At 44.1% G+C, this 144,179-nt stretch overlaps 2 protein-coding genes and 1 long non-coding RNA gene across 11 annotated transcripts in view; 2 read left to right on the forward strand and 1 right to left on the reverse strand.

Annotated features, from left to right (window-relative positions):
- Positions 1-23,432: 23,432 nt before the first annotated feature.
- On the reverse strand, positions 23,433-102,112 carry TAF4 (TATA-box binding protein associated factor 4). 4 transcript variants are annotated; one of them, XM_077929346.1, is made up of 16 exons: positions 101,621-102,112; positions 98,396-99,469; positions 57,652-57,830; positions 53,988-54,107; positions 52,836-52,955; positions 51,937-52,059; positions 49,466-49,555; positions 47,723-47,962; positions 44,875-45,022; positions 44,369-44,483; positions 40,216-40,385; positions 38,611-38,741; positions 36,552-36,677; positions 34,420-34,476; positions 34,141-34,260; positions 23,433-25,208 (listed from the first exon to the last, which is right to left on the reverse strand). In XM_077929346.1, the coding sequence occupies exons 1-16, from the start codon at positions 102,054-102,056 to the stop codon at positions 25,041-25,043; spliced, it is 3,417 nt and encodes a 1,138-aa protein (XP_077785472.1). In that variant the 5' UTR covers positions 102,057-102,112; the 3' UTR covers positions 23,433-25,040. The 4 variants fall into 4 exon arrangements, with proteins under 4 accessions (XP_077785472.1, XP_077785473.1, XP_077785471.1 ...); XM_077929347.1 differs by having other exon boundaries at positions 47,720-47,962; positions 57,670-57,830; positions 101,621-102,111; XM_077929345.1 differs by having other exon boundaries at positions 47,720-47,962; positions 101,621-102,111.
- A 1,402-nt stretch (positions 102,113-103,514) lies between these two features.
- On the forward strand, positions 103,515-113,130 carry LOC114599709 (uncharacterized). 2 transcript variants are annotated; one of them, XR_003707353.2, is made up of 3 exons: positions 103,515-105,000; positions 111,546-111,687; positions 112,741-113,130. It is a non-coding gene; the product is annotated as an uncharacterized LOC114599709 (long non-coding RNA). The 2 variants fall into 2 exon arrangements; XR_003707352.2 differs by having other exon boundaries at positions 111,546-113,130.
- Positions 113,131-128,846: 15,716 nt separating this feature from the next.
- The window catches only part of LSM14B (LSM family member 14B), a 19,635-nt gene continuing 4,302 nt past the window's right edge, over positions 128,847-144,179 (forward strand). The window contains exons 1-4 of one of the 5 annotated variants that reach the window (XM_077929350.1): positions 128,850-129,342; positions 139,451-139,614; positions 140,514-140,649; positions 141,604-141,720. In XM_077929350.1, coding sequence (XP_077785476.1) covers positions 129,222-129,342; positions 139,451-139,614; positions 140,514-140,649; positions 141,604-141,720 — 538 coding nt within the window. In that variant the 5' untranslated portion in view covers positions 128,850-129,221. Of the gene's footprint in view, positions 129,343-139,450; positions 139,615-140,513; positions 140,650-141,603; positions 141,721-144,179 lie in introns of all 5 variants that reach the window. The other 4 variants (XM_028735375.2, XM_028735374.2, XM_077929351.1 and 1 more) reach the window with 4 other exon arrangements.

Genomic DNA, 144,179 nt, shown 5'->3' on the forward strand with positions numbered 1-144,179 from the left:
AAGAGCAAGAGTTTTCTGGAAACATGAATCTCAACTAAGTCCTCCTTTATATAACAAAATCTGCCTTGTGTTTTGTTTTCTCTCCCTCTCTCCCTCTCTCTATTTTTCCTTCTTGTTCCTCAAAGTGGCTTCTTTGGCCAATTAAAGCATGATGTTTACTGCTAGAGAAGATGGGATGCACTGCAGTTAGGAATGGAGGAGAAATCGAAAAGGGTTCGCATTTAAAGGCAAACCAACCTAATTCACACTTTCTCAAATAATACGCAGCTCAAATAGCAGCCATCCTTAGACAGTTGCACTCATTTTGGAGTGCTGTTCTCCAGCCAAGTATTGCGGGTCCTAGGGTTTTAATGTGCATAAAAATGCACATATTTGCTCAATTTCAAACAATTTGGTTTCTTAGCTTTGACAAATCTGGATTCATTAGGTCTAAACATTAACAAAATCCTAGTGGGAGCGGGAGTGTCACCTTGAGATTAGAGTTAACCATGGGGTTATGCTTCAAGAAAAAATGGTTAATTTTTGGACCTAATGGGTCCCGATTTGTTGAAGCTAATAAATTGAATGGTTTTGCAGCTCCTGACAAAGCAGATTTCTCCAAAGCACATTGAGCAAAATGAACAGCTGATTATCAGAAGCACCAGAGCCTGTCTACTTTTGAATTTATTTATTTTGGGAAGATAATGAACCATAAGGAGGGAGAGCGGGAGCCTCGAAATTGCCCATCAGCAGTTAGCATCTGCACCACACAAACTCGCATGTCTCCTCATCAGCTTCCCCCACAATTGTTCCTGGAAGTAAGATCAGAGCTCACATTTTTGTCATGCCTGTTGTTGTTGGTATCCATCCATCTCAAGAAACAATGGATGAGTGAGCCATCAGGAGTAAAGTCCAACTATTGGTGGAGTTACAGTGCCTGCTGTGGCTGTAAAGACCGATATGGGAGAGACATGTTTTGTTGCAGCTGGGGCATTTTTTCTTAATTCTTATTCTTATTCTTATTCTTATTCTCCTCCAGTTTCACTGTTACACATGCACCCTGACCTTTCTTCTCTCTGAGTTCCTCCCAGTGATCATTTCTTCTCTGGTCACCGCTGTGGACAATACACAACCTGACTGTCTGTCTCCAAGCACTTCAGTCATCAACAAGGAATTCCCACATGGCAGGGCTGACGTTGCCAGCTTTCATATCACATTTGCAAACATCTTTGTAACACATAGTTGGTCTTCTTGTGCCTGAAGCCAGCTCCCTGTAGAGCACATCCTTGGGGATGTTGCCATCTTCCATTCTGTGTACATGACCAAGCCAGCATAGATGTCACTGAGACAGGAGTATGTACCAGCTGGGAATGTGGGCTTGGGAGAGCACATCTTTGCTTGAGACTCGGTCCTGCCCAAAACCTTCCTGACACAGTGCATATAGAAGGCATTGAGGCATCACTCCTGGTGGGTTCAAGGCACTTATAACTCCCTTCTATAAAGCAGCATTCTCAATATGCAAGCCTGGCAGACCTTTTGCCCTGGCTATTGTGGGTTATTCTTGGGAGAAAAGCAATGACAAACCTAGACAGCATCTTAAAAAGCAGAGACATCACCTTGCCAACAAAGGTCCGTATAGTTAAAGCTATGGTTTCCCCAGTAGTGATGTATGGAAGTGAGAGCTGGACCATAAAGAAGGCTGATCGCCAAAGAATTGATGCTTTTGAATTATGGTGCTGGAGGAGACTCTTGAGAGTCCCATGGACTGCAAGAAGATCAAACCTATCCATTCTGAAGGAAATCAGCCCTGAGTGCTCACTGGAAGGACAGATCCTGAAGCTGAGGCTCCAATACTTTGGCCACCTCATGAGAAGAGAAGACTCCCTGGAAAAGACCCTGATGTTGGGAAAGATGGAGGGCACAAGGAGAAGGGGACGACAGAGGACGAGATGGTTGGACAGTGTTCTCGAAGCTACCAGCATGAGTTTGACCAAACTGCGGGAGGCAGTGGAAGACAGGAGTGCCTGGCATGCTCTGGTCCATGGGGTCATGAAGAGTCGGACATGACTATACAACAACAACAACAACAAAATGACCAGTAAAAAGCAAGGAGCCTTTGTTGGAAGTCCCAGAGTTGTCCCAGGTTTTTGCTTCTTTTTTCCTGCTTTCATAAATTGTATTTGTACTTCTCTTGTGCATTTTAATGCATTGTAAACCATCCTGGAATCATAGCTTGAACAGCAAGCAGAAATCTAAATTGAATACATGACTGTAGTGAGATGCATTGCATTGTAGTCATTATTTCTAAACATGCATCTGAATTAGCATGGGCAATTTGTTATGCAAATCTGCACCGTATTTTGACTTCTTTTTTGTGGTGGGAATAATGCATATATTTTCTTTTTTTGACCCATCTTAGTGGACCGTCTACTGTCTGCCACAGAACCTTTTCTTTATCAGTAGCTAGTGTACAGGCAAGTTTGGAAGAAAGGTGTAAAACTTCTGTAATGGACAATTATGTGCTAAGATGCCCCAGGGAGATGTTTCTTCTTGACCCCAGCAGTTAGTGCTTGGCTTCTATCTTGAAGCACGGGGGTTTATATCCATCGTAAAATTGTTATCCTACCTAATGTATCCCAAAGCTCTTTTACACACTGAAATACTAGCCCTTCCCATTTCACAGTCTTATCTACACAACCGATTACATGTGAGGGGCTCAGTTTGGGGCCAAAGAAAATCTGAATGACACAATTGCAGCATGGCAAATCATGCAATCTCATTGTGGGCAGATTGACTGTGATAACTCCTTTGCTACTTAGATATGCACTTACTTATAGGCTGTCTTTTGGGTACATAGCACACATGATGCAGCCTGCATGTGATTCTCAACAGACTGCGAATTAGGCAATCTAAACGGCAACAGGATAAACTTATTAGGATGCTAAACACGGCTAATGTTGCTCAGAACAGACCCTTCAAAATCAACACTTAAGTAAGTGCATTGATTTCAGTGGTCTACTCTGAGTAAGACGAACACTAGATCACACTTTTAAAACATAGACCAGTTTAAAAAAACTAAAACAGCAGCATAGATTCCTGCAGCTAAATAAGCTACACATGCTAAATAAATGTTTTAAAGTCTCAAATGGGGATAGGAAGAGAACAGCCTGAAATAAGCTGTAGTATGGAACTCACCTTGTCCTGTGGGTTTGCATATGGAGAAAGTAGAGAGGCAGAGGGGAACCTCCGGGGTTCCTAGACTGTCTTTCTGACCTAACTTGTGGTGACCTTTCCTCATTACAGTGGAACCTTAGTTTACGAACTTAATCTGTTCCGGAAGTCCATTCTTAAACCAAAGCATTCTTAAACCAAGGCATGCTTTTCTATAGCAGCATTTACAAATGGAACACACTCAACAGGAAGTGGAACATGTTCTGCTTCCAAGGCAAGGTTCACAAACCAAAACACCTACTTCTGGGTTTGCAGCATTCTTAATCCAAGTTGTTCATAAACTAAGCTGTTCTTAAACCAAGGTACCACTGTATATGCATCAGTTTTTCTCCGTTTGGTCCTCCTTGCATCCAAGAGGCACTGGGCTTTGCAGAAGCTTATTCCTCCTATTGCAGTGAAACACCAGACCCGGGAAAGAGATAGGGAGTTTTTTCAAACTGAAGGAAGAAAATCTTGTTCAAACTTTTCAAAACTCACTTCCCCAAGTCCAAAAAACTTTTTTTTAAAAAAAGAACCCAGAGGTGTTTCTAAAAGTGAATGGTGCTGGGCATTTTAGTTACGAGATAGCTGCTGCCGCCTTTGTCTTCTCTATCTCCGTCTGTCACTTTCCAACTCCCACATCTCAAAAGCCACTACATCCAGACTGACATTTTGACAAAGCTGCCACTCTTAATCATACCGCCACCCATATGTCAAACCTGCCAGAATGTACCTACCTTCTTAAAACGTAATGCTGACCAGGCAAGGGAGAAAACTGTCAGAGAGGAGCAGACGCCGATTCTTCCAGGTTTGCAGAAATTCTCCCTGCTGAGTTACTCCTTTTGCTGCAGACTCATATTTAACACATTCTTCTTTCGCACATTTCAACCGCACTGGAGTTTTGCATAGCCGGTAAAAGGGAGAAGAGGATCCACTTGCTGAACAGGATCCATGATGCTCTTGTCCAAAAGAGACTTATCCTCCTCCTCTGTTTCTTCTTCTTCTTCTTCTTCTTCTTCTTCTTCTTCTTCTTCTTCTTCTTCCATTTCTTTGCATGGGAGTTTAACCCTAAAAGAAAATAACATTAAGATACACATAAATTTAACATGTTGATTTTTTTTTAACAAATAAAATAACATAAAACTCAGCCACACACACAAGATGTTTTGAGTCTTCTTGACCTCAAACGTTGTCTTCAAATGAAAGCATCATCTACTTGACAACTCCTGGCCTAGCTGGCCAAGTGCCTACTAAGCACTCTCTTGGCTTGGTGCCCAGTGTGGAGAACCAGTCACACTGTCCTAAAACCACCTCTGGGACCCTGGGCAAACGACACTCTGCCCTAGTCCTCCTCCTCCTCCAGCGCCACCATCTGAAACAGGCATGATCATAATAATACTAAGGTAGATCCTAACTACATGTTGCACTAATGACATGAGTAGCAATCATATTGTGAGTTTCCCCCGCAAAAAAATTAGGCATGACGGGGGCATTGGCACTACAGCGTGCTGGAGGGGAGGTTTGCACCTTCTCCCCCAGCCATAATCTCAGTAGGAATAATCCTCTTCAAAGCAATTAGCATGTGGGGGGGGGGGTATTTTGTAATGATAATTGCTGTTTAGGTAGCAATTTGTATTGAGATTGTGTCTGGAGAAAGAAGTGGACTATAGTAATCTTTCATAATATGGTGCCCTGGGCAAGGCCAAAATTTGGATCTTCTCAATTGTGTGCCCCCTTTGACTCAGTGCCCTGGGGGGTCTTAGGGTGGAAAACTACATAAAGAAAAAGGTTAAGGGACCCCTGACCATTAGGTCCAGTCGTGACCGATTCTGGGGTTGCGGCGCTCCTCTCGCTTTATTGGCCGAGGGAGCCAGCGTACAGCTTCCAGGTCATGTGGCCAGCATGACTAAGCCGCTTCTGGTGAACCAGAGCAGCGCACGGAAACGCCGTTTACCTTCCCGCTGGAACGGTACCTATTTATCTACTTGCACTTTGACATGCTTTTGAACTGCTAGGTTGGCAGGAGCAGGGACCGAGCAACGGGAGCTCACCCCGTCGCGGGGATTCAAACCGCCAACCTTCTGATCAGCAAGTCCTAGGCTCTGTGGTTTAACCCACAGCGCCACCCACGTCCCATGGAGAACTCCATGCACCACTCTAAATCTGGTGCTGTACCTTGCTTTGCTTTATCCTTATATTAAACATCTGATAAACTTTGCTTCAGCCAATTCAGATTGGCTGCACTACTGCCTCTGAAACATCAGAGACAAAGACCTATTGATGATGTGTCCATAAATAAGTAAATTCTGTCCGATGCCTAAACAGTTGCACTTACAAGGTCTACCAAAAAATTTTTGAAAAATGGTGGTGATGGTTACCTACAGTTTTATTGATTCATTTAGTCTGGATTCCTTATATATCAAGATTCATGTCTCAAACAGACATGAAAATTTGTAACATTTTCCTTTGTCTGGGGGGGAGAAGGCTTGTTCTGACTCTGCATACTAATTTGGACTGTCTCTCAACCAACACGCAGCCATGCTTTCTGAACCCAAAGTCTCTTTTTGATATTTTTTTAAAAAAAATCAGACATGATGGAGGGCCAAAGGTCTGCAAAGTCCAGCCAAATGGTTGCTTCAGAGTGTGAGACCTTCTCAACTAGCCTTTTAATCATTAGTATTGCTGTTACCAAAGTCTGATGGGTGAGAAATAGAGATGGGCAGAGAGGCAATTCCTGGGGGACCAGCCCCACCTCCTGTTTCCCCCAAATATTTCTAGTGGCAGCACCAGAAATATTCATATATATATGGGCACAGAACCGGCAAAGTGCATTTCAGAGGAAGGCAAGCTTTGCAAATCCTATCAATTTTGTTGCTGCTTTTAAATTGCCAGAGTGAGCTCACTTAGAGTCTTACTTCCAGCTTATGTTTCAGTTATCATTAGGGTGGTCCATTATGCATTGCCAAAAAGAAGAAGGGAAGAATTGCATCACCAAAAAAAGAAGACATAACAGGGCACCAATTTGCATGACATTTGCTTTTCTGACTTTTACTAACTATTCTTCTGTATATGTTATGCTCTACGTAAGTGGCTCAGAGGTTTCAAGGCTGAAGTGGCGTACAAATGTTAAAAATAAATATGTGGTTATTTAAATGCGTAGACACGAATTGGAAATAATTTCTAGAATTTGAGTAGAAATATGGTAAGGTAAAGGTAAAGGGACCCCTGACCATTAGGTCCAGTTGTGACCGACTCTGGGGTTGCGGCACTCATCTTGCTTTATTGGCCGAAGGAGCCGGCGTACAGCTTCCGGGTCATGTGGCCAGCATGACTAAGCCACTTCTGGCGAACCAGAGCAGCAAACGGAAACGCCGTTTACCTTCCCACCACAGCGGTACCTATTTATCTACTTGCACTTTGACGTGCTTTTGAACTGCTAGGTTGGCAGGAGCTGGGACCGAGCAATGGGAGCTCACCCTGTTGCAGGGATTCGAACCGCCAACCTTCTGATCGGCAAGTCCTAGGCTCTGTGGTTTAACCCAAAGCGCCACCCGCGTACCTTAGAAATATGGTACACCTCTCCATATTGGGGAAAACACCACATGACTTGTGTGCCTGTTCCGTCTTCTGATCAGGTGCTGCTAACACTTAATGGGAAATTTCAAGGCTCCTTGTTCTCCCCTTCTAAGATTGTGAGAAGCGTCTGCTAGATCAGGCCAGTGACCGATCTAGTCCAGCATCCTGTTCTCACAGTGGCAACACTCTCTCCTTCTGCCGTTTCCAGCAGGCAAAGTATGGGCATCAGAGTTAGCAGCACTGATAGCCTTGCACTCCCTGAATTTGTCTAACCCAAGTTGGTGGCCATCAACTTGGGTTGGTGGCCACTATATGGGAGGAACCCAACATAGGAGATCATTCCACCAGCAAAAAGAATTTCAACTTGCCAGACAGAATGATCTCCCCCTGTGCATGGTTCCGAGGGCTTCCCTGACATGCACCCCAAGGCAATGGGGGGGCCATGGGGCTGCCATTGGAGGAGGGAGTGAAAAGCCCTGTTGCACTAGCAGAAGTCCTTGCACTAACTGTTGGGAGATAGGGGCAATTGGCAGGCCCCCAGCTGGCTCCAGCCCACCGGCCAGCAGCCAGGTGAACTCAAAACTGCAACTCAAGCCTCAGAGACCTTTAGAGACTGAGCACGCAAACCAGCAGAGATAAGAACTCTTTGCAACAGAAGCAGCAGACAGAGGCATATGTAAGCATATTTACAAGCATTTATTCAGCATTAGAACAAAGGAAAACATGTCTGCTTCCCTTCGTGTCCAGGCAAACAGAATAGGCAAAAGCTATATACAACAGAAGTTCCCAGCAGACTGTGCTGGAAGTAAACAGACATGTGACATACAAGAACTCCACATGCCTGTTCTAAAGGTGGAACGGAACTGTATCCTAACACTAACTTCTCCTACCAGGGCCCCTTTGTTGAATCTTGCCTCTTGTCTTTAATCCAGACCGGACAGCCCTCAAAACCAAAGACACCTGCAAATAGATGGCTGTTCTCTGTAAAGCAGGACACATGAACACTCCTAGTTATAATCTGCATATGGAAAGTGCCTTTCTTTAAGTAACCGCATGGATCTAGCAATGGAAGAGATGGGTGGGGGGAGCAAGCTGCTGGTCTGTGTGGGGAACACCTGCCCCCATTTGCCCCTCTTTGGTGCTGCCTCTTGGCGCAGCCTCCAAGCCCTCAGAAGAGAGGACTTCCTCACATCCTAAACCCAGATCTCAAAGAATCATAGAGTTGGGAGGGACCCACCACCTTGGAGATGCCTTGAAGAAGACAAAAGTAGGGATTTGTTCCACCTGGGAAGTCCCAGTTTGTGGAATTTGAGCCACCCAGCCACGCTGGCTGGGGCTGATAGGAATTGTCGTCCAAAACATCTGGTTGGGAAAGGCAGGTGTCCTCATTTGTGTGTCAAAATTCAACCAGGGCTGGATCTAGGTGTGAAAATAACTTGCAGGCTTCCCAAATGCATGATTTTTCTCATTTGCAGTTGCCCCAGCCTCTCCCTTACCCACCCAGCTGCCTTGCCCCGGCACCATATCCCCTGCACTCTTTTCTGACTCCCAAGAGAAGGAAATATCATGTTCCGTGTTTGCTGGGAGTGATTTATGTATGCAGATGGCAACGCACCTCTACTTACTGCTAATGATGTGCCATCTCTCTCTAATACCCTTCCTCTCTGAAACAGTGTATGTGATCAGCCAGCGTAATAAACTGCTCTCCCACTGTCAGACTTGATAAAACTGTAGCTTGTTTTTTCTATTAGCAAATCCAGCCAACTAATACCTTTACATTCTAAAGGGGTGGCTTCTACTTGAGAGTATGTCACATCCCCTAAGTATCTTAAAGTAATACTTGATGATATTTCCCCAACCAGTAAACAGACTGATTATATTACAAATAAGATTACCTCTCCGCAGAGCCCTTTTGAAACGAGGGTATGACAAGGGTGAAGGTGTCTTTGGTTGCCAGGAGAGTATGCGGAGGCTGCGGAAGATCCAGCCAGCTTGCTTTTCTTCAGGAGAAAAAAAAAGGTGCTTCAATCTCATGCGCTCCTTCGATTTGTATGCCGCTTTTACACGCACAAAATCGGGCTCAAAACAGATCGTAACAAGGAGACAGGAGTGCATTAAGCAAACACAATTAAAACAATGTCATAATAATGTAGCAAAAAGAAAAAAGAAAACAGCAACAACTTCATAGCACAGAAAATATAACAAAACAAAAAATCACATTTCACTACTATAAATATAACAAGATTACGTAATCAAACTGCAGCATCCAGTAGCAAAAATAACGAGGGAGCTTCACAGTTTCACCCTAGCCCTAGAACGCCTCCCATGATGTTAGTCCACAGGTGGTGCAGTGGGTCAGGGCATTTGGCTGTTAACCAAAAGGTTGGTGGTTCGAGCCCATCCAGGGACAACTGTGGGTTGGACTAGGTGTTCCTTGGGGTCCTCCACAATTCTATGATTCCATTACTCTACTCATGGTCCCTTTTCTGCAACGACTTATAAGGCTATCAAGGACAAGGAGTGGGATAGCTGGAGACACAGACCCCCAAGATGGGTAGGGTGTTAGGGGTTTTTAATGCAAGAAATAAAAGTCAGAGGAATTTATTGATCTGGAAAAATGAATCAAATCTTTGTATTGAAACTTTGGTTGTGGGATTACCCCCTAGTATGGTCTGAAGGCTCCTTTCTGAAACTAAGCAGGGGCTCCTCCCGATGATCTTTTTTGTTGAGCAGCCATCCTGATTTGCTTGAACAAAGCTTGCATGACAATTATATTATTTTCTCTCTTTATTGAGTGCTGATCTCAATTTGTTTTCAGGAAGGTTGTTGTTGTAGTTGTTGGTATACACATTTATAAACAGATGCTTAAGTCTTCCATTAAAATCAGTGGGGGAACGGGGTGCTTAACTTCAGCTGGAATTTGTCCTAAACCCAATTTTGAAGCTCTTATGTTACTGTGGCATAATAATAGAATCTATCAATGCGATACCTTGTGTAAGTGAAGACAGCTATCACAATTTCCCCATTTGGTAATTAAGAACCTTATATGTCTCTTTAGCAAGCCACAATCCCAATTGTTTACACCGCCAAAAAGAAGAGACCCAAATCTCTTCTGCAAGTAAGAGAGTCCCTGTTTGATTGTAAAGTTCTTAAGAGCTTTTTACAAGAATGTGACAAGTTTGTTTATGATCATGATTATTACAGCCCCTTCCCTCGGATACTGCCTTGTTCCAACACCAAGACTTGGTATGTTTTATTCACTGCCTTTGCTTCCTCCGAATGTGTAGCATCATTATTTTCTTTAAAGTCTGCTGTTGCTTTCACAAGTTGTTTCGACCTGCTAAGACATCATTCCTCCAACCAGTCTTGCCAACCTCCTCTGCTTTGTTGCTGATGCTGATGCTTTAACAAGAGCCTGTTCAAAGCTTTCTTGCTACCTAATAAGCTAACACTTGGCTCGCTCATTCAGGCAACGCACCTGCGGGTGCAGAGAGTTGATCTGCCGCAGCCACTCCCCACCTTAATAAAAACACAATACAGGAAGCAACCCTGAGAAAATGGCTCTCCCTTTCAACTGCAAGGCATCCGTGGAAGGAAGGACCACACGCATCCATCCCCAGAACCATGACCCTCGCTCCAGTCTCCTTGGGATTCTCTCTTTTAACATATTGCATTCGCCGCCTTTGGCTTTTGCTCGATTTGAAATTTTTGCTCTCGGCTTGGAGAGAAATCCCAAGGCAGCTTACAATTATCAGAAAAAATTATAGCAGGACAGTCTCGGAAAGGCATCTGGCACCAATAGGAAGCATGGAATTTTCTTGTCTGGGATGGGGGCGAAAGAGAGCTGATCGGAAGGTCGGCAGTTCGAATCCCCGCAACGGGGTGAGCTCCCATTGCTTGGTCCCTGCTCCTGCCAACCTAGCAGTTCGAAAGCACAGCAAAGTGCGAGTAGATACATAGGTACCACTCCAGCGGGAAGGTAAACGGCGATTCTGTGCACTGCTCTGCTTTCGCCAGAAGCGGCTTAGTCATGCTGGCCACATGACCCGGAAAAACTGCGGACAAACTTCGGCTCCCTCGGCCAGTAAAGCAAGATGAGTCATTTGCGACTGGACTTAACTGTCAGGGGTCTTTTACCTTTTTATGTTATGTATTTTGGTGTTTTTATATTGTAAACCATCTTGTGATCCTCAGATGGAAGGTGGCATAGAAATTTAGTAAAGAAGAAGAAAGAAGACTAAGAAGACACCTTGCCCAGTCCCCCTTAGCATTCCTCCAAAACAGAGAGCAAGTTGTGCCAAACTTGATACTAGTGTAGTTTATTCTTGTTTATTTCCCTTCCGTTGTTCCACTGCTGGAGGCAATATGAATGGCAGTTGCTGGGGGCATGAGAAGTGGGAAGTGTGCTGTTGCCCCAGGTCCTGCTTGTGGGCTCTCTATAGGCATCTGGTTGTGGACTTGATGGGTTCTTTTTATGTTCTTATGACTGTTTGAAAACAACATTCTGGCTGAAGTCTCCCTTGGTAGTATCAAACTTTGAACATTCCTGTTCCAGTCTCTGTTACCACAGATGAAATGTTTGTCATATATCCTTTTTAGGCAAACTTTCCTTTTCAGCAAAGCTGTTTCTTACCAAAAAGGGAGCCAGGGAGTAACTGATAGAGAAAAAATAAGTTTTGCACTCCGATGCAGAGTACACTTACTCTTATTTTTTTATGTGCAGGCTGATAGCACCACCTGCAGTCCGAAAGCAGGGGAAACTTCCAGGAGATGATAGTTTAACGCAGACTCTCTTATCTTGTTAAACTTAAAATCTTGCTGAGCTATTTCTGCAAACACCCCAGAGAGAATCTGCTTCAATACCACTTAGAAAACTTACACCATTCCCCAACACCAGCAGATAAAGTGAGATTGTTTAAACGTATCCTGTTTGTTTTCAATTACCTTCCTCTGTTTCTAAATACAGAAGTCTCCGTTTGAAATTCCTTCCTCAGCTACTTGAATTGATATTAACATGAGGTTGCCACATTTTCTCTGGAAGAAGCTCACCTTTCCCACGATCCACTAGGCAAGGTTGTCCCAGAGGACATCCACACATTGGATTTGCCAAGGTCTTGCAAGTAAAAACAAATGTTTGTGGGCCAGAACATTCTGGTTGCGCCCCATATTTTTTTCCCCTTTGGTTTTTAGGTTTGCTTCTTTTTCTGTATGATTCCAAACCTAAGCTCTACATCCCTTTAGAATCAGAAATACACTAGCAGAATGACATCATCTCCCTTTGCATTTTTTCCCTGTTTTTCCTCTAAGGAGCTCAGCATGGTACTCTTGGCTTTCCATTTCTCTGTGTCATCCTCACAAGGACCCCGGGAGGTAGGCAAGGCTGAGAGACAATGATTGACCCAAAGACTCACAACGAGCTTCGTGGCCCAGTGCTGGTTTTAATCTTGTCCTCCCAGGTCTTGGTCCAACTCACATCCCACCACTTCAGACCATATTCTGGAAAGTAGGCCCAGAAGTGAATAACCTGGAGGAGGGGAATAATCTTTTTCCATAGGTCTGGGAGTTTGTGGAGGCCCTTTTTAAGAGTCCTGTTTGGCACCTTTGTTTGACTTTTTCACCAACACTGAGTGTACACAGCGACTGGAGCGTAGAAATAAAAGGCTGTCCGCAATATTTTTGCTTAGTTTTATTTTCAAAAACATAACAGCCAAACGCTGCAAGCCATCACTCCTCCTCACCAGCAGCTTACAAAACATTTAATCAACTTAAATACAGTTTCAAATAATCAATTATCCTATCACATCTCTTCCTGCATCTGGTGCAGAAAGTAAACTCCCCTTTTAATTAGTCAAATAGTCAAGAGACCACAGGTGTACAGCTAAGTAGGTCAAACTGCAAACATACACCTGTGAGCTTCAATTAACCCACCCCATTCCTGTGTAGCATCATTGACCACTATAAGATAAAAAAAAGCAGCAACCTTTTCATTGCCCACTGGCCCCTCCTATGCAACCTCCTCAGGCCACCTTTGTGACCTCCTGGGCATTTGCATTGAACCCTTGTTGCCTGGTTCAAGGTCCATGAAATATACTCGGAGTCAAGTGTGAATTTCTTTTTATATATATATATATATATATATATATATATATATATATATATATATATAATTTTTTTATTAAAGTTTCCAAAAATTTTATAACAACAAAAACAAAACAATACAATAGACAACAAACAAAAAACAAGTACAATTTCAAAACCTTGTTTTCTTATAATTTACTTCCCCGACTTCCTCATACTTCCCCTTTCTGTATTCCAATTTCTAGTCAATTATTCAGCAAATCCTTCCCTTATTTTATCTTAAATTTAATCTTACTTATTCTCTTTAACATATCCGTTACCGCTAGTAACCACTTATTTTCTAATCCAACATCCTTTTAACATTCATTAATTTTGCAATATTTCTTTAAATAGTCCTTAAATTTTTTTCCAATCTTCTTCCGCTGTTTCTCTTCCCTGGTTTCGAATTCTGCTCGTCATTTCTGCCATACCCATGTAGTCAATCACCTTCATCTGCCATTCTTCCAAGGTGGGTAGACAATACCCAAGAGAAAGGCCTCTGGTTTCTTCAGGAAGGTATATTTAAATACCTTTTTCAATTCATTATATATCATTTCCCAGAAAGCCTTAATCTTTGGGCATGTCCACCAAAGGTGAAAGAATGTACCTTCATTTTCTTTACATTTCCAACACTTATTATCCGGCAAATGGTAGATTTTTGCAAGCTTCAAGTGTGAATTTCATGCTCTTTATTCAGCTCATAGTAGCAATGAATGGAACTTTCCCCAAAACGTCTAGCTATATATACATTATTTACACAATGGCCCCCACGTGATTGGCTAATTCCAGGCTGCTCCTGTAGGCCAATCAGGTTGCGGATTCACCTCTTCCAGAAGCCTGATTGGCTGCTCCTGCAGGCCAATCAGGTTGCTAATTCACTTCACCCAGGAGCCTGATTGGCTGCTCCTGCAGGCCAATCAGGTTGCTGATTCACTTCCACCTGGAGCTGGATTGGGTGGCTTCTGCGGACCAATCAGACTGCTGCATTCTGGATCCTATTGTTCAAGGATTCAGCTCAGTACATAACAGTCCACCAGCTACCACTGCAGGCAGAGATGGGAAGGGGTCCTACCTGAAACCCAGGTGAGATGCCACCTGCCATTGTAGACAGTGCTGAACGAGATGCAACAACTTGGCATTAGGCAGCTTCCTATGTTCCCATTATACAATAATTCTGGGTTAAAGTTGTTTATATGCGCGTATAGGATTCTATATGCGCAGAAATGGAAGGAAGATGAAATTCCCTCAAAAGAAGAATGGATAAGTAAGATGATGGACTGTGCAGAACTAACAAAACTAACAGCAAAATGAAGAGAATTGAATGATGAGTGTTTTATGGAAGAATGGTTGCCTTTTTTGGAATATCTAAAGAAACATTATAGCATGATGAACTTGCGAGCAGCGCTTGAGCTAGGAGTAGGGTCGCCATACATACGGAATTTCCTGGACATACCCAGAATACTGCAGTCGGAAGCAGTGTCTGAGCAGAAATCGGCAAAATGTGTGGGAAAATCCAGATGTATGGCAAGTCATGTTGGCAGTGTCGTTTCTCAAAAATTTCTCTCTCTTTTTGCGATTTGCCCCAAAGGGTCAACAACCAAAAGGGTCAAATATGGCAACCCTAGCTATGAATAAGAGAAGTAATGAGATTATGATATTGTGGTTATGCTTTAATAGATAGAATACACCTTGAGGGAAATTTTTTATGAAGATGCAGTACCGCTGGTACCTGACACCATTAAAATTATCCAAAATGTATTTAAAAAGTCTCAAGCAAATGCTGGAGATGTGGAGAAGCAGTAGGCTCAATGCTGCACATGTGGTGGACATGCAAGAAAATCAAGGAGTTCTGGAATGTAATTTACATGGAGCTTAAAAGAATGTTTAAGGTTTCGTTTATTAAAAAAACCCAGAGGTTTTCCTTTTGGGGATACTAGGCTCTGATATACCCAAGAATGCAAGGGAAATATTCTCGTACGCCACAGTGGCTGCAAGAATATTAATAGCTATGAACTGGAAGACTGAAAAAGTACCGACAAAGTTGGAGTGGCAACATAAATTGATGGAGTATGTAGAGTTGGCTAAATTAACAGAAAAAGTAAGAGACCATACTGACCAAACTTTCATTAGGAAATGGGGCATGTACAAAATAATACCTTATTACTGTAATAACATGATGTCTGTGGCAGCCTTTGAATAACTTCTGTGATACTTTGGATAAGTGTAAGAAAATACCATATTTCTGATCATTAGTAACGGGAAATTGAATCAAATAGTGTGCTAAGCAAATGAACATTTAAAGGCATGAGGAGTTGGCGGTAAGTCGTTAGAACGAAATAATAATAATTCTGGGAACATATATGTGCTTCCATCGTGCCACCTCTTAGTCACCTTTTTCAAAACTAAAAAGCCCCAGGTGCCGCAACCGTTTCCTTGTAGAGAAGAAAACTGATTGGCTGCAGATTCGGGAGAGATGAGAAATTCAGAGCTGGCTCTTCTATAAGGCAAAGCTTGTTGTTTATTCGTTTCCATTCACAAACTGTTTCCTATGAAACGTACAATTTAACACGAACCTATCAACACTAAGCATGGATCTATAAAGCAGTTTCATATGTAAAAACATTTTCGGTACAGAACGTGCGGGAAGCTTTGGTCTTCCAGGAGTTGCTGAATGATGGGAGTTGGTGGTCGGCAACATCTGGAGGGCCAAAGGTTCCCCAAGCCTGCACTACAGATACATGAGGAAATTCATCTATAGCTGCCAAAAAGACAATAGAGACATCAGGTGTCTGATGTGTAATGGGAAGGAGTTCCAAAGGGTGGGTGCCTAACATTTAGAGCAGACCTCCTGATGAGATGCTATCTGCAGGAGACCGCCCCCCTACAGAGCACAATGAGCAGTTGGATACAGAAGGAGTAAGACAATGCTGAAATATTCCAAAGGAAAATTTCCCCAGCAACAGGTGTCCTCATCAGGGCAAGCAATCAACTAAGTCTGGGTCAGTGTAAATGAGTATGTGATGGCTAAAATGAGGGAAAGATTATGTTTCTCTATTTGGTTTTTCTGTTCTTTATTAATGACCAGTATAAAGTTTTGTAGGGATGCGGGTGGCGCTGTGGGTTAAACCACAGAGCCTAGGACTTGCCAATCAGAAGGTCGGCGGTTCGAATCCCCACAACGGGGTGAGCTCCCATTGCTCGGTCCCTGCTCCTGCCAACCTAGCAGTTCGAAAGCACATCAAAGTGCAAGTAGATAAATAGGTACCGCTCCGGCGGGAAGGTAAACGGCATTTCCGTGTGCTGCTCTGGTTCGCCAGAAGCAGCTTAGTCATGCTGGCCACATGACCCGGAAGCTGTACACCGGCTCCCTTGGCCAATAAAGTGAGATGAGCACCGCAACCCCAGAGTTGGCCACGACTGGACCTAATGGTCAGGAGTCCCTTTACCTTTTAAAGTTTTGTAAATAATAAAGACTCTGAGAAACAGAACCCAATGGTGTTTATTCCTGTAATGGGAATTTCACTAAGAGAGAGCTGGAATGCTGCTGCTGCTGTAAAGAAGTATAAGATGCAGGAAAACTTTTCTGTAAAAGGAACTCTGCTGCAGAAACCCGAGAGTAGATGTCTATGCACCAACATCCTGGTCCTGAGCTTTATAACTCTTTGCACACCAGTACCAGAGCCTAACACAGGGACGTGGGTGGTGCTGTGGTCTAAACCAGTGTTTCCCAACCGGTGTTCCGCGGCACAGTAGTGTGCCGCGAGATGTTGCCTGGTGTGCCGCGGTGGCTACAGCGGCAACCTCGGGCGGCTCCTGAGGCGGCGAAGGCGGCCCAGCGGCCGGAGGCGAAGACGGTTGCGGCTGCTCCCGACGCTCACCAGCGGCCTCCTCTTCCTCGCCGCTGCTGCTTCGCGGCTTCTCCTCCGCCTCCTCCTTCTCCTCGCCACCGCCTTTTTCGGGCTCCGGCTCCTTCTTCCCCTCAGGCTCCTCCGCGGAAGGCCCGTCCGGCAGCTCGGCCTCCGAGTCGCCGCTGCTGCTGCCGCCGCCGCCTCTTTCTCCTCCGCTACCGCCGCCGGGCTCTCCTCCTCCTCCTCCGGGCCCCTCGTCCTGGGCGGGCAGAGCGGCGGGGATCTCGGCGGCCGCCGGGCTCTCCTGGGTCTCCTGCATGGGGGGCTACGCGGCCTTCCCGCTCGCCTCACACGCGCGGCGCACGAACAGGCAAGGCGGCGCGCTGGGCCGAAAAGGGGGATGGAGGGGGCACAGAGCGCGCAGGCGCACAGGGAAGGCGCCCTCTCGCCGGGCTATGTGCGCGAGAGCGGACCCGGCGGCGAGTCTCGCGAGAGGGGCAGGGACCAACTCGGCAGACGAGAGGGGGAAGGAACGGATTCCAAAACCGGTGTCTTGCCGCGTTGTATATGTTAATTTCCTATGTTAATGGGCTAGGACAGGGTTTGCGATCGGTTAACGCCCAGTTATGCTTTCCCCCTAGGAATTTCGGCGTTTCGGTCTTGAGGTACGCTCACTTCACACCCCACTTGGAGGTTCCCCGGCAAGGGGGAGGAAAAAAAATTGAAAGTTACACTTTCGTGCGTCCCTCCCGGCGTGACGCTGCGCGCTGACGTCACGGGGCTGTAATGGTGGTGTGCCTCGATATTTTTTTCATCAAACAAGTGTGCCTTTGCCAAAAAAAGGTTGGGAAACACTGGTCTAAACCACAGAGCCTAAGGTTTGCCGATCAGAAGGTTGGCAGTTCGATTCCCCACGATGGAGTGAGCTCCCATTGTTCGGTGCCAGCTCCTGCCAACCTAGCAGTTCGAAAGCACGTCAAAGTGCAAGTAGATAAATAGGTACTGCTCCGGCGGGAAGGTAAACGGTGTTTCCGCTGCTCTGGTTTGCCAGAAGCGGCTTAGTCATGCTGGCCACATGACCCGGAAAAACTGTCTGCGGACAAACGCCGGCTCCCTCGGCCTATAGAGCGAGATGAGCGCACAACCCCAGAGTCGTCCGCGACTGGACTTAACGGTCAGGGGTACCTTTACCTTTTACCAGAGCCTAACAGCTGCAGTTGCCAAGATGCAGTGACAGGGGGAACTACAGCTGTTGACGTATCTCCACACTCAAAAGGACCTTCTGACCCCACATTAACTAACCTAATTGTTGAAATGGTCATTTGAGGTGCCCTGAGCCTCAGTCAAGAGGTGGAATGGGTGAAAATGAAGAAAAGGGTCTTCTGGGTTTTGGCATCCCATCATGGGAGTGCCCTCCCCAGAGAGGCTCGCCTGCAGCCACCAATGGGGACAGGGCCAGCTGGGGCAGGATGCTCCACAGGGCCTCAGAGGAGTCTGCCTGCCTCCTCCCACTCAGCCACCCTACAGCTGAGGGGGAGGCAGCAGGTGGACCGTTTGGACAGCATGGAGCCTGCGGGTGCCCAAGCCACCGCGTCACTCCCAGGAGAGACACATGGCTCGGGCCCACTGCAGGCCCCACGGTGAGTGCCACCCGACATTTTGTCACCCCCCTCAGTGGTGACATCCGGGGCGACCTGCCCCCACCACACACCCCTTCCCCTGCCCCTGCTTGCCTGGCACTGTTGTTGTTTAGTCGTTTAGTCGTGTCTGACTCTTCGTGACCCCATGGACCAGAGCACACCAGGCACTCCTATCTTCCACTGCCTCCCGCAGTTTGGTCAAACTCATGCTGGTAGCTTCGAGAACACTGTCCAACCATCTCGTCCTCTGTCGTCCCCTTCTCCTTGTGCCCTCCATCTTTCCCAGCATCAGGGTCTTTTCCAGGGAGTCTTCTCTTCTCATGAGGTGGCCAAAGTATTGGAGTCTCAGCTTCACGATCTGTCCTTCCAGTGAGTGCTCAGGGCTGATTTCCTTCAGAATGGATCGGTTTGATCTTCTTGCAGTCCATGGGACTCTCAAAAGTCTCCTCCAGCACCATAATTCAAAAGCATCAATTCTTCGGCGCTCAGCCTTCTTTATGGTCCAGCTCTCACTTCTATACATCACTACTGGGAAAACCATAGCTTATGTTGAAAGTGGATGGCTGGATACAGGCCTTTTTATTTGCCTGAGATCCAGTCTTTGGCATTGTTCAGCTGTGCGCTAAACATGCTGTTTTATTCTGTTGTTCCAGTACAGTGGTACCTTGGTTTATGAACTTAATCCGTTCCGGAAATCCGTTCTTAAACCAAAGCGTTCTTAAACCAAGGCGTGCTTTCCCATAGCAGCAGGGGACTCAATTTACAAATGGAACACACTCAACAGGAAGCAGAACATGTTCTGCTTCCAAGGCAAAGTTCACAAACCAAAACACCTACTTCCGGGTTTGCAGCGTTTTTAATCCAAGTTGTTCATAAACTAAGCTGTTCTTAAACCAAGGCACCACTGTATTGCTTTAAATGCTTTTTTTCTTCTTCATTATTGTATTTAGCCTTGGAAATTCTTTGCCTCGAAAGGCATGGCAACAAATTTTTCAAATCAGTGAAGACTGAACAGGCACGGCAGCCTTGCTAGACAAAAAAGAAAAGAAAAACAGCAACAAGGAAGCCTTACCCACCCACCCAAAAGTAGAAATCCTGCTATCATCACTGCCATGGGAGCTAGAAAGCCTGAGGTCTTGTGGAATACTGAATTCTACAGTACAGTAGTTACTAAATTTTGTGGCTTATTGTTTTGACTGAACTCACCCCTATTCCTTTCTTTTCTCCCATTCTTTTGTGACTTTACAACTTACAGAAGAACAGGTAAATGTGTTACTACAGGAAATCACCACTGAGGGAGGAGATGGGGCTGTCCAACAGTGATTGTAGCAGCTGTTGAAACCTTAAGCTGCTACAGTCAACTGGAGGCTTCTTGCCACATGGGAGATTACTAGAAGAATTAGCAAAATAAGCAGGTTTATAGTCAATTTGCTGTCTTTTGAAACCCATGATTGCTCTCTCCACCCCCTGCCTGCATCTCTTTACTGTTGAAGCTCCCTATCATAGGAATAAAAATTCCAGGTGACACCCAACTCTCATTTGTTTTTACATTCAAGTGACTCTTTCCCCCCTTAATTTCCTCCCTACCGTGTCTTCACTTCATAGTATAACATAGCTGCAGACGTTGTTTTACCCCATTCTATTTCGCACAGTGCCTAGCAATTTTCGGTACATTAAAAAGAATATACATGGCATATACAGACCACTGGATTTGTGCTTCTGTAAATGCATAATTATATATTTTCCCTTTCCTTTTATAACATGCACCACTCACCTGTATCCATTCCAGTCTCCTTGTGCAAGGAAGGAAAAGCACAGGAAACTGGCTTCTACTGAGTCAGAAAAGCACTGCTAGCTCAGTATTGTCACGGACTGGCAGTGACTTGCCAGGGTTTCAGGAAGCAACTACCTGGAGATGCTGGAGATTTACCTGTTGCATGTGACACAGTTGTTCTACTTTCAAGCTATATAGCCCATCCCTCATTCTGCATAAGATGATAGATGATAGATAGGTATAGATGATAGATAGATAGATGATAGATATAGATAGATGATAGATAGATAGATAGATAGATAGATAGATAGATAGATGATAGATAGATAAGATAGATAGATAGATAGATAGATAGATAGATAGATGATAGATTAGATAGATAGATAGATAGATAGATAGATAGATAGATAGATAGATAGATATAGATAGATGATAGATATAGATAGATGATATAGATAGATGATAGATTAGATAGATAGATAGATAGATAGATAGATAGATAGATAGATGATAGATGATAGATAGATAGATAGATTTAGATAATGATAGATAGATATCTTTATTGTCATAGTCCCATACAGAACAATGAAATTGAAAAACTACATAAAACATTCAAAAACCCCTAAAAACTCTAAAACCCCATTTTAAAATACACTATACCATAGAGACCCCTTATGCTGCGTTTAGAACCAGAATTGCATTTGCAAAGAAACTGTTTCTCAGGCAGCTAGTCCTGGCCTTTATAACCCTATACCTTCTTCCAGAAGGCAGAAGCTGAAAGAGATCGTTTCCGGGGTGCGTGCGTACTATCCTGCGCTATCTCTGCCGCTTTCTTATGGCACCTGGCAGCATAGATTTGATCTAAGGTGGGAAGAGTGCACCCAATTATTCTCTATGCAGTCTTTACAACCCTGGATAGCATTGTTTTTTCCCTGGCCGTGCAGCTCCCAAACCACACACACACACACAGACCATAACCCAGGCATAGGCAAACTCCGGCCCTCCAGATGTTTGGGACTACAATTCCCATCATCCCTGACCACTGGTCCTGTTAGCTAGGGGTGATGGGAATTGTAGTACCAAACATCTGGAAGGCGGGAGTTTGTCTATGCCTGGCATAACCTGATGTCACATATCTCAGGGTATGGTCTGAAGACATGCGAAGCCACCAACTAACTAAAGCCATCAAATCTAACACGCAGGGCAGGGTCACTTTAAAATGTATAATCCAGTATTTAATTAATTTCTATTAATAATTGTATTAATTAGATATGAATTGGCATTGTTATAATGGGGCTATTATTGGAATAATATTGGAAAACTAATTTTAACAAAAATGAAAAAAAATGCCTTTAGTCTATCTGGCAACTAAGTTCATTTTGGGGCAGAACTTTGAATGATTTCTAGTCCATCTTTGCATTAATTTCTTCCACCACCAAAGGAGGAAGCCCAATCTTAGCTTTCATTAAAAAAGAAGCATGAATCAGACTTGTATAAAGTTAGAAAGCAAAAAGTGAAGGCAATGTTCTAAGCCTTATTAGACAGATAGGGAGATGCTGTTGTCTCCAAGGACACTTAATGACTGCTGCTAAGAATTCAGAAGGAATGTGAAGCATTTCCTGTCTCTTCCTCGCTGAAGGGCTTAGCTCTTGTAGGGAAAATGATGTCTTGTACCTTTAATAGCTGTACATCTGGCACAAATTTTTTAAAAAGGAAGCCTTTGGACCTTACACTTCTGCACAGCAGCTTGTAAAATTATGAATGCTGAAACTGTTTTGCCAGGAATGAATTTTTTATGAACTAAAATGTTCACTGGACAAACATGAACTAAACTAGTCCGTTTTGTAAAAGGACGAACATGAACCGGAACTAATTCATTTTGGGGCAGAATAAGCTTGAACTAGAACTTGAATTAGAACTAGTTCCTTTCAAGCAACTGGTTTACTCGGAAGAAAGTCTTACGGAGCTCAGACACAATCATATGGCTTGCTATTCATCCCCATCTGTCAGGTACCTCTGCCCTGAACTTGTGTGTATTCCCCAACACTTATTGAAGCACAGAAATACGTACACACAAATACATAGAATCACAGGACTGTAGAGTCGAAGGGACCCTGAGGATCATCTAAGTCCAACTCTCTGCAACGCAGAAATATGTGGATGTGGGGATCAAACCTGCAACCTTGACGTTATCAGTACCATGCTCTAACCAGCTGAGCTATCCAGGCTAAAATATTAGGCCAAAGGTCAGAATCCTTGAAAATGTCCTAGAAAGCTTTTTTTAAAAGTTTTTTAGATATCTAGTTCCTAAAACTATAAATGTAAACTTGCCATCATGTAGGTACCTAGGAAAATATCAGAAGCCACATTTCCCAGGTGGTGGTGGCCTTCCATCACACTATATCCTTCCAACATCCAACAAAATTATGGAAAATTGGCATACATTACAAATGTACTTCATAGCTGACACAGGATTCAGCTTTTTAAATCCCAGAATTACAATTTGTTTCCCTGCCTTTTTCTTTTCTTTTCTTTCGCTTGAAGCCTACGTGTTTCTATCCAATCTCCGTGCTTCTCTCTTCCTCCTCCTCTTGCATGCTCTTTCCTGATCATATAAATAAACAAGCAGCCAAACTTACCTATTGGATTTATCTCCCTCCGTTGCAGCCTGAGCTCAGGTTGGCATAAATATTTTCCCAACTATTCTGCTGGAAAAACGTGGCTGGCGCAAGGTCACTTAGCAGGGCAGCCATGCCCGGCCTGCTGTTTGGAACCAGAAATCCCAAAGCCCAGGCAGTACAGCAAATACTGCATGCTCCGATGACATCTGAATTGGACTTTTGTAAACGTGCTCTACAATTCAGAAACTTCAAGTGGAAGTGCAGTCTACATATTACAGGCTGGCGTTGAGAAAGGCTGATATAGGGACTTGAACCCAGTTTTCCTTCTCCCAAATCCAGTATTCTAACCTCTATACCACAGTAGCTGAATCTTATAGACGCAGAACTGATTAGGCAAAGTACATATTTGCAGGTTTATATAACTAGCATAATTTATTCCAAGTGCAGAAGCTGAGTTTCCTTGGCATACAGTTTGTAATTTTATTTCAGGCACTGATCACCCTGATGAATTGTTATCTTCCCAACACTGCTTAAAACCAAGAGAGGTTATTTCTTCGAATTTTTTTTTTAAAAAGGGAGTGGGGTAGCAGTGTAGGGACGGGGTGGGGAGAAATTAAATAAATCCAGAAACAGAAGTATTTTTATAGAGCAAAAATACATACACAGATACAGATAAATTTGTTTTTAATAAAGGAGTTAATTTTCTTTCAATCCTATATAAAACAATAGCAATTAAAAACTTCATTTCTGAAAGTAAAATATTTACATATGAACAAGGAACTGTGCAAAATTTACATGAAAATAAAATGGAAAGACAGGATTTTTATTCCCTAAAAGACGAAATAAAAAGGTGTAACAGTTTGTAGGGTGTTTGATAAAAATACTGATCAGCATTCAGTTTACACACAAAAAGAGTTAAGGTGCAATCCACCGGAAACGCTTCTCGCACAAGGCTCCCTTGAAACCCAATGCCAGTTCATGTCGCAGAGCTCCCTTCGCTTCAACAGGATTTGCGCAAGAAGTGTTCACGGTGGCCCCTGCCCTTAAAATCTAACATGAGAGTTCACACAAAGAAAGCCGACATATTTACAGTCATAAAAGTACTATCAATAGACAATTTAATACAATAACCTCTGAAAATATAAAGAACCAATTAGTATATTTGTAATAAAAAAATAGGTACAAAGAGGGGAATTTTGCTCTGGACGTCTTTAAAGTAAGCCCATAGCTTGCATACAGTCTTTTAGCAAAATAATTATAGTTTACATAGCCATTTTTTTTTAATGTTATGTGCCAAAAATTATGTACATTTACTGACAAAATACACCAACCATTTTTCAACACTTGATTTCACACTGAGAAACTGTCTTTTTTGATGATTCCTCTCAACTTTGATTTTTATTTAATCTAAGCTTTCACTTTCGCTAAAAAACACAGTGCAAGTAAAATATATTTATGCTGAAAAGGTTTTTTCTTTTTTTCCTTTTTCCATTTTTTGTTTTAAACTTTACAGCTTTACAAACTATAGCAAATAAAATGCATTTCTTTTTTTTCTTTTTCTATTTTTACAGATGCTGATACAACATTCAGAAGTAACCCTCCTTTGTGGGCCTTCAGAGTGGGGGGTTGCCTCTAATAAGCGATAATAACAAGATTAAAAGAATTGAGGTTACGCTTAAAATTAAGTGTAATCTAGGATCTGAACAATTTTGGGCAGGAAAAGATAAATATTTATTAAAATCAGTTCGCTTTGCTAACTGACTCCATTTAAAAGCTAAAATAAAATGAGGTCATCTGCTGTAGACATATACCTATATAATCGATCTCGTTAAGTAAAACTGAACTAAAATGCACAATTAATGTTGAAATTGCTACAGGATCTGACACAGAGTAGCTGGTTATTTGCTAAACGGTTCCATCAGTCTCTATAATATGGCTTGTTTGGCAAGAAGGCCACTCAATCAAAGAGATGAGTTAAACTTTAAATTGTCCTCTTATCGACTCCTCAGGCCTTTGCAAGTCTCCTTACTGTCAAAGAAAGGGATCTCTCTCTTACACCAAAGAGTTTATAATAAATGGGACTAGAAAACGGTTCCTTGTAAAGAGGTGGTTGTCTCAGAGTGGTGGTGGTGATGGTTTGTTGATGGGGTGGGTGTTTTTTTTAAACAGTATCCCATATGCTCGTTACAAAAAGGCGTAATCTGCAAATATATATAAAAAAAAGTGTCCCCAGGTGTCTTCTCCGCCAAAAATACCTTGATGTTCTCCACTTTTTTTACTTAAGGAATGCTTTGTATAGCAATAGTGAATGGCTTGTCTCTCGCTCATTTTCTAAACATAATATGAGGTCCCTGAGGTTCACCCGCGTTATCCTTTGTCGTGTAAACTGCCTGGCTGTTCCGACTCCAGAGCTGCCTGCCACTGCCACACTCGTGCTGGATCCCTGAAAACAGAAAGAAGAGAAGTTAGTTTATTTTCCAAGCCCTCAGAGAAGCATTGGAGGCGGCGGCGGCAGAAGCTGTATGGAATACAGTGTATGTGAACAGGGCAATGGGTTAGTTCTCTGAGCTAGCAGTATAGCTGAATAACCTAGACAGCATCTTAAAAAGCAGAGACATCACCTTGCCGACAAAGGCCCATATAGTTAATGCTATGGTCTTCCCAGTAGTGATGTAAGGAAGTGAGAACTGGACCATAAAGAAGGCTGATCGCCAAAGAATTGATGCTTTTCAGTTATGGTGCTGGAGGAGACTCTTGAGAGTCCCATGGACTGCAAGAAGATGAAACCTATCCATTCTGAAGGAAACCAGCCCTGAGTGCTCACTGGAAGGACACATCCTGAAGCTGAGACTCCAATACTTTGGCCATCTCATGAGAAGAGAAGACTCCCTGGAAAAGACCCTGATGTTGGGAAAGATGGAGGGCACAAGGAGAAGGGGACGACAGAGGACGAGATGGTTGGACAGTGTTCTCGAAGCTACGAGCATGAGTTTGACCAAACTGCGGAAGGCAGTGGAAGACAGGAGTGCCTGGCGTGCTGTGGTCCATGGGGTCACGAAGAGTCAGACACGACTAAACAACAACAACAATCTCTTAGAAAGTTTCCTCTATGTCAGGGATGGGAAGCTTAAATGGCTTCAGCCCTATATACTCGAAGGAGCATCTCCACCCCAATCGTTCAGCCCATACTCTGAGGTCCAAGTTCCGAGGTTACAATGAACCAGGCAGAGGGCCCTCTTGGTATGATGATGATGATGATGATGATGATGATGATGATGATGATGATTTATTTATTTATTATTTATACCCCGCCCATCTGGCGGGTTTCCCCAGCCACTCTGAGCGGCTCCCAACATAATATATAAAAAAGCGACAAAACATCAAACATTCAAACCTTCCCAAAACAGGGCTGCCTCCAGATGTTTTCTAAAAGTCAGAGCTGAACGATGGGGGTGGAGACGCTCCTTCAGGTATACTGGGCTGAGGCTGTTTACGGCTTTAAAGGTCAGCATCACACTTTGAATTGTGCTCGGAAACATACAGGCACACAGGTAGTTGTGCCTGCCCTGTGGAATGCCCTCCCATCAGATGTCAAGGAAATAAACAATCCTTGACTTTTAGAAGACACCTGAAGGAAGGACTGGATAGGGGAGTTTTTAACTCACTCATAGAACTCTAGCCCAATGGTTGCCATTAATTTGATTCTGAATTGATTCAGAATCTGCCAACTTCGTTTACTCGATGCCAACTTCGTTTACTCGATGGCCCTTGTGGTCTCTTCCAACTCTATGATTTTCGAATGAATTGATTTTAGAATGTATTTCAATTAATTGACTGTGGTTTTATGTAAACTGTGTTACTTTTACTGTTGTTAGCCACTCTGAGCCCGGCTTCGGCTGGGGAGGGCAGGATATAAATTTAAAAAAATATTATTATTCACGTTTGATGTTTTACTGTGTTTAATTTGTTGGAAGCCACCCAGAGTGGCTGGAGCAACTCAGTCAGGTGAGTGGCTTATAAATATGTTGTTGTTGTTAGCTATTATAGCTAGTTCTTCCCACCTACAGTTCCTGTTTGCTGCCTCTTCTGCAAATGCCTTCTAGGTTCCTTGCCATTTCTGCAGCCCCCTTTCAGTAAAGTAGCTTTCATTTCTTATCCTGACAACAACCCAGTAAAGTGATTAGACCGCAGGACTCTCTGCGTGACTTTTATGGTAATACAAATGACTTGGCTCAAGGCTCTCTAAATGGACAGGTTTCAGCTTGGCCCTACCTAAAACAAACAACACTTTATATTTACTATTACACCAGACTGGCTCCAGGGTGCGTGAGCATCCATCAACATTTTAGAAGACCTCTGGACTTTTATCCCACCTCGCGTAGTGGTCAATTTGTTTGTTTGTTTGTTTTACTGGAGTAATTTCTACCCTGAACTTTGTGTATCAAGAGAGATGTGCAAGGTGGCTTGTAACAATAAAAAGAGTGATGCGAAAATAATTAAAGCCATTAAAACAGAAATAAAATGGGGAACAGAGACAGAAGGTAAAAAGCTAATGCAATTTTGCAGAACGCTAAAGACATGAACAGCACAGATTAAATACCTGCTGGCATAGAACTGAAACATTCTTAGACTGATGCTACTCTGCTTTAGCATCAGAGGGCCAACATCTGTTTCATAAGTCATTATAAAGACACACTCATAGGGGCAACATTATCCAGGGGACGTCTGTCCCCAGACACCCAAAGCATCATGGGAACACGGAATCCACATAGGAGTCGGAGGAAAACTAAGGCACATTCTGTGAATTTCGATCCTCTGGGGTGTCTTTTTAACGAGCACTGAACATTCATTTTTGTAGTATTATGTACAAGGTAAATGAGGCGACATAACAATTTCCGGGTCTTCAGGGAATGGAATCCTGCAACTACTGGATGATTCCCCTCGCCGCCACCCCGATAGTGAGAATGCTTCATGATGTTATCGCCCAGCAAAGGCCTACCTATGAGTACATCTATAGCACTTAGAATCATAGAATTGTAGAGTTGGAAGAGACCCAATGGTCATCTAGTCCAGGCATAGGCAAACTCAGCCCTCCAGATGTTTTGGGACTACAACTCCCATCATCCCTGACCACTTGTCCTGTTGGCTAGGGATGATGGGAGTTGTAGTCCCAAAACATCTGGAGGGCTGAGTTTGCCTATGCCTGATCTAGTCCAACCCCTACAATGCAGGAACCTCAGCTAAACCATCCATGAGAGATGGCCAATTCAACCTCTGCTTAGAAACCTCCAACGAAGAAGGTCTTTGAAGAGAACAGAAGTTATCTGGCTCGCTGCAAGAGTCTCAGCTTTCTGCTTCCAAAGAGGTCAGGCCTATATTCAAGCTGGGGCTGATGAGAGTTGCAGTCCAAAATATCTCAAGGGTACCGGGTTGGCGAAGGCTGGCCTAAGCAAATGCCAAAAGGGAGTGGTGGGCCCAAGATTTGCAAATCTTACAGTGGCAGTAAAAAGCTGAGTGCCCGAGTCAGTTAAGGGTCAGAGACTGGGGAGCTCTGGTTATCGCTATCACTGGCATTATAAGCTGAATGTATGGATGTGGCAAGACATTGAACCTGTGCTGTAAGATATCAGCCCATTCGAAGCCAACGCAGATCTGCTTGTAAAAGCCACAAAGCACAAGGTGAACTTGAGGCACAAGCAGTTGTTTGGGGAAGGTACAAAAAATTCCCTCGGTCCCTGGTCTCCACCCACATCTCAGCTTCTATACAGCCCAGGAAGCCAACCGGACGCTTTCAACCAGCCTAGATAGTTTACAGCCAGCTTCAGTGACCAGCTTATGATATGAAAAACTATTCAAATAGATGGTGCCCCATGTTTACAGCCTTTTATGAGCACAGCCCTTTTGGCTAAGAGCATGACCATTTTGCAAATACTGTACTTTTCCGTGTGTAAGACAAGTTTTTTTACTGTAAAATAATGTTCAAAATCGGGGCTCGTCTTATACATGGGTAGTGCAAAGAGGGGGACGGGCGATTGGTTGCAGCCGTGAGCAGAAGGTTGACAGCGGCAACTGGGTGGGTGATTGGTGGCTGCAGCAAGGGCTGCTGTGGATTGGCTTATGCTGCGGCAATTGTGCATGCGCTTCCTGGCTGCTGGGCAGATGCTTTTTGGCTTTTGTGATGCATGGGGGCGTCTTAAACACAGAAAAATATGGTGAATGTCAGGCAGAAGCAACTGCTCCAATCCACAATAAACATGACTATCAGTTACTGAGGGCAAATTTGTTTAACAGTATACTATTTAGCAAAAGCTCTGCATTTTTTAAAAGGGGGGTGAAAGGAACAGCAGGGGCTATAATGGCACAGTTTTGGAAGTCATATACTAAGATTACATCACTTCTCATATTGTGTTGTTGCTGTTGTTGTTGTTGTTTATTGAATTTGCATACCGCCCTTCATCCGCAGATTAAGACTACAGAAGCAGCACATAGCTTTTGTTTCGTAAAATAATTACTAAAAGGTAAGTCAACTTAACAAAAACAAAGGATATGAGTGAGTTATCGCATCGGAAGAGACAGGAGGTTTTGCAGTATCTCCTCATTGTCTTGGAATGCATGTGGAGAGGCAGTAATGAGCTGAGACCAGCAGGTGGCATATATAGACCAGAGAATTTGTCTCTGCTCTGATTTTTCTATATTAAAAAGAAGAAGAAGAAGAACCAAGGGAGATATACCACCTGGAAAGACTGCTAATTGGTGTACAAGTTGAAGTTGCAGTTTGCACAAACTGAGCAGCTGCGGTTTAGTACCATTTGCCTTAGCAGGGTCATATTTGAGAAAAATATTAGGATTATTTTTTTAGTGCACAGTGGTACTGTCCTCCCACTCTTTGACCTTCCTTTCCTGATACACTGTAGTGCCCCAGCAGGGTCCCGTTCATTCACCGCTCCAGCCCCCAGGATCACGATCCATCTGCCCCCTCCTTCTTCAATGTGCAGCCTCGTCTAACAGTGTGACCAAAGGCTCACATACCTCAAATCTATCCCTGCCAAATTCTTCACTCCAAGCCCCTTGCTTTAGACAGGACCACCCCGCTTCCAGAAAGCAACGTGCTTAAAAGTACAGTGGTACCTCAGGTTAAGTACTTAATTCGTTCCGGAGGTCCGTTCTTAACCTGAAACTGTTCTTAACCTGAAGCACCACTTTAGCTAATGGGGCCTCCTGCTGCTGCCACGCCGCTGGAGCACAATTTCTGTTCTCATCCTCAAGCAAAGTTCTTAACCTGAAGCACTATTTCTGGGTTAGCTGAGTCTGTAACCTGAACTGTATGTAACCTGAGGTACCACTGTAGAAACAAACTCAAAAGGCTTGAGAAACATTGCATATATCTGCCCAAATACCGACTCAAGGTACAAATTAATTTGTCCAGGTAAAACCTGGGCTTTTGACATCATCTTGGATATTGAACATCATATCCACAAGCTAATTGTGCAATTACATTTTCTTGGCTCCCCCCCCCCCTTTTCCTTTTTTTGCTTTGCTTACAGGTGACTTATTAAGGTCCGACATTCCTTGGATATCAGCACGCTTGTCTGATCGGAACCAGTTTTGGTAATACTGCTTTAACTGCAAGAAAAACGCCCCCACCATGTGTGCATGCACCAAGAGAGAGACAAGGGGAGCTCAGTTTAAAAATGTCAACTGCAGCAGCAGCAGCAGCAGCAGCTGCTGCGAGTCAATTAGATCCAAAGCAGCTGGTTCTTAATTAAGCAAACAAAAGCTTCGATTTAGGACATTTGGCTATCCAGTAACAGATTAAACTAAGGTAACTAAATTGATCACAGTTTGCTGATATGCAAACAAGAATTTCTAATGAATGGAAAACAGATTCCATATACTGAAGGGCATATGAAGTGAAATGTTTGTGTGTACTGTGGTACCTCCGGTTATGAACTGAAATTCGTTCTGGAGGTCCGTTTTTAAGCCGAAACAGCTTGTAACATGAGGTGCGCTTTTGCTAATAGTGCCTCCTGCTGCTGCCGTCACGCGACTTCCGCTCGCATCCCAGGGCAAAGTTCGCAACCTGGAGCATCTACTTCCAGGTTAGCGGAGCTCATAAACCGAAGCATTCGCAAGGAGGACAGTACGTAACACGAGATCCCACTGTATGCCTGTAGGTGTGTGTGTGTGTGTGTGTGTGTGTGTGTGTGTGTGAGAGAGAGAGAGAGAGAGAGAGAGAGAGAGAGAGAGAGAGAGAGAGAGAGATCCTAATAGCCCACATAGTATTTTAAATCTACCTTGGATAAATATGTAGGAACTAAATGAAACTGCTTTCAGACACAGCAATGTAGGTCCACTTAGCAGTGACCTGCCCCTGGAGAGGAACAACTGTGGTAGGGCTTCATGATACAATGTACTTGGGGGACCAATGCTATACTCAGGTATTGGGGAACCTCCAGTCCAGGGTCCAAAGGCACCCTCCAGAAATCTCTGACTGGCCTTTGAGACTCTGGCTAAGCCATGCTCCCTCACCCAGGCAATCCTGCTTCGGGTCCTCAGCTGCTTTTGCCTGGCTGGCACTGGGCTAAGACTCTTGCTTGCCTGAATGAAGAGATGTGTGAACGTTAAAGGTAAAGGGACCCCTGACCATTAGGTCCAGTCGTGACTCATCTCGCTTTATTGGCCGAGGGAGCTGGTGTACAGCTTCCGGGTCATGTGGCCAACATGACTAAGCCGCTTCTGGCAAACCAGAGCAGCACAGAGAAATGCCCCCGCCGGAGCGGTACCTATTTATCTACTTGCACTTTGACGTGCTTTCGAACTGCTAGGTTGGCAGGGGCAGGGACTGAGCAACGGGAGCTCACCCCATCGCGGGGATTCGAACCGCCAACCTTCTGATCGGCAAGCCCTAGGCTCTGTGGTTTAACCCACAGCACCACCCGCGTCCCATGTGAACATTTATCTCCCATTTATACTGTACCGAAGAAAGCAAGCTTCACACCCATTGCTCCACCCATTTTTGCCCCTGGCACCACCCACCACTGGAACGTGGCCTGCTGCATGGAGCAGACTTCCAAAATGACGCAATGGGCATATTGAAGTCCTTCTCTTTAACGGTATCCTTATCCTGAACGAACTAAAAAAGAAGGATCACTTCTGCACCTCCAATCAGGGAGTAGGTGCTATTGCTCAATAAAAACTAAACATTCTTCTTTACCCAGGCCTTTGGCAATTAAATAATCTTTGGTTTGTTAAATGTATATGGGGGGGGGCAGTTATCATGATTGTTTTATTATTATGCTGTGTATTCTGTTTTTTATTATGCTGCATAAATTATGTTCTTAATGTTGTGCACCGCCCTGGGATCTTTGGATAAAGGGTGGTATATAAATTGTAGTAGTAATAGTAATTATTATTATTATTATTATTATTATTCTGACTGATAGGGTTTGAGAGCAAGTTTACTGGTAAGGTTTGGAAGTAAATTGTTTTAGGCTCCGATCCTAAGAAGACCTAACTAGGGAGTAAGCCCAACTGAACACAGCTTACTTCTAAATTTGCTCAGCACACCTAATGGACTTAGACACAATGAATGCTATTTTGGATCACTGCTCCAAGTTTGAGTAATGATAATTTTATTGCATTCCCTATTTTTCCACATCTTTCTACGTGCTACTACTGCTGAGAACGCAACTTAAGTTTTTAAAATTAAGTAAGCTTTGAGCTTGATTTAACTCAATTCCCTTCTCCCCAGGACTTCATAGACACAGTCCCATGCAATTCACTGCAGTGCCCTTTTAGATATGGGTGTTTAGACTCAAATGGATTTATAAAACCTATGTAAATGCTTTTCAGATTTACAAAAGCTATGTAAGATTTATAAAATATTTACTAGTAACAATATAAACACACGCCAGAGAAACTTGCAGCTTCTAGAAAGGGGGAATTTTGCAGAGATATTTCTAGATAGGCTTATCAGCTTCTGCACTTTCATTTTGTGCCTTCAACCAGGACCAGTCCTACTGTAAAAAAAAAAAGTGAGACTACTACCTCAAGCAGCTGATTTTGGGCAACAATTTAGTTAATTCATTGCTGTTGTATATTTTACTGCAGGAAGGGGAAAGAGCTGCTTATGGGATTTTCTACCCCATGTGCCAAAATAATTTTTGTTGGCCTTTGGGGTAATGGTAAAGGTAAAAGGAGCCCTGACCATTAGGTCGAGTCGCAGACGACTCTGCGGTTGCGGCGCTCATCTCGCTTTATTGGCCGAGGGAGCCGGCATACAGCTTCCGGGTCATGTGGCCAGCATGACTAAGCCACTTCTGGCGAACCAGAGCAGCGCACGGAAATGCTCTTTACCTTCCCGCAGGAGTGGTACCTATTTATCTACTTGCACTTTGATGTGCTTTCGAACTGCTAGGTTGGCAGGAGCAGGGACCGAGCAACAGGAGCTCACCCCGTCTACTACTGTCTCATACTGTGCAACTGCCGCTCTGCCCCAGGCAGGAATTCAACAGGTTCCACTAATACACACTACAGAACTAGAAGAGTGCATCTGCTCAATTTCTGCCTCTAATTAAAGTCTCCGTTAGAAGAGAAAATGGAAACTTGTTTCAATGAGTGTTATCCAAATTGCTATTCGCAGGAAAGCCTGCAACATGAAAATCATCTTTGTCAAGAGCTATGCGGAAGAAGATGAACTTCAAAGCCCATTTTCTTCTTCCACTGCTGCTATAGCAATAAAGAAAACAAATTGGCAGAGATATCTGCTTTTATATTAATAAAGGTTTTCTGTGAGGCATCTGGAATTGCAGATCAGATATATTGAGGCTCCAACCCTTTGTTTAAGGGAACTACAACCATTATGAAGCATTCCAGAGGTTACATCTCACACACAAAATGCCAACTTTATATCCTGTTTCACATCAAGAAAGATTATTATTTTTTGCACATTCTGCACCACTAAGAAAAGACAGATGAAGAAAAGAATCTGCTCCAACACATCTTGAAATTATCAGTCCAAAGACATTGAGATCAACTCAACAGTAAAGCCTCTTAAAATATTATGCCTGTCAGAACTTACACAGTTGTAAGAAAGAACATGGCAGATAGGTTTAAAGAAATTTAAGATATATAGTAAAAGGCACCCAAGGGTAATTAAATGATGTGCAGCAGGGGGGCAGGAAAATGTATCAGCAATGAGACTTGCAACTTGCATAGGTGGTGCACGCTTTGTTAAACTTGGGGTGGCTAATTCTAACTCTTACACCCGCAACAAGAAAATCTGTGTTGGGCAATTTCAGTTTAGTCTGAAACTGCACCAGAGCTATCAGAAGTCTAGGATCCAATGATGTACAAACAGAGTTGTAGTCTTGTACCTCTGTCCCTGATCCAGAGCCTGGGGAATCCACTTTCCTCTTCTTTCTGGGTCCTATTGCAGCCAAGGCAGTCAAGTTGGCATCCCTCTGTCTCATTTGTGCTAGTTCCTGTTGCTGCATCTGTGTTTGGCAAAACAGAAAAAGTCACCGTTTTCCTTGGTGTTTTTACTCTCTACTGTGCTAGTTTTGGAACGCAGTCATTATTACGCAGGTGAAAATGTAACAAATGCAGCACTGAGACGATAAATACGACAGGCGGTTTGGGGGGGGGAAACATACCTCCTTGGCTTTCTGTTTCAACCTAAGCTGCTCTGGGTCTTCTTGTCTAGATCGAGACTGTGTTGATGAAGAATTTCAAAGTGGCAGCAGGGAGAAGGAGAGGAGAGACAAAGTAAGGAAAAAAAGAGAATAAATCAGAGACATTTTAAAAATGTGTACTTGGCTATAACATATGTTTCGTATTTTAACTATATTCCAAACATAGATTAATGAGTTATTAGTTATTGCATTCATCTTGCACTTAATCCTACAAGGAGCTCAAGGTGGTATACATGGTCCCCCCCCCCCCATTTAATCTCCACAACGACCCTGTGAGGTAGGTGAGAAAGCTGAGGATTAGAGGCACTGACTGGCCCAGTTTCACCCACAGCGCTTCATGGCCAAGTAGGGATTTGAACCCTGGTCTCCTAGGTCCTAGTCCAACCCTAACACATGCTCAGATTTTCAAATTTAAGATGATGAGCTACCACACTGGTGGCTGGGAGAGTGAGGAAGAAACAGACTGGGTCCAGCCAAATACCCAGGCACCCACCTCAAGCTCTGGCATAGTTCTATTTAAGAAAGAAAGGAGTCTGAATGGAGGGTTTTCCCCTTTCTCTTGATAATTCCTTGGTGATTTCTGGTGTCCGGAGGACTTCAGATCCAATGAACCTAATATAGGTATTCTGATCTCCTAGCAAATTGTGGAACTCAATGGGTCTCACGCTTTGGGTATGAGACAGGATGCTGGCCTCTCCATTATACACAGCAATGAAGTCTAGCAGTTACTTATTTTTCACACTTGTATCTTGGCTCTTCCGTGAAGGATCCGAGAGTGGCATACAGGGGGTTATCCGTTGAAGGAGCGTCTCCACCCCCATCGTTCAGCCTGGACACTGAGGTCCAGCTCCGATGGCCTTCTGGTGGTTCCCTCACTGTGAGAAGTGAGGTTACAGGGTATGAGGCAGAGGGAGTTCTCGGTAGTGGCACCAGCCCTGTAGAATGCCCTCTCATCAGATGTCAAGGAAATAAACAACGAACTTTTAGAAGACATCTGAAGGCAGCCCTGTTTAGGGAACTTTTTAATGTTTGATGTTTTATCATATTTTTAGTATTCTGTTGGGAGCCACCCAGAAATATTATTATTATTATTATTATTATTATTATTATTATTATTATTATTATTGATTATCCTCACAACCCTGTGGGTTGAGAAACATGTGTAAAATTTCCAGTTGTGCAATGGAACTTTCTCTTCCTCTGCAGGCCCTGCACACCCACAAAATCTGCTCCTGGGGGGCTGCAGGACGATCTGGGGGACAGCACAGGGAAAGGAGAGGACAAGGAAGTTAGTAGAGTGCAAGTGGAACTCTGCTAACGCAGTGTTGGGTATCACCCACGGTGACTGGCCTAAAGTCACCCAGGGAGTTTTGTGGCTCGGTTCAGATTCAAACCAAGCAGCAAAGCTCTCACTGGATTTGCTCCTCCATAAGGAGAAAGCAGGAGGTTCCACGCTACCCCTTTTGTGCCTGGTTTTACAAAATGCATTTGCATGGGGCATTTTGCTTCTCTTTGAGCCATCATTGAGAGTGCAAAATGTTATTCGGTTCAATCTCCCCGTTCAAGGGAGTACAAAGCGTTTTCCACTTCAGTTTCTGGGTTACAGTTCTAGGCCGGGATCCAAGGAGCCCACTTAGACCTGAGGAAGTATTCCCATCCACACCAGAATCCTCCAGCTGTTTTCACAGAATCGTAGAGTTGGAAGGGACCAAGAGGAATCTTTTTTGTAATATGATGCTCGAATCCATGAACCTGAGATTAAGAGCCTCATGCTCTACCAGAGTGCTGCTGGGGGCAATTTCTAAAATTGCTGGGAGTGGCTTCTGGATGATGAAGGACACCGACACACCCTCCCCCCAAAAAGGTGGTGGGGGGCCACTGTGTGGATGAAGCTCGACATACAGTCCTTTTGTGGTTCTGGACTAAAGACAGCATGCAAAAGAGCAGCATCACACTGTGTGGCATTTAGGCTTAGGAGAAGAGCCTCCCGTCTCATTTCACAGCCAGGAGAACAAAAGAACCGCGGATCTTTCAACGTCAAATGCAACACTTGCCAATCTATTAGGGGTGAAAAACAACAACAAAGCACTTGCCTTTGCTGCGCGCATTAGAATTTCCCTTTCTTGTTCATCTTTCCGCTGTTTTTCTATTTGATCAAGTTGTTCAAAGAATTTGAGCTGCGCCCGAACATCACTTGCTTGTTCGTATCTTTCATCATCCTAAAAAATGTGGTGAAATGGTTTTCATTAGGAAAAAATGGGGGGGGGGGGGTTTCACAAAGCTGCTCAATTGTACTGCACAGCTAAAAGAGAGAATATATACACACACACACACACACACACACACACACACACACACACACCACACACACATATTAAAGCTCAATATGTTCACTTAGTTGTCTTCAAACAGCAAGTTAATCTTTAAACTCATACAGCTGGCTAAAAATGTGTTGTTGTTTTGTTTTTTTAATTCAACAATCTTTTCTATGATCTCATCAGGGTCTATGAACGTTCAAGTGATATTTTCAGCTTCCTTTTTCAAAAAGATTCTTTTCCCCTAAAAGCCCAGTTCTTTAGGTGATGGAAACCTGTCAAGTCAACTCAAGAATATCTGATACGTATCCTTCTTTTAATATATTACACAATTTCATTTCCAGAGCTTGGTCTAAGGCGGAAAATATAGGACAGCCAGTAGATCAGGCTAACGGTTCATCAGTTCCTCTATTTTGTGTCAGATAATGGCTGGAGGTGGATTTTGAGAAAGCGTGTAATGGCACAGAATATCAAGACAACCATTGCCTAATCTCCTGTCCAGTCCAGTGTTCAGCCAAATTAAGTTTAGGGATACTCTAACCATAAGTAAGTCCAATTTTGAACTTCTCTGCTAATAGCTTTTTACATTCGTATTTGCCCTAAGTCAAGTCGGTCCTTTCCATGGAGTAATTCCAGCAGCAATGAGTTCCACCATTCAGCATCATGTAGTATTGGGGGGGGGGGCAGGGAACAGAAGGGAGGGCAGGACTACAGGAGGCAATATTAACCAGGCAATTTTGGGTATAGAAATAAAGCAAATTTAAAAATTGCCACCCCAAACAACACACCCATTCTACTCCCTCTTAGACTATAACAGCTCAGTTAATGAAGCTTTGAAAATAGCACCATGTGATACACCTGCAACTCAGGGAACTGTAAGAATTTGGGGGTGAAGCTGAAGGCAACACAACTGTCAAAAGAGCATCCATCAATGGGAGGTTTTACACAAAATCTGTCATTTGGCTGGCCAGTGAGAAAGAAATCCCCTAGAGATCCACTTCACCCAGAATGACAAACCATGGCTTTTCATTACGAGGTTGTGAGACTTGTGTATTCCCTCCTATCATTCTTGCTTCCTTTGTACATGAGGGGAGGAGATTAGAAGCCTCCACTTCTCATTTGCTATTTCAGCAGAATATACCAAACTATGGTTTGCCCTCAAGCCAGGATTAAACCAGGGTGTGTACATAAATATAAACTTTAGGAGAAAATTCAGAATCATCATCACCATCTCCCAATTTTATCCACCCTGCACTGCCCGCTTCTTAATGCAGTGGATAAAAATATCCGATTTCTCATCATACCTGACAGCACCTCCATTGGTTTCATTTCAAAGTGCAAGAATTTGCCACAAAAAGGACCAAACAGGAGCTAAACCTAGCCAACGATTGATTAAATCTGCCCATTTATTTATCTATTTAATGAAAGGCATGTGACTTCAAAAGAAATTTAAGAATTTAACTTGATAGCAGGTTTCAATAAGCCAAAGTAGCTTTTCCTTCCCCCCCCCCCCCCATCCATGCAACAGTGTTTTATGTCCCAAGAAGCAGCCCTGGCATAGTTATTAAAGAGGAAAAACATTCCTGTTGTTGCTTTATTCCCATAATGCCTCCATTGTCACAGCAAAGACCGTGTCTACAAGACACACTTGATTTCTTCAGGCCTGGATACTTTTCTTCACCACCGTGAGGTTCTCTACTGCTAGGAAGGCTACAAAAGCTGTAGATCACTGGCTAGAAACTGGCTAGAATTCCTGGGATTGCGTCTGAGCTCATTAAACCAGAGCTCAAAAGAATACAAGTTGCCAAACCTTCTCACTGCCGGTAAGACTATTTACCTTATAAGACATATTCTTTTGCTGGGCGGTCTCCGATACCTTCTCAACCAGGTTTTGTAACCTTTGTTGCGTTGCGTGCGATACGTAGCTAACTACATCGGGGTGGATTTCCGTTATTCCATGCTTCTTACCTGCGTTTCCAAGAAAAGAAAAGGCATTCAGTAAGAAACCTAAGCAGCCATTGCCGATTCAGAGCCGAGTTCATGTAAAGAATCACATTGCTTGGTTTCTTGTTGGTTGACTTGCCACTGAATGTGTGAGATGACTCCACTGGAAAGCACTGAGCTTATGGTGATTCAAAAGTTCTACCAATAGTGTCTGACCTGTGATGGCCCTTTCCTACCTACTTAACACCACCTGATACTGCAGCCCCCAAAGTGATGGCTATGCATGCACAAAAAGCCCCCCAAAACAATTCACATAATGTGACTTACAACCCAAGAGCCCCATGCAGCTGTTTTTCTCAAACAAAGCTCAGCAATTTACTACAGTACTATGCACCAACACAGCTAATGCTTTTGGGTTTCCTAACCAAGTGGATTGCGCACCTATTGAAGTATGTGTACTACTTAACAGTGATATTAATTAGTTTCATTTCATTTCCTTTTATTTGCAATGGGCTTCATGAATCTCACTGTGCTGCTTTTTGGAAAAGAGGTGTGTGAGGAAGGACACTATGACCTTCATTTTAAAGATGGCAAATACCTAGCGACTGAAATACCCATATATTATTTATTAGCATTATATTTATACCCCGCCTTTTTCCCTGACAGGATACGAGGCAGTTTACAGATTTTTTTCAAAGGCTATGCAGCAATTTAATCCTAGATCTCCTAGGCCCAAGCCTACAACTCTAATCGCCGCATTACAATCTATTTCTCCAAGTATAAAAAGTTGTTTACAACAAGCAATAACTTTTGCTAGAAAGGGAAAGACGGAAGGAACACTTGGTAGCCTGCTATAGAAGCCTGACAATTATGCTTAGCTGATGATTGATACATAGCTATGACATAACATATAATGGAAATGTGGTGTGTGTGTGTGTGTGTTTGTGTGTTTGTACTTGTGTGAACAAATTCATTCTGCTTTGCTGCCTGTTAGGTGCAATTGTTCTGTACAGGGCAAGTCACAAAGTTGCAGCAGCAAAATACATGTTATCCCATATTGATATCCTCCACAGGGAAGCTGTAGCCAATTTGGGTTCCTGATAGCTTGAAACCAGGTTGTCCATGTTGTTTTTTTGTTTTGTTTTTTAAAAAAACAGGGTGTCTGAAACACAGAAGCTACTTTTCTGGTGTGTAAAACTTGGGAATATTTTTTAAAGCTACTATATAAAAAGAGTCTCCGAATCACTGTACCTAATGCAGATGGCTCTCAGTGGCCTTTAAAGATAGCACATAGACAACTGGTGCCTTTGTCCCATCCACCCCTCATTCTCTATCCAGTTTTGCTTAATAGAATGAATCTGTGTGTCACATCTAAGCTGTGCTCAATATGGGCTGCCACTGCTGGAACAGTAACATCATCACGTGGAACCATAAAAGGATGGAGTCACTTCGTATCACCAATCGGGCCATTATGCTGCCGAGGTTCACAGCAACTCACCTATTTCGAGTATCCTTCTTTGCAAAGGTGCCGGGAGAAGAAAGGTTTCGTCTTTACACGACCTTGTTAATGTGCCCACCAACTCAGAATTCGTGGCCAGTATACGTGCGCTCTCTTCTGATAGATTAACTCCTGCCATCGATGCGACATCATTGATATCATCGTCATCCCTTCAGAAAGAGGGAACAGTAGATTCAAAATAAGTAATTTTTTTTTTAATCTGGAAATTTCCAAAAATGCCAGGAATTTGCAAAACAGAGAACTGTATTCAATGAGCAGCTGAATAGATACTGGGAGGGCGGGGGCAGCAAAAACAAAGTGAAGGGCATTTTGCAAAACAATACGGAATTTAAATGTGATTGTATTGGCTCAAATCTGGATATTTTTGGAGACACTGCCACTTGGTGCAAGGCAACTCTGGTTCTCTCCCAATTTTATCACATTCCAGAGGGTCTTAAGCAGCCTTCTTCAAACTTGGCCCTCCAGATGTTTTGAAACTACAATTCCCATCATCCCTGACCTGCTAGCTAGGGATCATGGGAGTTGTAGGCCCAAAACATCTGGAGGGCAGAGTTTGAGGAAGCCCGGTCTTAAGAACGGAAGGCGAGCTTGCTGGATCAGGCCAATGGTCTATCTAGTCCAGCATCCTGTTCTCACAGTGACCACCTAGATCCCTGTGGAAAACTAGCAAACAGGACTCAAGCACAGAAGCACTCTCCCCACTGTGGCTTCCAGCACTCCATTGACAAGTGGGAATGGCAATTGGATGGAAGACTCGAGAAAGCCCCACTGCATGAAAAAAGGTCTTCTTGGCTATCTCTGGATCCAACCCATAGTAAAATATTGAGAGTATCAAAAGTAAACTGAATCCAGCAAAACTACAGAACTTCACTGAAAGATGAAATGTGGACATTTCTTGACATCAATAAAGACTGTTGTCGAAGGAAGAAACCTTAACGAATATGAATAATCAAAAGGCGTGGTTCAAATTTATGCAAATAAGGCATTAACGTGTCAGTAGATTTTCCAATTAATAAATTGGGGGGGGGGGCTGGGGGAGAATGAAAGACAATCCATAACAACAACAACAACGGGAGTCCTGTGTGCAATGCCTATTTGTGTGTTTGATAGTGTCTACTATTGACAAGATGGATAGTAATGTGATTATAAATTTGATGAGAAAATACACACTTTATGTTTTCAGCTAGGGGGTAACCTAACGTATCATTCTAAAATCCATACGTGAGCTACACCTTCAATAGGCCAAGTAAAATGTCACAAAACGTCTAAGCGCCACAAGAATCATCACTCTAGATCTGCCATCCTCAATTTGGACTACAACTCCCTTCAGTGCTGATGGGAGTTATGGCCTAAAATTATGGAGGGCAGTAAGTTAGCAAAGGCTATGTTAGAATGTAAGTGGTAGGTGGGAGAGAAAATCAGAGGGGCAGAGAGAGAGAGATTTGGCTGGTGGTAAAGCTGTGTGTTTGCATCTATGCAGGCAAAAATGTGAAACCTGCACAGAGCCTTCCCTCACACTCCACTTTGAGACAAGGTATAGTATCAGCTTTATCAGCAGCTAACTATTTTCCCTCTCCCTTCTTTACCATCTAGCCCAATGAAGAGTACCGGACTTGCAAGCTTGCACACTATCTAATAACAGTTTGGCCTAATAAAGGTATCGCCCTAAATGCAGAGATTTTGAATTTTTCTTCTTCCCATAGACTAACAAGAATAGCATCACTTTTCCTCTAACATATCCTGCTAGAGGAAAAAGGAGTGAGTCATGGGTTACATGAATTATTGGGATTCTAAAAAATAATTCACTGAAGAGCATCTATTGCTTTTTGCACACGGTTCATAATCTCTATTGTTTTGGGATCTGGCAACATGAATGTTACCACAAAGAAGGCTGATCACCGGAGAATTGATGCTTTTGAATTGTGGTGCTGGGGGAGACTCCTGAGAGTCCCATGGACTGCAAGAAGATCAAACCTATCCATTCTGAAGGAAGACAACCCTGAGTGCTCACTGGAAGGAAAGATCCTGAAGCTGAGATTCCAATACTTTGGCCACCTCATGAGAAGAGAAGACTCTCTGGAAAAGACCCTGATGTTGGGAAAGATGGAGGGCACAAGGAGAAGGGGACGACAGAGGACAAGATGGTTGGACAGTGTTACAGAAGCGACCAATGTGAGTTTTACAAAACTCTGGGAGGCAGCGGAAGACAGGAGTGCCTGGCGTGCTCTGGTCCATGGGGAAAGGCAGAGTCGGACACAACTAATCGACTAAACAACAACAACCACAACATGAATGTTATGTGGACACTGACAGAAGGTGACAGAGCTCAGCATCCACAGGCTAGATTAGCAGTTCTCAAACTGTAGGGCAGAGGGAATGAGACAGTTGGAAGAAAGAATGGTATAACAGAGCCGGGGGTCAGGAATCAAGGAGGAAGAGATGGGGTGGCTCAGCTCATTGACTTCCCCAGGTCCAGCAGGGGGAGCTGTTGCCCAGCAACAAAATAAAATATAACTGATATCCAGGTCAAGCCTAGCTTCCTGTGTGCTGGTACTACTGCCCTTTCCTTTGCACAGGAAAGAAGAATAAGCAAGATGTGCTGCTCTCTGCTTCCAGCTGTGCATTTTATATCCAATGCATGTAAGTCGACCTTTTCATGGGAGACTTAAGCTAGGGGCTACTCTATTCCCTCTCATACTTAAGCCACCTGGAGAAAGAGAGAAAGGTGGATGGGGGTAGAAACTGAAGACCACTTCCATCACCCCTAGTATCTGTGGGGAGGGAAAATTAGTGGTGTATTGAGATGGAGGAGTAGAAAAGAAGAATGCTTCCTTGGTCCCCATCTCGCTTGGGGTTTCTTCTCTCTTTGTTGCCCCTAAAATCAGGAAGGGCTTTCAGACCACTCCATCTCTCCTTCTCTTTTTTAAAAGGTAGGTTGGCAGAATACGTTGCTCCCCCACCAGAGAATGGGTTCTTCCCGGGATTTCCCCCTTCGCTGCTGCCTCACGGAAGTGGGAGGACATGTAAGAAAGGAGAAACCAAGAGGTCGTGATCCAGCATTCTTTGAACCCCTTTGCTCAAATTGACAGAGCCTAGTCCATCAAAGGGACGCAGGTGGCGCTGTGGGTTAAACCACAAAGCCTAGGACTTGCCGATCAGAAGGTCGGCGGTTCGAATCCCTGCAACGGGGTGAGCTCCTGTTGCTCGGTCCCTGCTCCTGCCAACCTAGCAGTTTGAAAGCACGTCAAAGTGCAAATAGATAAATAGGTACCGCTCCGGCGGGAAGGTAAATGGTGTTTCCGTGCACTGCTCTGGTTCGCCAGAAGTGGCTTAGTCATGCTGGCCACATGACCCAGAAGCTGTACACCGGCTCCCTCGGCCACTAAAGCAAGATGGGAGCCACAACCGCAGAGTCGGCCACGATTGGACCTAATGGTCAGGGGTCCCTTTACCTTTACCTAGTCCATTAAAGTAGGCTGCCAGAAGGCGTCTACACATGAGGATCTCTATGCTTTAACCTATCAAACATGGGGAGGCATACAGAGCATGGGTAGGCAAACTAAGGCTCGGGGGCCGGATCCAGCCCAATCACCTTCTAAATCTGGCCCGCGGACAGTCCGGGAATCAGCGTGTTTTTACATGAGTAGAATGTGTGCTTTTATTTAAAATGCATCTCTGGGTTATTTGTGGGGCATAGGAATTCTTTCATTTTCTTCCCCAAAATATAGTCTGGCCCCCCACATGGTCTGAGGGACAGGGAACCAGCCCCCTGCTGAAAAGAGTTTGCTGACCCCTGATATAGAGGGAGGCATTCAGAAGTTGCACAGGGGTCCGCCTGCCTGGATTCCAGAAAGATTTGAGAGACACTGGGCAGTATAATAAATACAGAAATGCAATTCAGCATGGAAGACAGAATGAGCCTACTATATTTGCTAATCCAGATAAGAAGATATTTAAAAGATCAGTATTTATTCCCTGGGTGCTACAAATCTGCAGCTACTGAGAAAGCAACATAAAGCATAACCAAAACACACACAGAGATACAAAGTATCTGTCACAGGGACAGGTGTCATTTCCAGGATTCTACCCCCCTCCTGCAAATCTCTTTGCACTAATGCACAGGATTACTTACCTAAAAGAACCTCCCCCAGGTTCTTTGAGTTTGTTTTTTTGAGCAGCAGCTGCTTGAGTTGAAAGTGTAGAAAGAGCTTTGGTTCCAGGTAATACTGTCTGTTTTACCACAGGGACTGCAAGGGGAGAAAATCAAGAAAAATGCTCTGTAATTCAGAATCCACACAAACACACCAAGACCAGCAGAATGGTGCAAAGTCTTTACCTGAAGCAGAATTAAGAGGAGAGGGAGTTAAGCATAGAGTATGCATAGTCCTGCCCCAAGACCTGATAAATCTGCTACCTGAGATGCTAGCTCAGAAAGAATGTATATTTCCTGTGCAGGTTTTCTGACTTTCGAGAATCTGATAAAAAAACTTCTCCAAAACAAGCATGTACCGTTAAGGGGCCCCGTGACTGAAAACATTATTTTCCAAGTGCAATGTTATGACACAGCATCAGATGGCTGGTTTTTTAAATTAAAAAAATATCCCATTACAATAAATAACAAGAATGCTTCTCTCTTACCTGTCTGAAGTGGGTTTAGCTGAATTTGTTGAGGAGCAGTAAGCATAATACGGTTGTGCGGTGGCCGCAAGGCTACCATAGGGGTCTGTGTCAATGTCACCTGTGGTGGCCTGATCAACGTGCCTGGCTTTTGAGACTGCTGAATAACCTGAAAACATTTGAAGAGACATTTGTTTCAATAAACCGGCTAAGAACAAGAAAGCCTAGGTGCACTTTTTTCATAACATGAATACAAAGCTGGAAATGAATGAATTGCAGCTAAAATATTATGTTCACTTTTCACATGGTCTCAGCCCTAACCCTAACCCCTGCCCACGCCCCTAATATTCTTAAGAGGGTCTCTTCTCCAGTCTTCAGAGAGTAGCTAGAGGCAAAAAGGGGTCCTTTCCTTCCACTCTGCAGTTTTAATCTGAAATCTTAGGTGCAGTAGTGCACCCAGAACTCAGAAACTGCTCGTGCTAATTAAATTCCCTGTCGCAAAATGAGCCTGGAACAATAGGAGTTTCGAACACTGACCTTGAGCTCCTTGGAGGAAAAGGTGGCAGAGAAACGTAAGAAATGGATAGAAAGTTTGAGAGTAGTTGCAGTTGACTAAGAATGCCAATTCAACTGACTGCTTTTGGAACCCTTTAAGCAGGGGGTTTTTTTTCAGCAGGAACTCACTGGTACTCAATTCCAGCACCTCTCAGGTGGGCGCCATTGCCGTTATAAGAGAACACGGAATACATTAATGGTGAGTTCTGGCACCTCTTTTTCTAGAAAAATAGCACTGCCTTTAACCATGCCGCTAGTCTCTCAAATTAAAGCAGACCATATGTGAAAAGGGTATTTTCCACATCAACCTAATAGGGTCTAGAGATGCATGATAAAATATTTGCTTTATGCAGCCCTGGAGAGGCCCCTTGTTTTATATACAACCACTACAGCCCTGTCCAAAGTTTTTCAAAAATAAACACCATTCCATTTTTAGTGGGTGATGTTGCTCTGCCAGACTTGGGGTACAAGGTTGTCAGAAGCCTCCCCCCATTTAATGCATAATTTAGATACACCTTGTGGATCATGAGTGTATCTTGCCATAAAGCCCCATTCCCCTGCAGTACAGCAGCAGTGGGTTTAAGAGGAGCCCATCCTCACAGTTGCAAGTACAGGAAGAGAAACAGCTTAGTTCTTCAAGTAACTAAGAGCAGGAATGCTGACAGGCAAGTGCGGGTAGTCAAATCCAACACAGGTTTGAATCATTAGACACTAGCAAAATCAAACTAAAGAATACTGTCATTTGTAAATGACAGCAGAACCTCTTTCGGAGAAGTTATCAATGCACATACGCAACTGCCTTGCCATTCATTTAGTGTGCTGTTTGGTCTCTTATTAGTAGCCAGCCTAATGCTCCTAGGAACCTTGCAATCATGGTACAATGGATATGGCTATCCCCTAATGCTTGCCCCTAGCCTCTGGCAAATCATTTGTATGCTGATTCTGAACATGCAAGTTTTAACTGTCGTACAGTGGTACCTCTGGATACGAACAGGATCCATTCCAGAGCCCCATTCACATCCTGAAGTAAATGTAAGACGCAACTGCGTGTCTGCGCGTGCGCAGGTCACGTTTCGCCACTTCCGTACATGCGCGTGACGTCATTTTGAGCACATGTGCGAGCGGCGAAACCCGGAAGTAATGCACTCTGCTACTTCCAGGTCGCCGCGGAGCACAACCCGAAAATACTTAACTTGAAGCTACTTCAACCCGAGGTATGACTGTAGTTGGAAGAACATTTCTCCGTGAACTTTCAAAAGCTACCTGGTGCTACTGGCTATCTTGCAGAAATGAATCCAAGAAGTTGCTTTTGGCCTATGCGAAGCAGTAAAAGGTAAAGGTACCCCTGCCCGTACGGGCCAGTCTTGACAGACTCTAGGGTTGTGCGCCCATCTCACTCAAGAGGCCGGGAGCCAGCGCTGTCCGGAGACACTTCCGGGTCACGTGGCCAGTGTGACAAAGCTGCATCTGGCGAGCCAGCGCAGCACACGGAAACGCCGTTTACCTTCCCGCCAGTAAGCGGTCCCTATTTATCTACTTGCACCGAGGGTGCTTTCGAACTGCTAGGTTGGCAGGCGCTGGGACCGAACAACGGGAGCTCATCCCACTGCGGGGATTCGAACCGCCGACCTTTCGGCAAGCCCTAGGTGCTGAGGCTTTTACCCACAGCGCCACCCGCGTCCCTATGTGAAGCAGTACCTCCCTTTAATTTTTCCTGTACCTACTGCCAATAAACTCTTGGTTTTCAGAGAGGCTGCGACGGCAACAACACACAGCAATTGCTAGAGTAAGGATAGAAGTTGTGTCATGCAGCTCAGGGCCAATGCACAAAGGTTTGTAATATATCCTTGATAGAGCTTTTCTTTATCAAGAAAAAGGAGGTATGGATAAAGGGCATGTGAAGCAGAGAAACAGCTTGGGGGGGGGTGGAAATCACCAACTCTTTCTACATCTACAGCTTTTCCATTCTGAATTGCTCTCTCCCCTCCTCCCTCCACACCAAAGCTACTTTTCCCCTGCAGCTGAAATCCAGCTGGGAGCAATTTGGAGCAGAAAAATGGGTAGGGAGAGGGTTAAGCACACATGCTTTACATGCCCACCTCCTGAATAAGCTTTTCCTGAGATGAAGGAAAAGACTACCATTGACTACAGAGCAACACACATTTGTACCAACTGATAAACAGGCATGAAATATCGACAAGATATCTGGTTTTACGTTCAGTCTATGCCCATTACTGACTGGCGTTAGGAAGGAAAGGATTCAGTTTTCTGGGAGGTAAAGTGTAGGATTGATTCGTTTTGGTTTACACACCACCTGCGTGGGCTGCCCTTGTTTGCCAACCCCAACTTGCGTCGGCTGCGTTAGGCTGATGACGGGCTGCTGCAAGGTACTCGTGACGGTGGCAGGGGTCTTTCCTGCTGTACGCTGAACTGAGCCGCTCAGCATCACCGCTGTCAGGGCCGTCGTGGGCTGCGTCGTGGGCTGCTGCTGCTGGCTTTGCTGAATGAAAGCCGCCGAATCTGGAGTCAGCTGTCTCAAGGCAGGTAAGCTCCGCTACGGGAACAAAAGAGGAAGTGACGTCACACTGCTGTGTGGCAAGTGCTAATGCTTACACACACACCCCCCCAAAAAAATTAGCATCAAGTTTCAGTTATCCCTAGAAGCATTGGGAATGTGCAGTAGTTTGTCATGAGTGACACTCCCATGTAGCATACTGTAAGACAAGGAACACAGTCAAGAATCAGAAGTTATCTCAAGCCTTGCTATCCAAAGATAAAAAATCCCTATCAAACAAGGAATCTTAGGTTGTATTTGTAATACTTACTTGTCCAAAGGGGACAAACTTTCTCTGTGGAACAGTAAACTCTATACTCCAGCTGAGCGAACAACTTGGCTACAATATTTCACAAGAGGGGGAAATCAATAGCCCAAAACTGTGCCGGTTTTGCCTTCCAATTACTGAATTGACCACAGTGATGCCCCCATTTGCAGGGACAAGTGGGGGTAATAATACTGACCCATCTTGCAGAGCTGTTGTAAAGATGCCTGTGCAGCGTGAGAAGCGCTAAAGGCAACTTAGAGTTGTGCCTGGGATGAAAATAGTACTTGGGAATCTGCCCCAAAGCAGGGGAAAGACCATCCTTGAAGAGGAAATAAAATCTACAGTCTGCAACTCTTGACTGCACAGGCTTGACAGGAATGCTCAAAGCACTGACGTCTGAGACAAGGAGTGCCTCATGAGTGCAAAATCTGACATTTCTGTGCAGATCCCCTAAGACGGACTGGAAATACTGTGGATTTTACCACATTATCAGCAGGAACCAAACAAAAACGCAGAGTATACTGCATTATTATTATTATTATTATTATTATTATTATTATTATTATTAGTACCCTGCCCATCTGACTTGGTTGCCAACAGTATGGTGCTAGCTAATATTTAACCAATGGAACTGGCTCATAGAATTATTATTCTTCCTATTATTATTATTATTATTTGTTGTTGTTGTTAAAATTTGTATACTGCCCTTCATCCGCAGATCCCAGGCCGGTTCACAACATACCCAGGGCATTTCAAAATAATTGCTAGTTGGAAATCAGAACAAGTGATATAATATCAAACTTGAAAATGCACTTTTGCATACACCTTGCACACACAATACAACATGACTTGGGATTCACACACGTTAAATTCCTATAGTTCCTCCATATACATCTTTTTTAGGAGAAAGAGATGCTGAGAGCAAGAATGCATGTGTATACCCAGGATCACACATCATCTACCAGATTTCCAGCAGTGATTGTGTGAACACAGTAATTCAATATTCTGCATACAGAATATTGTCACAGCTGCACTCTATGGTTTTTACATCAAGAAAATTCCCCTGTGATTCCTCTTATGAAGGAACAGAAAGAGATTTTTTTTGTTCTTGTAGTCAGCCATCTTTACTACTTTAATTTGGTACCAATTTTTAACAGTGTTTCCCGCTTCTTTACTGAGAAGGGCAAGAGGCTTCTCTGCCAAGTGATGCAACTAGAGTGGAGAGAGGTTGTTACCTTCAAGAAAGGCACAAGGTAAGGTTGAGGTGAAGAATTAAGTTCCCGGTACAGTCTGCTGGTGAAATCTTCTGCTTCAATTTTTCCATCCTGAAGAATAAAATTCAGATTCAGATTTTTCCAGATAATGAATTCCAGATATTAAGCCCTCAACCATTTAAGTGTATAAGAAGGACATATCTTCTTAACAAGATACAGTTGTACCTTGGTTGCCAAATGCCTTGGTACTCAGACGTTTTGGCTCCAGAACGCTGCAAACCTGGAAGTGAGTGTTCCAGTTTGCAAACGTTTTTTAGAAGTTGAACGTCCGACACGGCTTCCAATTGAGTGCAGGAAGCTCCTACAGCCAATTGGAAGCCACACCTTGGTTTCTGAACCATTCTGGGAGTCGAATGGTGTTTGACAACCAAGGTACCACTGTACTTAACTGGGTAAATTTATTTAAGTCATTTTGCAAGAAGAATGCTACATATTCATCCAACATAAAAATACAAATAACACATCTGCTAGCAAGTTCAGTTTAAATACATTTTTAATACACTTGAACTGCTCTTATTTTCTATGCTCATAAGCAGAATGCTAATAATTTCAAAAAGTCACAAAAAAGTGTATGTTTACATCAAATGATAGAGCTGTTATTTTGACTGGATTGTTTTTGATTTCTCTGCTTTTTCAATACTGTGGTTTTTCAGTACTGGACAGCAATGAGAACATCCATATGACTGAAGCCTTCTATGGTTTTCATTTCACATGAATGAACTCTGTCTTGTTAGGGTATATCTTGCTTAAGTTTTGTTAACTCATACACATGTGACTGTTGTAATTAAAAAAAGTTGGGGTGGGGAGGAAAATTCCCATATTTTCCTTTTAAGCAGTCAATCTTTTTAATACAAAAAAAAAATTCCTTCCAGTAGCACCTTAAAGACCAACTAAGTTAGTTCTTGGTATGAGCTTTCGTGTGCATGCACACTTCTTCAGATACACTTCTTCTGTGTATCTGAAGAAGTGTGCATGCACACGAAAGCTCATACCAAGAACTAACTTAGTTGGTCTTTAAGGTGCTACTGGAAGGAATTTTTTTTGTTTTGACTATGGCAGACCAACACGGCTACCTATCTGTAATCTTTTTAATGTTTTGAAATTATTTCCTTAATTCACCTTAAAAAAAGATGACATGTTTTAAATGAATGGATAGCAATAAGACACTGGAAAATTATGACAGGTTGCTGTGGAGAAGCAGGTTGCTTCTCTGTAGCTTTCTCTGCTCATTGGCCTTATATCTAAAAATAGATGTTCTGAGTCGCATCCATAACACCTTGTACATTACTTCAGAATTTGCTCTTTGGGTATTACAACAAGGGTAGCTAACCTGTGGTCCTCAGGTGTTGCTGAACTCCCAACTCTGATCAGACCCTGCCAGCATGGCAAATAGTCAAGGATGAGTTGGGAGTACGGCAGCATCCAAGTTTCGGTAGAGTATGAGACTCTTAATCTCAGGGTCATGGCTTTGAGCCCTATATTGGGCTAAAAGATTCTTACATCGCAAGGGGTTGGACTAGATGACTCTCACGGTCCCTTCCAACTCTACAATTCTATGCTTGTATGCTATACTTCTAAAAGAAACAACCTTTTTCTTCTTAAGCAAAAGGAGTAAACACATGAAAGTATCTTGTTATGTCTACTGCTTCTCAAATCTTTGTTCCACCTAACAGTATTGAAAGTCAACATTTTACCCTCTTATTTTCAAACTACGTTTCGTAACCGTATGTTTGTGGCCTGGTTCAGACAATCCAGCGGACTGGAGATGAGATACGGCAAGACTCATGCTCCCAAGACCTCCATCCCCATCTTCTCCTTCATACATGCAAGGAGGAAAGTGGAAGTTTTGCTTTAGAACAAATTGCGGTTCTGTGCCGCACCTCAACTCAAGGAACAGTGGTTCGTTCCAACCGAAGTTGTTAAAAACAAATGATTAAACCAGGGGCCGGAAACCCGCGGCTCCGGAGCCGCATGTGGCTCTTTTACACCTTTGCTGCGGCTCCGGGGCGGATACTAGCGAGGGGAGGAGGCGCATTGTGTGCCCCGACACTCCCCACTGTGGCGGGCGCTGTACTGGCTGTGACGTCACATGGGGGCGGTCCGTGCGTTAGTCACGCACCGTCCCGACGTCACCTTCCCGCCCACTGTTTTTTTCCTTCGGAAACGGGTCCAAGTGGCTCTTTTTGTCTTAAAGGTTGCAGACCCCTGGATTAAACTATGGTTTCAGATCCTGACTTATTAACTGATCTTAGTTAGAACAAACCACTGTTCCTTGGGTTTTAGACAACATGTGAACTGCGGTTTATTTTAAATCGGAAGCTTTCATTCTCTTCCTCTTATATACAAAGGCAAAGGAGAGGGGAGAGACTCATTCTCAGTCACCCAAGCTATGTTTCAGATGAGGATCTGAACTAAACCGGTGTCTGTCTTACCAGCAGGTGCTGAACTAGTTCTTTCACATTAGCGGCAGTCTCGGAAGACTGCTTTCCAGAAGAGGCCAGTTTTATTAGCGTGGAGAGAAAATTCTTGCATTTCTTCACATTTTCCATGGTTTCCTATTGGAAGGAAAGATAGAAAAGAAAGTGAGAAGGGAGAGGGTTGGTGCTTTTTTTAAAAAAATGTATTTGAATTCAATCTGAACGCTATAGAATCCCTTTCAACCCTATCGATTGGCAACACTGCCATTCAAATTGTATTTGGCCAGGGGCGTGGATATTCTGTGCCCATGCATAAAAAACACATGATGTGATAATGGAAACATGCCAGATTCTCAAGGATCCTGGCTTCCTTGTTTTTGTCTTAAAGAAAGTTTATGGCCCTTGTTACTACAAATATGTTTCATGGCTTGTGGGGCAATGCCTGTTGAATCTTAGAAGCTAGAAGGAGAAGCTGAGCAAGTTTTCCACTATTGCTGTATGTTTTCCACTATTGCTGTATTGTTATTAGATTTCAGTATCCTGCATCACCACTAGGAGTAGAATAATAATTGTGCAAAATAAATAAGCAAATTGCTTATGTCATTTAATCCAGCTGTCCCCAACACAGAAATTAGGTTATTTTGGTGCAGAACTTGTACTTATTTTGTTTTACAGCATGTGTGTGGCACAGTAAAGTTTACCATAATTCCCACAAACATTTACACAATCACAGCACATTCGCCTCACTTAGCAGTTTCATACCCATAAGGTACAAACTGGAGTGTCAATACTGTGCCAGCGAAGTAGTCAGTATGCCCTACACTGAGCACTTGGTGGTAAGTTAATGGGTTCCTCTCTTGGAAGCTGGCAAGATTTGGCTTTTGACTTGCAACAAACAGTCATTGGGAGCTTACTGTGGCTGCAGCTGAGGCTATTGCGGCTGCTTGCACCGCCCTTTGAGACGTTCCAGTCTGCACAGCAGTTGCTGTTCCTAATGCTGTCGTTTGTGCAGGATTACCCAGAACAATCTGAGGCTGCAAAGATACACAGATATTTGACAATTATACAGAGCTGCAAATGAAGGGAGGATGCATTTTATCAGACGCAATATCCTCCTTACAGTGATGTTAAAAGAAGGCTCCAAAAAAGAGACACATTTGCTCTGGCCACCTGTCTGGCGCAGTTAAATGAAACAACCACCAGGTGGCACAAAGCCCTATGCATTCAGAATTCAAGACACTGGAAGTTGATTAAACAAAGCATGTGTTTTTGGTGCAAAAGGTAGAAGGCGGCAGAACACAGGACCTATGAAACGGGCTACAGACCTTGTGGTGCAGCCATATAAATATATTTTGCTTCTGCTTCTTAATCATCACTCCCAATTATTATAAGGGCACTGTGCATGCAGACAGAACAGGCATGAGCGTAACAACTTGGGGGGGGCGGGGACTATGGTTTGCATCCCACATCAGTCACACTGTCAACATATGTCAAGGAAGAATTGGTGCAAATCGAAACACACTGAAAAAATTGCACAGTTAAAAGCTGTTATCCAGGGGGAAATGTTTAGAAGCTTAGTCACTGAAAGAGAAACTCTTTGCCGTTCCACCTATCCGCTGACTCCCAAAAGTCTAAAGTAGCTGGAATAACTATCCACAAGCACTAATCTGGACCACCTGTAACATAATTTCAGAGGTGTAAAGAATCTTTAGCGATGCTATAGTTGTGCAGCTCCTGCAGAAAGTCCACACCCCTTCTGAATTAAGACACTTTACCATTTGAATGCACCAGCTTTTTAAACCTCAGTAAGGGCCGGACTATTCAGTAATTTCTGTTTGCACTTCTTATTGTGCTTACTCTTCCTTTACAAGCTACACGTAAGCCCCACCGTGTTTGATGGAGTCCACTCACCTACTTGGGAGAATGCTCCACTGGCCCCAGTGTGACTTAGTTTTACATCTCCATCATCTATTCTCATATAAATGAACGGCACCCAAACAGCACCCTGGGTCTCAGCCAATGTTCTGTTTTAGGATTAGCCGGCAAACGTGTGTTGGCAACCTTACCTGAACTACAGGGGGCCGCTGTAGCGTTGTCGTGGGCTGTACAGTTGTCTGTGCCTGAGACACTTGCTTGATTATAGTGGTTGGAGCCACCTGCCGCGCAATGATAGGCGTTCCAGGAGCCTGCAAAAAAGAATCCCAGGTACGTTCACAGAGAAGTAGCCACATATAAATAGATAACATGCCCAGTTTAACCAAGAATCCAACCTAAGGTAAGTTGGGCTGAAATTTTAAGTCCCAGCACTTTCTTCAGTTCTGCATCCTTTAAAGCAAATCCACACCCAGTACTTAGTCCTGAATAGTTATAGCTTTGAGTTGTTTCAGCTGCACATCTTCATAACTTTGGATCTAGTCTAGATTTTTCATGGGGTTTTTTTGTTTGTTAGTTTGTTTTTAAACCAACAGGTTTATAACCCACTAGGGCTGGACAATATCTGGTTTTCAACACTGTGATATATAACCAGCTAACCATCATATATATCACAATGTCTGAAATAAGGATGGAGCTATGTAGAGGCATTGGCTGGCTTCATGGTTTTCCGCACATTGTGAGTTATGAACAGCACACAAACACGAATGCGTGCACACACACACACACACACACACACACACACAATCAGTATCATGATATGGACTTCAAACCGGTTTTGGACAATGCTCTATGTGATTCTGTGGGCTATAGGGCTGGAATCACACAAAAACCACAGGGCTTCTCTTACTATCTTGATCCCAACATTGATATGGCAAGTTAGATCTTCATCAAAAGTTACTGTGAAGATTAACAGAGTACAGGATGTAACTTCAGGGAAGTCTGAACTTGATAACTGGCATTATTAATTAGGCTATTTTATTATTAAAATTCCAAAAGCAATATGTCAGGTCTCCAAGCCTCTAATAAAAAACCTTGAGATAAAGGCTGATTTTCTGCTGGAAAAAATCCTCCTTTAATCCTAATATTTGAAGCTGCAATGTATTAATTTATCATTTTTTAAAAAATAAAATAAAAAACCACATGGTTATAATTCACTTGTCTGAATTTGCATAAAAATGTTATGGCTCTAAGACTAAATCAGCATTGTTCTAATAGCTATTAACTAAACAGTTAATACATGAGATGATTAATTATCCAAATCCAGACTTTCAGATCCTTTAAAGTAGCCCCACCTCCCCATCCTTGCTTCAAGTCCCTATCCATCCACCCCTAAACTATGGCCACATATCCAATATCCTTAACTATGGCCAAACACCCAGACTTTTAAAAATTATAAAAATGGAAATTAAGGTGAGCACACCTCTACAATTATAAGCAGGTTAATTGAGGAATGTGAGTTTGCTAGCACATAATCTGGATTTTAAAAAACCAGAGGTGAACAGAAATCATGCAACACTAAACTCAGTCCAGGGGTTTCAGCTTGCCTTAGAATACCCCAGATGGCACTCAGCACAAAATCCTGAAGCTCAGGGCCAAGCTAAGAATCACCAATGGGTTTTTGTTTTCTTTTACTGAAAGGCAGCTGTGGGGGGCAGCAGGTAGGGCTGCTTATTTTTGTAATTTATATCACAGCTAGCATTCCCAGAGCTGCTTACAAAACAATAAAAACAAAATCGTACAGAAGCACTGAATACAGCACAGAAAAAAAAGATAAAACTCTGATCGGTGAAGATGCTGTGAAGGGAGGCTTCATGCTACCTATCAGAGCAGCCTCCCAACTCCTACTTGCATGCAAGCAGGAGCGGGGCGGGGATCTCTGAGCGGTGAAGGCAGGCTTCACAGAAAGGGGCAGAGATCTCTCAGGCAAAGGGAAGCCTCCTCCCTTCCCAGCTGTTTGCATGTAGGAATGGGAATGGGGCTGCTCCGAAGGCCCCCTCCTGCTTGCATGTAGGAATGGGAATGGGGCTGCTCCGAAGGCAGTGTGAAACCTCACTTCCCAGCTGAGGGATCCCTACCCCTTCCTGCTTGCATGTAAGTAGGAATGGGATTGGGGCTGCTCCAATGGGAAGGGGGGCACTGCACTGCCCGAGCCTTGCTACCGCTCTCAGCCCTCCTTCTCCGCCTTCCATGCCTGACCCACCCCACACTGCTTCCCCACCACTGAAGAACCAACAACTCAGGGGCTGCCCATGCTCATGGAGAAAGGAGATAGAAGCCTCGGAGGAAGGGGGAACGTGGCAGTTGAGGTCAAGGCGGTGGCCGCCCCTCTGTCACTGCCGTCGCTGCAGCATCCGGAACGTGTAGTAATTAATTAATTAATTAAATGGTCCCCAGATTCATTGAAAAAAATCTGGTAGCCTGAAATATACTCAGAGTCGCAAAGTGATTTCATGCTCTTTATTCAGCTCATAGTGGTGAGGAGGAATGAATGAAAGTCCCCTCAAAGTATCTGCTTTATATACATTATTTACACAATGGGCTGCACATGATTGGCTAATTCCAGAATTCTACTGTAAGCCAATCAGGTTGTGGATTCACTTCTATCTGGAGCATGATTGGGTAGTTCCTGCCAACCAATCATACTGCTGCATTGTTCTGGGACCAATCAGACTGCTGCATTCTGAATCCTATTGTTCTAGGACCAATCAGACTGCTGCCTTTTGGATCCTATTGTTCTAGGATCAATCAGACTGCTGCAGTTTGGATCCTATTCATTCAGTACATAACATAGCCTTAACCTAGGGGGCAATTCTGAGCAAAAAGCACAGTGGAGGGGAGAGGGTCAAGCACCTCTCTACCATTCATCCACTTCCAAATGCAACTTCCTACGGCCTTTTCTTTTTGTTTGGAAACCAAACAAAAGAAAGCACATTGATAACACATTTGCATACACCACCCATGAAGCATCTAGCATCGGCCTCAGTCGGAGCCCTGAAGTCTCATGCTTGCTTCTGACCACAGTAGCCAATTATATTCATGCACATTTCATGTTCAGACCATTAACTTCCACATTATTATTTTTTTAGAGGAGTGATTCGGAGGAGGAAATTAACAAACTGATCTCCATCTAACTACAGAAAAGTGGGTCAAGATCCAAGCACAAAGTCTGCAGTAGGCCTCAGATTTAATTTGCAAACAAATAAAGGAGGAAAGCAACATTGCTAGTCTTTAGGGTTCTACATAGTGAAATTGTTTGCCGTAAACAAAGTTCTGGACAGGAATTCCACTCGTAAGGCGCTGGGAGTTTTCATGACACGACTATCAGCCAGGAAATGTCTCCAGATACACACTCTTTCCCCTTTCCTTTACGACTGGCTCACAGTATGAAAAGCTGAATGCAATACCGAGCTATGCAAACAATATTATGTATGCATGTTAAGCAAATCCTTGCAAATTTGCCACATTTGGATCATTCGCTTCAGCTATGAAATTCGAGATTTGGGGCCATGGAAACCTGGAGCGCTTTTAACACAGCGGGTGAAGCTCTAGGATGGGAAGCACTTGCAAAGGATATAACTAGGAGCTGCTTGTTTTCGGGAATAAAAGCTTCACTGGAAGACTGGTGGGTAAATGCGGGTCTCTCAGTGGACTGAGAATCCTGCCACCTAGAGTCAGCGCAGACATACTTTGCAGGCACGCAGAATACAGCGCAGGACATGTCAAGGGTAAACACCTGGAGACAGCCAGCTTGGATACCCTCAAATGTAAGGAAATTTAAGATTTTATTTTACTTACGTTTCTCAGTGAACTGACCTGCACAGTCGAGATCTGGACCGGAGAAGCACTGGTAGGGGTGGCAGGGCGAGGAGTCATGGTGGTTTGAGGCTGGGATTGCGCATGGGCCTGCATTTGCGCCAAAGCTTGTTGAGGGATCATCAGTAGCTGGCCATTCTCGCTACGCACAAGAACCATGCCTGAAAGGGAGGGAAGAAAGTGCCCGTCAGGATTGCCTTGGGAAACAGGAAGTCATTCCACATGCGGGATCAATGAAGATTCAACTTGGGACATTGTTCAGTGAAAAGAGTTTCAATGAGATTCCGTAATTGTTTTCCCAGGATAGTTAAGCTCAGATTAACCAAAGAATATTTCCATTACCAGACCGCACAATGGGGGATAAGGCCCAATGACACAGTACATGCCTTGCATGCAGAAGGGCCCAAATCCAATCCCCAGCCCCTTCATGTAGAGAGTCAAGAGTGTAAAGTATTGCACTTGGGCAAAAAAAATGAGAGGCACAAATACAAGATGGGGGACACCTGGCTTGAGAGCAGTACATGTGAAAAGGATCTAGGAGTCTTGGTTGACCACAAACTTGACATGAGCCAACAGTGTGACGCGGCAGCTAAAAAAGCCAATGCAATTCTGGGCTGCATCAATAGGAGTATAGCATCTAGATCAAGGGAAGTAATAGTGCCACTGTATTCTGCTCTGGTCAGACCTCACCTGGAGTACTGTGTCCAGTTCTGGGCACCACAGTTCAAGAAGGACACTGACAAACTGGAACGTGTCCAGAGGAGGGCAACCAAAATGGTCAAAGGCCTGGAAACGATGCCTTATGAGGAACGGCTAAGGGAGCTGGGCATGTTTAGCCTGGAGAAGAGGAGGTTAAGGGGTGATATGATAGCCATGTTCAAATATATAAAAGGAGGTCACATAGAGGAGGGAGAAAGGTTGTTTTCTGCTGCTCCAGAGAAGCGGACACGGAGCAATGGATCCAAACTACAAGAAAGAAGATTCCACCTAAACATTAGGAAGAACTTCCTGACAGTAAGAGCTGTTCGACAGTGGAATTTGCTGCCAAGGAGTGTGGTGGAGTCTCCGTCTTTGGAGGTCTTTAAGCAGAGGCTTGACAACCATATGTCAGGAGTGCTCTGATGGTGTTTCCTGCTTGGCAGGGGGTTGGACTCGATGGCCCTTGTGGTCTATTCCAACTCTATGATTCTATGATCCTCCCGAGGCAGATCCATCCTCCATGTATTATAAAAAGGAAACAACGCTTATTTGACCCCATATATTTGACACAGAGGGGGAAATCTACAGATACAGTCCAAAAGACGCACAGGGAGTTTTGTATGTATGGGAGAATTTTAAAAAGCAAGTTGTCCTCACTGACCTGGTGCAAAAAGATCTTGTCATCCAGAGGAGCCCTGGCTGCCTAGATAAAACACTGTAGCCCCACACACCCTTACCTGGGAGTAAGGCCCACTGAACTCAGTGTGGCTGTCTTCTGAGTAGGCACTTAGTTACTGACTAGATGCAAGTCAACAGCACCAGATGACTATGCTCGGCTAGGCGCTGGGGTGGATTTCACCCCATGCCTTGCAGAGCCAGGCCAACGCTGCCACCGGGCCCAGCACTGGCAGCAGCAACAGTGTGATTTCCTGCTAGCTCGCTTCTGACAGTTGTTTTTTTTTAAACATACCACATTTGTATACCACTCTTCCTCCAAGGAGCACAAGTGTACATGGGTGCTGTCTCATTTTAACAAGAGGTAGTCTAGGCTGAGATACAATGAATGTCTCAGAAGTTCCCTAGAGAGTGTTTCAGAAGATCTGAATGCAGGTCTCCCCAGTCCAAGTCTAGCATTCTGTTTAGGAGACTGTGTGAGTTTTCATACTTATGTAGTTACTTGTCTAGAAAAGCCATTGAGCTTCTTCCCTGTAACTCACTTGTGAAAACAACAGCAGAAGGAAAAACCTACTATTAAATTCAATCTCTATTAGGGCAGCCTTAAAAGCCACCAACCAATTAAACAGAGGTTTTCGTCAGAAAAGGGAACACAAATTGTCTAACTTCTAAATTAATTTCCCATAACAGATTTAGTCACAAAAGTGGTTATAAAAACCATAACTGGCCTCCAGTGCATCTGTAACAGACGGCGCAGTGCTGAATTACATCCCAAAAGAAAAATAAAAAGGACGAGGCAAATAAAGCTGCCGTTCCCTGCTTAACCACACATATCTACACTCTTAACCTGCTGTAACAGCTACAGTAGGGAAAGGGCTGAAAACAAAACTCACACCTGTTCTCAGTTCTTTTGGGCAGAACTAGGATGTAACAAATCCAACACAGTTAGTGAAGCATTCATTCACTGAAACTCATCTAAAGAAATACGTCACGCTCCGTTCACACATAATAATTGGAGCAAGTGATGAGCATGCATGTCTGAACTAGCCCTATTTAACAGACAGAATTTGCACATCGCCTCAGAAAACAAGGCAAAATTTCTATGGGGCCAGTTCACACATTCAGCCACAAATAATCAAGTGCAGAGTTTATTAACCAGTGTCTAAGCATGCCTGCACAAACACGCTCAGCGTGGCTGCGAAGAAGGATGGCTTGTGCTGTTGACAGGCGTTATCTACATCGAAGGGAGAAACAAGATATCTGACAAAGAATATATCACGAGGCTCTCCAATTTCACTTTTTAAAAGCATTTTTAACCTAACGTATTAAAGAGAGGAGTTCTCCCTGCTTCTCCCTCTTGCTTATATGCTCCCTTGCATTTAAAAGGATCAGGGCTCATCCTTCCGTGTGCCCAACCAAAGGATCTCAGGCACTAAAGGAAGGTGGAAGTCTCTGGAGAGCTTCCATCAGCCCAAACCGCCAGTTCAGGGTTAGATGGAGGACAAAGATAACGCAATACAGGGTAGTTTTATGCTATCTTCTATGGGGCCTGGAGAGTCTCTCCAATAATCAGCACAGCCAATAGCAATATCCATCAAAAGTCACAGAAAGCACACCACCCAACTAAAAAAGCAGAGAGCCTCTCCTTATCTCTGACTACAGGAAGTTGCCCAAATTTTAAAAGTCTAACGTTACTTTCTAGATGCCACCAAGCTCAGGATAAGTTGCCTAACTTAGTATTATTATTCACCTTTCTTGTGGCTCTGACCATGTGATGCCCCTCTTTAAATCCCTACACTACTCTTCAGTCCACTCAAAAATCCTGAACAAGCATCTCATCCTTACCTTTAAACCCACCTGCCTCTTCTCTCCATGACCTTCCGCCACTCAAAAGTCTCTTCCCCCCTCAAATGACTCCCGATATTTTGCCCTTGCTGCTTATAGATCTAAAACTGCCTCCCAGAATGCTTTCGTGCAGCCACCTCCTTTACCTCTTTCAAGCCCCTTTAAAACTCAGCTTTTTGAAGAAGCCTGCGGAACACCTCCATATTCTTGATGTAGAAGAACGTAAGAGCCCTGCTAGGTGAAACCAAAGACCTATCTGGTCCAACTTGTTACTTTCCACAGTGGCTAGCTAGGTACTAGCTAGGTCGCCCGAAGTGCTGCTCAGCGCTATATAGACCTAGAAGATCACTCAGGTGGTCTGGGAAATTTTAGTTATGGCACTACAGAATATCACAGGGTGATGACCCAGAAAGGGACATTCCCAGCTTTTCTGTAATTGAAGTCTGCATTTTGTTCCAGGCTGTTTCAATCTTATGGTTTAATTATGGTTTAATTTTTGTGTATATTTCAGCCCTGGACTTTCAAGTGAAGGGCAGATTATAAATAAACGTATTTAAGCCGCCTCCTGGTAGCCAGGTAGGCAACAAGTATTTTCATCATGAAGGCAAGTGAGTGGGCTGGAATGCTTCCTCCCACCTCTGTGCTCAGCATAAAAACCAAGCGATGTGCAAGATTCCCCCTGCCCATTCCACAGCGTAGAAAGGGGGTGGGCTGCTGCAGGAACAGCGGGGCTCTCCATCCTTCCTCTGCTAACTATCTGGAGGTTAGTGAAAAAACTTTGCAGGCTAGTATGCTTGGTGGACTCATTTACAAGGCAAACTTTCTAGGGAAAACTATGCTCCCACATTCCTGAATAAGGTCTTAATCAGAACGTGTTGAGTGTTATTATTATCCGTATCATCCCCCAGTACCATCCAGAGGCATTGCTTCTTTCTTTGGCTGTTTAGTGTGGCTCCTCATTTTTCTTTCAAGGGGGCAAATTGAAATTTTATACTGGGTTTTCTTCCCTTACTGGATTATCCACAGATTGGGAAAATCTGAGTTTAGCAGAGGTAAAGTATGGGTTGACACTTGAATGAGGACCTTGCATGGACACAGGGGAAAATAAATAAATAAGCAGTTTCAAATCCACAATAAACTCCAGTGTGGATGAGTCCCAATTGTTCTTAATTTGCATAATGTATACATGTCACATAATTCGGGTTTTCTTGGAACATGATTCTTATTTTGTGCTTGAATGACTAAATACAGTGGTGCCTCGGTTTTCGAACGTAATCCGTTCCAGAAGACCATTCGAGTTCTGAAACGTTTGAAAACTGACAACTCAATACGGAAGCCCCAATACAGAAAACTCAATACAGAAGCTGTGTGTCATGTTCGACTTCCGAGGCGTGTTCGAAAACTGAAGCATTTACTGTACTTCTCCCATTTTCTTAAATTTGAGTCCCCCAAAAGAGGGGTCATCTTATACACGGGGGCGTGTTATACACAGAAAAATACAGTACTTCCAGGTTTATGGCGTTCGAAAACCGAAACGTTCATCAACGGAGATGTTTGAAACCGAGGTACCACTGTACGTCTTTCTCCTAAATCCTACCCACCTGCTTCTAGATTCTGGCAGCAACCACATAATTTAACCATAATTCTTCTCCATTCATACCTAGACATACACCCCAGCCCTGAAAGTAACTTAGCTAATGACGTCTAGCCCATTCTACTCGTCAAAAATACTCGTCAAAATTCAACACCTGCCTTAGCTAACAAAAAATCTCCAGGACATTAGCTCATCCATTGATCAGAGGCTGTTCATTGGTAACAATTAGGAAGAAAAGTGGCATTAATCATTCCATCTGAGTCAATATTCTGAAACTGGTAGGCATGCATTGGTAAAGGGAGGTTTCAAATTTGTATTAGCCTTCACATGTCAGCAAAAAAAAGGCCATCAGCTCCATCAGTTTCACAGACTATACAGAAACATTAGCTATGTTCCTTGCAGATATTCTGATAAAGTTGAAATGTTTGAACAGCAGCCTTAAGCATCTTCCACTAATTTAGCGCTAAGCAACATACTTGGCACGAGCATCACGTTCCCCCCTCACCTCATGACATGCAATTAACATACCAAGCTCAACATGCTGAATGACTGCAAATGAAGCAAATTCACTAATAATGGGATGTTTTACTATAACATCTATTGAGTAAGTGTAATGTACAAATACTACAGATGGCCTACTTGAAACTCAGGGAAACATTATAGAAACGAGTATTTGAAAAATATCAGATGGAGGATTCATATTACTTTCTCTTCAAGCCCTAAGCATTTAGAATATGCCAACAATGCATAGTATATCTTTGGGGATATCTCTGCAAACCATGAGGGCTTGATTTAAAAAAAGAATGACAGAAAGAAAGCTCCAATGGGAATAATTTTCAACAAGCATGTGTTCCATGCAAAAGTAGTTATAAAGGAAGATCTTTGGCCAGTGAATGACCTTCCCCCTAACTCTTTTCTGGAATAATTCTGAAATCTTCAAGACTGGTAATTGACAATAAAATTCTACTGTGGTCAATAGAGTTGGCTCCCATGTAAGTGTGCATAAGATTGCAGCCTTAATATACTAGATTTTCTGGAATATGCTTACCAGAATCTTTAGAAAAAGGAAGGAAAGAAAACTGAACCACAGCCAGGTTTAATTGGTAACAAATATCATTTTGTTTCTCTCTCTAATCATGATACAATATGCATACACTGCAGCTTTCTCAGCGAAAATCAAAATTGCCCTCTTTTAATTAGTAATTATAAGTCACAAAGGGCAAAGTTAACCACTTTTAAGTCACACACTGGTCTCAATGGGAAAATGCTTAAATGAATCCCATTGAAATCTGTAGGATTTAGAAGTGCCGAACTTTTCCTAGATTCTGCTCATCAAGTACAACAAAACACAAGTGTTAACTATAAAAACTTTAGTGCCCCCTGCCATCCCCAGAATCTGATGTTTTTATTCCAACATATAAATATGACACAGTCAGCAAACAAACACTTTTTGCCCATTTCTCTGTCATATTCTTGCCTTCATTAAGCCTAAAATGAAACACTGAATCAGCACAGATCTTCAGCATACTCATAAATGGAAAACAAACACCTGCTGCTCTGGAAAATGCATATCAAGTGGCACTTAAAAAAAAAAAAACTGTCACCAATGCTAAGACTTCAGAGAGGAATTAGCAATTCTCCCAAAGTGAAACTGGCAGGGCTAGAGGAAAACACAAATGCCTCCAGTTAGAAAGTGTAGTAACATATAGTAAAATGCAGTACATGTCTAGGGCATATGAAATCAATGCAGAGCCTTCAGGGTTCAGCAGCTCTCCTAGAGTGATGTATTTTTCAAGCTTTCTAGCTTTCCGTCTCACCTTTTCTGCTCAGGATGCCTTCAGTGTCAGCAACGAAACTTCTCTACCTTGCAAAGAATTATGGGGCATATTCCAGTGCAGGCAGATTCACCCACTGCCTGGGACTCCTGGAGTTCACCATTGCCCTGCGTGAACTGAAACGCACCTTTAGCATTCTTGCCAAGATCAATAGCAGCAAACAAGGAAGCTTACCAAGATACCGTATTTTTCGCTCTATAAGACCATAAGACGCACCTAGTTTTTGGAGGAGGAAAACAAGAAAAAAAAAATTCTGAATCTCAGAAGGCAGAACAACAAGAGGTATTGCTGCGCAGCGATCCCTCTTGATGTTCTGGCTTCTGGGATAGCTGCGCAGCCTGCATTCGCTCCATAAGATGCACACACATTTCCCCTTACTTTTTAGGAGGGAAAAAGTGAGTTTTATAGAGCAAAGAATACGGTATCTTTTCACTGAAGAACCCCTGGATTCCCCAGAACAGAGTCTAAAAACTACTAGTTGAAAAAAAATTCACAACTAAAATATGCATATTCCAGGCCATGGGAAAAGGGCGTCAGATGCCTGCAACGGAGTACTGGGATGCACTAACAACTAATTTAATCCAGATTGTACTAAATCGTTTAGGCCATGATTCTCAGCAAGCATACTGGCTAGTAAATTAATTCAGTGGAACTTACTTCTAAGCAAACATGCTTAGGCCTGTACTGTAATAAAGATAGTGATGCTGCAATACTTATTTCAATTACTTAAATGCTTAAGAGTGCAATCCAAATTTACTGGTCATTTAACTAATGGATTTAAAATTTGTCTTTAATTTCAACATAGTGAGCAATTCTTCTTTGAAAACTGTTTCAAAGCTGCTACATGGTTCAGCTGCATTGGAACGCTGATGGAGAGGTAGTCATATATGGCAAAAATATCATATTGTATGTGAAAACAAAGCTGTTCCTAGACTGAATTAAGAGGAGGATATACATAAACTGGCATACACACCTTGATGTTATAAAATTACATTCATAACTTTAAGAATTACAGGACCCCCTACCCACTTCAAACAGTCCTATAGAAAATATTATAGAACATGAATTCAACATGATGTTAAATTTAAAGTGTTTGAAACTTCTTGTAAAGGATTGGCTGCTATTGCCATATAAGGATATGATACAAAACATTAAATTTCAAAGATAATAATCTACTTCAGAAGGAGGTTTGACTGTGGAAATCCTCCTCAAATAGCATTGCTGGTGCTTTTCTATTCTATTTACTTATAAGCATTTATAAGCCACTTGATATTTCAAAAGACTCAAAGCTGTGTACAGTCTATAAAAAACCCCAATAGTATATCATTAAAACATGAGAAACAAAAAAAAACACACAACCTAAAACCAATAAAAGTATAAACACACATAAAAGCATATGGAAGTGGGGAGAAACAGAAATTCACAGGATTCAAATGTGTAAAACACGTAAAGCCTTGTTAAAAAGATAATTCTTCGCAAGACATCTGAAGCAACTGACAGTTGCTTCTTCATATATGGGCACTCCACAGAAAAGGGAGACAGAGAAAATGCCAATTTTCAGGTTACATTGCTTAAAAATCACTAGCATTCCTTACCAGTGATGATATGACACAGGAAATTATCCCATGTTACCCCCACAAGATAAGGGACAATTTACCATACAACCCCAACTCTACAATTCTATGATTCTATGATTTCTGAAGTGGAGAAGTCACCACAAAACTTCAAATTTTGCAGGGTAAAATGTTCTTGTGAATGTGCTCCCCATACTTGCTTGCATTGGACACTCTTCTTGTCCAATGTACTTGCTTGCATTGGACACTATTCCTCAAAAAGTAACATGCCAAGATGCTCCAAGCAGCTCTCCAAGCCTACCTTGCAACCCCAGAGGCTCCCATCACTGCAGTTCTGCATCTTTCTATAATGCTCGCTGTGGCTGATGATGCCATAGTCCCAAACTTAAAACATATGCCCCTATTAACAACTCTTGTTTTCTATGCAGCTGCAGATTGCTATATGCATTAGTACCCTGTTTTTCATGCAACTTTCACTCCCTAAGAGACATTAAATTAAATTCCAGCGTAAGATACAATATCTATGATGAAATTTGCAGCCTTGCCATTCTGCCTTTTGAAGAGCACTGAACAACACAGAAATTGGCATCTTCTGGTGCTCAAAATATCACTTGTTACACTTTGGGGAAAGGGGGGGTGACTTTACCCATGAAGTACTTGGAAACAATCTTGATCACTGTAATCTCCATAACCACAATGGGAAGAAGGGTTAACAGCCAAGCCAATCGCAGGCATAAGGTTTCCAAATTTAGGATGGGCTCCAAGCGAAACAAAGAGCAAGTGGAGAGTTACAAGTAAAATAGGATCAAGGCAAAGGGTCACTGATGGGACAAGCTGGCTGACTTAAGGTTAGGATAAGGTCAAACATAACCAGCCTGAATGATGCTGATGCATTTTATGTCCAGAAATTAGGAACAGGAGAAAGAGAGAAGGAAAGCACTACACACACAATATATGCACATATACACACACACAAATCCCCCCTTACATAACATAGCAAGGAATTTATTAATTGCTACCAACATTGAGCACATGCAGATTCCTGCAGCAAATTACCAAACAGATCTAATGCATTCAACTAACTCACTAGAAGTTGCTCAGATAACCATCACTGTTCATTTTTCAGACTTTTATTCGCCAAATCTGTATCCCTCTTCTAAACTGCGTAGGCAGCTGACATGGGGTGTTCATTTCACTTTCAACACAAGCCCGTAAGGTAAGTGGGGCAGAGAAAGGGTTGCTCAGAGGCATCCAGTGAACTTCAAGGCCAGAAGGAAAACTGAACCTGAATTTGCTACATGCATCCCCAAAGTTAAGCTCTTCACTTCGCTGGTTCCTGCTGCCCCCCACCCCATCGCAAAAGGATTGCAATGTGCTTTAGAAAGGAAAGGAGGGTCTCCACCCCAATCATTCAGCCTGGACACTGAGGTCCAGCGCCAAGGGCCTTCTAGAGGGTCCCTCACTGTGAGAAGTGAGGTTACAGGGAACCAGGCAGAGGGCCTTCTCGGTAGTGGCGCCTGCCCTGTGGAACGCCCTCCCACCAGATGTCAAGGAAATAAACAACTATCTGACTTTTAGAAGACATTTGAAGGCAGCCCTGCTTATTGTGTTTTTAATATCCTGTTGGAAGCCACCCAGAGGGGCTCGGGAGGCCCAGCCAGATGGGCGGGGTATAAGTAATATGTTGTTGTTGTTACATTTTATAATAAATCTTTAATTTCTTGATAAAAAGCAACTGCAAGTCTACTCCAGATAATATTTCACATCCAAACAAAGAAGCTTCAGTCCAAATGATTAACTATTTTAATCCAAATTATTTGGTTTTAAGCAGAACCAAGTTCAGTGACAGCAAGAGCTATTTCACATGTTATGAAGAACAAACCACAAGTCACTAGATCATCCAATCCTGCCTTCCTTGATGAGTACCCTATATTATATAAATGTTTGAAAACATGTCACATTGACTCTCTACATCTTTTGCCATTCACTTTTTCTGTTCTATGACTAAAATGTAGTGTGTGGATGAAGTTCTAGGGCCAGAGTCCTGTGCACATGAACCTCAGACGTAAATCTCAGTTTACATATTTAGGACTGGGTCGTAAAATTTACGAATCCAGTTTGAGGCATATTAGGCTACACCTTTCTTTGGAGCAAGTGCCACTGGAATCAAATAGAACTGAATTCTGAGTACGCAGTTGTAAGATCAAAACGTTAAGGCTGCCATTCCCAAATGTTTTCTCTGTTCACCCCGTTCTCAAAAATAATTTCCAGATATACCACCCTCTAAGAAATAAAAAAATCCCTTTTTGTTCCTATTAGCTCTGAATAAGAAACATCCCGGAGACATACTTAGTGCTTGTTCTATTCAGTAATTGCTTAAAATGCAACACATTTAACCAAGTCTCAGGTACTGTCCATGCGTGTCACAAATTTGTTGAATTTAAGATGTGAGCACTAAAGTAGCTTTCTTCCCCAGCTCCATTTTAAAGCAAGCATAAGAGAGAGAAAACGTTTTTAATTAGTTATCAAATTGATTCTTTCCATTAGAATGAAGCAGACACAGTGGAGACTTTAAAAGCCTAGTTCTTTAGTCTGAATTAATGCCAATTTATAGCCTCACCGTTAAAAAAGAATTACCCAAATTGGTCAGGAATGTTCCTTCATTTTAATTATAGACGTTTGAATTCTGTCACAGCAATCCTCATATTTTACAGTACTTCCTGTAGGCCACTTGCGGCAATATCTCAAACACCTCCATTCATCATTTCCCCCAAAATATGTTAAAAGAGCAACATCTGAAAAAGAAACAAAATTGCAAAAACAAGTGTTTTACTCAGCCATAACTGGCTACTTATTTTCATTTTATTTACAATGTATGGCCCACCGTTCATTACCAAGAAGACAAAAATTGGTTCTCATATCTACACATACAAGGTCAGTGCTAGGCTCAAGGATCATTATCAGAAAGGCCTCTAAGAGATACATATTTTTCCATGTTTGACATTGGAACAGACTCCCTCAGAAGGCTCTGAACTTTCCTTCCTTGGAGGTTTTGAAGCAAAGGTTGGGTGTCCCTCTGTCATTGATGCTTTAGTTGAGATTCCTGCATTGCAGACTAGAAGAGTCTCAGGGTACCTTTACAATCCTATGATACTATGACTTGCTAAAAACCAACAACAGCGAGGTAGGTCTCTCTTAAGACACTGAGAAACATACTTGTGAACTGATGGTTACCAGTTCTGTACCCAACATTCATGGTGTTTTCCTTCGTATTTCCCCCTTATTTTTCCCAACACTGAGAAACATACTTGTGAACTGATGGTTACCAGTTCTGTACCCAACATTCATGGTGTTTTCCTTCGTATTTCCCCCTTATTTTTCCCAAGTAAGCTGCTTATTTTTCAGGGGTGTGGGGATATACATTCATTTCCGAAATATTTGGCAGTCTACAGCCACTTCCATTTCTATGGCTTGCGACAACTTTTGTACGTAAGATCACCCACCAGTTATACAACATCAGCATTGTTGATGAGCCAAGCAATTCAAGACAAGTGACAAAACTAAGATTTATTTTAGAAGAACGGAAAATAAACTCAAAGCAGGGTAGTTCTGCAGAGAAATAAATAAATAAATAACAGCAGCTTTAGTTCAAGCCCATTTGATACCTAGCAGCCTCCACAACAGCCGTTTCTCAGGAAGTTCTGAGAAGAATGACAGGCAAACCAGAGGATAAATGCTACAACTGCAATACTGATTAATACTTTTTATTAGGGGAAGAGCAGAAGGAAGAAAAATATGCTTCTGTGGCTATCAGAAGCACCGCAATGCAGAACACAGTCCGGGAAAATGAATTATCAAACCGCTTCTTAAAAAACTATCTTTAGATGCAGCCAATATGGCCGACTATCACCCAGTCTCAAATCTTCCATTCTTGGGCAAGGTGATTGAGTGAGTGGTTGCTGAACAACTCCAGGGATGCCTGGAAGAAGCGGACCATTTGGATCCCTTCCAGTCGGGATTCAGGCTCTTCATGGGACTGAAACTGCCTTGGTCGCACTGGCCAATGACCTCCGGCGGGCTAGGGACAAAGGTGAGAGCTATTTCCTAGTTCTGCTGGATCTCTCAGAGGCTTTTGACATCATCAACCATAACATCCTTCTGGACTGTCTAGAGGAGCTGGGGACTGGGGGCACTGAGCTGCTAATTTAAATGGAACCGAGAGGGGCTGATGCTGCGACTCACAACAGCAGTCACGGGGTAAGCCAGCCCCTTTGCTTCGCTTGGGGCACTGCTTTGTCAGGCTGAAGATGGTTCAGCAATTTGTGTGTGGTGTGGCAGCTGTTGCTATGGACCACACTGGAGAACCTACAAACCTCAGACAGTGTTGCCATAGAGTTTTGCATACTACGCCTAGCTGGTCTCTGCTAATGGGGAGGAAAGCGAGCACTGAAAAACCAGCAGATTGGATGCTGAACAACTTGTCAATACTTATGTACCAATACTTCATATGTGAAGCGCTTTGAACACTCTAAAGCAGGGGTAGTCAACCTCTTTATACCTACAGCCCACTAATGCATTTTTCTTGATGGTAAGGTTTCCTTACCGCCCACCAGTGCTCAATGGAAGGAGGATTCAGCTTATGTCATAGAACCCCCTACCACCCACCTAGAATCCTGAAACGCCACTAATGGGCGGTAGGGACCAGGTTGACAACCCCTGCTCTAAAGTGGTGTAGTGGTTAAGAGCGGTAGACTCGTAATCTGGGGAACCAGGTTCGCGTCTTTGCTCCTCCACATGCAGCTGCTGAGTGACCTTGGGCTAGTCACACTTCTCTGAAGTCTCTCAGCCCCACTCACCTCACAGAGTGTTTGTTGTGGGGGAGAAAGGGAAAGGAGAATGTTAGTCGCTTTGAGACTCCTTCGGGAGTGATAAAGCGGGATATCAAATCCAAACTCTCTTCTACATGAAATAAATCATGAGGCCATGAAAGTTACCACTTGTTAACCCAACATTCTAAAACAAATTGTTCCCTGGTTATTCAGCTTCATGATACACACACTGGTGAACAGGCACTTGCAACCTTCCCTTGTTACATTTTTAGATGCACAGCTGAAATACAGAATATGCCATGCCACCTGGAAAGGCACTCACACACCTGCCACTTCCTGTAAGTGAAGAAAAACTGCATAAAACGAATGCTGAGGAAAAGGAGGCCAGGTACTATTTCTGACCCTCTGACAGTCCCCCCCCCCCCCTGCAACAAGCACATTTACTAACACAAAACAAGACTGCCTCCCTTTATCTTGCATAGCCTTTCAAGCCAGAAGCTTTATCACCTTGCCAAAATGTTCTTATTTATTAGTCTTATTTCTAAAAATCATATCCCACGGCTGTGCTCCCAAAATACAAATACGACAATTAACAAATATGCTCTGAGATCTTTGGATGCAGGGCATCATACAGATTTATTAGATAAATAAATAAATGACAAAACTGCAGTACAGGACTAAAACACCAACCAATAAGAATTCACGGCAGCTTAAAAGAACTAAAAACTTTGAACACTGCTAGTTTTAAAATGCCTGGGAGAACAGAAAGCCTGAAACCAAAAATGACAGCAAAATATAATTTTGGAATCAAGAGATTGGAAAGATGTGTTGTGCTATGAACATGTTTGCCCTCTCTAACACAGAGGAGCCTGCATTGCTCCTTGGTTTTCTGGAGAGCTGTGGATAATGAAACAAGCCAGAGGACATCTGGAACACAGACGGAATCAAACTCATAACAAAGATGACAAGAAATTGTACTTTTTTGCCTCCATTCCATCCCCAAATAGCCACCAAGCAGTTTTTCTGAATGGTACAGGATTTTTCTAACATCCACCCCAGCCAAAAGTAATATTGGACCTCTCTCTCAGAAACCTGCAAGGCACTCTGAGGACAGCATGGTTATGACAGACCCAGATGAGGTGTCCAATGTACAGTGTGCATTATTATGGAATCTGATTCGTGAATAAAGAGTCCAAGTTATACCCTCCTGGCTCAGCGTTTTCCACTGCCAATCAGATTCAAAGCTAGACTTAGAAAAAGAAGACTTGCCTTTTCATCACTGTAAGATCATCATCAGTACACTGAAGTCTCTGAGCATATTCCCACTGTGATCAAACATGCCAGAACAGTCCACGCAGCATCTTAGTTTGCCATGATGGGCCTGCCAAGCTAGGAAACAACACCAATGTACTGCAACTATAGATTATTACACCCACCCCCCACTCATTCCTGTTTCTGCAACCACGTACAAGTTCACAAAAATGACTAGCCATCAGCAATTTGTACTAGCTCGAATGCCCATACATATCACCATAAACCATTTGTGGCACGTAAGTACAATACAATAATAAAAAGCCATTTAAGACAATGCAAGAGTGTTCATATATTTAGCTCAAGCCAAATCACAATTACAGGAGGAAGTGGTAAAGGGGAGAGGGGGGAGAACCCACCCCCTTTCCAAAATATTGGATGGCTCCTCAGTCCTCTTAAGTTGAGTCTGCAATGCCTGATGACTTTTCCGTGGCATAACTTCCTTTTGTTCTTCCTTTCGTCTTCTTCTTCTTCTTCTTCTTCTTCTTCTTCTTCTTCTTCTTCTTCTTCAGCTTCTCTCAAATGTTGGAACAATGGTTTGCACTTATCAAACACTTCTGGTAAGCTGAAAATGCCCCATTACACTGTAAAATTTCCTCAGTGTTGGCCACCTACAGGGACAGTCTTCCTCCTCAGTAAGTAGACAAATGTCTATCATCCTGGACCAGGGAGAGGCAGTTTTAAATGCCTTTTCAGACATGGGGCAATCTGGGTGACCTTAGGCCAATCACCTTCTCTCAGTCCAACCTCAGGGTTGCTGTGGGGATAAACTGGGATAACCATGTGCACTGCTCTGAGCTCCTCAAAAGAAAGGCTGGATATCTATGTGGCAAACAAAACTCCCTCATATTTGCTGTTGCTATGAGGGTGGGGAGAGACCAAAAAGAAATATTTAGGCAAAAGCACAAACACAATTAGCTCAATTTGTATTCTCCATTTTTTTAAAAAAAATTAAAACTCTCTAAAAGCCATTCAAATTCTTATATCTCCACCCAATGCTGTGAATTGTATGGGATCCTCCTAGACTAGCTCCATGAAATGAGGATTGGGGTTCTGTGCTGTTCCCACCGACGGGATGGAGCCCAGAGAGTGGCATTGCTTTTTGGCTTCCTGACAATTATGCTATGGCCTGCTGCAGGGCACTATTTTACCCTCGATGCTATTTAATCGGGGCAAGGTGCCATTAGAACATGGGCAGCACTCAGCTCTGTTTCACCATAACATTTGACTGAATCCGATTGGCAGTAGAAAACACCTAGAATCTGCGCAACGCCATTGAAACTGGCACACCATATCTTCGTAACTCTCTGCTACCCACCCAACCTAGCACCATCGCTCAATATCACAATATACAGATGGGAGATTAGGGCCACAGATAATAAGCCAAAAGTAAGCACATCCCACACTGTCGAACAGAAGACTGTAGTGTCACTATAACACTTCTCCCTGTCTCTTGCTCGGAGGACCACCACCAAAACAAACTTTCCCTCTCCCAGGCTCTTACCTTGGGTAAGGGTGGCAAGCCTGCTGGCCCACAATCCCTATTCTACCATGCCATATCCAGAGAGGCCTCTTACCTGAAGGCAAGCAGCAGTCACACCAAGGAGAACAAACTCTGAATAACGCAGGCAAGATGGAACTTTTATATTCAACTACAAGATACCTGAAGACTTCTTTCAATCTGAAGGAAGGGACCTACACTGCCCCGTTGTAACAACGTTGGCCCGAGAAGCCAAGCGCTGAGCAAGGGGAGAGCTCCCTATAGGCTTTGATATGCCGAGTAATACTGTCTTTTTCTTGGATCTGCAGTCCTCAATTCCAGGTCACATGGGGCTTTGGAAAGTCCCCTCGATTCCAAAAGTGGCCCGTTCTGTGGCATGGGAGGTAGCGGGGGAGGCTGCCATTCAAGAAATTCAAGCCCAAGCCCCCATTGAGCGCACAGAACTAGTTGTGCAATTCTTTGGATCCTGGCCAACGTAATTATTTATACCAAGTTTCAAGCCAGAAAAGCAAGGATTGTCATTATCAATAAAAATGTAACTCCTTCTCCTTTCCCACTTCCCTATGGATGTGATTTTCATCTGAGTAGACTGGCCATTAAAATATTAGCTTTCATGGTGGTTTGATGCTCATATACTGGTCCCAAATAACAGAAAGATTCTGACCATGTCTCAGTAACATTAAGATTGAATAATGAATATGTTAAGATTCTGAATTTCTGTGGGTTGCAATACACCATGGAGATGAAGATTAGAAGAATGTTGGGAGGGTAGAGATCTAAACATAAGTATATAAGCATACCATGATTTCCTATACTGGTATAACCAAATGTACTTAAAGAGAAGGGGGGAACACTTTTATAAAAGCAGCAATCTCCCTGCCACCAGTTTTAAGCCTTGTACATTTTAGCAATTTATCCCAAGCCTAATCGTTTTCTATTTCTCCATTAGAGGTATATTTTCAAGGCAGCTGGCATTCACAGCATTCTTCAGCTCCACAACAATACACCTACCAGTCTTGATGAGGGAGCTTCAGTGCACATATTTTATTATTTATGTATATATTTACAAAATTTCTATCCTGCCATTTCTCTGAGGAAAGGAGCGAAGAGTAGGTGGTTCTTTTCTCACACATTTTATCTTATTTTTCTGTGCAGCCTGAGAAGGAGCAGTCGCCATTAAGAAAAAGAGGTCGGAAGAAGCTAATATATACGCGGACTGTCCCTGGATCAAGTGACTTTTCTTCTTTAAGTTCTCAGATCTCTTGACCTAGCTCTGAACTAGCCAGATGCTTAACAGATAATCCACCCCAATCAGTCCATTATTTGAAAATTATGTCCTAAAGACATCTTAGTCAAAAATGGCTGCAGTCCGTTTTGGTGACTGCAACCTTGGTTTAAGGAGCCATTTGGCGCCTAACTTATACAGTGGTACCTCGGGTTACATACGCTTCAGGTTACATACGCTTCAGGTTACAGACTCCGCTAACCCAGAAATAGTGCTTCAGGTTAAGAACTTTGCTTCAGGATGAGAACAGAAATCGTGCTCCGGCGGTGCAGTGGCATCAGGAGGCCCCATTAGCTAAAGTGGTGCTTCAGGTTAAGAACAATTTCAGGTTAAGTACAGACCTCCGGAACGAATTAAGTACTTAACCCGAGGTACCACTGTATCTGAGTTTCTAACACTGCTTGCCACATAGAAACAGCTAAAAACAGTTTAAAGCAGGGGGAATAAACCCAGAAAATTAACTACAAAGCAATATAAATCAGACAACCATGGCAAATTCTACTCGGAAAGCTTGCCTGAACAAAAATGTATTCTATTGTTCCTGGGTGGTGGGCACTTGTCGTATCTAGACATGAATGCTGTTCCACAGAACACGGGCAGCCACACTGAAAGTCCTGCTTTGAGTTACTGTGGAGCAGACTTCTGGTATCCTTGTGAACGGAAGGAGGAGCTGTCCTGCAGACAGCAGCGAACTACTGGATACATAAAGTATATGGTGGTCCATCAAATAAATGTATGTAATTACTCAGGAAAAGACTGTTCAACCATTTGACAGGTTGCAGGATAGTCACAGGCTGTGGAATGAGTTAGCTGCTTATGGTCTATTTAGTGTGGATATCCTGGTGCAGAATTTTCCTGGTGCCCAACAATTACTCTGCATGGTAGCCATGGCTAAAATCCTAGGCATGGTTATGCACATGTAATTCTTTAAGTTTCAAAATGAACCTGCAGAGCACATAGCTTTGGGCAGGTTTTCAGCTTACATTTTTGGACAATTTAAGTCTAAGTAGCAAGTGTGTTCCAAAATCAAGACTCTACTTCCTCGAGTTGCAATACAGTTTTTTTAAAAACGCAATTAAATATACCAGTAATGTGTTCAATTTGTGAATAATACCTATTCACTTTAGGCTTCCTTTGGCCTCTAAATTTTTTAGCTGCTTCCACTTGGCTTCATATGCTTCTATGAAGGCCCTCTCTTCTTCCCCTCTTGTTTTTAACCTGAAAATGAAGTTCTCTTTCATGATAATATTTACTGCAGACTTTTAAAGAGGTTGGAAATATTGCACATTGCATTTCACTGCACAGTCATTTGGTTTCTGTTTCATATCATCCTTCTCCATTTAGGTCTGCAGTGGCATTTTTCTGTTGTATGGTTTTGGGGAGTGGGGATGCAATGGTACAAAAAAAACATGCTAGCTTTAGCAAAGACCCTTAAGTCAATTATTAAAAGGGAATGCCAATTGCTTTTATTGGGTCAAACAGTCCACAAAAAGATCTAAGTTCCTGGTCAGCAACTAGCAGAGGGCAGGGATGGCATTCCAAAGTCCAATACACACTTTTGAAAGAAGGAGCCTTGTTTCTTGTGCATAGGACAGCCATGCTAGGTCATGAAAATAATGCCTTTTACCGGATGAAAAACTAGCAGAAAACAAAGCCGCCAGTCTGCATGGCTACTAAGCAGCAATTCTGACCAGAAGCACTTGCATGCTACTCAAAATTAAAGTGGGTACATCATCGCCATCAAAATAATTGTTCAAGGCCAACTTTACAATGGAAAATGGTAAAACACACACACACACACACACAACCCACTACACCCTCTTTGAACATAAACATATTTAGACTTTCAGACTTCTATTATAATTGTAACATAACAGAAAATGTATTCTCTATAAAGTGGATGAACTTTTCATTTTTCCAGCAATGTTCTTCTGTTCCCAAATCTCACGCACTAGTCTAGAGCCTTCACTAAGGTTGGCACTTCTCTATATTGTAGACCAAAAATTCAGCACCTTAGAGAGAGTGCAGATAGTGTGGTGGTGGAGGCCTATAGTACATAATACTCTTATTAAATCTTATTAAAAACTACAGGTGCCTGGGTCAATTCCTGACAACGGTATGCATCTCTCATAGAGTCTTGCCTTTATTAGCACTACTTAAGACTTCCACAGCTGTGAAAACAGCTTCTACAGCTAAAATAACACTCAAGCCCTAGTCACAAAATCTTTTAGTGTGTTTTAACTCCTGTCCTGGCCTCACTTGAAAGAGGAGTATGTGGGAACTGGATATTTCTATGTGAACTGTTAGTCCGTGTAAATGTCACATGAGAGTGTCTCTTCCAAAGGCACCCATTTCCAGTACAGAGACCCCGCTCGCTCACTGGAAGACAAGAGTAAAGGAGACCCCCTAGGTACCTTCAGTTGATGTCAATGAGCATGACCCTCTTTCAAGAGAAAAAGTACAGTACCACCAAGTGAAAAGCATATGTAAACAGTGCCCTCCTTTCCTCTTTTTGTGTAAATACAGCTTCTATCCTCACACAAGTTGTTGCCCAACAAGAAGTTATGGAATCCCTGGCAGGTTTGCCTAGGGCAAGACTAAATGTGTTCATATGAGCAGACAAACTCTCTTCTATCAAGTTGGCACACTGGTTCATCTTCCTCCATACAGTAGTAACTCCTTTCCCAGTCTTGCTATCAAAGATCGTTTAAGCATGCAAATGATCCCGGGACCTTCTGCATTCTAACCACATGCTCCAATCACCAAACTATGGACCTTTCTGGATACATGACTATTCCAAGTTCCCAGTTTGTAATTATGAACATCCACAAATTCAGTCTCTAACACAGTATGCTTTTTCCACATTGTTTCAGCATGGCCAGTGCATAATAGCAGTTTATATCTTGTTACATAAAACAAGCTGTCCCTATACCTCTTGACTTTTTGAACCCAGTGCCTAACCTCCATGAAAAAAATGGATGCTTGGTTTAAGATTTAATTAATCTGAATTAGTGCAGACACTACTTATCACAGGTGAAACCATAGCAAGTCTCTCACAGTACAATCTGATAAATGTCAACTCAGCAGTAACATCCAAGTAAGTAAGTGGGTACAGGATTGCAGACTTTACTGTAGCAACATTTCTACATCAGACCTCAACTAGCTTAAATAATATTTACATCATGCAGCTTTCTAGTTTCAGTTGACTCAGACAGAAAAACACAGAAACTCCTTCCCCTGCAGAAATAATCCCAAAGCCACAGAGTGATAACACTTTTACTAAGGCCAAGGAAAATGCCACAAAGTAGCGTACCTCTTGTAAAAGAGCTTTAAGTTTATTTTACTATAAAGCCCAAAATAAAAGATATTTTCTTCTATTCATAAAAGGGGGAAAACACTGTTCTGACCATACAGGGAAATGCAAATATAAACAAAGCACTGATTTAAACAGATCCAGTATCCCAACTACATTGGAGCGAGAGCACACACAAGGAGCATCAGGTTGGTGTAGCTGCAGTGACATCCTGTGGCCAGCAAAATCCACCCTACCTACTACAATGTCTGCTATTTGTAAAAGCAGGTAAAGATAAAGGAATAAATAAAATAGGCAAAGGTAAAAGTAAAGATAGGGATGTGCGTGGCGCTGTGGTCTAAACCACTGAGCCTCGTGGGCAGAGGTAGGCAACCTAAGGCCCATGGGCCAGATGCAGCCCAATCACCTTCTCAATCCGGCCCGCGGACAGTCCGGGAATCAGAGTGTTTTTACATGAGTAGAATGTGTCCTTTTATTTAAAATGCATCTCTGGGTTATTTATATGAATTCTTTCATTTATTTTTTTTCAAAATATAGTCCGGCCCACCACATGGTCTGAGAGACGGTGGACCGGCCCACGGCTGAAAAAGGTTGCTGACCCCTGCTCTTGGGCTTGCTGATCGGAAGGTTGGCAGTTCGAATCCCCATGATGGGGTGAGCTCCCGTTGCTCTGTTCCAGCTCCTGCCAACCTAGCAGTTCAAAAGCATGCCAGTATAAGTAGATAAATAGGTACAGCTGCAGCAGGAAGGTAAGCGGTGTTTCCATGTGCTCTGGTTTCCGTCACGGTGTTCCGTTTCGCCAGAAGCGGTTTAGGCCTGCTGGCCACATGACCCAGAAAGCTGTCTGTGGACAAACACCAGCTCCCTTGGCCTGAAAGAGAGATGAGCGCCGCAACCCCATAGTCACCTTTGACTGGACGTAACTGTCCAGGGGTCCTTTAAATTTACTTGTAAAAATATTGTGAAGGACTGCTGGAAAATATTAGGTGCTGTCAGGACTCAAGACCACAGCAACTCTTGGAAGACGTGATGGCTGTCAAGCAAAGATTCTGTCTAGCCCTACAGAGACCAGCCACACCAACCAAGGAAATCTCTTTGCACCAATACAACTGACCTCTATAAAAGCTTCTGGGTCAAACTTGCTCATTCATCTGAACAACTAGGAGATCTGCTCTTGCCAAAATACAACTCAGGCCTTTACTTCATCCTGCCCTTGAAAGCAAAGGAGCCAGATCTGACAATGCGTACAGTTGCACAACTGTAAATCAGGGCTATGCTGGCAGAAGTGCTTCTAGGATGCTGAAACAAGCCTCTGTTCAATCAATTCAGACCTATACATGACAGTTCTGCATAACACAACTGCACGTGTCTTGCAATGGTGGCTGCTGCTCCTGCTGCAACACATGCTGGCACAATATTCTGGATTAGCTGACCACAGTTGTTTCACTTTTACCCTGCGTGTGTTCACAGTGCAACAGCTGATGGCACCAGACAACAGCTGTGGCTGGACAACAACTGTGCTTCGGTAACAACCCCTAATCCAGAGACGTACAGAAATATCTACATCCGATTTCACCCCCCACCACAGAGTGATGCCTGGATCAGAACCCACCCTACAGCACATGCTTTCTGCTGAATACAACAGCCCTCTCTCCACAGCTCCAGCAGCAACCTTCTGTGCATAATACAGAATCCATACGAGGATCATTCCTGTTTGGACTAGGAAGAAATCTCCTCAATTTCCTGGCCTCAACTAAAAAAATTTGCAGAAAGCGTTACAGGTGTGTTGCATGGGGAGCTTTTTTTAATTGTTTCTAAACATGAGCAGCATGAGAAGCAATTGTTTCTTCCCCATCAAGTTTTAAAAGAAACTTCCAAAAACTTGGGGAAGGTGGTGGGTGGGTGGTTTTGGTGTACAGAAACCAAATTTAAAGGTCTTGCCCAACACATGCAGGTGCAGCCAGGTACAAACCTGCTGGATTTAAGACCACTGGTTGTACCAAAGAGAAGTCGCCTTATGGCTCCCAAATTCACATTGTCAATTGCAATATACATTTCATATTTGTATTCTTTCTTTCAAGAAGCTCATGTTACCTTACACAAATATCATCCCATCATCTTCACAACAGCGCTGTGAAGGAGGTCAAAAGAGAGTGATTGTCCCCAAATCACCCACCAAACATCATGGTTGAGCAGGGATTTGAACCCAAGTCTCCCAGTTCTGGTATTCAAGGCATACATTCTTGTCCACTACAGTGGTACCTCGGGTTAAGTACTTAATTCGTTCTGGGGGTCCATTCTTAACCTGAAACTGTTCTTAACCTGAAACACCACTTTAGCTAATAGGGCCTCTTTCTGCCGCTGCGCCGCCAGAGCACAATTTCTGTTCTCATCCTGAAGCAAAGTTCTTAACCTGAAGCACTATTTCTGGGTTAGCGGAGTCTGTAACCTGAAGCATATGTAAACTGAAGCATATGTAACCTGAGGTACCACTGTATACTGTGTGGTTTATTTTTATTTTGCTGCCACTATAATGTTGGTTTTAAGTTAAATTAACACAATCTAGACTATGGTTGTTGTAATGAAGGATTAATGTCTGGAGTACACCTTTCTGGTGAACTGTATGACAATGAGCTGCTTTCATAGCTGTCAAGCCTTTAAAATGTGGGGCAAACTATTTTCAAAACAATTACACTTGACAGAGACACAAGTAGCACTGAGCAGCTGTGGAGTCTAAAGAAGAATAAACTTTGGTAGGTGAATATTAGGAGTGCAATGCCATTTCAATATTCAGTGTTCTATTAATATTTTGCATACCATTTACATCTAGAGAGATAAACAAATTCCTTACAGCGCATTCAGGTCAATAGCTAAGCGCTTCAAGGGCACTCGCTATATGGCTTTACAAAAGCCACATTTCTTGGAGAACAGCAAGTGTGTCCTGATATCTTGAGTGAAAATGGGGCAAGAGAGACCTTGAGTATACATTGAGGACAAACCACAGCTATGCAGAGAAGAGAGGGGTTTTTTAAAGATAAGTTTAGCATATGTCTAAAACTTTCCACTGTCCTGTCTACAAAGTGGCACAAGTAATTCCTTGGAAGAGGCCTGAGGTTGCACTGCCAGAGTCCCAGAGAGCTGCTTCTTTCTTCCCCTCTACCCTTCCTTTCCCTCACCTCCATGGTCCCTATGCTATGTAAAGCTTCCTTTCAGCCCTTAAAGTCAAGGAACAGAACTGCTCATTCTACTGTCTGGGGAAACTACAGTGGCGGTTGCACAGCTTCTCTCTCGTTCTCCAATCGCCTTTTCAGGTTGGTGGAGGGACCGCTCTCTTGTTGCACTACTGTTTCCTTGACACAGCAGCACAGGTGGAACTAAAAAAGCCCTCTCGCAGCTGCATAGATCTGGGACACTAACAACATGGTGGGAAAGAATGTAAGACGCAAAAGGAAAAAGGCAGAATGAACTGGGGGAGTGGAAGTGAAGCCCATGAATGTTAGAACGGAGGATTTCTACTTGTAGGTACTTAGACATACAGTGGTGCCTCACAAGATGAAATTAATTCGTTCCGCAAGTCTCTTCGTCTTGCGAGTTTTTCGTCTTGCGATGCACGGTTTCCCATAGGAATGCATTGAAAATCAATTAATGCGTTCCTATGGAAACCGCCTTCAGACCAGGTCCGGGGACAGTCTGTCCCCCGACCTCTTCTGAAGGCTGGGGGGGGGGGGGACAAGGGCTTTTCTTCCCACCCCCAGCATTTTAAAAAACTCCGCTGTCCGGGGCGATTTAAAAGCCCCTGGGAAGGCAGGCAGGGGGGACAAAGACTTTTGCCCCCCGCCTGCCTTCAGAAGAGGTCCAGGACCTCTTCTGAAGGCGGGCGGGGGGCGAAAGTCTTTGCCCCCCCCCCCGCCTGCCTTCAAAAGCTGTCCTGGACAGGCTTCGCGGACCTCTCCACAAGCAGCGGGAGCGCTCCAGCTGCTTGCGGAGAGTTGCCAGCATGCCGAAGCCTGCGCGCGCTGAGATCAGCGCGCCCAGGCTTCGCGGCCCCGCCGCCCAGCTTCGGAGCATCGTTCCGAAGCCGGGCAGCGGCGGGAGGAGGTGTCCCCGCCCCACCGCCAGGCTTCGGAGGAGGTCCGAGGACAGCGGGGAAGACGCGCTGCGCTTCCCCGCTGTCCCAGAGATTTCCCTATGGGCTGTCGTCTTGCGAAGCAAGCCCATAGGGAAATTCGTTTTGCGAAGCGCCTCCAAAACGGAAAACCCTTTCGTCTAGCGGGTTTTCCGTCTTCCGAGGCGTTCGTCTTGCAGGGCACCACTGTATTTACGTGCCAGGCAAAAACATTCCTCTTCCCCCAGGCCTTTGGCTAAATAAAACAATTTATGGCCTTTTAAACTGGATGGTGATGGGGGGGGGGTAATTGTTTTTGTTTGTTATCGTGTTGCATACTTTTGTGCTTTTATATTGTAAACCGCCCTGTGATGTTCAGCTGACGGACGGTATAATAATAATAATAATAATAATAATAATAATAATAATAGGCACTCCTCACAATCAGGGAAATGTGTTGTCATTTTTCAATCTTGGTATATAAAATAGGGCACATGAGAGCTGTAACCAAACATTGCAGTATGAGGTGTTCCTGTTCAGCAAGCAGATACCTCACTATTGTGTGTGGATGGTGCCGTTTTGGCCAGATAAGAGTCCATAATCAGATAAACGAGTACACTAATGATATGAAGGTACAGAGAAAAATGGGTAGAACAGGGAGGGGGGATATTCCTCTATTTCACATTTTTCTTCTTTTCTTCCCTGAGTATTCACATCTCTAGTTGGTATTGGACGATATTTATTTATTTATTTATGGCTGGCTGGCTGGCTGGCTGGCTGGCTGGCTGGCTGGCTGGCTATTAGCCCATAAAATATGTACAAACATAAAAGCACAGAGGTATAAAGACCAATATATCCAACAACAGAAGGTGAACATTACGGTGCAAGGGTGGGTCATTGAGCAGAGCCAAATAACAGCTTGGGGCCCGGAGAGCTCCAAGGGATGGTTCACAGAAAAAGGAAAACTGAAGACAAGATCCGACATGCACTCTCATCATAACTGTCCGATTAGTTTTTGACGTTGTTGTTGTTTTTTGGTGGTTTTTGTGTGTGAGATAACCGCATTCAGGAATCTCGCCACCTGCAGAGTTACAGAAGGATCTGTTTCCTGCAAAAGCAGTGCGGCATGTGACTCAACAGGCCTGCCAACCAAGCGCAGGCCTGTTGTATTGGACGATAATGATACTGTCCACGCGTGACTAGATGGGAAGTTGGGGGAAAGTCCATAACTCAGTGGTAGAGCTGTGGAGCACTTGCATCTCCACTTAAAAAGGGATCTCTGCTCATGGGCTGGAAAGTCCTTATCTGAATCCCTCAAAATACCAATACACATATTACCTGGAGAGATAAGGCTGTGACTTGCAGCCAATCATTGCCTTGCAATTTTTAGTTACCTTCCAGAGAGAGGAAGAGAACAATGTGACCACCTTAAGCTCCTTGGAGGAAAAGGGGAATATAAATGTAATAATAACAACATACCACTCACACTTGAAAGTATTATGTGCAACCATGTAAGAGATAGAAACTTGACTTCAACCACCACTATTCCTCAAAATACAAGCTGAGGTTTTGTTAGATAGCAAATTTTGTACACCACAGCCCTACTTGTAACCCACACACAACTAGGCAACTTTCCAGAATGACACCAGCAGCAGACTAGTAGTTTTGAACTTGCAAGCAAAAACTCAGGCTATCTCAGTCGGTAAAGCATGAGACTCTTAATCTCAGGGTCGTGGGTTTGAGCCCCACGTTGGACAAAAGATTCCTGAATTGCAGGGGGTTGGACTAGATGACCCCACGTGGGGTCCTCTAGGAGTGCCTAGCTAGTCTCTCCCTTCCAACTCTACAACTCTATGAATGGGTACATGAATGTGTCTGAGTTAGATTATGAATGTAATCCAACAGGTGTAACCAAGTCATCAAAGAGACAGATTATTTAAACTGCCAGTACAGTGGTACCTCGGGTTACATACGCTTCAGGTTACAGACTCTGCTAACCCAGAAATAGTGCTTCAGGTTAAGAACTTTGCTTCAGGGTGAGAACAGAAATCGTGCCCCGGCGGTGCGGCAGCAGCAGGAGGCCCCATTAGCTAAAGGTTAAGAACAGTTTCAGGTTAAATACGGACCTCCGGAATGAATTAAGAACTTAACCCGAGGTACCACTGTATATGCACACTGCAGGAAGGGAAATACAATCATTAATAAAGAGCATGGTTAGGCAAACTAAGGCACGGGGGCTGGATCCGGCCCAATCACCTTCTAAATCCAGCCCGCAGATGGTCCGGGAACCAGCGTGTTTTTACATGAGTAGAATGTGTCCTTTTATTGAAAATGCATCTCTGGGTTATTTATGGGGCATAGGAATTCATTCATTCCCCCCCTCAAAAAAAAGATAGTCCGGCCCCCCACAAGGTCTGAGGGACAGTGGACCGGCCCTCTGCTGAAAACGTTTGCTGACCCCTGGTAAAGAGCTGCCCCTCTCCCACCCTTGGATAAATAAAGTCTTGGATGAATTGGGGGGCACTGAATTTTTTTATCCTGTGCTCCTTCTTCGTGCTTCATGACTCAGGAAAGGTAAGCCTCATCTTGGTTAGAGTGTGGTGCTGATAACAGCAAGATCGCAGCTGCATAGTCCTGCATTGGGGGGGATTGTACTAACTAGATGATCCTCAAGGTCCCTTCCAACTCTATAATGCTATGATTCTATCTCTTAGGTGAAGGCCCTTTGCACACCAGGCAGCATGCAGGAAGTGGTGTGTGGGATTAAAGTCCAAGGTGAATCTTCTTCGCAAGCAAGCACACCTGCACCTGCCCACCACCATCACCCGGCCTGGAACTCCAAGGACTGGTAATATAAAAGGCTGGTAATTTGTTTACCCCTCTTTTATTTATCCATATTAGGCATATCCACAGCATAGGTGCAACTTTGCTCACAAATATTTCAAAGCAGAAAAATTATATATCAGTGGCATTTCCAGCTCGATTGAAAATTTATGGGGACAAATATAGTATATCCTTAATACGTATACAAAGGAATTCATATATATATATTTCAAGAAGTGACATGCCTACAGTACTGCTGCTTAAAAGGGGTTTAAGCAGATACTCAAGTGCTATCTTAAGCTGTAGTCTCTATGAGCAAAGCTTGCGGGGGGGGGGGGATGCCCTTCCTTTTTGAAAACCCTCAGGAGTCTCAGATTAGAGCCATCAAGTTGTTTAGAACTTAAAGCTTTCACTTAACACTGAAATTTTCCATTCTGCTGTTGTGAACAAAGCTTGCCAGACCTGAATCTGATATAAACAGAGACTTCATACTTAACCTGCAGGTAGGGAAGTCAGGCACTTTAGCATAGTTTTACCAAGAAGAAAGGAGGCAAATCTGATCCAGCCCTCCTGTGGCGCAATGGGTTGGCGTGGCTGTTAGCAAGAAGGTTGGCGGTTCGAGCCCACTCAGGGATGGCGGTGGGCAGAATCCTTGCATTGCAGGGGGTTGGACTAGATGACCCTTGGAGTCCCTTCCAATGCTACAATTCTATGATTCTCTATGGTGGGCAACAGGAAATATGCCACAAACACCAGCTAGTTTTAGCTTCCAGTAACTCTGAAAATATACATGGTGACCAAAGACATATTTTTAACGAAGCTAAAATGCACTTCCTTTATATGACAGAGTTGATCTCTTAATTTTGGTTACGAGACTGGGAGTAGGCCTTGGTACAGCATACTTTCTACCTAGGGCAAATTCTCCCTACTCACCTTAAGTGTCACTTCCACCTCTGTTAACTGTAGTTAAAAAGCAAATGCCTGATGCTTAAAATATTGCACTGGCTGCACATGTCACCAGGCCAGATTAAAGGTTCTTTGCATTAATTTAAAAGGCCCTTAACAACTTGGGTCCGTGATATCTCAAGGACCCAATATCCGAGATCTTCAGGAGAGTCTTTGTAAGTGGGGAAAACTTGTATCAAAGACAGGAGACGATAAAAAGCATATTAAAAAGGTAAAGGTACCCCTGCCCGTACGGGCCAGTCTTGACAGACTCTGGAGTTGTGCGCCCATCTCACTCAAGAGGCCAGGGGCCAGCGCTGTCCGCAGACACTTCCGGGTCACGTGGCCAGCGTGACAAAGCTGCATCTGGCGAGCCAGCGCAGCACACGGAACGCTGTTTACCTTCCCGCTGGTAAGCGGTCCCTATTTATCTACTTGCACCCGGGGGTGCTTTCAAACTGCTAGGTTGGCAGGCGCTGGGACCGAGCAGCGGGAGCGCACCCCGCCGCGGGGATTCGAACCGCCGACCTTTCGATCGGCAAGCCCTAGGCGCTGAGGCTTTTACCCACAGCGCCACCCGCGTCCCTGTTAAAAAGCATATTAACCACGGCTAAAGAGATAACTTCCATTATGTTTGTAAGAGCCCAATGTAGTTATTTACATAAACAGCCGAATACTATAAAGCCTATTTTGCCCTCCCTGCCCAGCCAAAATAACCTAAACAGCAGGGGTACACAACGTGATACCAGTGTTAGAAACTAGCCAGGTGCGTTTTGCGACTGGCGCAGGTCCAATTGCGACCACATGGAGATCTCTGAATGCCAGGTTGGCAACTGACATCTCCATCTGGCTGGCCCCTCCAGCTTTCTTAAGCAGGTAAGCAGAAGAGCTTATTTATTGCATTTATTTCTCACCTTTTCCCCCAAAGAATACATGGTTCACCCCCCCCATCTCAGTTAATCCCTACAACAACCCTGTGAGGTAGGTTAAAAGGCTGCAACTGACTCCAAGGTCACCCTGTGAGCTTCATGACTGAGTGGGGATTTGAACCCTGATCTACCAGGTCCTAAGTCAGACAATCTAACCACACTGGCTTGAGTACTTCTGCTATGGGGCCAGCTATAAAAATTAAGTAGGTAAATAAATATGGGGAAAGCAAAATATCACTTGGAGAAGGATCTGAAATATTTTCCTTGAAGCTTGAATTTGTTTTATCCTAGATTGTTTTATTTGATGTTTTCATGTGTGGTAAACCGCTTTGATATTTCCCCCCCTTTAAAATATAAAGCAGTATAGAAATGAAATTAATAATAATAAATTTCACTGTAAAAAAAAGGCACCTAGACGTTCTCTTGTGGTGACTGTAACTTAGGTTAAAGGTGCCATTTGGCAATTAGCTTATATATCCAAGTTTCTAACACTACTCCTGACCGCTGGCCGTGCTGGCAAGCGCTGATAGAGCCGTGGTCCACCACATCTGGAGGGCACCCCTGGCCTAGGGAAATTAATGATAATGTCACAAAGATCCTGCTCCCGCAAGCAGTTTATTTCACTTAAACACCCACTTCTATTAAGTTAACTCCTCTCCTATTCTCTTCACAATACCACCTAGTGGCCCTTTTACTCATGCAGCTAATACAGTACTGCATCTCTTTCTGAGAAAGGATGACTCCTTCTGAACCAAAACCACTGAACAGCAATGAATGTAAATAATATCCTGCGAAGGCCAGGGTAAATTACCAGGATTTTCAGGTGCATGTCTGGGATTATACTGACTTTTAGCTACCAACCTCTTTCCCCCTGGGCACCTCCACACCTGACGCAATGACCACGTTCTGACAATCAAAGCTCATCTTAATAAAAACCCAGCTCCTTTGCTCCCACCTCATTCTTCCCTTTGCACAAGCAAGCAAACATGTCAGGAAGCTGCCATCAACCATAGCTTCCCATCGTATCTGAAAAAGGAGCAATAGTTAATGGCTTCCACACAAGCCGGCTTCTTAAAAGCAACTCTAAACCTTTTGGGTAATCTGGCTTGTTTAGAAACCATTCATCATCACAGTTTCCTGCTTCAAAGGCAAAACCACTCACACAACAAGGTGGGGAGTGAAGGGTGTATTATGTTCGCACTTATAAGCAAGAGATTTGATCATCCAAAGGTGGCCGCTCTCTTAGGAATGCTGGTGGTCTTTCCACTACCTGGGTAGCTCCTTGCAGGCAGATGATGATCTGGAGCATCTGTCAGGGGCATTGCATGGGTGGTTTCCTGTACACTCTTCAAGGCATGCTCATCAAGGTGCTGCAGAATCTCCTGCCTGCAAGAGATATGCCCAGCTTCCACTTTAACCAAGGAGTGTCCCTGCACTATTTAGTATCATGAGTTAAGTACCAAGTATCAGACAGGCAAGACAAACAAGCTGCCCTTCTCGCACCTTGTAATTTCTACCACAACAATGTTTTAAAGGCAATTCGCATAACAGCTGCCACATCAAAGCCATTCTGAATCCTTCCACACCTCACTATTATTATTATTTTTACTCAGGTAGGGTTCTCTCCTGCCCTCCCATTTATGCCCCACTTAAACAAATATAGCTTATGATATGGGCAATATGTCTAAAACTTGACACATCCAATCATAAAAATGATTTGCAAAGTCTAATGTTTGGCAAATACTCAAATTGCAATCATCTTAAGGCACAATTCTGAGAAGCCTGAACGCTGAAAAAGTTGTTCGCCTCTGGTATATAAGTTCCAGAAGAGATAACGGCTACTTAGAACCTAGAAATGGGGGGGAAACTTGATACAAGATGAATCTTCATGAAGCAGATTTCACACCTTTTGATTTTTCCCTGCCCCTATTGATGATCACTCCTGGTGTGGATCAGAACTGGGAAAACTCCTTGTATAATGGTCTCAAACTCACAACTGAGTTTTGCCTCAGGATCTAGCCAGCAGGTGGGAAACTCACAACAAGGATGCTAGTCCCCATATTGTTGAGGTAATGATTGGCTTGTAAATTTGTGTATCTGCATGTCTTTCAGAGTGTGAATCTAGTACTAAAAAAGATTATTTTACTAAGCAAAATCCAGGCCTCTAGAAACAACAATTTAATAGCTCAATTTGCTTTGCTTTGCTTTTTTAAGTGGAGGATACAAACTCCAAATGGTGAAGCCAAGTGTGTGCATAGAAGGTGGCAAAACTCAGAAAGCTGCTTTCTCACAGATGAGAGCCAGTGTCACACAGTGGTTAGAGCATCAGTCTCAGACTGGGAAGGTACCGAGTGTCAAACCCCTACTCAACCACCAAACTCTGAGTGGCATAGGGTCAGTCACTCTCTCGACCTAAACTACCTTGAACTCTTTTGAGGAAAATGTGGGATTAAAGTATCAGCTTGCTAACCAAACCAAACACGGCAATTATAAGTATGACTGCTGCATGGTACCCACAGAAAAACAAAAAGGGTTCAAAGGGGTTCTAATACCTTTTATACTGCGTGTCTTTTTCTGAAGCTGAACAGCAACATATTCCTGCACATCAGAAAAGCAGAGTTCTATGCAACTTGACAAACCATCACTCATTCCGTCCAAGACAATTGATCTAATAACATGCATCATAGGAATAATTTCAAAACCCAACATGCTACACTTTAAACATTACCATGCCTCATCATTTCAGAAATCAATGAGCTATGGTGCAAAATTAAACCCTTCAATATAGAGTCAAGAAAATTGCTATCCCCCACACACTCTTGTTTGATCCACACCTTTTACAAACCAGGCCTATTACTGCCATGAGGTTTAAGTAAAATCTACCAGAGAACCAAAGGGACGCGGGTGGCACTGTAGGTTAAACCACAGAGCCTAGGGTTTGCCGATCAGAAGGTCTGCAGTTCGAATCCCCACATTGGGGTGAGCTCCCGTTGCTCGGTCCCTGCTCCTGCCAACCTATTAGTTCAAAAGCACGTCAAAGTGCAAGTAGATAAATAGGTACCACTCTGGCGGGAAGGTAAACGACGTTTCTGTGTGCTGCTCTGGTTCGCCAGAAGCAGCTGTCATGCTGGCCACATGACCCGGAAGCTGTACACTGGCTTCCTCGGCCAGTAAAGCGAGATGAGTGTCACAACCCCAGTTGTCCGCAACTGGACCTAACAGTCAGGGGTCCCTTTACCTTTACCTTTAGCACCAGAGAACCAACTACAAGGACTTTTATGCAAATTATTTGCATAGCATTTCCCGCTTGGGGTATATTAATTTGACCTCAAAGTGTTTCTTGCAGATCCTTCTTTAAGCTAGAGGCAGGCAGCTGTCGGCCTGCAAGTTCTCATTTAATTCAACCACTAGTCTATCATAGACTTCCTACTATCAAGAGACAAATGCAACAGGGGCACCTTAGACTCACTTTATGCATTCCTGACGGTACCACCATGATCAGCATCTCTTTAATGGTTGCGCCCATGCAGAGTCCAGTGTGAACAAAGATTCTCACCTGTGTATTGCTTAACACACCATTAGAAAGAACCATGTGGTCAGAAGCCTCCATGTGACCCAGGAATAGCATGAACAGCAACCGGGGCAGTGTCAACCATAAGCACATGTTAAGTACAGCGTCCAAGAAATAGCATACAGTACTGGAGCAATCATCTAATTTCTCAGGGAAGTGGCAAGACTTGGGGAGTGGGGAGCAATGAGTGTAAGAGAAACCACTAAAAAGGTTCACCAAGTGAGATGCTGCTTACAGTTTGCTAGAAACAAAATATAACTTCCCTGCCCATAGTCATAGCTTCCCTCGCCATACCAAGCACACACAAATTGCTCTTTACATTGAAGAATCTGTGGAAGCGGTTTGGTGATTCAGTTGAAGCAAGGACAGTTGGAAGACCTGCCTGGGTGGAGAGAGGGGGTGCTGCTGCTGAGGAAGCCACAGAAAGTGTCCAGTTTACATAGACTCCTCTCCCACAAAAAGTCTGAACTTTGTCTTGCATGTTCCAGTTTGGGACCATTGTTTAACACGATACCTTTTGTGCATCAGAACTCCACCATGCAACTTAAGCCATCTAAATGAGACAATGGGTTTCTACTTGGCGTAACCTGACAAATCTTTTAACAATCTTTTCTTCTCTAACTCCCCAAAGACATTATATTCACAATCATTCTTTGTTCGGGGCTGAAAACATATCTTCAATACATAGCAGCCACTCTGAAATTTTTAGGAGCCAACGCTTCACTGAGTTGATTAAAATATTAACAACTGCTAGACCATAGCATGAAACCTCTTGCGGCCCAAGAGACCAGGCACTTAATCTCTCCATACACCTGCATTTGATATTAAAAACTAACCCCAATTCTTTTGGAGAAAAGAGCTAAAGATTGTTAATTCATTATGGGGGGCGGGAAAGAGAATGACTGCTAATAATAATATACAGAGTCACAAACAATGTTTTACAGAATAAATAGGAGGAAAAGGCAAATTTGAAACTATATAGCTTACAGTGTTGACAGTGATGAAGACTAGAGAGGGAAGGGAAGAACAGAGAGAAAATAAACAGAAATTAATACCTACAAATTTAATTACATGTACTTACCGGTAGGTATTTTTTCAACTGGGGGTTAAATATGGACTAAGAGGGTTTAGTCTTCTTCATGGAAGAAATGTGGGGTTGATCATCACATCCTTACCTACACATGAACTGTGCTAGCAGAAGAGGAATCCACAATCCGGACAGGAATAACACCTGTAGGCCAAATCTGCATACATAGCAGCAGATTGCATTATTATTTGGGAATTACTTTTAAATGAGGCCTAGGTCTGATAAGTATTGGAGGAGGAAGGGTATGGTGATAAACAGGGACAGAAAGATGGGATACTTTTAGGGCCTACTTTTATATGAAAATATAATTACATGGAACAACTACTGTAAGAGATGAGCGCTCCCGATAAAAAATGAACAAACAAACATTCTGCTAACTTCACTGACCCATCTTAAAATATTTCAGGGTCCAATCCTTCAGCATTTCTTACTACTTCAAGAAGTTCAAGAAATGCTTTCTTCAGTGGAATATGCGCAATGTTAGTTGTTATGTTAATAATGAACTTAAGTCCCTAAATTTATTGTACTCTCAGAAGAGACTAGAGGACACTCAAAAGACAGCCCTAGAAGTGAGTGACAGCTTTTTCAGAAAGAAAACCTTAACGCTGCTTTGTGCAGATTTATGGCTATATCTTGCATAAGTGAGGCATTATGCAGAAGCTCCGGAGATTTATAGTATTATGTGCCACCCCAAGTATCTTGCGGTTTTGCACTTCACAAAAACTCAGTAAAGAATGAAAGTCCAACCCCCTACAAGATTCAGAATTAGATAAAAATTCATCTGCAAAACAGAGCCATCCCGCCCACTCCAAATATTAACCCAGAACCCACATTGTGTACCACACAATGTACAGGAACCAAGACTTCACACCAGGCTCTGATAAATCAAAATGCAAATAGCATGAGCCAATCAGCTAAATTCTCTGGTCCAGGCGAGACTTCAAACAAACCACACACTAACTGACAGTTCTGATCTCATGACCAGTTAGGTACCATATAAAGCAAAATGAAACCTCCTAACCTCGCCAAGAAAACAGTATTTCAGCTACAAGCCTATTCTATCCAACAGTTCAAGATGTAGTAAAGATAAAAATACTCAAAGGTGGGGTTTTTTTTTGGGGGGGGGGAATCTTTCCAAGTAAAAGGGGAGGTGCCATTTGAAAACAAACAAACTATTTATCTCTGTCTACCTGGATCTACTCTAGGGATAGTATTCCAGTAGTTTAAAATTTCTAGCCTCCAGAAATAGCTTCCAATTTGCATTTTAGATTTATTGATGCTTAGTAGCTAGTATTCCTTAGTTTGACGTGCCCTTTGGTGAGGGGGGGGCATGAACCCTAAGAATGCAGCTTTTCTGGGCAACTAGTGAAAAAAGTTCTCAGCATTATTGTTTTCCCAGCACATAATTTCTTCAGGATGTTTAAGTACCTGTTCCATTTGGGACAAAGAAGTGTGCCACCTACCCTGCAATGCACTCTACTCAGCTCCAAGTAGCTCTGGGCCCATTATCTCCCACATCAATGAGCACTGCAACACTAAGCAAGCACGTTGTAGTAGGCAAGTAGGCAAAACAGCTACATTTCCCCCTTTTCTGAATCCCACTCCAGCTAGATTTTCAGTGCCTTCCTTGGGAGCAGGTGCTTCACAATATGGAACTTAGTAATAATTCATGTTCTCATTAAAGGGGGCCTCTCTGCTTGGTAATATGCACATATCTAAAATGCCATTTATGATTTCAGGCTAGCCATCCTCAACCTGGTACCCCTCCCAAGGATTTGGACCACAACTCCGCTCACCATGCTGGCTGGGGCTGATGGGAATTGTAGTCCAAAACATCAAAAGAGCACCTGGCTGAGGAACCCTGTTTTCAGCACACTAAACTGCCATGTCAGAGGATGCGCCAGAGCCAGTATATTATAATGGTAGCAGAGCATCACACTAGGACATGTGAGACCTGGGTCCAAATCCTCACTTGCAGTGTTCGAAATTAGCCAGGCATGTTCTGCACCTGGCTATCAACCACTTGCGACCAAGTGAAGATGCCCACGAGCCAGGATGATGCCTGACATCTCCATCATCTGGAGGTGCATGCCTTGGGATCATTAGATTGTGCTTTCACACACAAATACCACATCCTGCAGAATTCTCTCCATTATGTTTCATCTGCGTAATTGGAATTAATTTCAGGAACCAAAACGCTTTTTCTGTGCAGCCTGAGCAGCAGCTATCACTATTAAGAAATAAGAGGCAGGAACAGGCCAATATATATGTGGACTGTCCCTGGATCAAGTGACCTTTCTTTTTTTTTAAGTTCTCAAAGCCCTTTACCTAGCTCAAGGTTGTCATCTGAACTAGCTAGATGCTTAACAGATAAACAATCACAGTCAGTCCATCATTTGAAAAATAAGACTTTAGAGCCGTCTTAGGCAACCGTAACCTTGGTTTAAGGGCTATTTTGGAGCCTAGCTGATATATCTGAGTTTCTAACACTGCTTGCTAATCGGCCTTGGGCCAGTCATTGCCTCTCAGTCTTACCTACCTCACAGGGCTGTTGTGGCGACTAAACAAGGACAGAGTACACCACCTTGATCTCCTTGGAGGAAAAGGTGGGATTTAAATGCAACAAATAAATATATAAAATACTGAAGATTCCTCTAAAAAGGTAAAGGTACCCCTGCCCATACGGGCCAGTCTTGACAGACTCTAGGGTTGTGCGCCCATCTAACTTAAGAGGCCGGGGGCCAGCGCTGTCCGGAGACACTTCTGGGTCACGTGGCCAGCGTGACAAAACTGCATCTGGTGAGCCAGCGCAACACACGGAAACGCTGTTTACCTTCCCGCCAGTAAGCGGTCCCTATTTATCTACTTGCACCCGGGGTGCTTTCGAACTGCTAGGTTGACAGGCGCTGGGACCGAGCAACGGGAGCGCACCCCGCCGCGGGGATTCGAACCGCCGACCTTTCGATCAGCAAGCCCTAGGTGCTGAGGCTTTTACCCACAGCGCCACCCGCACGTCCCATAAGAATCTTCCTCTACTTCCTCTACATAAGAAGATTCCTCTACCTGGGAGCAAACTTGCTATAGCCTCTTGATACTGCAACTTGCATTACATATACCCCCCTCTCAGAACATCAGCCCTTATGGTCCTAAAGGGCAACAGGATTCCCCTTCATGATTGCACATGCACAAGCACCAAAGAAGAAAAAACACCATTACCCATTTCTGACATTAGTTTCTAAACTCAAAGCCCTTCCACCCGAGATCTTTTAACTGTTAGTACAAAGAAATTAACCTGGGACCTTGGGCATGAAAAGCATATGCTCTCTGACACTGAGCTATAGGCAAGCCCCCAAACTTTAGGGCTTTCTTGCTTAGCAGAGTAGGGTTGGGGGGGTTAATATGCTTCCTGGCAGTTGCTGAAAAAGATTTTGGTGTCTTAATTCCATCTGACTTTTAGCAGCAATTGTGTTTTATTGCAACTTTTTAATGGTTCTATCTTTTTAAGTGCTTGCATACTGTTGTATTCTAATCTTTGGTTATATGTCACTTTGGGCATTTTCATTAAAAAGTGATGATTAAATATTGTAAATAATTTAAGCAATGAAACTGACTGCCTCTTTGTACAGTATGCGTACAAAGTATTTTTTTACACTATAAAAATCATGAGTACAGTATAAGAACTGCATCTCAGTGATTTGCAGCCTGGTCCTGTGGGTGTTTATACAGCAGTAAACCCATTGAGCGCAATAGAGCTTACTTCCAAGTAAGGGTGCATAGAACCGAAGTCATAATTTTCCTCCCACAAGACAGGCGTGTCGTGGCACTTTTGGATTTTGCTGTAACCACAAGTCCAAATCTTATAGAGAGCAAGCCACACTTGTCATGATCTGGAGCACGTTTATTTTTTTGCAAATGGACAGCCTTTTTAAAATCGCAAAACGGATGTATCGAAAAGGTACACAACAGTTGTTTTTAGATAAGATTTTCTTTCTGCGACACTACTAGCCCCACAGGGGCAGCTTTTCACATTTCAATAGGCAACTAAAGAGAGTGGCAGCAAAGTCCTCAGCAGAGCTTCAAAGGCCTGCCCTTGAAGATTTCAGTGCAGAAAAAGCTGTTGTGTTTCGAGGGCATTTGTTGCAATATGTTTGCAACTCCTACTAACTAGGAAAATGACGTCAAATGAAATGATGTTCAATGAGCCGCCCTCTTTTTAGGAAAAATGGGTTTGTGCCTTTGGCATGAGAACATAATAGCAGCACGACGGGATCACACCAAAGTCCACTTAGTCTAGCAATCTGTTTCCAACAGTGGTCAGTTAGATTCCACCCCCAGAGCTGGGCATGAAGATAGCAATCACACCCTGCTTCTTGTCCCCATTTTTTAAATTTATACAGTACCAAAAAAATCTCGCTTTCCCCTCTGAAAGGCACTAATCAAAGTGGCTAGGTAAAACAAATGAAAATGAATATAGATTCAGAACCACGTGGCTAAAACCTGTGTATATCTATGCCTTATGAAACCTAGTGGCCGTCTCCACATCTTGTGGCAGTAAAATCAATACATTCATGATGCATTGTTCATCCCCAATACAAAGGCCCAGGTTTTTCTGGTTTTGTGTGGGGCCAGAAATATAGGGATACATTTGGTCTGGAACACATTGACTGGGAGGACTGGAACAGGGACAGGCCATAGCACCATGGTACAGTGTCTGCTTCACATACAGAATAGCCCAGGATTGATCCCCTGAATCTCTAGGTAGGGCTGCAAGCGTCACCTGTCTGAAATCCAGGAGCTGCTGCCAGTCAGTGTAGACCACACTGAGCTAGACTGACCAATGGTCTGACTCTGTACAAGGCAGCTTCCTATGTTCCCTACCTTCTAAACTGTACCCCAGCAATTCTGTTATCAGAATGGGACTTTGCTTCTTTTAACAGCTAAGCACCCTTGTTCTATACAAGCCATTTATAACGTGAAAGAAAATGAAGACAGAACTTTTGGAGAGGCAGAGTGAATACTCCCCCACCCCCTTTCAAATTAAGAATGCAATGAAGAACAGCAATTACATGGTGTGGAAAGCTTTCTTGCACAGTTCAAGACTGCCTTGAACCGTGGACATAATTAAGCTTACTATGCAGTATCTTTCTGTCCAATGCAAATACCCTAAGTTTTCTGAATATCTAGCCAGCCTCTATGGGGATCTAACAGGCAGCCTTCAGTGAACTGAACAAGAGCATCAGCTGCTGCATACAAAATGCTACTGTAGAAGAAAAGTACAGTACAGCAATATAATAGGGCCGCTGGTCTCTCTTATGTGATAAACATATCAATCTAAGCAGTTCGCCAAGTATGTTTCAACCAACATATTGGCTTTGCTACTCAGAGATCCACTGAAATGAAGCACACAGAACGCATGCACCGCATTGATTTCATTAGGTAGCAATGGGGGGGGGGAGAATAATTAGATGTGCTTTGTGCAGTAGCAATACCACCTTGCAATAAGAAATACTATTTTGGGGTGAATACTAATATTCAACTATAAGTGTCAATTAGAGCTGCATATTCTCATAGGCATGTGGAATTCAGATGGAATTGACAGGTGTAAAGGTCTGAAACAGCCAGTTCAGATTACTGCTGTCGTATTTCTACACCACAAAAGAATGTCAGGGAAAAGGTGCATCACTGTGAAAGGCTGGCAACATCTGGAAGAGAATGTTGCCCATGTAATACTCAGTAAGAAGAGAAAGCTAGACACACCATTTTTACTAATTATTTAAAACATCTCAATTAAAGTCACAAACTGAAGCTATTGAAGCCATAGGATATACTACTTTGGGATCACAAGGAAGGAAAAGCAGAATGAAATTAATCCAGCCTTGTATTAGGTCTTGGACCAGAGAAGCTCCTTCCCACGTTGCCTCTTAGTACCAAAACATGATCTTAACTACTACATGTGCCTCAGCACTACCCACAACAGGGTGAAGTGAGGACAGAATGAGGCTGGAATGCTATTCCAGACATGCCAGTTTTAAAAACCATCAAGGGCCATAAGCACAGCATTTTTGTGTCATTTTAATCAAGAGAAAAAAGAAAGCAGATCTGCTCCCAAATTGTACTTGCTTTTTGCTGCTTCTGTGACAACAGTGGCAGGCTGAAACAGAGGAGAAGAAGTAGGAAGATTCTAGGACATATCTCCTTCGCTTAGCACAGTTAGTAAAGCACTTTGCTGTACTGCAGGTTTACTGCTTTGCTCACTTAACGCTCAAGTAAAAATTTACCTAGCAGTGCATTCTCTCCTAGGGTTCAATACCAGCATGCTCTGGTCCTTTGAAACACCAAACTCCATGTGGATGTATTGTACTACTCTGGGGGAAAGATCAATATGATTTAAAGCTGTGCAACTCATAAACCTTCTACTGGAATCCAAAGAATCTCAGATTTTGCTTCTTTTAGCAAAGTTGTGTTTCTAGCCCTCATGGTGGCAGAGGAAAGCCTAAAGGAAAAGCTGCTAACAGACTAGATGCAATCAGAGCAGCGCAATCTACCCAGAACAATTTCAAATTTACAGATGCTGCAAAATGTCCATCAACTGGTTCCTGAACAGCTACCTGCATAATGCCAATTACAACGAATTGGAATATGCAGAACAGAGCACATGTAACTCCATGTCCAAAGAGACCTTCACAGTACAATCTGTCCAACCCTGCATTTACAGTAAAATCCGGAACATTTGCTTCGTTTTAAGCGATAGGCACCAATAGCGCAGAAAAAGAAAGAGGGGGGACTCCTTCAAGCCTTTCCTTACCTGGTGGCAACTGAAAGTTCTGAATATTTGTTGGATTCTGAGGAGGCTGAGGCAGACGAGGTGCTAAAACAGTGGGAGTCAAAGTTGCTCTGATTCCACTTGTAGTTGCCGTCGGAGTCCTTGGTAGGCTCTGCGCCACTGTGTTGGCAGCACCCTTGGCCAGGCCTGTGGGGGTGCCTGGAGGCGCAGGAGGAACCCCACCAGGATTAGGGGCCACGTTGGGCAGGCCAGCTTGCATAGTTTGCCCGATTATCATATTACCCCCTGTAGTACTGGGCTGGCCACCAGCAGCCAGAGTCTGCTGTTGAGTTACCGTCTGCACAATAGTTTTAGGAGACTCCGATTTGATGACCTGCGTGGTGGGTGCAGCCGGTACCCCAGAACCTGGCTGGCTGTTCACGAGGGTGGTCTGGAGGGAAACACCAGACCCCACGGTGGCTGCAGCGACAGCCGCGGGAGGAAAACTCCCCACGTTGATGGTCGAATTGATCACAGTATTGCTCCCGTTCTGGGTGGCTGCAGCCACGGAGGGTCCTGCCGTGTGAATGGGTGGCCTCACCAATGCTACAGTTGGTCCCCCAGCTCCAATACTTGGGGGCTGCTGTGAGGAGATCACCGTTGGGGAGGGCGAAGAGGCGGAGGACACCCCAGTGCCAAGGAAAGAAGTCTGGATGACGGTATTTGAAGCGGATGGCAAGACGGCGTTAACGGTACTGACTTTCCCCACATTTCCAGGTCCATTGTTAACAAGAGGGGTGACAGCAGGGATTACGGTAGGGTTTGCCGTTACAGGCGTGGCCGAGAAAGCAGCGTGAGAATTCATCACTACGTTACTCCCATTCAAGGTCTGAACTGTCGTGGTCCCAATTTTACCATTCCTGGTAGATAAAGCTGTTGCCATGGTGCTGATTACCACTGATTTACCCTGGCTAAGGGTCCCTGGGGTGACAGCAGCTTCAGATCCACCTTGGACAGGTGCAGTGGTGCTGGTGCTGGTTGTGGTGGTCCCGTCCAAAGTAGAACCCTGGGACCTGGCGTTATGATTGATAACACTCCCTTGCACTCCACCAGCTCCTGCAAATAAAACAAAGGCGATTAAATGACAAGAACATACAAAAATAAGAGAGGAAGCCAAGAAGTCTTTTGACTAGAGAAGCCAAGAAGAAAACATCTGCCAAACTCTGCTAAAAGAGTGGGACTCTTCTCCTTTGTCTTAAACTCTCTATATTGAATGACATGAAAAAGGTGAAAATATTTCCAGAGCGGAAAATAGAAAAAATCATCTCACTGTTCCCATCCCCCCACAAACGGTAAACTTAATAATTAACCAAAGCCATATATATATATATATGACACACACAATAAGAAATCAGCTCCTAAGGGGATTGATTATGTGTTTCTTTTTCCTTCTTTGGACACTATAGCACTGTGTTTGATAATACTCTACTGCAAGCCTGCTCTAGCAGTTGCAGGGAGGAAAAAAGAGAAAAGTAAACAGGGGGCAGCCCAGAGGCTTCAACCCCCTCCATACAATCCCCTCATCTGCTATAGGAAAACCTAGTGGCTAAATGTTTCCTGTTGAATGGAACAACGTGGAAAAGTGGGACTGAACAGCAGCTGTCAGAGAGATGATAGAAGGCAAGAGGTTGCAAGGCAATGTTAGAGGACTTCACCCTCCCTCTTAAACATACACACATTAAACCCTGCTGCTTTGATTGCTGCTCCTACAAAGGGAAACAAATACTAGCAAAGATGCTTCTTTTGCACCCAGAAAACCCACTGACCCTAGCAAAGTCTGGCATTATGTGTTACACCATCCCTGACTTTACAGGCCCCGTATTTAGAAGACACAAGTAGGAGGACTGTAATCAGATAGATAACGTCACACAAATCAGGGCTACCGGAGGGTTCTTCCTCCAAGATCCCCCTTTACTAACCTGGAGTCCTACGTGCAACAGCATCCCTGTAATATTTCAGTCACACAAAAGCGAGGGAAAAATATATAGAGGGGGAGGGGAGTGTAAATCATGGTGGTGGAAGGGGAGAGAAGCACTGTTTTCTCTCCCTTACAATGCTCCTCTAGCCATGCAATGAAAGACAGGACCAAATGTTATGATACCCCTCACAGTCCACTGTCTTGCTATAAAGGGGAAAACATTCACAGATGGGCTGTCATCTCTCCCAACCCCACGGGCAAGAGGGGCTTGTCCTCAGATTCGAAGCAAACCACACAGCCTGGCATATTGTTTAAGGAGAAAGAAGAGACTCAAAAGGTTGAGGTATAACCCCGACGACAACGGAAGGAGAAGCAGCCAAACAGACCGGCCTTTGCAAAGAGGTATATTTAAAAAGGGTTCCTGACCCCGACGTCCCCCCATCACTTCCTCTTCTCAAGGGAAGCTGGTGTCATGATTAATAACAATGCCCCCCCCCCTTGCACACAAAAATCCTTGCACTTCGGCTACAGAGAGTGGGGAGGGCAAGAAAGAATTCAGACAGCTCCAGAAGAGCATTATATATATACGGAGGGAGAGGGAGAGAGAGGACGGGAGAATCTCCCCTGTAAACAACACAATTTCTTATTTCTTTGACAAGGCAGTGGGTAGGGGGGAGGGGAGGAGGCGCAGAAGTCAAATGCCAAGGGTCTCCCCTCCCGATCAATCAGGAGCACCCCAAATACCCCAGCTACCAGGAGATTGAAGTGTGGGGGGGAAGGGATGACATAATTAAAAAGGAGGGGGGTGGAGACGGTGTTAAAGAGGAGAACTGCCATACACACACACATATACAACCACAACAAAACCCCTTAATAATCCATTTCCACTCTAGGTGTAGTAGGAAGGGGGGGAGGGGAGGCCAGTACCAGCCAAAAATAGTATGTTGCGGGGAGGGGAGCGGGGGGGGGGGTTGGAGGGTGAGAGGTTGGCATTCTAGGAAGGCCTCCCTCGCCCCCGACCCTCTCCACCCAGCCACCCCCTTGCACACTCCAATTCCTATCATAACAACAACTGGGGGGGGGGGAGAAGAGAGAGAATGGGAAAGAGGAAAAGGAAAGAGAAAAGAGCAAGGAGGGGAGCCAGCAGTCCCGGTTTAGGGGGGAAGAGGCAGGAGTAAGAGGGGGAACGGGGGCAGCAGGGGGGAGGGGAGAAGGGGAGCCCCCTCTGCCCCCTGAGGGAAGGGGGCAGCCCCTTCCCACCCCCACCCCCCGTCGCCTCGCCAGGTTACCTGGCTTGGTGATCTCGGGGCCACTGAGTCCCATCTTGGCGGCGCTGGTGGCGGCGGCGGCGGCGCTACTGCTGCCGCTGCCTCCGCCGCCGGTGGTGGTGCCGGTGCCGCTGCCGGGGCTCTCGGTGTGGACATGAGCACTGCTGCTGCCGCCTCCTCCTCCTCCTCCTCCGCCTCCTCCTCCGCCGCCGCCGCCACCTCCTCCTACTCCTCCAGGGCTCGGGCTCGGGCTGCTGCTACTGCTGCTGCTGCTCACAACATGGTTCCCCAGCAGCCCCCCAGCGGCCCTGAGGGGCTCCTGCGCCCTGTGGTGCTGGTGGTGGTGGCTCGAGGCCGCCAGCTGAGACTCCAGGGAGCCCACCAGGTCGCTCACCACCTTCTCGTCCACATCAGGGTTCAGGAAAACCTCATCCAGCAGATCCGAGCCCGCCGCCATCTTTTTTTTGGAGGGTTCCTGTGAGAGGCTCCCGCCCGACCGACCGCCTGCCGGCCCCCCTCCTCCTCCTCCTCCTCCTCGCTCACTCCTCCCTCCCCCCGCCCCTCTCGCGCTCGCCACCCCTCCCCTCTCTCCCTCACTCACTCATTTTACACATACACCCAGCTCCCCTCCCGCCCCGGCCTTCCCGCACTGGGCATGCGCGCGAGGGAGGGGGGGAAGAGGGGAGGGGCGGGCCGGCAGCCGAGGCATCACATCAGCGGCCGGAGAGGGATTCCGCCGGCTCCCGATTGGACGGCCGGTCGCTATAAAAGCTCGGGCAAATGGCTGCGAGCGCTTAGTGAGGGGACGGGCGGCGGCGGGCCCGGCTGCGGCCTAGCGAAGGGGGTTGGGGGGGGGGAGGAGGAGAGGGGGGGGAGGAGGAGCGGCGGGTGCGCGCGCGGTTGGCGGAGAGGGGTTTGCGAGCGTGGCGGAGGCGGCACTGTTGACAGCCGCCGCCGCCGCCTCAGAGGCGAGCAGCCGCCGTCGCAGTTCTTTGTCTGGCGAAGCCCAAAATGGCTGCATGTTCCGCGGCGGCGGCTCCCGCTCTTCTCCCTCCCTGCCTGCGCGCCCCTGAGGTTTCCCTCGGCGGAGCGGGTCTGAAGGGCAACCCCGCCGCACCTGTGCCAGCTGCTGTAACCGATACACCCGCGGGAAGGGGCGGCGGTGAGGGGAGAGGAAGAGGGCCGGGCTTGACCCGGCGGCGGCCCGCCTGCCTGTGGGTGAGAAGGGCCTCGTCCCGCCGGGGAAGCCCGCCCGCCTCGCCTCTTAGCTGAGGAGACGGGGGTCTCGCCCGCTCGCCTCGGCCTTGGGGGAAGAAGGGCCCGCGCTCGCTTCCTGGCCATGCCGGCTGCCGCCTCTTTCCTTCCCTCAGCCTTGGTTTCTAACAGAGTTTGAGATCTCTCACACGGCAACCCGGGGGGGAACCCTTCCCCCCCCCGGCGCCTTTACATCCTCTCGACACCCCCCAATCCTTCTCATGGGGCTCCCCGTTTTGCAGACACACGCACAGGCTCCCCCCCCCCCAGTTGAAATGCGCCCCCTCTCTCCCTATTGTTAAAAATATTTTTAAAGAGTCCTCTTCAGTGTCAAAATCAGTGCCCTCCTCCTCTCCCGCCTTTATTTTTCAAATCGCTTCCTTAATTCTCTCTCTGCGAGGCCGGCAAGAAATATTTTTTCCCCCACCACGTCAAGCCGCCGCCTTTCCATTTAGGAAGTTCTCTAGTATAATTGATCCTCGCACTTTTTTTTTCCTTCTTATTTCATGCTGTCCTGAGAGCAGCTGGCTGCTCACATCGCAGCCATGTCGTCATACCTTCCAGTTTTTAAGTTGCTATTTGAGAGAGAGAGGAGAGATCTCCACTTTGCATGTAAAGAATTTCTCTGAAGGAGACAACCCCTGTTTCTAAAGTAAAGTTGAAAGGAGAAGGGTAGCAGATAGGCTTTAAAGTGCAGAGACTGAAGGAATGTAGGACCTCAGCCCCAAATCTGGGGATGGGTACAATTCCTCTTTCAGTGTCACTTAGAATTGTAGAGCTGGAAGGGACTCCCAAGGGTCATCTAGTCCAACCCGCCACAATGCTATCCTTAATGTTGTTTACATCTCTTCCCTTCCCCCTTTACATGGCTTAAAGTCACTTGTAATCAGATTTTGGGGTGTTTTTTTTGGTCAAAACAACTCACCAAAGCTTCCTATAGCAGTCCTTTTGCATTGCAAAGTCACATTTCTTAGTGCCGCCCTTGTCATAGTGTGGTTGGCCTGCAGCGTAAAGCTTCCTGTGAAGATCTTTGTGCTCTCCTTCCTCAGATTGGCAGAGGTGCAGGCTATGTGTGCTGCTACGTATCACAATTTATCGCCAGTCAGTTGTAAATGGAATCATTCAGAATTCTCTTTGTGTTCCTCTCCCTGCCTTCTTTAACCAATTTAATCTGGAGAGTATGTACTATCAGGCTGTGCTAGTCACTGTCTCCCTTGCCGAGATACCTTATGTTGCTGTTGCCCTTTATTAATTATTTCTGTGCTTAGCCCACCCCATCCTGAGGGTTCAGGATGGGTGGCAGTACTTTATTCTATAATTTATACTTCTAATGAGACTTTTAGAATGGTGAAAATTAGAGGGGATGGAAACATCTACTTAAACCTGACAATTAAAAGAATCCACCAATACCAAGGCTTTTAATACCAGGCATCAAGCTCTTGAACAACTCCCAGTTTTAAGACAGAGGGGTTATGTTTTGCTTTACAGCATATTTCATCTCGGTTTTAAGGAGTTAAGAAGGCTAAGCTTTCCTGTTATCAGTCAGTGTCGGTGCACGGCAGGTATTTCGGGTGCCTCTCTGGGCAACTGGAGGGGGTCTGCACTCCTTGCAGCAGGTAACTGGTTTTGTTCCCAATTAAAGATTAGCTGAGGAAGTACTGAAAATGGGTAGCATACATGGAAGCTGCTAACCTATGTCAAGAATTTCTACAAAAAGACAAGGAAATCTTGATTTTGAATTTAGAAAACTTTGCAAACTGATAGCCCCATTCTTTATGCAAGCTACGTAACTACACAGAGAAAAGGGTTTTTTATATTAAAGCCTTGGGAGGAAAAAGAAAAGGGGGGGGGATGATCAGTAGCTATTCAGACTGCCCTTTAAAGTTCAGCATCAAAAGGCAGGGGGAAAGGATGGCTTGAGAGCATCATAACTAAGTCATTAACCCCTCACGTCTCAGGAAAAGCTGTAAACCTTTACATAGGCTAGAAAAAAAGAACCTAAATAAATCTGCTTCATGCTTTCCTTTCTCTTGACAGAGGGAACACATGCCATGCCCTTGATTCTGATTACCACTGCAAGAGATGGTGTCTGAGACATACCAGCTTCTCTTACACATTTCAGACACCCAGTTTTCCCGAGTTTGCACGTAAGACTCTTAATATGAATTAACTTCATGTCCGTCATATTATTGTCCCTTTGTCCTTTTAATCTGGCCATTTTACACTACCCTACCCTAAATCCTGCCTGTCTTTTGGATAGCTACACATACTGCTTGGTAATTGCTGCCTTCACAACAGGTAGTAGAGGTTTTTTGTTTAGTAAAATAAATAGAAAGAGCCAGGGCAGAAATATACCACATATCTTGCCTTTAAAAAAAGAAAGAAAGAAAAAACTTAAAGCAGCTTACAAAGCAGAAAAGACTTAATATTTTAAATCCTAACACCCAACGTCTCTAAGACAGCAATGGCAATAAGGGGCGGCATGTTACTTACCAAAGTCCAGGTTGTCAGGAAGCAATAGTTACAAGTTGCTAGTCATTCTTGCCTATTATGTCGTGCTTCTGCTTCCTTTTACCTTTGCCCTGTCTATCTCTCTTGCAGCAAAATTACTAGTGAGCCTAATCACCTCTGAGGGAGGGGAAAAAACCTTGCCACTTCTATGATCTGTGCAGCAAGTAGAATAGTTTGCACTAAAATCTTAAACAGTTCCTCAAGGAGGAAAAATGCACTGTTTATGTGACGCAAACTACTTTACAAACAGACCAATCATAGCCATGTTTACAAAGCAGTACCATTGATTCAAGTGGCTTTTACTGTACTTGCCAGTGTGTATGCTTAGAACTGCTGTCCAAGAGTGCAGGCCACTTCCAGTATGGCTTAGTCCAGAGATGGGAACAAGGTAGAATATGGTCTTGTCAGTGGACCGCTAGTCAATATCTGATAACACTGCTTAGTGCCTGGGATTCTTGAGGGACTAGGTCAGGCTTCCTCAAACTCGGCCCTCCAGATGTTTTTGGCCTACAACTCCCATGATCCCTAGCTAGCAAGACCAGTGGTCAGGGATGATGGGAATTGTAGTCTCAAAACATCCGGAGGGCCGAGTTTGAGGAAGCCTGGACTAGGTGGACCCTAATAACATGCTGCAAAGCACTTCTTAAGTGTGCTCTTGCCTTGTAAAACAGTATGTTGGCTGGCTCAGATCAGTATCTCATAATTAACAACCAGCCACTCAGCCAGCTGTGAGAGGTATGTGAAGCACTTTGAGATCAAAATTGCTCGGATCTGTGCCAAACTTGATGCCACAATTAGTGCAGTTACATTGGAGGTTCTAGACCATCATATTGTTACAGCCTGTGGGGTCTATTTCCATTGTTGTATAGCCTGAAGAAGTGTAGGGAACACTTGCAGCAGTGAGGCTGACTATAGTCCTCTTGATCCCAACTCATTTGACTAGCAAAATATAGTATGAGATGGTTAAATGAATGGGAAGAATGCCCATTCCCCGCCTGAAAAGATCTTCCTGAGATACAGTTTTTTGAGGAAACTACCAGTTTCTAATATTCCCTTCCTGGGCAAGGTGGCCATCTGGCATCAGGTATGCCTGGAAGAAGCAGATTATCTAGACTCAAACTGGTTTCAGGTCTGCTTTTCGCACCAAAACTGCCCAGGCCAACCTGACATAACTTGGGTTGGTTTGCTAGTTACGGCCATTCCTGGACTCGGGTGGCTTGGACTCAGTTGTCCATGCTCTGTTGACCACCCATCTGGACTACTTCAATTTACTCTACGTAGGGGCTGCCCTTGAAAACAGTCCAAAAGCTGCTGCTAGCAAAATATATTGCTGCTACGTTTACAGCCTAGTGGAACCTTGTGTAACTTGGTCCTGAAAGCACTGCACTAGCTGCCAATGAGCTACGAGGCCCAATTCAATGTTAGCATTTGTGTACAATACCCTAAACAGCTTGGGGCCCAAGTTCCTAAATCAACATCTCCCTCATCATCAACCATTTTGGGCCCTAGAATCTGCAGGCAAGGCCCTGTTAGTGGTACTCCTCCCGTGGGCTGTGAAATACTGTAGGTGTTCACACATGAAAGGGCCGCCTTGGTTGCAATTCTGTATTTACTGAATGCCCACATTGGTGAGATATATCTGTCCCCCTTTATCTAACATTTGGGAGGAAATTAAAAACAAGACTCTTCACCCAGGCTGAAATATGTTGATCCCAGCAACCTTACAAATATTAACTATGAGTATATATGATTGCTTTTAGAGGGGCTTTTTAATTAATTGTTTTGTTTGCTCCCTTAATAAATGTATTCTTCTCCCCCGTGCCCAGACCATATATAATCACAGTCAGCCTATCCCTGGCTTAGTCTGAGGCAGTTACCTAAAAGTACAAGTAAGGTAAAGGGACCCCCGACCATTAAGTCCAGTTGCGGACGACGCTGGGGTTGTGGCGCTCATCTCGCTTTACTGGCCGAGGGAGCCGGCGTTTGTCCACAGATAGCTTCCAGGTCATGTGGCCAGCATGACTAAGCCGCTTCTGGTGAACCAGAGCAGCGCAGGGAAACACAGTTTACCTTCCCAGTACCTATTTATTTACTTGCACTTTGACGTGGTTTCAAACTGCTAGGTTGGCAAGAGCTGAGACCAAGCAACGGGAGCTCACCCTGTTGTGGGGATTCGAACTGCCGACCTTCTGATCGCCAAGCCCAAGGCTCAGTGGTTTAGACCACAGTGCCACCCACGTCCCTAAAAAGTACAAGTAGGCTGTTCTAAATAATACTCAATTCAAGGTTTACAGGCTACTTCACATGTGCAGATGTTCACATAAGATGTTTTACCTAAACATGTAAATACAGTAAATGTGTTAACAAATCTGGTTTTCTGTGTATTCGCAAAGAAGAATATGCTGAGTTAAAATAATCTTGCTGCATCATAAAATTACTTTAAACTTTTTTCTGCAAATTGAGGATAATCCAGTAAGATAAATATTTAATTTGCAATATTTTAATGAGTGGTGGGCAACGTGGCTTCTGAGGCCCTCTGTTAATGTTGGTAGTGTGTTGCTGCCACATAGCTTGCTCCCATACAAACACCCTGAGATATATGGAAGAAATCCAGCTGCTGCACTTTACACCCTGAGCTTCTCCTGTATAGGTCAGGACATGCTGCACTATACCAGCTCCACACGAAGGAGCCATGCTGTAGTGCAGCCTTCACCCACCTGCTGCCCCCTGTGCTGGCTGAGACTCATGGGAATTGTCTTTAGACATTTGACAGGCATCCGGTTTGTGGAGCCTGCTGTATTTGGTCCCGTGCTCTCAGTATAAGTGGGGAAAGTTTATATCCTCATGCAAAATAAAGAGGGTAAAATTTTGGACTGTTGCATTTCAGAGTGTAGGTATGGGGAGAGTCATAGTTGTTAGGGAAGTGCTGGGTGAGATCCCATGGACAGTAATACTAAAAGGAAAGGGAGTTCAAGATGGCTGGGAGTTTGTTAAGAGGGAGATAGTAAAAGCACAACTTCAGGCAATACCAATGAGACGGAAACATGGAAGGTGCCTAAAGAAGCCAGGGTGGCTATCTAAAGAACTTTTAACTGAGTTAAGATTAAAAAAGGATGTGTACAAAAAATGGAAAAGGGGGGAAACCACCAAAGAGGAATTCAAACAAATAGCCAGCACGTGTAGACACAAAGTCAGAAAAGCTAAAGCACAAAATGAACTCAGGCTTGCTAGAGAGGTTAAAAGCAACAAAAAAGGCTTTTATGGGTATGTTCGTAGCAAAAGGAAGAACAAAGAAACCGTGGGGTCACTCAGAGGAGAAGATGGTGAAATGCAAACAGGGGACACAGAAAGGGCTGAACTCCTCAATGCTTTCTTTGCCTCAGTCTTCTCCGATAAAGAAAACAATGCCCGACCTGAAGAATTTGGAGCAAATGATTCAGCAGAGGAAACACAACCCAGAATAACTAAGGAGATAGTACAAGAATACTTGGCTAGTCTAGATGTATTCAAGTCTCCAGGGCCAGATGAACTGCATCCAAGAGTATTAAAAGAACTGGCAGATGTGATTTCAGAACCACTGGCAGTCATCTTTGAGAATTCCTGGAGAACAGGCGAAGTCCCCGCAGACTGGAGGAGGGCAAATGTTGTCCCTATTTTCAAAAAGGGGAAAAGAGAGGACCCAAATAATTACCGCCCAGTCAGTCTGACATCAATACCAGGGAAGATTCTGGAGCAGATCATTAAGCAAACAGTCTGTGAGCACCTAGAAAGGAATGCTGTGATCACCAATAGTCAGCATGGATTTCTGAAAAATAAGTCATGTCAGACTAACCTGATCTCGTTTTTTGACAGAATTACAAGCCTGGTAGATGAAGGGAACACAGTGGATGTAGTCTACCTTGATTTCAGCAAGGCACTTGACAAGGTGCCCCATGATATTCTTGTAAAGAAGCTGGTAAAATGCGGTCTTGACTATGCTACCACTCAGTGGATTTGTAACTGGCTGACTGACCGAACCCAAAGGGTGCTCATCAATGGTTCCTCTTCATCCTGGAGAAGAGTGACTAGTGGGGTGCCACAGGGTTCTGTCTTGGGCCCGGTCTTATTCAACATCTTTATCAACGACTTGGATGATGGACTCAAGGGCATCCTGATCAAATTTGCAGATGACACCAAACTGGGAGGGGTGACTAACACCCCAGAGGACAGGATCACACTTCAAAACGACCTTGACAGATTAGAGAACTGGGCCAAAACAAACAAGATGAATTTTAACAGGGAGAAATGTAAAGTATTGCACTTGGGCAAAAAAAATGAGAGGCACAAATACAAGATGGGGGACACCTGGCTTGAGAGCAGTACATGTGAAAAGGATCTAGGAGTCTTGGTTGACCACAAACTTGACATGAGCCAACAATGTGACGCGGCAGCTAAAAAAGCCAATGCAATTCTGGGCCTCATCAATAGGAGTATAGCATCTAGATCAAGGGAAGTAATAGTGCCACTGTATTCTGCTCTGGTCAGACCTCACCTGGAGTACTGTGTCCAGTTCTGGGCACCACAGTTCAAGAAGGACACTGACAAACTCGAACGTGTCCAGAGGAGGGCAACCAAAATGGTCAAAGGCCTGGAAACGATGCCTTATGAGGAACGGCTAAGGGAGCTGGGCATGTTTAGCCTGGAGAAGAGGAGGTTACGGGGTGATATGATAGCCATGTACAAATATATAAAAGGATGTCACATAGAGGAGGGAGAAAGGCTGTTTTCTGCTGCTCCAGAGAAGCGGACACGGAGCAATGGATCCAAACTACAAGAAAGAAGATTCCACCTAAACATTAGGAAGAACTTCCTGACAGTAAGAGCTGTTCGACAGTGGAATTTGCTGCCAAGGAGTGTGGTGGAGTCTCCTTCTTTGGAGGTCTTTAAGCAGAGGCTTGACAACCATATGTCAGGAGTGCTCTGATGGTGTTTCCTGCTTGGCAGGGGGTTGGACTCGATGGCCCCTGTGGTCTCTTCCAACTCTATGATTCTATGATTCTAAATGCTTTTTCACACAAGACTCCTGTATGTAGCACATCAAAGGATATCCCTGATACAATGGTATATGCAAGGAAAGTTATATATGGGGAAATAATTATTTTAAAATATGCAACCCCCAACATGAAGCCAGAAGTGATACAATCCAAAGCTTTAGAACCTCATTTAATTTTCAAGCTGACAAAAAGCTGAAAGTAAGAGGCCATAATTTAGTTCTTTTCAGTTTCAATTTTTTTACTTCCCTATGAATTCCCTTACATTAGGTCATTGTATCAGGATTTTTCAAGGAGTTGGCTTTTCCACAACTTATTTTCAAATCCAAGGCAGCATCTTCATTGAACCATAATGGGGGGAGGGGCGATCTCTATCTCTCAAGTTTTTTACGAAGTGTGAGAACATCAAACTGCCAATTTACACACTAGCCGTAATCTCAACATTAACGTTTGCTTAACCTTATCAAACTGAGCAGAGTTAAACTTATTCCATGCTGAATTGAATTGTGGGCTGTTTTTGTGGCTTTCTTACATACGGGCATTTTGTGCTAGTGTTTTGTGTCTGTTATAACCTTGCAAGCCTAGACAACTTTCTAGGTTACGTACACATGACATTTTTCAGCTGCATGCACACATTTTATTATAGAATCAATAGAGACTTGAGTACATTTTTCCCTGTGTAGTATACACACAAAATCCAGATCTTCTCCCTATTGCCCCCCCCCCAATGAAAAGCACTTTTAAAGAAACCGGATTCATTCTAAAAATAAAAGCTCATTGCAGATTGAATCTGCCCTACCCCCAAATGTATCCATTTGAAAGCAGATGTCGAGGGCCCTGTCAGTGGGGGGCATACCCACACCTGCCCCAGTTCCATTGTAGGTGGGCATATACAAAAGCCACAATCACCACTTCATTTGCCTGAGTCATGAAAGAGCAAAAAGCATGGAAAACCTAATGAAAGGGTGAGGCTTTAGAACTTGTTTCCTACATCCACCCTTAGATATAGCAGGATCTAGAATCAATCTAAATGGAAAGCAGCATGTTGAATACAAGCATGAATGCTTCTGGATTGAGAAACACTACATTTTTGTGCTACAAGCAGTTAAAGTGTGTACGGCTTTACTGACAGGTATATCTTCTTGCTCCAGAAATTTCCGTAGCCAAGCATGAAGACGGTGAAAGTAACACATGAATCGCCTCACATACAAGAATCTTGAGTTCTATAACAGTTTTGTTTTGGGGGCAAACCTTTGGTCTGAGGTGAACTCAATATTGCCCTTTAACCTGCAGGTTGGTCTTTAATTGGTTCTTATTGTGATGAAATATATTTTAAAGCTAGATGTTTTGTATTTGTGGGGTTTTTTGTTTTGTTTTTTTGCTTCAGCCTGTGGTTTTTTATTTTAATAGTTAACCACACCAATACATTTTTGAGTAAATAGCTGATGATCTGCCAGCCATTTAGAGGAGGAATTGAGTTCTGAGATGTAGAGCGCATGCATGCACAGGGTCCCACAACGAACCCGTGCCACCGCCTAAATAAATCTTGGGCAGCAAGACTAGGAGATGAGACACAGCAGAACCACAGCTGTTTAACAGTAGACAGTACTGGGGGAGAGGAGATGGTAGTTTCAGATATGTTCACCATAATTTCTAACCTTTATACTTGCAATGCAGATATCTTCACAGTAAAATAAAAAGTTGGCTTTCAACACGCTTTGTTTGCCTGCTGTCCAAAGGGGCGTTTCCACATACATTTTCATCACCTGATGACCATAATAAAATGGGTGGTTTGTATGCATAATACAGCCATCACAGATCTAATGGCACCCAAAACTATAGTTGTTTTAAATAGTTTTTATGCTGTGATGCGCCCTGGGACCTTAGGGTGAAGGGTGGTTAATCATAATAATATAGATTCAGCCTTGGTGCTAAATTTCCTTATGTGCAAATTGGGTGTTTTGACATAAGCTTTTAGATCCCACTTCATTAGATGCATGAAATGTTATCCTCAGTTGGCAGTTATCAGCCATCTGAGAACAACACTTCACGAGTCTGTGGAAGAGAACTCTAGGCTAGAATGCCTTATGCACAATATTGGTGTGTTAGTTTTTTAAGGAGTCACAAGATGTTTCATTGCAGACATCTTTGCCTGAATCATCTCAGTATACAGTAGATTCCAAGAGCAATGGAGGCACAAAAAGCCTGTTTCATGTGGTTGAGCTGGTTCTGGAAAAAAAATGTTCTAAAGACCAGTTTATGCATTCTACAACCTCAGGCCTTGTTGCCTAGTTCTTTTAAAGTTGTCTCAAAAGTGCATTCAACTTTGCCTTGCCTATTTTTCAGCATAAGCCCAATAACTTCCAGTACATTTGCCTGAAGGTGTATTATCCAGAAAAGCCCTTTAAAGAAGGCATTGGAACAGGCAATGCAGAAAGTACCTCCTGAATTACAATTAAATTCTGAAGTTATTTAATTTAAGGGGGAGGAGAGATTGTGTCATCATAAGTTCTCACTACATTCTCTGAAAACCTCGAGTAGGCTGTTGATTTCTTATTTTTTATTAAGTAAAGCTGCTATCCTTCCCTAACATTGGATAGAATAAACGCTATAATCTGGCTCTGAAAGCTGTGTTGGATGGGAGACCACCTGGGAACCATCTGTAAGTTGCTTTGAGGTCTTTAGAGGAAGCACATGGTATAAGCAATAAATAAATGAAGACTGTTTACATTCATATTCAAAGCTTGTATATTTGGATAAGGAATATTCCTTAGGGGGGAATGGGACTGCTCAAGTCCTTTGATTCGTAAGAAGTGTTTCCTGAGTTCAATTAATATATTTCCTTTTTTAAAAAAGTAGTTTTATTGTTTCAAGGAACAGATCTTGGGCAAGGGTAGGGATGAATGAAGGATTTTTAAAGCAATAGTAGCACTGAAATGAATTTCAAAGTGTTCAAATATGCACACGATCATTTAAAATGCAAAATTCTAATTTTGAAATTCCAAATCCAGATTTGAAATTTGACTCTAGCTTTCAAGTTCTATTTATGGCTGAATTTTCCATTCCATCGGAGTGGAAATGTTCAGATTTTTTTGTAGGTTCACATGAATGTTGGTGACAAGTTTGAGTTGCAGCATGGGGAAAATGTGAATTGAATTGCAACGTAGACACTGCATACTGAATTTTGCGGGTTTCATAGACTTCACATTCCACTTGTCATGCAACACTTGGGAGGAAAGAGCTATTGGATATTAATATAACAAATCAAGTAAAACTGTATTGTCCCCATGTTGCTTCCATGTAACTATTACAACTGTGCCATTTAGTCTGTTTGAAAGAGTTTATGACAGGCATGGCCAAACTTGGCCCTCCAGATGTTTTGGGACTACAACTCCCATCATCCCTAGCTAACAGGACCAGTGGTCAGGGATGGTGGGAATTGTAGTCCCAAAACATCTGGAGGGCCAAGTTTGGCCATGCCTGGTCTAGGAGAAAGCATTGCATCGTAAGTCTCAAGCCATTGAACCTAGTGGACTTCTCAACACAGCTGCTACTTTTCTACAGCAGCCAGTTTCTGAATAACAGTTTATGTATGGTTTTGGTTGCTGCTGCTTCCAGCTGTCTTGAAGATACATTGCCAGGTTACACAGTTCTTTAAGTCACTGCAAACACTTTGTGACCACAATTACAATGAATCAAACTTGTACTTGATCTATAGATAAACACTTTGGGTAGAAATCAGCATGGCACTAGAAGGTTGTTCAGTAAGCATAAGCATTTTTGGTTGCATGATAGAACCATCTCCTCTCCTCTCCCCACAAACTATTCTGGGATTTCTCTCCCCCCCTCCCAGAGCAGATTTGTGGGGTACATGGGAGGAAAGGGTGGGGAAAGCCCTACTGGAGTTGTGCTGGCTTCCACTAATGAGACCAAGTACTGTAGCTGAATCCAGCCCATAACCTAGATTGCTGCTGATACTACCAGCTGTCACTATCCATTGCCACATTTGGTTCTTGCACCAAATACACACACCTAAAAAAACTTGAGTTCTCATATTTTGACTCTTATTGCACTCAACACATTAATTTTTATTAAATTTGTATACCACCCTTCATCTGAAGGTCCCAGGGCAGTTCACAACAGAAAAATACAAAATGAAAATACAATATACATAATAAAAACCAATAGCCCCCAACTCATTTTTTAAAAAGCCATGGGGTGTTCAATCAACACCTGGTTGAAGAGAAACATTTCCCCTGCCTAAATATATGTAATGAATGTGCCAGGTGAGCCTCCCTTGGGAGAGCATCTCATAAACGGAGCCATTGCAGAAAAGGTCCATTCTTGTGTTGCCACCTTCTGGACCTCATGAAGGTGCACAAAGAAGGGCCTCAGATAAACAGTTTAGCTTTTTACTCTTAAAGTCATTTAAACAATGCCCAATCAAAAATGGAATGGGATAGTCTAAAAAAGTTATCCACCTTGGCTCCCAATTCCATATTAAATCTCACCTTTTTGAGGGGCTTGTGTTACTAACAGCCAACCATGTTGGGTGTGTAAAATTTATACCCATTTTCCTCCCCTCTTGTGCCATCCCACGATAGGTAAAGGTACCCCTGCCCATACGGGCCAGTCGTGTCCGACTCTAGGGTTGTGCGCCCATCTCACTCAAGAGGCCGGGGGCCAGCGCTGTCCGGAGACACTTCCGGGTCACGTGGCCAGCGTGACAAAGCTGCATCTGGCAAGCCAGCGCAGCACACGGAACGCCGTTTACCTTCCCGCCAGTAAGCGGTCCCTATTTATCTACTTGCACCCGGGGGTGCTTTCGAACTGCTAGGTTGGCAGGCGCTGGGACCGAGCAACGGGAGCGCACCCCGCCGCGGGGATTCGAACCGCCGACCTTTCGATCGGCAAGTCCTAGGCACTGAGGCTTTTTACCCACAGCGCCACCCGCGTCCACGATACAGAAGTGATTAACTTTTGGAGAAGTTTCTGGTACTTAAAAGTGTTTGCAAACATGTTTGCTGCATTTACACTATTCCAGTTTTTATTCTTCAAATGTGCTTGTTGATTTTGCATTACTTCCTGCCCCAAAACCGCAGCTCATTTAATAGCCCAGAACCTATCCCTTACTGCTGGGTATTTTCTTCTTTTGAAAAAGTTTTATTGAAACTTTTCAGCATACTGTCCAATAAAAAACAAACTAAGTAAAAATTAAAAAAGAAAATTTCAACTTCATCTTCAGCCATTTAAGAATATTGGTTTCATCATCTAAGTGGTTTTCCTGATTCTTGTGTCCTTAAAAAATCTTGTGGATATAATGGCTTTGTGTTTGCCAATATAAACAGGTCCCAATTATTGTCTCTTGTTTTGAAAGGGATCCGATTCAAGCTTTTAAAAGTTGATGTCCTGTAATCAACTCCGTACCAAAGACGCCTGAGTAAGCTTAGCAGTCATGGGAGAAAATGAACTCTCCTCTTATGGATCAGTAACTGTTGCAGAAACAGGAAGAGAGTAGGAATAAATGGATATTTCTCCAACCAGAGGGATGTAGAAAGTGCAGTCCTTTTTCAGCTTGTTGATAAATTATCTAGACCAGAGCTTTTCAAACTGTATATTGCAACACATTAGTGTGTTGGCTACAGTGTGTAGATGTGTCGCGCGAACGCTCCTCATGCTCCTCCAATGGCTGGAAAGGGGTTAATTTAACGTCTGGTTTGCTAGTAAAACTGAATTACTGTGTCGCGAAATGATGCATGTCTAAAAAGTGTGTCACCAACATGGTGATTTAGATTAAGGGGTGAGCAGTGAAGTAGCCAAGTTACAAGGGATTGTAAAGACCTCCAAAAGGGCTTCTCCAAACTGAGTGAATGAATGTAAAATTGCAACAGCACATTAATGCAAGCAAGTGTAAATTGAGGCACATTGGGACAAAAAAAAACCCTTAATTTTGCATATACACTCATTGGGTCTGTACTGGCAATGTCTGGCCAAACGATCGCCTCCTTCCCTACAGACCCTCTCTGGTGCTAAGATGGGTGGAGGGTGCCCTCTTGGTTGTTCCAGCACGCTCAGAAGCTTGGATAAGGCTGTCAACAGATACTAACCATACAGGTATGTTTTACCTCCACGGTAGGAGTAGAACATCAAACATTAAAAACTTCCCTATACAGGACTGCCTTCAGATGTCTCCTAAAAGTCAGTTTGTTACCTAGACATATGACGGAAGGGCGCGACTACGGAGAAGGCCCTCTGCCTGGTTCCTGTAGCTTTACTTCCCACGGTGAGGGAACCGCCAGAAGGCCCTCGGAGCTGGATTTCAGTGTCTGGGCTGAACCATGGGGGTGGAGATGCTCCTTCAGGTATACAGAGCCGAAGTACAACACACAAAGTGTAAACCAGCCCCAACTGAATATTCACAATAACAAGTCCTTAATAGTATTTACTGATACTATTCACTCCTACAGTTTGCCCTGCACAGGTATGGAGGCAGAGTTGGTATGCAAATGTGTTCTAAGGGTTGGGACTTGAGGAGGCAGTGATTACTGCCTTGCGTTCATCGCAATCAGCACTGTTGCCGTTCTGCTACAGTTCTGCTTCTTCTAAAACCTATGTCGATGCCAGAAATGATGTAATTCATCATGTATGAATGGAAAGGAAACATCAGAACCTGACAATAACTATTTACATCATGTTGCAGATTTAAAGGAAAAACACCATAGCCAATACCACTGCTATTTGCTTGGATGATTTCCATTCCAGACTTCCTATGAAGATGCAGTTTGTGGCAATTTACACTCCCGTTCTTACAGCATCCCTACCTAGGGGTCAGTCTTTGAAAATCTTTGTTTAGTGGTGACTTATAACTAGCATGGATGGACTGTCTATAAGCAAAGGCAAGGCCTGCATGAAGGTAAGTAGCATTTTGCTAAATTTCTTGTAGAGTCTTAAGAATGCATGGCGGGGGTTCGCTGGAAAGCTAAATTAATGATCCTTCAACACAGATGCTTAAGATACTACTTTGAGTATCCTCATTAATTTCAGTGGTCTTGTGGAAGTAAAGCTCATTCCATGTATCATTGGTTTGGTTTTTTAACTGATGCTAGCAGCAGTCCTGGGACGCGGGTGGCGCTGTGGGTTAGAGCCTAGGACTTGCCGATCAGAAGGTCAGCGGTTCGAATCCCTGCGACGGGGTGAGCTCCCGTTGCTCGGTCCCTGCTCCTGCCAACCTAGCAGTTCGAAAGCACGTCAAAGTGCAAGTAGATAAATAGGTACCGCTCCGGCGGGAAGGTAAACGACGTTTCCGTGTGTTGCTCTGCTTCGCCAGAAGTGGCTTAGTCATGCTGGCTACATGACCCAGAAGCTGTACACCGGCTCCCTCAGCCAATAAAGCGAGATGAGGGCCACAACCCCAGAGTCGGCCACGACTGGACCTAATGGTCAGGGGTCCCTTTACCTTTACCAGCAGTCCTAAGTATACTTACAAGGAATCTCTGCTGCAATTCTATATAAACACTTACTTGGGAGCAAGCCCTACTGAGCCCAGTGAGCCTTACTTCTAAGTAAACATGCCTAGGATTGCCCTTTATGTCCTTTTGAACTGAATGCAGCTTGCTTCTAAGTAAATATGTTTAGGATCAGTCTGTATATACTGTGATTAAATCTCACATTATTGAACTGGGCCTGCGCTAATGGTTGACTGACAACCACACAGTGCCATAAGTCAATAGCTAATGAGAGAGAATGAGATGAAAAGAAACCACTGCTAGCAATGGAAAAATAACATCTTGTAAACTGGGAAATTTTGCTATACCATACTTCAAGAGGAGCGGGTGGGCAGAAGATAGATTCACAGTCATTACTTGTTTTTATTTCCAATTTGCAGCAAATAAGCAAAGGGTTTCTGGCACCCAATTATTTAACAATAACAAAAAAAGCTTCCCTCCCTCTTCTAAATCAGGCAACTGAAATAAAGAAAGGTCCAGGGGATTTGGGTCAGAAAGAGTTGTGAGCTCAGTTAATCCTAAAGCACATTTGCACCGCACTTTAACAAAATGTAGACCCTGCCAAGGGACGCTGGTGGCGCTGTGGGTTAAACCACAGAGCCTAGGACTTGCTGATCAGAAGGTCGGCGGTTCGAATCCCTACGACGGGGTGAGCTCCCGTTGCTCCGTCCCAGCTCCTGCCAACCTAGCAGTTCGAAAGCACGTCAAAGTGCAAGTAGATAAATAGATACCGCTCCGGCGGGAAGGTAAATGGCGTTTCCGTGTGCTGCTCTGGTTCGCCAGAAGCGGCTTAGTCATGCTGACCACATGACCCGAAAGCTGTACGCCGGCTCCCTCGGCCAATAAAGCGAGATGAGCGCCGCAACCCCAGAGTCGGCCACGACTGGACCTAATGGTCAGGGGTCCCCTTTACCTTTACCTTTAGACCCCGCCAAGCCGGAAAGCTATATAGGGGTACCTCGGGTTACATACGCTTCAGGTTACAGACTCCGCTAACCCAGAAATATTACCTCGGGTTAAGAACTTTGCTTTCGGATGAGAACAGAAATCGTGCTTCGGCGGCGCAGCAGCAGCAGGAGGCCCGATTAGCTAAAGTGGTGTTTCAGGTTAAGAACAGTTTCAGGTTAAGTACGGACCTCCGGAACGAATTAAGTACTTAACCTGAGGTAATCCAGCTATACTTTGCTGCTGCTGCTGTACTGCCCTAAACCCATAGATCTCAGGGTGGTTCACAACATAAAATCACAATACAGTGGTACCTTAGTTTACAAACTTAATCTGTTCCGCAAGTCTGTTATTAAACCGAAACCATTCTTAAACCAAGGCGCGCTTTCCCTAATGAGGGCTCCCACCGCCGGTGCCCTTCCACCATTCAGATTCTGTTCTTAGACTGAAGTAAAGTTTGCAAACCGGGACACTACTTCCGGTTTTGCAGAGTTTGTATACCGAATAGTTTGTAAACAGGGCTGTTCTTAAACCGAGGTACCACTGTATTAAAAAAAAAAACAGCAAATGCATAATAAAAACAAACAATTTTATGCTGCATACTTCTATGGATTACTAGGCTGGTTTGGAATATAGGTTTTTGACTCTGTAGCATCAGCTTATTCGAAATTAAGAGGATGCCGCTACAGCTGCTACAGTTTCATGACCGATAAATGCATCCCCTTCCCCAGAAAGTAAATACTTCCCTTCCTAATCAAAGACACTTGGTAATGGTATACCAATCCTTCCTGTGTGGCGATTCTGGACCTGCAATGTCAGCACTGGCTGAGTGAGAGGTTATTATCCTCATGGCCTGAAATCATAATACCACATGCAACTTTTGATTATTACTTTGAGATTTCTGCTCTGATGTGCCAGCAAGGTGATGCGCAACCTTAAACCAGTGGGAAAGTGGCTGCAATCGCCAGTGCTATTTTTCTATAAAAAGAGGTGCAAGAACTCACCATTAACACCTCCCTTGTTCTCTTACAATGGCAATGGCGCCCACCTGAGAGGTGCCGGACCCGAGTTCTGGCTGGAAAAAAAATCCCTGGCAATTGCTATATGGAAACACTCACCACCAGAATACTAACACTTGGTGCATCTGTGCAATGTCTGATTGGGGATCAAACCATAATTCAGGTTTGCCTTGGCACTGAGAAGCTGCTCTCGAAACACACTGTCTCACTAGGAAGCCTAACACAATAATTACCGTGCTTAAAATGCCTGTCATTATCCACTGCCCCTTTAAAACTGTAATTATAATTACACACCACTGCCGTTCAGGATCCTCTTTTGAAAAGAAAATGGTTAATGTACCACGTGTACGCATGCACTCCAACTCATTCCTTTGTTTTTACTCTCACCTGCCAAGTTTATCCCTTTAAAAAAAAATGCAATGCACGGTATCCAGATTCTATAGGGTAGCTTTCTGTAGGAACAGAAAGAGAAATTTGTGACACTGTAAAAACAGCCCTCCTAATGTATTAAATTTCTTTCTCTTTTGTCTGCAACAGTGTCACTTTTACAGTACAAATCCTTATGCCGTTCCCATTCTCACACTATTATTATTTATTAAATTTATATTCCGCCCCTCGCCCAAAGATCACAGGGCAGTTTACAACCTTCAAAAGCCAAAACCAACACACAAAATATATAACACGACAGCAAAAAAGTACCCCCCCCCCACATTTTAAAAGCCATCAATTTTGTAATCAGCCAAAGTCATAGTTGAAGAGAAACATTTTTACCAGGTGCCTAAAGATATGTAATGAATGTGCCAGACGAGAGCAATCCCCAGGGAGAGCGATTCACATACTTCCTCCTCACAATTTAAGGCTTGGGTATTTAATGTACACATTTGCCCCTCCCCCCAAAAAACCCCATGGGGTGGTATCCAATGAAGTACAGTTGTACCTTGGAAGTCGAATGGAATCCGTTCTGGAAGTCCGTTCAGCTTCCAAAATGTTCGGAAACCAAAGTGCGGCTTCTGATTGGCTGCAGGAAGCTCCTGTAGCCAATCTGAAGCCATGAAAGCCCAATAGGACATTTGGCTTCCAAAAATAGTTCGCAAACTGGAACAGTCACTTCCAGGTTTGCGGTATTCGGGAGCCAAAACGTTTGAGAACTAAGCTGTTTGAAAACCAAGGTACGACTGTACCTAACTTAAGTGCAAGGACTTCCAGTTGTGCTGTCTAAATTCCTTTCCTTATGTATTACCATTTGATCTGTTCTGGGGTTTCCTCCAGCCCTCTGGAGCAGATTTGGAGAAGGTGCAGAGAGAGAAGAGAGAGGGGAAGTTCTGTTGTGCAAATAGTAACCCATGCACTAATGGACAAACTACATTGGACACTGCCCATACTGTTGAATTTGCACAGCTTGTACCTGGAAGGAACTTAGCTGAATGTACACAGAGAAGAAGTACAGTACTACTCAAGCTAGTGGAGGAGGAGGAGCAGGGAACCTTTGGCCCTCCAGTTGTAGTTGCTCAACTTCAACCCCATTGGTCCTAGGAAGAATGGCCAATGGCCAGGGATGATGGGAATGGCAGTTCAGCAACACCTGAAGGGCTACAGAGTTTCAGCTGTAATTCTGATTGTAGGTTAGAATGGGAAAACAATAAATGGGTTTTGCCAGAAGCCACCCATCAGTAAGCATCCAAAGAGACTGGCTGTGAAAGTTCCCCTTAAAAACGAAAACATGCATATTAAAAGCTTCATGGAAGGAGGAGATCACAAGGAGGAGCACAAGCTATAGCCAACAAAAGAAACAGCCTCTCACTTCTGTCCAGTTCAATCACAGAGCCATTTTTTTTTTTTTTTGAATAATGTTACCTGCCACCCCAGTCTCTGAGCGGTTAGAGATTCCACGGGCTCCAAGCACTTATCCTGGCTTGATCTTGTTTCTCCCATAACCACAGATCAAACATTTCTCTGGCACTCACTCCAGTTTGCTGTTTTACTTCCAGGTCACATCACTGCATTTTCAACTCCAGACTTTGGCTTATGAACTTATGGCACCCATTTGCTATTTCCCACAAAGATCCTTTTCTTTGTGTCCCTTAAAGGCCCATCGCCCAAGCTATCACCTCGACACAGGAAGCTAACCTGGCTTATATTTTAAGGCTTGCTGGATCCAGAGGTTAGAAGGATCTCACGTACAACCTATGTCCTCCCCACTGCCCAAACTCACAGCAATACTTCACCTCAGTAGGACTGCCTGAGCCCAGCTCTGATGAGGTGCGATTGAGTCTCTACTTGACATTAATGTCTCTTTGCATTTAACATGCAGCATTTTTAACAAGCAAATAGCATCAGCTGGGGAGTGGGTGGTAATTATCAGATTCACAGCAGGCGTAGAAGAGCAATTTCATTCTTTTTCCTCAGGACTGCAGCAAAGTGGGAAATCTAATGATGGTTGCAATTTACAAGGGGAGGAAATCCCCCATTGGCACCAAATTGGGGATTCCCCACTCCACAGGCAAATGCAAGCTTTGGAAGAGGGATTTTTCTCAGGACCCCAGTGTGGAAGGAAAGGGTTAATTCCCCCTCCACAACTGCTATGCTGGGACACTTAACTTACAAAGATGTAATATCTAGTTTTGTCCTTAGAATTCAATTGTTTCAGGGACCTTTTAGGAACCTTTCATTTTGTTTGTATGTTTGCTTCATTGATTTCCGCAGAGCCCCTTCAAACAAAGATTACCCAGGATAGTTTACAGTAAAAAAATAAAGTACTAAAAGTGCAAGGAAGAAACCCAACATAAAACAACAGACAAATCTGCAGGGTAAAAGCAGTGATTTGAACAGTGCATAATTAAACTATGGAATTCAGTTGCACAAGACATAGTGGTTGCTGCTAACTTAGATGGCTTTCCAATTAATTAGACAAATTAATGGGGGATAAGGCTATATTCCACCTCTGCTTTCAAAGACAGTATACTTCTGATTATTTGTTGCTGGAATCACAAGTGAGGATAGTGTTTTTACACAACATATAGAGATTAAGCACTGGTGGAAATTCACAGTTTAGCAGTCGAACAAGCACCCAACAATCTGCTGTGCCTCCATCATATCTTCAGGGTTACAGCCTACATCTCAAGATGTTGTTAGTCTTTTCCCGAGTTCTAAAACTCAGTCCTCTGACTCTTAGTAGCCGTCCTTTCCAGCTGACCTTTCATGCAAAGACTCCTCGCTTACATCTCCCCCAGCCGGGGGTCCAACCCACAATCTTAACGCACTATCCTAATACAGCACTGTAAACTATTGTTCATAAGTAGGTGTGTTTTGATTGGCTGTGTGCCAGAATACTGGCTTCCTATTATGAGGTGTGTACTTCAACTATTAGACCTAAAAATGTCCAGTATTTCAGACTTTGTGAGTAGCGTATTTTAGACTATATGCCATGGAGACTTTTGGGTGTGTATCATCTCCATCCTCCTCCCTGCTGAGTTCTGCATGGGCAACCATTACAGAGGAGGAAGGTTCCATTTACTGGACTGGTTGCAAGTAGGAAGGCTGGCTGCGGGGCAGTTCACCCTCATGGACCAATCTCCGCAATCAAGATGTGAGCATCAAGCAGATGCTACAAGTGCAGCTAGGACATGATAGTTGGCCTCCATCCATCAACCAAGTGATCAGAATAGTATCATTTGTTTTATTATCCATTGTAAAGTAAAGGTAAAGGGACCCCTGACCATTAGGTCCAGTGGTGGCCGACTCTGGGGTTGCGGTGCTCATCTCACTTTATTGGCCAAGGGAGCCAGCGTACAGCTTCCGGGTCATGTGGCCAGCATGACTAAGCTGCTTCTGGCGAAGCAGAGCAGCGCACGGAAACACCGTTTACCTTCCCGCCAGAGCGGTACCTATTTATCTACTTGCACTTTGACGTGCTTTCAAACTGCTAGGTTGGCAGGAGCTGGGACAGAGCAACGGGAGCTCACCCCATCGTGGGGATTCGAACCGCCGACCTTCTGATTGGCAAGTCCTAGGCTCTGTGGTTTAACCCACAGCGCCACCCACGTCCCATTATCCATTGTACCTGGAACATAAAAAAGTCTGCTAGATCAGGCCAATGGCACATCTTGTCTAACTGGCCAACCTTGTTCTCATACTGGCCAACCAGATGCCTATGGGAAGTCTAGAAATAATAATAATAATTTATTATTTATACCCCGCCCATCTGGCTGGGTTTCCCCAGCCACTCTGGGTGGCTTCCAACAGAATATTAAAATACAATAGTCTATTAAACATTCAAAGCTTCCCTAAACAGGGCTGCCTTCAGATGTCTTCTAAAAGTCTGGTAGTTGTTTTTTCTCTTTGACATCGGGTGGGAGGGCGTTCCACAGGGCGGGTGCCACTACCAAGAAGGCCCTCTGCCTGGTTCCCTGTAACTTGGCTTCTCGCACCGAGGGAACCACCAGAAGGACCTCAGTGTCCGGGCAGAACGATGGGGGTGGAGACACTCCTTCAGGTATACCGGGCCGAGGCTGTTTAGGGCTTTAAAGATCAACACCAACACTTTGAATTGTGCTCGGAAACGTACTGGGAGCCAGTGTAGGTCTTTCAAGACTGGTGTTATGTGGTCTCAGGGGCTGCTCCCAGGATCACAATCACCACCTCCTTCTTAATTAGCTGTGGGCATGTGGAGTGTGGAAGGAGGCATAGATAACCTAATTAAGTGGAGAGGTTTAAAATGCGTATCAATTAACCAAATAAAAGGATCCAGAATCAATCTGGACCGAAAGTGGAGTACTGAGGACAAACAAATATTATTCCGTTTTGAGGAAAGCTATTCTTTGCACTACAAATGGGTAAGTGTGCACACAGACTCAGAATGTCCTCAGTGGAGCATTGCCCTTTAATTCTAATTATGTAGCTTTTTACACCTGGCTCTGGTTGCTAGATCTTGAGGTTGCAGTAAGAAAACAAAGGTGATCTGAGGATCCTTAAAAATATCACCCTGATCTAAAGCCTTTCACTCAGAAAGCTGAGTCTAAGAACAATCAAAATGATATTTTCCTATTGTCTTCATTAATCAAGGCTGAAGTATTAGACATAGTAATCTGACAAAATTATATAATTAAACTTACAAAATTAAATTGCTGCCGAAGTATAATTTTATATAATATTTACTGCACTTGCTTGAACAGTTAGAACTTACCTCCATTCCTGGTCTCCCAACAAACCACTTATGCATCGTTATGCAGAACCTCCTTATTTATTTTTTGGATACAGGTCTCTGATTTGCCATAACTACTTCCAGCTGCCGAGCATTACATGGCTGGTTGATATGTTAAAAAATGCATTGTTTTTTGTTCTTTCTTTTTTTTTAAGAATAAAAGAGTGAACCACTGTTCCCTGTTGGTGTGCTTTGCTGTGTACAATATCTAGCATGATAAACCTTGGTCTGTTCTTCTGATTTCTTGGGGTTTACTGCAATAAATATTATGAATAGTTTTTATAATAAAAATAACTTAGCTTAGAAGTTAAATCTGTAGGAATTTCAGCTGTCACTTAATACAGGAAATAATGCTTATGAAAGTAGTAAGATTGGAAATATAATTAAGAATGCTTTTAAAAAACACAATACAGATTATTATTTTTAACAATATCAAGCCAAATCTAGTTTTTAAAATCTTATTATGGGGGGCATAATTAATAACTATCTTACTTGTAGTGAAATTCAAACCACTGACATGCAACTTAAATGTGTGATAGAGAAGAGAAATACCCTGTATATCAGAGGCCACTAGAGCAATATTTCCCCTTCATTTTCTGTTTTACATAATTTGCAGGGGAGTTGCAAAATCCCCAGATTGAATTAAATTAGGCCTCACCAGCGATACCACTAAAAGCACCCACAACAAAGCCATGCGAATACAGCACATACACAAGAGCATCCACTGGGACGTGGATGGAAAATACCCACAACGATGATGACACCTAGTGATACAGGCTTTGGTCCCCATGGCAACGCATACACCATCTCCATCACCTGGGGCAACCCAGGATGCCGCATGAAGAAAAATTGCATGCATACTTTACGCAGAAGACGCCACACAAAAGAAAATGGGGGCATATACAAGCACACATGCATATTCTCAATTATTATGGCAATTGCGGGCAGGAGGGCAGGAACCTCGTCTAGATACCCTGGTAGTTTCTGATTATGCTTTCCTGGTGCATCACTAACACCTCTTGATCATTGGTATCAAAGATCCCTGCCTCGCATGATTGTAGAATTCCATCATTCGTTTCCAGATGTAGTTAATCAACACAGTCACAGGCAGTATCTGCACCATGCCAGAGCTAATGCAATTCTGGGAAACTGGGCTAGCCTACCCCTACCATTAGGTTGAGAGAGGTAGCCCGCTTCAGGTAGCATATTTGAGGCATCCTTAAAGGACCAAAAAAATTAAATCATTTGTTTCACTTACCATATTATTTTTGAACCACAGTGATGCCACTGGGATGTTCTCATGTACCAAAGTATACCAGATCATCTCTTTCAGCAGGGAAACTGATGTGTTCTAAGAGAGCTGTGAAATGACCAACATATTCTACTACCCCTCTCCCCAAATGGATGATTGGTAGTTAAGATTCAGGGCAGCCAAAGAAAATACCTTTTCCACACACACACTTAGTTAAACTATGGAATTCTCTCCCACAAACGGGAGTGAGGGCCTCCAACTTTAAAAGTCCATCAGACCCATTAACGGAGGATAAGGTTATCAATTGCTTGCTCATATGACAATGACTATGCTCGAATCCTTCTCCACGGTCAGAGGCGGTCTTGCTGAGAATGGCAGGTGGGAAGAGTGCTGTGATGCTCAAGTACTGCATGAAATTTGGTCAGCCACTCTGAGAACAGAGTGCTAGACTTCACTGATCTTTGGCCTGATCCTGCAGAATCTTCTTATGTAGTTGCTAGCGTCAACAGGACCCAGGACCAGACAATACATATCAAGATCCTCAGGATCCACAAGTAGTCCTATATTAACCTTACTGGTTTTTACCAGTTATTTTAAGTACCGATCCAACTCTAAGCTGCCCCAGTTTTTCCAAATCAGTAAATATATGGATCAGTAGGCAGCTATTGATATAAACTGGACACGAGAGAGCTTTCCTTACCCTGGGTTCTTTAGCCAAAAGAAGACCTGCAAGTCATGCTTAACATGAGATGTTAGTTGCCTGCAGCACGGTCTACGGAACTTATCAGGGAGAGACAATACTCTGAACAAGACCTTTTGCCTTCTGTCACTTAACATCTAGGGTGATGGAAGAGAAAGCTTTATGTGCTGCCATTGCTAGCAGTAAATCAGGGGTTAGGAACCTGTGGCCCTCCAGCCCATGTTAAGATTCGAACTCTGATCAACGTCAGTCAGCACGGCCAATTGTTTGAGGATGTTTTGAGTTGCCATCTAGCAACATCTGCAGAGCCACAAGTTCCCCATCCCTCCTTTAAATATTAATTTTAAAGTGGGCTATGCCACAGTATGCTATCTTTGGTGCAAATAATTTGCAAGGGTGTTGAGAGTTGTTTGGTAGGTCCCCTCACAGAACTACAATTCCCAGCATCTTTTGAATGCTTTAAATGTACAATCTGGATGTGACTTCTATCTCTTAGCATAAACCAAAATATCTTGCAGGGGGAAGGAAAAATGTCAGCGAGCAGAATGCTCATGTTTCGATAACAATTCAAGAAAGAGCAATCGCAGAGGGAGAGAACCTGTGGATAATTCTTAAGCAGTGCATAACCATCTGACCAGCCACAGAAACGGACGTTGACTATGCCTCTACAAGCCTTTCAGGGTTGGCCCTACCACTTGGCAGAGTGAGGCAGCCATTTGGGGGTGTCATTAAACGTCTTCACAGAGCTCATGGTTCAAGCTATGGAACTCGCTAGCACATAATGTAGTAATTGCCACAATCGGGATGGATTACACATATCTGTCGTGGGTGAGAGTGAGACCATCGATGGCTACCAGCCATGATGACTTTTACACTGCAAACTGCACGCCTCTCTGAACGCCAGTTTGTGGGAATTGCAGGTGTGGAGAGTGCCCTCGTGCTTGCAGGCCTTGCATTGGCATCTGGCTGCCCACTGCGAGAATATGGGCAAATCGGTTCCAGATGCGCTTGCAGCTGGGAGGAATCTGGCTTTCGAGCAAGAGCACAAATGCACCTTGAGAACACATGTCCTGTTTGACTGCTGGACATATTGTCATTTTGCTATTTCATGTTGATTGATTGCATATATATATATATATATATATATATATAGTTTTGTATTACTGTGCCATTCACCACTTTGAGAGCCTTTGGATCAAAACGGGTTATGTAAACAAACCATCACATGACCAAACAGCCTGCGGATGCTGGCCTCATCCTGCAGAGCTCTTAACATTCCTGAGAAAGGCAAAACATTGCATTGTTTACTTATTATTATATATTTTTACTGTCAGGGACGTGGGGGGCGGGCTAACCAAGTGCTCCTGGAGCTTTTTTGGCCTCGGTCACTGAGGGCACCATTTGCAAATACTGCTGCTCTTTAGCCAAGACAGCACACATATTTTTGGGTGGGCCATACTGTAAAGCCCTTTATTCAAAAACAAAAGGAGGAACGACCACAGCGTCGAAGTTTTACTCCTCTATCTGATAACTGGCGGGCGCTCTTTTATAACGTGCGCGTGAGGGAGGAACAGGCCGCCCGTCACGTGACGCCCGAGCCGCGCGCCCCACCCACCCTGCGCGTTCCCCTCCCATTTCCCTCCCTCTGACCTTCTCCGCCCTCACCGCCTCCTCCTCCTCCCCCCCACACCCGTTTCCCTCTCGAGCCGTCCGGCGCGCGCGCGCGCATTGCCAAGTGCGCTTGCGCGGCTCCGCCCTTCACTCACCCCCCCCTCCCCACCTCCTCCGCACTCTCTCTTTTTTCCTCTCTCTCACCCCTCCCCTCACGCTGCCCGCCCGCCTGCCTCGCGCGCGCGCCCCTCTCCCCCAATCGCCGCCTTGCCTCCGGGGCTATAAAAGGAGCGGCCGGCCGGGGTTTCCCTCCTCAGTCCGCCGCAGCGGCGAGTGGCTCGGGCGTAGCTGAGGAGAGGAATTGAGAAAAAAAAAAGAGGTCGAGCTGCGGTAAACAATAACGACGACGACGACGCCGTGCTAACTCGAGCCTGGCTGCTGGGCCTTGGCTAAGCCAGCCGGTCTTGCGAGCCGAGAGTGCTGGTCCCTGGCGGGGTGTCGGCCCGGCCGCCCTCAAGCCCAGACTTCTCCCGCGCCTGCCCTGCGGCGCTCCCCCCCCCCACCGAGGCCCGCGGCCGCCCAGCCCGGCGACGCCATGAGCTCGGGGACGCCGTACATCGGGAGCAAAATCAGCCTCATCTCCAAGGCGCAGATCCGCTACGAGGGCATCCTCTACACCATCGACACCGACAACTCCACCGTCGCCTTGGCCAAGGGTGGGTAGGGGGCCGACGAAGACCCCACCTCATAAGCGGGGGGGGGGGGGCGCGTGCGAGCGCGCGTGCCCGTGTGCGCGGGTGGGCGTGAGGGAGAGAAGGAATAAAAGGGGGTTTGGGGTGGGGGTGGGTTGGGTTGGGTTGGGGGCGCCAGGAGAGGCGGTGGGTCCTCTTGCTCTTCTCCCCCCCCCCCCCAAGGAGAGAAGCGGGCCCGACGTCGGAAAAGTCGCGTTACCTCGAATTCCTTTCTTTTTCCCTTCCCCCCCTTCCTCCTCCCTCCTCCAGCGTTTTCCTTTCTTTCATTTGCAGGGGGTGCGGTTTGATGTCTGCCTTCGGCGGGGGGAAGGAGGGAGGCAGCTGAGCTTTAAAGGGGGCGTGTGCCTCCCAAATAGTCCTAATTTGTTTATTTGCTAGGCGGTGGGGTTTTTTTTAAAAAAAAATGGGAGAGGGGAAAGAAAAAGAGCAACCCTGAAAAACATGGCTACTCATAGATGGAGGAGCTGCTGCTGCTGCTGCTGTTGCTGCTGCACTTGAAATTGAGGTTGAAGGGCCTGGTGGGAAGCTGGAAGGAGAGGTAGGCATTGGGGTGGAGAGCAACGCTTCAGCCTCCTTTGCAAACAGTCTTTGCTTCTTTCCCTCCCCATTCGCCCCCCCCCCCCCCGCCGTCTCCCCACGGAGAGGCTGTAAATGGCTTGCTTGCAGTACTGTCTTTTCTTTTCGTGCAAACCCCGTGGTGCTAAAAGAGAAAAGCATGCAGAGCTGATATTTATATACTTTGCCATTAGTGGGGAAGATTGCAAATTGCAAGCCAGACAGCGCAGGGGGGTGGATGTCTGGACAAGGGAAGAGGGTGCCTTAATCATGAGGGCCTTGGGTGTTTTTCGTTTCTTTTTAAACAGTGTGTGTGTGTGTGTGTGCGCGCGCATGTTTCCCAGGCTCTTAGCTAGACTTGTGCCTAGGTAGCAAAAGGGTCCCCTTGCATGCTGCATGCTTTGTTCTTTAATACAAGTAAGGAATATAATCTTGGGCTACCTGCATCTTCTACCCCTATAGGACAGCCTTTCTCAACATTGGGAATACATCTCCCATCATCCCCAGCTAGAAGGAACCAGTGGTCAGGGATGATGGGGTTTGTAGTCCAACAATATCTGGAGACCGAAGGTTGAGAAAGTCTGTTCTATAAAAACAGCCTTTGTAGATGCTGCAACTCCTTATGACACACTTCCTACCTCTTGCTGTTTCTCACAGAAGAGTAGGCGAGCTTCTTAATTCTACTTGCATAGGCGTCCTGCTGACTTTGAAGAGAAAGATGAACAAACTGGAGGCCTTAAGTTGCATACTCTCTGAGTAACTTTGGCAGCTGCCTTTTTCTAGTCTTCAAAGCTCACTTTATGGGAAAATTTTCTGTTCCTATATTTTTCTGTGGAAAATTTTCCCATATTTAAAAATGTGGTGCTTTGTGAGAATAGATAGGAGAAATTTGATGCCAGCTACATTGCACAGTTTCAGTGTTGTGAAACTTCATCAGGAAGCAGGGCCGGTTTGGGGAAAAAATCCATGTGCAATACCCATTCTCATGTTCTGGTTATCTGTAAATTGCTGGAAGGAGAGTAAGGTAAAGGTACCCCTGCCCGTACGGGCCAGTCTTGACAGACTCTAGGGTTGTGCGCCCATCTCACTCAAGAGGCCGGGGGCCAGCGCTGTCCGGAGACACTTCCGGGTCACGTGGCCAGCGTGACATCGCTGCTCTGGCGAGCCAGAGCCGCACACGGAAACGCCGTTTACCTTCCCGCTGGTAAGCGGTCCCTATTTAGCTACTTGCACCCGGGAGTGCTTTCGAACTGCTAGGTTGGCAGGCGCTGGGACCGAGCAACGGGAGCGCACCCCGCCGCGGGGATTCGAACCGCCGACCTTTCGATCGGCAAGCCCTAGGCACTGAGGCTTTTACCCACAGCGCCACCCGCGTCCCTGGGAGGAGAGTACACATCATCTAAACATGTTTAATCTGATTCAGATTGGTTTAGGGCATAGGTAAATCAGGAGTGAACATTTTACCCTCTGTCACAAGAGACTAGGGCCCTGCAGGACCTGACATCCTTCTGCAGGGCCTGCAAGACAGAGCTGTTCCACCAGGCCTTTGGTCAGGGCGCAGCCTGACCCCCCTCCTCTGGCAATCGGCAATCTGCACAGAATTTTGCTTGATGGTTGCCATTAATTTGATTTTAATTTGATTTAATTAATTTTATAATGAATGTTTTTAGAATGTCGGACTATTTTGATGTTAGCCGCCCTGAGCCCAGCTTCAGCTGGGGAGGGCGGGATATAAATAAAAATTTATTATTATTATTTATGGAAAACCCACATTACCAGGAGGAGAATGTGTTCTGCAGCCTTTGTAGCTTCTATATGTAGGTTTTGTTATTGTTTAGTCATGTCCGTGACCCCATGGACCAGAGCACGCCAGGCACTCCTGTCTTCCACTGCCTCCTGCAGTTTGGTCAAAGTGGACTTACTCTGGAAAAGTGTGCCTCAAAATCCAGGTCTCTGAGGGTATGCTTGGGAAAAGATGGTCTTTGCAGCTTCATTTCATCCACTTTGGTCTCTGGATCGCCACTTTCTCTTCCCGTTCTATCTTGTCATTTTTCAAGACTTTGCATGAATAGCTGAGAGTAGAAATGAGAATGTCTAGTCTCCTGTCAAATGCCAAGGATGTAAGGGCACTACTCTATTCACCTGGAGGCCCTCATGTCTTTGACTTGGGGAAGATACGTGGGTCATATTTTCTTTCTCACCTCACTACTTTTGAGAGCCAGGGAAATGTCTCCATGTTTCCCCTTCACTTAATGGGTTGGGGTGCCCCTGTATTCCTTTTGAGCTTTAATAGCATGGGCCTGGAAAGCTTCTCTGGGGCCTTCGCCTTGATAATGATGAAAGTGACCTAGGTTCCTGCAGCTGATGTCTGAGGGGCTGCTTTGCCTCCTCCTATCCCCTGAATCATTTTGTTGTGTTATTTTCAATTTCTCCAGCTTTTGGAATCTGTAAATGGAAAAGGGGATTGTAGGTTGTTGCAGGTGATTGGCACACTGGGTGGCACGGGCATTTAGCTTGTGGGTCATGCCTTGGGGTGGCCCCAGCTTCATCCCTTTTCTTTCTTGGTAAGAGACAGTTATACCACGTTGAAGGCAGCTTTTCTCTTAGCAAGGTCTCTGAAAGCCTTTCTTCTCACAAAGGGAATTCCCTTCCTCCCTGCTTATTCCATTTTGTTTGGAGGCTTCACCCCTTAATTTTTTTCTTTTCTTTTCCCAACACCTGTAAAGAAAACGGGTTTGTTCGTTCCTTGCATTTGTTTGGGCTTAGAACATCTTGGAGGCCAGTGCTGGGCTGTCCACATCTTTCATAACGCATGGTATTCTCTGGAACATGGTGTAGAAGTTAGCGCTAAGATGGTGTGCAACTGACAAGTGTTTGGAGGGGGGGCTGATTCTACCCTGATTCTGCTGAGATGGTTAGTGACCTGACTACAAACTGCCCAAGTCTCTAGGTTGAGGAAACAAGAAGGCAGGCCTTGTAGATGGGTAGAATTGCATGTGTTCTGTTATGGCCTTGCCCCTTCATAGTCAGCTCCTGGTGTATGTTTCTCTGCTGCTAGAGCCGAAGAAGAGAGCTTGACAAACCTGGCTGGGATGTGCAGGGTTTAATAGCTGGGTACCTGGCTGCACTGGGGGGGGATGGGACGGGACAGTGAGCTGCATGTATACTCCATTCTACTTCAATTCCCCACCAGCTTCTTGGAGCAATGTATTCTCTTAATTAAAGAAATATGGTAGACCAGATGTTAGCCTTATGTTTTCTTGTCCAAGGCTAAGAAATCCCTTGTGTGTCTTAATACTAAAGCCCAGCAGCCAAGCAACAGGAGTATTTGGGGGAAGGGAAAATAAACTTTTTTAGTATAGCTTATCTGATACCTGATCTTGCTATGCTTGATTCAGGAGGGAGATGGCTGTCTGCAGCAGCCAGCCATTGTTCTCTCGTATAGCTTTGTATGCTGTCTGGCTTCCCTTACCTTGCAGGCAGTAGGAATGTAGCCCCACCTCCTTCAGCTTGTATGTCTGTCTCCTTTAAAGGTCCTCCATCCTACTGTCTTGCACTGCTCCTGCCTCTTGCATCAGCCCACATAAAGTGTGATTGAGGACTGATTCTGCGTTCTTTATAGATTTGATATGCACTCAATTGTGAACTGCTTTCTTCTGCGTTTAGCTAAATATCAGGCTCTGTCTCCTCTCCAATTCCCTAGTATAGGATTTATACTCTTATGTGCATCTTGTTGAAACAGTAGCTGGCTGAAGTAGAGTCCTAGTCCCTCAGATCTGTTTATCAAAAGCAATGTGTTTCTGAATTAATAACACTGATTGACAGCATGCTTGTCTTTGTAGATGACACACAAGAACAAGCAGTTGTGTTTTGAACCTGAACTTAGGCTAGATTTTCTGAATTCCTTCTTGGTTTTAATTTAAGCCAGTTACTAGTCCTCATGGTGATAAAGAAACCATTAATCCTAGGTAGTGTCTAGTTTAGGTCAGCAACTCATTTTTTTGCAAGAACATATTTTGAATATTGCATGGAATGAAGGGCAAGCAATTTGGATTCTCCTGAATATTCTTCTGCAGAGACAGGCAAAGGGCTCTTTAATATTTTCCTCTGCTGTTTGACCAGCAACAGATTCTTTGACTTGAGGCAGTGGATTTCCACACAGCACCACAAATCTAGGCAAATGGAAACTAACAAGTAAGGTGCTTAAGGAGAGAACTTGTGTCAAAAGTGTCTTGCAGTTAACACTGGACTACGTTAAAAGAAAATCTATAATACTCCTTTCTCTGCTTGCTAGTCTGGAAAAAGAAGCTCATGTGCTTAAGAGGAGGGGCAGGCTGGATTTAGCTCCCCACTTCCTGCGCCATCAATTGTCTGTTCTTAATCTTTACATAGCAGGACCACAGCTTAGTAGTAATAGTAGAGCACTCACTTTTTTTATGCGTAGGACGCCCCGTTCAATCCTTAGTATCTCCAGTTAAAAGGATCAGGCAACGGATGATAGGGAAAATCTGTCTGAGGCTCTGAAGATCTGGCAGAGTAGACAACACTGAGCTAGATGGACAAATAGTCTGATCTGGCATAAGGCAGCTTCCTGTGTCCCTAGGGAGGCTTATCCTGGGCAACCTTTGCATTGTATTTTGGACATACCACGCTCACAACTTTCCATTGCGAAAATGCACCACTTCTGCAGCACCAAGAAGTGTCTACAGATAATCCACAGCAGTGTTGCTGGCCACCACCTCCTGCTTCAAAAAGCCCTCAATATTGCCTACCTATGGTCAAGATATCTTGGCTGGCTTTGTTAGTCTACTAAAATGTTAATTTGAATGACTGCCCACTGCCCAAGAGGGAGAGAACTGTGTCTTCCGGCATAAATGCTGAGCTAAAATGCAACAGGTGAGCCTGTGCCTTTCTCCACAGCTTAGAAGAGAGATGGGAGCTTATATCCCTATTGCGCTAAGACTCATACAGCAAGAAGTGTTGCAAGTATCTTTTGAGAATCAGTGTAGCATCAGTAAGAGCACATTTCATTTCCCTGTGCTTTTGAAGAAAACCTGGAAGAGGGTGTCCACATGCTGCTTCACACACAGAAGGGGCAGTGTCAGAAACCCCCCAGACATGTTTTGTGACTGTTGTGGGTCCAAATTAAGACCATGTGGAGATTTCTGTACACCAGGTTGGCAATTGACATCTCCATTTGGCTGGCCCCTTCATCTCTCTAAAACAGGTAAGCAGAAGAGCTTATTTACTGCAGTTAAATCCTGGGCTTTTCTCCAAGGAGTACATGGTCCCCCCCCCCGTCCCCCCAGTTAATTCCATAACGACCCTCTGAGGTAGGTTAGGAGGCTGTGACTGGCTCAAGGTCACCCAGTGAGCTTCATGACGGTGGAGATTTGAACTCTGATCTCACAGGTCCTACTCTGACACACTAACCACTACACTACATTAGCTTCCTAGAGTATATCTGCTATGGGACAGCTATATCAATCAAGTAGGTCAATAAATACAGGGAAAACAAAATGTCACTTAGATATGGATCTGAAATATTTTCCTTGAAGCTTGAATTTGTTCATTCTGGATTGTTACATTTGATGTTTTAATGTGTTGTAAACAGCTTTGAGATTTTTTCCCCTTCAGAATATAAGGCAGTGTAGAAATGAAAATAATACAAATAATTATTATTCCATGTGGCAGGGGGAAATGGCGCATTGACATTCCATTGTGGCAGCCGTAACCTAGGTTAAAGGTGCCATTTGGCGATTAGATTGTATATCTGAGTTTCTAGCACTGAGAAACAGAGAAACACAACACTTAGCAGAACAAAACATACTTACCAATATAAGTTGGTGTGAATATATGGATCCTAGACTTAATTTTGGGCCTACACAAATACAGCATTTCTTGACCTATGCTTACGGTAGTAGAGAAATTTTATACTCCACATATGTCCCTGCTCATATTTTTAATTCCTATATCAATAATACCATTGGCAGCTGGCAGAGAATTATGCACCAACATTTTGTTATATTTTTATCTTGTTTCTTCAAGAAGCTCAGAATGGTGCTGACTTTTATATCTTAAAAAAAACACCCTGTGACATCCACTATGCTGTGTGTGACCAGCCCTAGGTCGCCCAGTGAACTTCATGGTTGAGAAGATTAAACTCATGCTGTTTTAGCTGGTCATAGAAGCCTAAAATCGTAAACTTGGAAGGGACAATGAGTGTCGTCTAGTCCATCCCCCTGCAATGCAGGAATATCAACTATAGCATCCATGAAGGAAAGTCTTCCATCTTCCAAGGGAGTCCATTCCACTGTCAAGCATCTCATACCATCAGAAAGTTCTTCCTGATGTTTGGTTGGAATCTCCTGGTATCTTGGAAGACATTGGTTTGGGTTCTGCCCTCTGGAACAGGAGAAAACAAGCATGCTCCATGTGACAGCCCTTTAGATATTTGAAGATGGTTATCATATCCTGTCTCCTGCTCAAGCTAAACATACCCATTCCTCATAAGGCTTGGTTTCAAGACCCTTCATCATCTTGGTAGTGCTCTCCTCTGCACAAGTTCTAGCTTGTCAGTATCCTTAAATTGTGGAGCCCAGAACTGGACACAGTGTGGTCCGACCAAGAAAGAAGAGAGCAGGAATAGGTACTGGTACTTCCCTTGATCTGAAGCTGCCTAGAATAACATTAGATCCCCTGCCATATCACACTGTACTCTTAAGGCTTTTCAGCTTCCTGCTCAGTCTCATAGTTCCTTGGTTTACGTCAAAGGCTGTGTCCGGCAATATCGTTTGTATCCACAAGAATCGGAAGGAAGAGGTTATGGTCAGTGGGCTTTATAAGACTTGGCAACTTCGGTCACATGAACCTTTGCACCTGGAAGACAGGACACCTCCTGTGACGTCCAGTTTCCTCCGCACACTGCTGCCTCTGTCCTCCGCAGTATGGAGTCACTTACTACCACCACAGGTCTCTACCTACTCTGGGGAGTGGCAGGAATTGCTATGTATGCTGTAACTTCCACAGCCACCTCGGTGTATTCTGAGTTCTGCAACTGCTATCCTTGCTCCTCTGGCCCAGAATCTGTGTCCGAGACGAGGGCATTGAATCAATTTTTACAGCTCCAGTGGCACAGCATGGCTCCTGACAAGTCCTGCTTCTGTGTGTCATGTTCCTCCAGGGGTTTGCCTCCAGCAGTGGGCAATCTTCCTCCTCTCTGGGGGCACCCCATCTGTGTCGCTGTTCCATGACGGTCTACTCTGCTCTAAGCTTGCACTTGCTGCAGGTGTAATTATTTTGCACATTCTCGGGCAGGAAGACAAACATGGCAGATCGCTGCAGCAGCTTCTCCACTGTCCATGTCTCTTGGTCCTACAGACAGCGCAATACTGCACTCTGGGCCATCCTCACAAACGACCCTGTGTACAAGTCCTTGTCAGGAGCTCCCAGAGTCTGCAGCCAGCTAAATACAAAGGTTTTCCCCTAATAGTTTGGAGCTTTTATTGTTGGCAACACAGCTACCTTTACTTTCTTGTTTTCTCTGATTGAATCATTTTAGTCCTTGCTGCAGTTGATACTGTGCTGCCTTGTTCTCTGATCACCAGTAGCCAAGCAAAACACACCTCTTCTATCTCTGAGGCTCCAGTCTCAGTTCTCAGCTCTGCCTGCTATCTGCAGCCAAGGATATATGAATGAATGAATGAATGAATGAAGGATATAGAAGGATATAGAAACCAAGTTCTCACTGTCTCCCAAAGAAGGGATTCTTTCTCAGTAAGTTGAAGTGGGAAGAAGACTGCCTAGTATTGGCTTAGTTAGAAGACTTGTGCATAGTTCTGGATGGTATAGTGAGGAGTATCATGAACATGTAAATAGAGCTCTGACAGCCTTAATCCTGTTCGCAGCATCATATTTATGTAAATGGGAAGCCTGCCAATAGCTGCATCGGAAGCTTAACACAACTATCTTGGAAAATGCTGAATTTATTCAGCTCACTCCAACATAAATGTAACTGATCTGTAAAAGGGAAACTTGGTACTATTAAAACATGTGTAAAACATTATTGGTTGGGTTCACAAATGTGTTCATGCAACAACCCTCTGGCATTTTTGAAGGTCTGGTTTGAGGACAACTGTTCTAGAGAAACTGTTCTTTCTCTTGGCTGCTTGAGAGACTCCCTTTAAAAAATTACCCTTTGCTTCCTTTAAATCATTGTGACCTGGTGGACTTACCAACACAACTTTTTATATTCCTGTGCCCTTTCTGCTGAGATGGATGGGAGAGGCTTGAATTTAAGAGAGAATGAAGTGATAGATGTCTTGTACGACGCTGTTAATGCTTTCTGTCCCCCCCCCCCTCCTGCCTCTTAACTGAGTTTCCTTTTAACCCTGTGCTATGGTCTCATTACTGCTCTACAAATTACTGGGGAACACAAATCCTGTGCGTTGAAATGTGGACTCAATTTAACTAAATTGCTGAGCCAGACTTGCTTATACAAAGCAAACACAATGGGGTTATATAATATAATAATTTATTATTTATACCCCGCCCATCTGCTTGAGTTTTCCAGCCACTCTGGGCGGCTCCCAGTCGAGTGTTAAAAACAATACAGCATTAAATATTAAAAACGTCCCGAAACAGGGCTGCCTTCAGGTGTCTTTTAAAAATAGGCTAGCTGCTTATTTCCTTGACATCTGATGGGAGGGCGTTCCACAGGGTGGGTGCCATTACTGAGAAGGCTCTCTGTCTGGTTCCCTGTAACCTCCTTGCAATGAGGTAACCACCAGAACGCCCTCGGCGCTGGATCTCAGGAGCTGAACGATGGGGGTGGAGACGCTCAGAAGTTTGTGGGCTGCTGTCCTGGCCATTGACCAGTCTGCTTAGAGCTGTTGGGAGCCTGCAAACATCTGAAGGTTCCCCATCTGTTCTAGAACCTTGACAAATGTTGTTGTCCTTGATACTAAAGACTGATCTCCTTTCCAGTGATTCATATTTTAGAAAGCTAACAAATACACAACGAATTAACAATCAATAGATCAGAATTCAAAGTAATAAAATGCCTCTTCAGGATTAAAAGGCCGGGGGGGGGGGGGATGTATTTGCCTGGAGTGAAAAAGATACTGATAAAGAGTGGGTATTGGAGGAATAGTAGTTGCATATTCAGAGGACTTCCATCCATTCTTCTGTAATAGAGTTTTGCAACAGCCAGTTTGTAGTCCTGCTCTATAATGCAGTGCAAACAAGGGGGATTCAGGAGGTGGTTTTCAGCATCAATCATCACAAGTACCAAGAGCTGCTTGCACTGGAATTGTTGAAGGGAAGAGAGCTTGCCCCTTGGACAAATTAGGATGTAGCAGGCAAGGTCAGAACAGACGTCCCAGCTCCAGTCCTCAGAATTGTAGTTCAAGCAGATCAGGGGAGACCCTGCTGTCAAATGCGTTTCATAAAGGCAGTATAAAATGGCCTGTTGTCTTCCAAGTATTAACATTAGTACTTTTTCCTTTAATGTTCAAAGTGCGCTCCTTTGGAACTGAAGATCGTCCCACAGACCGTCCTGCCCCTCCAAGGGAAGAAGTTTATGAATATATCATCTTTCGAGGTAGTGATATTAAAGATATCACTGTATGTGAGCCTCCAAAAGCGCAGCATAATCTCCCCCAGGATCCTGCTATTGTCCAGGTAAGTTATTTCATCTGAAGCGCCAGTGGTGGCTTCATCCAGCAGTTGAGCTTGGCCCCCCTTGTGTCTCTTAATTTAATTATCACTATTGGAGGTTTTTTCACATTTCCCTCTGGCCTTGCTGCCCACTGTCCCTCCTCTCTCACCCCACTTTGTATGTATCTATAACTGAGGATTACAGTTCATGCATTTGAAGTGGGGCTCTCATCCACAAAATCTTACTATGCCATAGTATTTTTTCGTCTTTAAGATGTCACAAGATTGTTCTGTTTGTTTGGTACAACAGACAAGCAAGACAGCCCCTCTGTTTGTCATTTCTTAGATTCCAGTTAGGCTGTTCCCCCTATATTAAGAGTGTTCGTTCCTTTGTGAGTGCTAGCTCTCACCCCCCCCCCAAAAAAAGGTATGATAGGGTAGCAGTCAATTCTGTTCCGTCCCCACCCTTGTCCGGCTTTGTTTGCTGACAACCTGTGCATTGTAGCTGTTAACCTACAAGGACCTGTGCTATTTTGTAGTAGTGATGTTAAACATTCCGAATGTTAAAAAACAACTGTGCTGGCATTGAATATTTTTCTACCTCCTGTCCATCTTCATTTTGCAGCCTTTAACTTTATGCACTCCCCAGGGAGGTTCACCTGATGCCTTCATTATACACTTTTAGGCACCAGGCAAAAACATTCCTCTTTAACCAGGCCTTTGGTTGATTGACACCCAATGCCCTTTTAATATTTTTCTTGTTTGTGGGTGTGGGGTAGGGGGATTATTGAGTTGTTTTTGTTTGCATTGATGTGTTTTGTTTTGTTTTTTCATATTGTGTTTTTATCCTGTCAGCCTGTGACCTGTGGGTATAGGGTGGTGTACAAATTTAATAAATAATATGGTGTTCTCTCATTTTGTAGTCTTCTCTGAGCTCTGCCTCAGCACCCTCCTTTCAGCCACACGTGCCTTACAGTCCCTTCCGAGGTATGCCGCCCTACAGCCAGCTTGCTGCCAGCTCTTTAATTAGCCAGCAGTATGCAGCTTCCCTTGGTTTAGGTGAGTACTGTAACAATAAACTGATATGTCTGCCTGGGCTGTACCACTCCAGATTGCAGCTGGAGACTCGCAGGGAATGCTGTTCAGTTTCCAGCATGGAGGAGACTTCTGTATTGATTGGAGAGAGAAGAGGCTCTGAATGTTTTTGTTTTGTTTTTCTTCCCGTTGGGAAGAATTCCATCACGTGAGCCTCCTCCTGCTGTCTAAAGTGGACAGCCCAGACATTTGTTTACCACCTGCAGTGAGGGCTAAACTGAAGACGTATATTGTGTGTATTCCTCAGTTGTTAAAAGCACGTCTTTTCAGCAGCCCATGTCTTATTGGAATTAAGCTTGATTTCTTTGCTTTAGCTGCTGACTAGAAACAAGCTAGCTTTATGAATTGAATCTTGTAGGAGTCCTCCACCTTGGGAAAGGCCGCTCATTCTGTGGTGCAACAGACCGAACTTGGATCAGAGCTGATACCTTTGGACTAATCCCAGCTCATTCATAAACTCCTTGTGATTCCTCAGCTGTAAAATGAGAGTAAGGGTGTCATCTGATCACAGCGAGTGAGAAGAAACTGTACCGGGTTTTAGGAACGCTTAACTATATATTTTTTTTTCAGCAGTTAAGTTTCCAGCTTAACTGCTTTCCATTTATCAGCTGAAAATTGGAGAGGAGGAATCCAAGGCAGTATGTTTGGACAGTTGCTTCCATTTTAGGTGCTTATTAGCAATGTAGGTTATTTAAAGGCATTGATAGGCTGATTCCTAAGTTGTGTGATGCAGAAGGTTCTTCTGGTACCAATATCTGTTTTGTTCCTGGTTAAATTCTCCCCAGTCTCAAAACTGTAATAACACACACAGATCTTGAGCCATCTTTCTTTCCCAACTCACCTGGATAACTCCTAGTGCCTTGTGTCTTATTGGTATCCCTCTTTGCTTTGTCTTTTCCCCTCCTGTCTTTCTTTTAGAGAAACTGGTAAGCCCTCCAGCATCAGCAGCTGCTTCCAGTCCTAGCACTTCTTCGTCTCCTCAGCCAGTTTCAGAGCCTGACTTGTCATCAGAGCCACACCTGCTGTCTTCTAAGGGTAACAGCAGCTTGAGGATTCCAAGTATTTGGAAGAACTGCATGGTGTTTTCAAAACCATTTTGTCTTTTAACCCCCCCTTCTTGCTCCTGAACAGAGTTAACCTCAGCAAGGATTACAGCAGTAGTCTTTCTGAAAACCTTGGTGCATTTGCTTCTGCTCCAGGTATTTGATTGGTGGACGAAAAGGAGCTTGAGTTCTGGGTAGTGTTTTAAATGTTGAGGCAGAACTAGCTAGAGGGAAGGCAGCTAGTGGCATAGGAGAAATCCAGTGAAATGTGGGGACCAGGAAGCAAGGAGGCTGGACAGCGATCACTAGTTCAGAAACCCTTCCTTGAAGGCTACATCATGGAGCTTCCGGAAGAGTGCCTGCAAAACTATGATGATCAGAAACGACAATGCAAATTGAAGTTCAAGGAATTGAACCTGTAAGCCTAGAATACTGATGGCTTATAGGACATGCACGACACCAAGCTGTTGTATAGCGGAATGTCTTGTCTGTGGATGACTGGCTGGCCTTGGATAAGATTTGGGCTACTCTTGTGGCCTTTTAAAATGTGTTGGTTTAGAGATTCTGGTTTGAGATTGTGCTACAAATATCGGATGCCAAGGTTTCGCAAGAGGGAGAGGACAAGTAACTGCTTGTGGGGCGGGGAGAGGGTGCCTGCTGGGAATGGCCATGTTGACAATGTTCAAAACTGCATGAAGGAATTTTTACTCAAAATTTCTTCAGTAAAATTTGCCTGTGAGGGCTGCCTTGCATGTTATGCTTGGTGTGGCTACTAAGCTGTTCTCTTGCATGTGTCTTGTCCGTGGCTGTGCATTGTCTGTCCAGCTTGAGAACATAATTGACGCTAGGCAGGTTGCATTACCTTGGCATGAATTAACTTGGGCTTTTTTAGAACAGAGGTCTAAGGCTCTGCAAATGTCTCTCTTGTCTGCAAATCTAATCAAAACTGCTTTTCTGAATCAAGGATTCTGGGGAAGATTATAGGGGGCTTGAGACTTAACAGTAGAAGCCGTCTGAATATCGTGCACCATACATTCAGGGGGATAGTGAGTTGTGACAGGTTTGTTGCAGTGTTTCCACATGAAGAAGGTAAGTTGTAGTTGGCTCCATCAGATTTTCCTCTGGTGATGCTCGAGTTTGCTTTTTAAGGGCTCTTCAATTAATGGTACGCATTGTCCCTTGGCTGCTTTAGCAAGAGGTTCAAATCTGCATTCTTAATAAAAACAATTTGGTCAAACTGCGTTGAGACTAAACTTTACACTGAAGTGTTTGGGTTGCGTTTTGGTGGCAATTTACCCTGCGTAGTTGCTTTTAGTTACAGCATGATCTAGCCCCTAAATGCCATTGTAGTTCAAAGCTAAATATGCACAAGGGACAGTGCTGGAACATTTAATCTCAATTCTGGGAGGCAAGAGGGTGAGCTTTGTACGTTGGAACAACAGGACTATACAATAAAAAAAAAAAAAGAAAATTCTGCACCCAAAATACTATGTGTGCTTTTTAGTTCAAGAATGAAGGCTTTCAAAAGATTTTCACATTTTTGAGACAAACTTTGGTTTCCACTATCGTTTTACGAGATTTTCTCACTGATAAGAGGTTTAAGTGGCGAGATGGAGTAACGAGTTTAGTACCTGTTGAGTGGCAGAGTTGTGCCACATGTCTGCTAGCTAACGAAACTCCTGCTGAATTTCTTTCCCCGTCCCCCGCCCTGCAAAGATTCCAGACTTCACTGTGTCTGTCAACTTGGTTTCAAGCTATGTTAACATGGGTGAGACATTGGGAGCCATTTTCAGAAACAGGGATTTAGTGGAGACCCAAATACTTTATTGGAAATATACAAACTGCCTAAACATTTTCTTACAATCAAGCGGCACATAAATTTTGCTAGATAAGTAAATAAATAAAAAAAAACCTCTACTCACGGTTCGTCTCTCTTCTATACCATGAACAGCCATATTCTGCACCTTAACCAAATAATAGTTCTTGTGGATTTGCTACTACCGGGTAGCAGCGTGCCTTTGCGAGGGGAAAAGCCTGTTTAAGTTAGTACTTTTTCAGAGCAATGTGAGGTCCAAGGCACACGGGGAAGTGAAGGGCTGATAGGCCGCAGAAACCATGCAGGTGTGCTAGTTTGCTATGGATTATTGGCTACTAAGTACCTCTTCGAAATGTGTGCTTATGCATGAGGATCAGAACATGTGTAAACCATGTGACTATGTAGAAGGCTAACATCTGTGATAATGCATGCAATTTAAACTAGTTGAACACTCCTGGTTGACACCGAGGGTGGGACATTTTGGACCTGTGGCCAATCGCTACCTTCCAGTCCTTGGGGCTCTTACCCAGGCCTTATCCCTCATTGGCCCTGTTCCACACCCTCCTTGAGTGTTCTTGCTTGGCTGGAATGGGCCTTTGAACTCGGATAATTTATGTAGCTTGCTTGTCTCAATG

Source organism: Podarcis muralis, chromosome 5, assembly GCF_964188315.1.
Source record: "Podarcis muralis chromosome 5, rPodMur119.hap1.1, whole genome shotgun sequence".
NCBI lineage: Eukaryota > Metazoa > Chordata > Lepidosauria > Squamata > Lacertidae > Podarcis > Podarcis muralis.

Coding starts and splice junctions, on each gene's coding strand:
- TAF4 (XM_077929345.1), bottom strand. CDS start 102,056: ATGGCGGCGGGCTCGGATCTGCTGGATGAGGTTTTCCTGAACCCTGAT. Junction 99,470..101,620: donor CCCCGAGATCACCAAGCCAG/GTAACCTGGCGA, acceptor TTTTATTTGCAG/GAGCTGGTGGAGTGCAAGGG. Junction 57,831..98,395: donor GAACTTTCAGTTGCCACCAG/GTAAGGAAAGGC, acceptor CCTCCCTTTCAG/GCATGGTTCTTGTGCGTAGC.